At 38.0% G+C, this 144179-nt stretch overlaps 4 protein-coding genes across 4 annotated transcripts; 3 read left to right on the plus strand and 1 right to left on the minus strand.

The window, feature by feature from the left end:
* The first annotated feature begins 6638 nt into the window (after nucleotides 1-6638).
* LOC135468708 (acetyl-CoA acetyltransferase B, mitochondrial-like) lies at nucleotides 6639-16701 on the plus strand. Its single transcript, XM_064747107.1, has 13 exons — nucleotides 6639-6685; nucleotides 7813-7866; nucleotides 8145-8262; nucleotides 9233-9328; nucleotides 9585-9685; nucleotides 10141-10233; nucleotides 10933-10983; nucleotides 11258-11411; nucleotides 12104-12196; nucleotides 12693-12806; nucleotides 13113-13177; nucleotides 13906-14063; nucleotides 14690-16701. Exons 1-13 carry the CDS (start codon nucleotides 6644-6646, stop codon nucleotides 14808-14810), a joined length of 1260 nt encoding a protein of 419 aa, XP_064603177.1. The 5' UTR covers nucleotides 6639-6643; the 3' UTR covers nucleotides 14811-16701.
* Nucleotides 16702-21765: 5064 nt separating this feature from the next.
* Nucleotides 21766-65996, plus strand: LOC135482365 (uncharacterized). The gene is given in 14 exon segments (XM_064762316.1): nucleotides 21766-22257; nucleotides 51953-52095; nucleotides 55844-55876; nucleotides 55878-55925; nucleotides 55927-55944; nucleotides 56940-57041; nucleotides 57749-57847; nucleotides 58664-58762; nucleotides 59483-59581; nucleotides 60339-60437; nucleotides 60865-60939; nucleotides 62147-62311; nucleotides 62581-62739; nucleotides 63442-65996. Coding segments are annotated over 14 exon segments (3492 nt in total). The 5' UTR covers nucleotides 21766-22250; the 3' UTR covers nucleotides 65788-65996.
* Nucleotides 65997-72208: 6212 nt separating this feature from the next.
* Nucleotides 72209-84046, minus strand: LOC135471541 (polycomb protein EED-like). Its single transcript, XM_064750812.1, has 12 exons — nucleotides 83943-84046; nucleotides 82237-82377; nucleotides 81626-81718; nucleotides 80821-80886; nucleotides 80162-80287; nucleotides 79233-79314; nucleotides 78770-78861; nucleotides 78364-78497; nucleotides 77153-77258; nucleotides 76257-76409; nucleotides 74831-74904; nucleotides 72209-74324 (listed from the first exon to the last, which is right to left on the minus strand). The coding sequence occupies exons 1-12, from the start codon at nucleotides 84036-84038 to the stop codon at nucleotides 74198-74200; spliced, it is 1290 nt and encodes a 429-aa protein (XP_064606882.1). The 5' UTR covers nucleotides 84039-84046; the 3' UTR covers nucleotides 72209-74197.
* A 14469-nt stretch (nucleotides 84047-98515) lies between these two features.
* On the plus strand, nucleotides 98516-138429 carry LOC135476461 (potassium voltage-gated channel subfamily KQT member 1-like). The gene is made up of 14 exons (XM_064756494.1): nucleotides 98516-98660; nucleotides 123006-123096; nucleotides 123593-123719; nucleotides 126347-126425; nucleotides 126778-126874; nucleotides 129257-129397; nucleotides 130180-130290; nucleotides 130648-130743; nucleotides 131569-131848; nucleotides 133098-133215; nucleotides 133458-133533; nucleotides 135181-135275; nucleotides 135482-135578; nucleotides 136388-138429. The coding sequence occupies exons 1-14, from the start codon at nucleotides 98533-98535 to the stop codon at nucleotides 136499-136501; spliced, it is 1650 nt and encodes a 549-aa protein (XP_064612564.1). The 5' UTR covers nucleotides 98516-98532; the 3' UTR covers nucleotides 136502-138429.
* The last annotated feature ends 5750 nt before the right edge of the window (nucleotides 138430-144179 follow it).

The raw sequence follows: 144179 nt of genomic DNA on the forward strand, positions 1-144179 counted from the left end.
CAGTCGTTCCCGCCCCGAACCCAGTAACCCCGTCTACTGGGCAGGCGTGTCGGTGAGCCCGATCCCCAGAATGCTCAATTGAGCAAAGTGGGTGATGTCCGATTCTTAAGACTGAAATCTCCTTAAGTCCAGCTGATCCCAAACAATCCCATTACACCGCTACCATTTGTTTGTGCAATTGTGTCATTACACCATGCCCCTTGTAACTCTAACCCATGCCCATACTGCTTTCACTTTACACCACAACATGAGGTCTTCTGCGTTCAACAGCCCTTCAGTGATTTTGGATGGTCTAATTATAGCCAGTACGTGGGAAGGTCCTGCAGCAACCTGCGGATGGTCATGGGTTTCCACCGGGCTCTGCCCGGTTTTCTCTCACCATAATGCTGGCCACCGTCGTATAAGTGAAATATTCTTGAGTACGGCGTAAAACACCAATCAAATAAATAAATAAATACATTATGTGTGTTAAAAGCCATGTTAAAAGAAAAGAACATACGGGAAGATGTTATTACACTTGGAATGTGAACCTCTCTTGATTTGATTGTAGAGTGCATACACATTTAAAAATGGCTTTGAATGGTATGAGTGGCTCCAATAATAACCTTCATGTACATAAATAAACAATTCTATCTACTCTATCTACAAATCTATCTATAGATATGTGTAGATAGACACACACCCTACCTTCACCAACATTCACACACAAGCAATCGGTACCGACATTCACAAACAAGTATTGATCACAAACATTCACATACAGACATTCACAGCCAAGCATCCGGCACAGATGTTCACACAAAAGTAACTATAACAGACATTCACTCACAGGCAACCGACAAAGACTCTCGTACATAAACAACCGACAGACTCTCGCATACAAGCAAAGACAGCAAACATTTACGCATTAGCGATCGCAACAGGCATTCACACACAAGCAGTGACCGCAAACATTCACACAATAGCAGTTACCACATACATTCACACATTAGCAATCGCCACAGACATTCACACACAAACATTGCCCTCAAACATTCACACACAAGCAATGACAACAGACATTCACACGCAAGCAACCGACACAGACATTTACACAAGCAATAGACACAAATATTCACACACAAGCAATGGCCTCAGTCAGCCATGCTTGTAGAAATCGACACGGACATTCGCACAAGCAGTCATTTTAGACATTCAAGCAAGCAATCTCCAGACATTCACACACAAGCATTCGCCACAAACATTCACACAGCCAGTTATCAAAGACATTCATATGCAAGCAATCACGACCAATATTCACACGCAGGCAATCACCACAGATATTGGCACAAACAATCCCAACAATTGCAACAGACATTCAGATGCAAACAATCATCACAAATATTCACATAAGAAATCGCCTGAGACATTCACCCACGGCCTATGAAAACAAACATCCAGACAAGCAATCGCCACGCATCCACGATAGGTATTCACACAAGCATTCACCTCAAACATCCACATATAAGTAATTCGGCTATAAATATTCAAACACAAGCAAGCACCACATATATTCACACACAAGCAGTCCCCAGAGATACATTAGTCAAGGCAGTGGACAACAGTTTAGACACTGAAAGAAAAACCCAACAATCTCGTGTGTGGGCTGAAAGACATTGACAGTAGAAAACCAACGACGTCGTGTATTGGTAGAAAGACATCGAAAGAAGAAAACCAGCGATCGCGTGTATGGGTTGAAAGGCATTGAAAGAAGAGAAACACTGAGCTCGTGTGCGGTATTAAAAGACACTGACAGAAGAAAACCCAACGATTTGTACGGGTTGGAAGACACTGAAAGAGAAAACTGACGAACTCGCACATACGTTGGAAGACATTAAAAGAAGAAACTAACGACCTCTTGTATGGCTTACAAGACACTGAATAAAGGAAACCAGCGATGTTGTTATTGGTTGAAACACATTGAAGGAAGAAAACCAACGATATTGTGTACGGGTTAAAAGACATTGAAAGAAGAAAACCAACGATCTTGTGTATGGGTTGAAAGACACTGAAAGACGAAAACCAACGATCTTGTGTATTGATTGAAAGACATCGAAAGAAGAAAACCAACGATCTCGTGTATAGGTTGATACTGTTATATTCTAATACATTAGTCATGTTTTAATATAGAAATTTAAGGGCATTTCGCTGACACTTGTTCCGCCTAACAATCAGTTTCCTTACCGTATTTGGCTGCAAGCGCATACTTAGTGTCTACCGCATAAATGCATTACGTTTGAGTTGTAGGATAATAATTGTTCTAATTAAATGACGATAAATTCATTTTCTCACAAACCCGCTTTATGGAAGAGTTTGATTGAAGCTGCTGTCCTTGGTGACTTGCATTGTACTAATGATTGAATAACTGCGTGATTGATTTAACTTTCATGATGTCAAAATGACACCGTTCGTAGCAATGGCTTATCGGCTTGATACACACCCAATCGTAGGCTACCACATTTTCTAACAGCCAGCAACAGTGATGCGGATTGAAAAAAAACGTAATATCTATATCTGATGATTCACATTTATATCTGACCATATTCATGATTGAGTACGTTCTATAACTGAACAGTTTTTGTTTCGAGTTATTGCGAAATCTTTCTGGGAAAAGTGCCCCAAGAAAATGACATAAACCTCTACCGTTGTCTAACATGCAAATTATATTAAAGTAAAGTATACGCTTATGGGCTAAGTGGCCTTCTGCAGTTAAGTACATTCATTCATTCCTAAAATAAGTTGCAATACTTTAAGCGTGGAAGTATATCGATTCGTTTACAAATCGTCTATCATAATGGATGTTCCGAATCAATGGTCAGTCATAATGGCCGCGGATAATGAATCAATAATCACAAGACCAATTCCCAAAATAACGTTTAACACAAACTAAGAAAGTATACAAAGTGAAAAATTAGGAAGGATTCAAAAACATTCGGTTTTGAATCATACCGGAAAGACACGCGGAATGTTCTTGGCGTATATATGTGATTAGTATTAAAATCGTGCACCACATGTCAGTATCTAAGTTGTCGTTAATCAAAGTATGTGTCTCACTTGCGCTTTGATTACAGCTGTTCATATATCCAACCTGGGCACATTCTTCAACACGGTGTAGGCTTATATAAGCTGTGCTCAACATGGTGTATATGAAATCCAACATGATGGCAAATGTCATACATTGTGGCATTACATGTCCACCAGAATATAGGAAACATGCCATAATGATACACATGCAGTAAGTGTTTCTCTGGACATCATAGACAGCATAGAGCTATTAGGTGCCGATTTTAGTAAAAACCAGTACATATGTTTTGCACAGTCTATGTCAAGCGCGCGCGCTGAATAATAGGTTAGTCTATGAAGATAGTTTAAGACTTGGGTACCGGTACCGTTAAAATGGGACGATTCTTTCTTTTCTTGATCTGTGTCAAAGAAAAAAAAAGTCATTTTAGACTTGTCCGAATTTATGAATGTCGGGATATTTTAAGTGAAGATGCAAGCTTATATGGTAAATTGACTACCCAAATTTGCCGTACATGTAAGCAGGTCGAAAGTGGTCAGCCGTCCATGTCCAGATGGGAGAAACTAATTCTCTTCGTCCTGTAGTTTATGTGATTGACGGGCATTAGATCGAGGAGATGTCCCTTTGTCCAGTAATGGCCAACTTTCGGCCGTATTCTCCAGAAAGGCCAATATAGCTGCCAAAGCGATGCCCCCCTTTAGCCTGTCTCCGAAATGATTTACGATGGGACAGATTTCTGGTGCGGGCAATTCGACGGGGATCCCGGCCCTAAAGCAAAGCCATAAATCAACGGCTCAGCCATCTGTATGCATCTTCATGGCTTTCTTGCTGTCTTAAGCCGCTGGTGTTTTTGGTCTTTGTTTGAGCAAACCTGGATCTTCGTGGGTCGTCCACCAGGGGACGGACATATCCCTTTCTAGGGCCCACTGCCCCTAAGGGCCCATGCGCCGTTGGGGGAAGCGGGAATAAAAAGTCCTCCCTGAACAATCATGGTTTTCAATTCCAGCGATAATAAACGCCAAGTTAGCTCATATATACTTGATAACGGTGTTATCCGTAGTTCGTAAAAGCGTGTCAGGTAATAAAACTGAGTTGTAGCACAGATCCACTTATAGCTGTTTTATTGCCCCCTACTCATGTAACCTGCAGAAAAAGCTTTCGAAGATCCCTATAATTAGTACATTTGTGAAAACCGCTTTAAATTGACAGCGGATTGAATTGCAAGAGGTAAAAGTCTACGGATGAGCGAGACATTAAAGTTTATGTTATTTTGATGGGTTGTGGTAAGGACCCTTGTAGACAAACGGGCTGTGTGTAGAGCACTGTAATACAGATAATCGCCCCTGTATAAATCATCTCTCTAGACAAGCACTAAAGTAGACTTTCCGTACACCAGTTATACGTGTGTCATTACACATTTATTGCGTAGAAATACGGTTACTCCGTATACATCTATCCCGCACATAGATACAATTGTTCCGTAGATGATACATTTATTCCGTAGTAACTTAGTTATCCCGCACAAATACATACCGTACATGTCGGAAGCGTACCGTGTAAATAACTTTCAGGTACATCATCCTGACGCTGTTCGTAGAAAGCCGATCGTGGCGGCTTAGTGGAAAACAGAATCGACGCCGATTGGCTCTTGTCTTAGGGAGGCGAATAGTGGCAAAATGAAAGTATTAACGTGGTTTACAAGTTCAAATTCAGTTTGTGAACACACATGTATGACAAATGCAGAGCTAGACCTGTTACTCTTAAGTTTATTAAATGTGGAGTTAGACTTACATAGCAGAAAATGAGGTAATTTTAAATTGACCAAAATGAATACCAGTCTTCAATCTTAAAAGGCTTTCGAACAAATGCTACCCGAAATTAATATGACACACAAGAACAGAGAACACAGACAATTCTTTGCCGACACAAATTAAACATGAAATAACAGGGTTCGCGAATCCAGGAGGGGTAGAGGTGGTGTTGAATGTGGTGAGGTGGGTGTTCTCCCGTACTGCCTCTAATTTTTCCCCAGACATCACCCGTCTGACGTAGGCAGAAGCCTGGACAACAGCCTACTTTGATACATCATATTTATGAATCCCAGTATGAAAAAGATTCTGCTGCTTGTGAAGAAAACTTTTCGGAAACATTGCAATGAATTTTCAGTCAGCGTCTTGTCATTAATACCTAGCTCCAAAAGCCTTTGATATAAAATGTAATAATTTAGTTTTTACGGTTTTATATTTCACAGAACCTGTGGATTTTTAAAATATATATATGTAAGTGCGTGTGACCATCTCAGACCATCTCCAACTTCAGACCATCTGTAATCTTTCATTGTTTCATTTTTCTTCTTTTTTTTTTCAGTTTTCTTAAGATATTGTGTTTTAGTTTTACTATAACTAAAATACAGGGAAAAAAGACATGGATTTGGATAAAATCCTCGGGAGGCTTTGGAACAGGTTATCAATCGACGAGAAGTGAGTTTTTCTCAAACGAATACTAGTAATAACTGCTTACATTATCTCAGAGGTTTGATCCGATGCTGTTAGAACAGGGGAGGTAAGAAGGATCCAGGTACTTGACTACAGCTTACGTAACCTACACCCTACTCCAGACGATGAGGGAAAGGTTAACACTACATATTTAATCACCTGGATGAGGTCTACACAATATTCCGTGCTCCAAGAAATGTTAAATTTTCAATACAGTTAATATAAATTCTTTGCGATAAAAGTAAGATATCTAAGCCTGGTACCGCCACGTGTGATTATTCAGTAACCGAGAGCATTATACCATTTTGGTTCGCCTTGACTTCCCCGGCGTTTTGTTTTACTCATGTTAACTTTACGACAATCACTTTTATTCATTTATTTACTTACTTTTATGTGGCAAAATTCCACTTCAAGCGATAATTAAACTAGCAAAATATTCTGCCTTTTTCCAACTTGAATTATGATGTGTTCGCATGCAAAACTTTAGACATTTTGCTGTAGGAACGGATTTGATTTATTTATTTGATTGGTGTTTTAGGCCGTACTCAAGGATATTTCACTTATACGACGGCGGCCAGCATTATGGTGGGTGGATACCGGGCACAGCCCGGGGGAAACCCACGACCATCCGCAGGCTGCTGGTTGACCTTCCCACTTACTGCCGAAGAGGAAGCCAGCATGAGCTGGACTTGAACTCACAACGACCGCATTGGTGAGAGGCTACTGGGTCATTACGCTGCGCTAGCGCCCTAACCGACTGAGCCACGGAGCCCCCCTGTAGGAACGGAAGAGTACATACAAAATGTGTACATGTAGTTACTGGATATCAACTCTAGTGGTCCATCTTTTGTTGTTAAGTGATACAATGACAAAATCCAGCTTAGACGGAGACCTCGACATTTATTATTTTTATTTGATATTCTCTTTCATGTGCTAATATAGTAGCTGCACAGGTACTTTGAACTGAATCACAACATGATGTGCATGGGGCGGACGAGGGGGGAGAACTCTCGTTCACCGTAGCCTGTCGCCCTCCTGCCAGGAGTAGAAATTATTGCACATGTATACAGCTGAGCAGATCGCCAACATGTCTGCGTCATTTTCAGTCCGGCATAAACTTCTTCGGCAGGTGAATGCAGCTAATGTCATAACACCTGCATGAGTTCGAGAGTGGAGACACAAAGAAAATGTACCATTTACAGCCATTTTCATAATGAAAACATCTGTGGCTAGGAGAAAAATTACGTAGTTGTTGCCCAAATAATTGAGCTGTTGAACAACAACAACATCAGTCAACACCCTTGTGACTGTTTTTCAGTTAATTTTTTATTATTGATCCAGACTTAAATAGTAACAAAAATTTAAATGGCAGTTATCAAAACTGATTCCTAGCCTAACTGCTTCAGTCGGAACTGTATAGCTAATTTACTTGCTTAAATTATACAGTAATCCCTTTGACAGTGGCTATTCAATGTGACCTTTGTTGAACTTGTGAAAATGTTATTAGATAAAATTTGACCAGTGTTACTAAGAAGGTTAGCATTTCATTATAACTGTAGAGATTACATTATTATATTGTATTAGGAAATATCGCCAAGAAAAAGATCCATTGACAATTCTTCAAATCTTCATACTGGTGCTGCATGTTGCATGTCTCATCCTATACTATAATGTGTAAGAAATGGAACATTGAACCAAGACTGTGAGATGTTAATACCTTTCTTTCCTAGTCATACACTTTGGAACAAGTGCTCTAATATGATTCATTTAAACTTCACAATAGTTTTTGACTTATGCTTTTGTTCTTTATGTTATGAATTAGTGTTGATACAAATGTCTCTCGCTTGTTGATGACTAATTTGGTGGCCTAATGGTTAGAAAGTATGCCTCGAGGCCAGGAGACCTGGGATCAAACCTGGATCGAGTCATACCAAAAACCCTAAGCCTACATACATACATACATACTCATATAAGTATATACATACATACATACACTTGTTAAGAGGGCCTCTGTGGCTCAGTTGGTTAGCACGCTAGCGCAGAGTAATGACCCAGGAGCCTCTCACCAATGTGGTCGCTTTGAGTTCAAGTCCAGGTCATGCTGGCTTCCTCTCCAGCGGTACATAGGAAGGTCTGGCAGCAATCTGCAGATGGTCGTGGGATTCCCCGGGGCTCTGCCAATCACCAATCAAATAAATAAATAAACATACACTTGTTGATATTTGTATGTTCAGTTCTTATCTTCTCATTTCACAGGTATCGGTAGGGTTAACTGCTGCCAGATGTTTCACAAAGGTATCAGGATTAAATGTAAGTTACACAATTAATCCTCCTTTGGTTGCCATGGTGATATATATTACTTACCGAAATGATGCATGTTGCCAGAATGCTGTCTTTGCTATATTTATCAAAATCTTTAAAAAATCAGCCTTGATTAAAAAAAATAATCATTTAGTGACAGCCTTCATGAAATTAGAATGTATTACCTGAATATATTTTGAATATATATCATTCTTTTAGCTCTCATGTACAACACTGAGCATTACTGATACATATCATGTGGTTCATGCTGCTTTCTGTTCCACCAGGATGTTGTGATTGTGAGTGCGGTGAGGACCCCCATAGGGTCGTTCAGAAGTACCCTGAGTGCTGTCCCCGCTACACGCCTCGGGTCCATCGCCATACAAGAGGCTGTGAAGAATGCGAGTGAGTTGTGCAACTTCTGTTACAAAATGTTAAGCACATATTTTCAGAGGGTCTGGCGAATGAGGGCATAAGGTCACTGATTAAAATGAAAAATGATTACCTCCCTTGTCAGTGGGTGACATTACTCATGTTAATCTGAAAGTTGACCAACCTTTGTGTCTAATACTTGTGAGCACCCTTTGCCTAGAAGTTTCAGAGGTTTTGGATTGACCATGGACTAATTGGATAATAAGAAGAATCCCCTGATTAAGAATTACAAAAGTAGACTATCACCCAAATCTTAGTGGTTTGTTGGAAAAATTGTAAAAGTATTCCAGCTGTGTATTAGGTCAGTTTTTCAAAGGAGATTTTACTCCAGGTAAACACCTACCCTAATTTTTCAACCTTTTCAACCCCTACTGTGACCAATATTTTGAAAGGTTTTGAGACAGCTATGAGTTGTAGAGAAATACTGCACAGTTTTATGAAGCTTACATCTTTATTGAGACATACAAACCATTTTTGGTATCATTTTCATAATAATTGTGGGCATAAATTCCACCGGAAAAAGTGTGTTAGTGGTTGAAAAGGTTAAAAAGGTTGAAGATTTACTGTAAACAGAAGTTTTGGATGACAGATTCATCTTTTTTTGTTTTCGGGAGCGCTAGATCAAGGGTCAATCCAGGGTCGAGTCACACCTCAGACCTTAAAAGAGGAAATTGTAACTTCCTTGCTTGGCGTTCAGCGTGAAGGGGATAGTGCAACGACTGGTTGACCCATATCAGTATAATGGCTTGGGTGGGGCGGCTTACTTGCCTTCAGTAAGGCGCCTCAGTGAAGCATCACTGGATAAAAGAGCGGTGGAAATCCGTCCAACAACAAGGAGGCACATTACATGCACTCTAATGATTCCTTCGTCGTCGTATGACTGAAAAATATGACGTTAAACCCCAAGCACTCACTCACTCGTTCTTTTGTTGTTTTATTGTAGGTGTGGCACCTGATGCTGTCCAGGAGGTGTACATGGGTAATGTGGTACAAGCCTGTTTGGGGCAGGCTCCCGCTCGGCAAGCTGCACTCGGGGCAGGTTAGCAGGACTTCTTAGCTTTGATTAGTCATTCAAGATTTCCCTAACAAGGGGGTTGTGCTTGATTTCCTTTTTTACCTTAAGTTTCATATTTAAAAAATATGTGCTTACTCTTTCTTATATCAGATGTCTTGTATCAATATAGATAAAATTATAAAGAAATTCATGGATATTTTGAAATTTAGGCTGTAGTTCATACATTCTTGGTGATTTTCCTAATTTTCCGTGATGTTTGAGCTCTGTTGATGTGTTACAGGCCTGCCCATATCCACGCCATGTACCACTGTGAATAAAGTTTGTGCATCTGGCATGAAGTCCATCATGTTAGCAGCTCAGAGCCTCATGTGTGGTCATCAGGTGATGTAGCCCTCTGGAAGTTTGTGCACTGCATCCATGAGTTTTCTTTACAGTGAACATTTATACATGCACAATATGACTCTTTCAACATCAACAGCAAATAAAAACCACTTTTATTTTTTTTAAAGGTTATGTATTTGTCTAAGGTTGGCGATGTTCTCAAATCTTTCTTTCCATCAGGAAGTTTCTCAGGAGCCTCACAATATAAGTGGAATATTAGCAAAGAAATTTTCCTTGTCTTCGCTAAGTTTTTTCAGGCAAGGCTGCGAACATGTTTGACCCTCTTGTAATAGAAATACATGTGATGTTGAATACAAAGGCTAAACCAATTGCCAACAAATATATGTATATATATATATATATATATATATATATATATATATATAAAACTTAACAAACAAATAATAAAATAAACAGAATGATATACTTGTAGCTGATGTATTTGTCTGATTTAGGAGGTGATGGTGGCAGGTGGTATGGAGAGCATGTCTAATGCTCCGTATTACATGTCAAGAGGGGAGTCACCATACGGAGGTGTTCAGCTTATAGTGAGTTCATAGGTTAAATCCTCAATCGGTTACCCGGTACTTCTATTGATCGTCTGTTCTGTTTTTATTGGTCGTTGGGAAAGATTTTCTACCCTATGTAAAGTATCACATGTACATAAAATTGTAAACATGTTCATGTATTTTAATTTTAATAAATATGATTTATTTATTTATTTATTTGATTGGTGTTTTACGCCGTACTCAAGAATATTTCACTTAGATAACGGCAGCCAGCATTATGGTGGGAGGAAACCAAGCAGAGCCCGGAATAAACCCACGACCACCTGCAGGTTGCTGACAGACCTTGACACGTACAATAAATATGATGGTCATCAAGACGTTATTATGATAGTGTCATAACAACCATTGAAGTTATATTATCATGGGAATATGATGTGTATTGTTAATTGTTTAATATGAGAGAGTTTTGGCTTAATTGGTCAGTGTTGCTGTGATGGACAACAGGCAGCAATTTGTTCTGAGGTCATCTACCTGCTGAATGGGAAAAAGTCAAGTGAGCTCTTGTATAACGTGATGTGTGCAGTGGTTCAAGCCCAAATGTCTTTCGTTCATCTTTCTCGGTTTTTTTTTCTCGGTTTTTTTTGTTGTTTTTTTTTGTATTTAACGAACATAAAAGCTTTTAAAAAAGTCATAAGTCATAAGTCATAAAAATATTCTCACCTTGTTGTTTTTGGACAGGATTCTATTGTCCATGATGGGTTGACAGATGCATATGACAAAATTCATATGGTAAGTAATGATTAAAACATTTGATAACATGGGGCTTTAAAAAAACTTACTTTGAAGCCATTTTTACCACCTCCCCCCCCCCACAACCCCCAAAGTGTGAAAGTTGAAAAATTTGTTTGTGTGTTATTACACATTAAGAAATAAATCCAAAGTGTTTCATGTATCCTTTCAATGATATGCTGTAAAAAATTTGATTGACAGAATGGCTGAATTACAAAGCTGATAGTTGCAGCTAAAAAATTATGACAGTGGTGTGATATATTTTTCTTGTCAGGGCTCATGTGCAGAAATGACAGCCAAAAATTTGAAGATTAGCCGAGAGGAGCAGGACGAGTTTGCCATCAACAGTTATAAAAAAAGTCAAGCTGCAGCAGCCTCTGGAGCGTTCAGGAAGGAGATTGTGCCTGTGGAAATTCCCCAGCGAAAAGGTGAGTCCATATGAACACACGAGAGTTTGCCAAAATATATTTCTAATATATGTTTGCTAATATATTTCATAATCTCTTGTAATGTCATAGGAGTGTTAGTTATTCCCATTGTAGTTTATGAACACAATGATATCACGAATTATCTTCAGGTTTCTTGGATTTCATTTCTTGTTTGGCTTCTTGTCCCATGCTTTAGTGAGGGATATTAATTTTAGTCTGTTTTGATAGATCTGGCTGTCTTTCTGTCCCTCTTTCCATCTGTCCCTCAGTCCATCTGTCCCTCTGTCCATCCTTATGTCAGGCTTTGGTTTCCATGCAGTAGCTGTATCAAGCATTGTCTGATTTATGTCATATTTATTTTGTGTAAGCTCAGGTAACGTTTCGAAAACCATTTCCTCGATTCGTGTTATTCATTCATTTCTGTGCAGCGGCTCCTTCAAATATTGCTCAGTTTTGATCATGTTTGTATGCAGATTCATTTTGCGGTCAAACCCTAGGTTATGTTAAAAATATCAGCTTGATGCTTGCATAAGTTTTGCCTATTTAGCCTAGGATATAAATCTTCTAGATTGGTTTGTTTTGTCAGGTTCCTAGTCACTTTCCTCCAACCACTGACTGGAAACCCAGAGAAAAAGGTCCATTTCCTCCATTATTTACTGAGATTAATTTGATTATTAAACATTTTTTCTCAGGAGATCCAGTCATTGTCAGTGAAGATGAAGAGTACAAAAAAGCTAATTTTGACAAATTCAAAACTCTAAAAACAGTATTCCAGAAGGAGGGAGGTAGGTGATTGCTGATGTCCTCTACTCACACATGGTGTAGTCTTAGTGTTTCAGTATTCAGGGTAATGCAAACATACTGGTCCTCTGTTAAAAAGGACATGGACACATTGATGTACCCTCCAGACGAAAGAGAGTGAAAAAAAAATGCATCCATGTCCTTGTTCTGAATAATAAGGTCACTCCAGGCACTCTGGTTTCCTCCAGCAACTTGACTGCTGTCATATAAATTGAAAATTCTTGAGTGTATCATTCAATCAATCAGACATTCTGCATAATGATTTGGATTTCATTCTGTGTACTGTGTTTTATGCGTCACTTTGATATGTTTTCTAATGTAGTACTGTGTTTTAAACTACTTTTTGCTCTTTTTTGATAATCAGCTCTGTAATATAGTTGCTTAACGATGACTTGAGACACTCGTAACAGGTATGCAAGATGTTGCAGATAGTGCAAATTTGCACACATTAACTGATATTTAACTTACCTTCACCTCCAGGTACGGTGACAGCAGCCAACGCCAGCACCCTGAATGATGGAGCAGCCGCACTGGTATTGATGACTTCACAGGCTGCAGAGAAACTTGGGGCCAAACCTCTGGCCAGGATTCTGGGTAGATGCACACCTCTGCTCATTCCATGTGAACTCATAAACATAATGTCTCCATTTTATTGCAATGAATTTCATTCCTTGGCACTTGCCAGGAGTACGAGTAAACAGCACTACCATATTCATGAATATTCATATATAGTTCTCTGCAGTAACAAATTTGTGTTGTAAGAGTTATTTCCCTGTATTAACAGCCAGATAAGCTAGAAAATTACATCATAAAATTCACCTGTCCACTCTCCCATGCAATTTTGTTGTTGGGAATTCTTCTGCTGGGCATTTCAAAATTCATGTTTTCTTTGATTGACAGGTTTTGCTGATGCGGCTCTGAAACCGGTTGATTTCACGATAGCTCCAGCTGAAGCCATGCCAAAGGTCAGTGCTAAGCCGTTTCCTGCTTCATACAACCATGACACCTGTTCTTATCATGGCTGAAATGCTGCTGATGTCACTGTAAGAGAATGTAAGGCTATACCTTGATCTTGCAGTGGAAATCATAAAGACTCCCTTGTGGTTTAGAAAGAGACAATAGCACATTACTCTAATTGTTCAACCCTGTCACATGTTTGGAAGGTGTTTATTTAAGTATATTCTGAAGGCATCCTTTGGTGTGACTGATAAAATTATACTTTTTGTGAAGCCATGAAACTGGCCAATCCAACCAATGTAATTTTATCTCCAAAATTAAATTAAAAATGTGTATAAATTGCACTGAAAGTTGCTCTTTGATAAATGGTAAAACTTGATAAAAATAACATTCTACTAGCTTTTACTGAAAATTTGCTCAAAACATGTCTAAATGTGCACTGCATGCATTGAGGGAGTAGCCCACTTCTGAATTTAATACGATGCATCCAGTATGCAATCACAAAACAAGCCACTTAAACAAATGAACAGACTTAAGCAGGTATATTGAGCTTGTCCAAATCTGATGACATTAAAGGATCTAACACTGATTGCCTGTGGTAATTGCATACTTTGCATGCTTATACAAAGATGTATTTTCATTGGATGAATCTGTTGGCCATGGCTGTACAGGCTGTAGCACTTGTACAGTGAAGCAGTCACAAATGACCATGTTGTTGTTGTTCTATGGTGCCCAGGTGTTACAACAGACAGGAGTGAAGAAGGAGGACATTGCGATGTTTGAGATCAACGAAGCCTTCAGCGTTGTGGTACTGGCTAATATCAAACTGTTAGATCTGGACCCCAGCAAAGTTAACATCCACGGCGGGGCAGTCAGCATTGGACATCCTATTGGGTAATGTATTCATTTTATCAACACCTTATCGGAGGCGTCCCTGACTGAGGCAGCTGGCATGCCAGCACAGGGCAGTGACCCAGGAGCCTCTCTCCAGTGTGGTCACTGTTAGTCCAAGTCCAGCTCACGCTCTTCTCCAGCCGTACGTGGGAAGGTCTGGCAGCAACCTGCGAATGGTCGTGAGTTTCCCCCTGGTTCAGCCTGGTTTCCTCCCTCCATAATGCTGCCCACTGTCGTATAAGTGAAATATACTTGAGTACGGCGTAAAGCACCAATCAAATAAATAAATAAATCAATCAAAACCTTATCCCTGCTTACATTGTTCGTGACGCCTTGATAGTAATAATCAGGGATCAGTGGTGCTATTTCATGTAGCCTTACATGAAGCCTGTTGGAGACCTCTCAGGCAGCAGTGGATATTGGGAAGACATTTGAGAACATCTTGCTCATCAGAGTAGACAAATTTGCCATGTCAGTGCAAGTTTTTCAGCTATTTTATGAGATATTTTGGTCTGTATGGTTATTTCTACCACAAAACAAACAACTGAAATATCAGTTAGCATACAAACTTTGAATGATTTTCACTTGAAGTATGATAAATGAAAAGGTGTGATTTGTGTTTTCAGTATGTCTGGTGCCCGTATAACAGCCCACATGGTGCACACACTGAAGCCTGGTGAGAAGGGACTGGCAGGGATCTGTAACGGAGGGGGTGGGGCATCAGCGCTACTCCTGGAGAAACTGTAACCCTGTACCCCTTAAATTTCCAAGGCACAATAGGCTGGTGCCTATGCATACAGTAACATATCACTATGACATGTGCATTATCTGTGAAATACTAAACAGTATACTGTGATACCTGAGTGAGTCATTGATTGATTTATTGATGGATTGGGTATGGTTCACTTTGGTTGAATATAGAAAACTTATGTTTAGACTGAAGAGAACAGATTAAAATTCAGTTTTAACTTTTTTTAAATCTGGATTTTTATCAGTCTAGCCATAAGCATACTGACTTACTGTGAAATTATTTTAGCCCACAAGAAAGCCAGTAAACAACATGTCATTTGCAAAGCCAGAAACTCTATAATAATTTTGTAAAATTTGTTCCTATGCATACATATAGTTGTATGTAAGTCAAAGTCTGATCTCACTGTACACTGGGTTAATGAAAAAGTGTACCTAATGCACTGTTACATTATCATTAGTGAAGCCATCTTGCCTCAGGGTATATGTATGTTATTTGTGCCATTACCAACATGACACATCTGTTGGACGGTCCGCCAGCAACCTGCAGATGGTCGTGGGTTTCCTCTGTGCTCGGCCATATAGGTGAAATATTCTTGAGTACAGCATAAAACACCAATCAAGTAAATAGATCAAATCCTAGTCTAATTGTGTCACCAGTGAAAATTAAATGAGGTAGAGCCAGAGCAGTGACCTGTGGGTGGCCTAAAAGTGCCAATAATGTGACATAGTGCTATATTGAAGTTGAATGTGTGAAGTACATATGAGATCCATGATGTTTCAACTAATCCATTCTTTTATCTTGTTCTGTTGAGATCTGATAACTGTTTTTTGCACTGGACCATTTTAGAAGTAAATGTTGGTAGCTTGTTTGTTATGGATTTTTTTTTTTTTGACAATATTCTCTATCTTCAGGGAATTCCCTTATGTTGTTTTAGGGCTGTTCAGTTCTGCAGGAGAGGAATGCCTATACAGATATGCACAGATCTGTTATTGTTATCTTGGGGACATTTTGAATAAGTGTAGATGAAGGACAGATGTGTTGAATGAAGACAATTACACTTTTTGGCTGACCAAATTTGTTTTGTTTCATGATGTTGGTTTAAGTATATTCAAGTAAAGCATATATGAAGTAAAATAAACTTTTATAAATACAGTGCCCTTCCCAAATTATCCCTTAAAGTGAAAATCTCTGCGGCTCTGTTAAACTTTTTGTGGGGCAATGATTGGTAGAGAGATCTGGTGTGACCGTTTGTTCGTGGAAGGATCCTTGTCTTCCGCATTAAGTGACACATTGGATAGTTTGTCAGTAAGTTGCCAAAGGTGGGCAGTTTATTTCAAGTACCCCATCTTCCTCCACCATCTGACCTCCATTGCATAAGGTAAAAATTCTTAACTATGGTGTTAAACAACAATGATAATCATCAGTTTCTAGAGGAACAGGTTTTCTTATCCATGAATGGGGTGTTAAATTCATGTCAGGTTACACATTTCACACAAAAACTCACAAAAACACAGGGAATTGTGCACACAAAACTGTTATTATTTTGGTTTTCCATTACAACATATTTAATTTCCTTAGATATTTGTGCCATGATTGTTGTTATCACAGTGTTGGGGTTTGCTACAAAAACTGTAAACGTAGTACAGTAATGTGGATTTTCCAAACTTTATTCTGCATATAACATCATAATTTACTTCAATTTAGATATATTATTATAAGAATTGGGTTTGGTTTGTGTATGTGTTTCCAATGTTTGTAATGTATTTAATTGGAACTTCAGCATTTCTGTTTTATGTTCAGTGATGTGAAAGAAAATATTACTGATATGCTACATGAAACTGAGTGTATAGAGTTAGAACATGGCATGTGCGTGTGTGTGTGTGTGTGTGTGTGTGTGTGTGTGTGTTTGGGAAACAACCATTCACAACTGGAGAAATGAGCTGCATTCTGTAGTCATCAGATCAAAGGTTAATCCATAAATAATAATATCTGATTAAAAATAAACCTGCTGTATCATATTCCAAAAGGAAATGTTATGAACAAATAAATGCAGTAAAATCCTATATAATTTGTATTCCTGTGCTCTTAATTGTTATGTGGCCATATGGTTGGCTGAGTTGGAATTCAGTTGTGGTAGGAAGTTGGGACAGTGGTTTCCTCCTTTGTCTTCTTCCTTCTATACATCAGGTTTCCTCTATGGTTTTTCCTGTGTTCAGTTTCCCATGCAGGAAGAGGTTGGTTGTTTTGTCTGTCCTATCGTGTATGGTTTTATCTGTCCTAACTTGTGTGGTTGCCTCCACCATATCTGGTTTCCTCACCATGTCTGGTTTCCTCCGGATGTCTGATTACTTTCTTTGTCTTGACTTCCACCTCTTTCTGTAACTCCTTTGTGTATTTTTCTCCTCTCTGTGTTTTCCTCGCCCATTTGATTTCGTCCACCAGACAATCTCAAACCTGTATCCTATACATAAAATATTACTTAAATATTATTTTAAGTGCTACATGAACCACTATTCAAATAAATAAATACCCCTGTACTACAGTGCAATTTTTGATTAATCAGTTTAAAGCGATTGAATGTATCGTTTGATATAACCTGACAATTATATCATGGAACACTGTCTAGCGCTATGTCGTGTTCTTCATCATAGCCTATGTACGTGTACTTTTACAAAAATGAGGGTTTTATAAGGGAGTCTCGGTAGTTAATATTTTAGACAGATAATCCGGACAAATTGTAGTTGCTATTGTAGACGTGAAACTGACAAGTCGAAATGCACCTAACCATATTCACGTGATAGGATGTCCTGCAAAAAGTCTGCATGGTAGTGGTTTGGACGTTTATCATGACACGTGGTGAACAGCCTGTGTTCCTTATTCACCCACATGTATCTAATGATATCGCATCTTCGTTTAATCAAGCTAGCGATGTCCGACATCATCGTGATTACGAAGGCCTATAGCAGGTATCAACCTTGCTGACAGGAAGATGTTATATCGTGTTTTTCCAGAAATTTAAAGGCGAGCTGCAATATTCCCAACTTCTTGTTAAATGTAATATGTTATATACATAAATGATCAAAGGCCTCCGTTATACACATATTGTGGATTTCAAACACGTGATGACAGTGGAGTTACGTATATAAAGGACTGGCATGTCAAACATAAATTCATCGTAGACGTCAACTTCTCTTGATTCCCCAAAAGATCTGCAACGGATTTGCATGGAAAATTACATATAATTTGGAGATACAAAGAAAGACCTTTTCTAAAAAATAAATCACCTGCAAAATTAAATGAAGTATTAACTCTGAGGGAATAGTTCAAATGTAATCCTATATATTTACGAAAACAAAATCAAAAGAATTGTGACAATACATCTACGCTTTTGAGTGAGTGTGTGTGTGCTTGGGGTTTAACGTCGTACTGCTCGTACAATTTTTCCGTCATATGACGAAGAAGGAGTCCTTAGAGTGCATGTTATGTGGCTCCTTGTTGTATGACGGATTTCCACCGCTCTTTTATCTAGTGCTGCTTCACTAAGACGATTTACCGAAGGCAAGTAAGTCGCCCCGCCCGAGCCATTATACTGATACGGGTCAACCAATCGGTGCACTGTACCCTTAATGCTGAACGCTAAACGAGGAGTTACAACCTCCTCTTTAAGGTCTTATCTATTGGCCCTGGATCTACCGCCTCCAGCTCTACCAACTTCTACGATTTTGAATGGCACCAAGAGGGAATGCGTTTATTACACATATTGTACCTCGCAGGTACAATGGTGTAGGTTGTACATACTGTTACATCAACTATCGGAGGCAAATTTAACAATGTGGTGAAAAAAAAAAAAAAAAGATCGAACGATAACGTAAAGGTCATACATTGTCAAATGATCGAAATACAATGTGTGTAGGAAGTCCAACATTTGCACTTAAAGGGCTAACAAAGCGTAGATATCAAACAACAGTGTAATTAATACAATACCGTGTGAAAATGTTCAAAACAAAAAAAAAAACAAAAAAAAAAAAAAACGAAAAAGAGCAATATAAAAGCTATTGTAGATTGTAGTTAATTAAAATCAGCAAATAGAATAACACAAAAGATAACAAGCGAATGGAGCAGTTATACAGTCCGTGAAGACATTTCGCGCTCCATTAAGAGGCAGATATAAGTATAGTGACACTAAAACTGCATGGCATCATGCTAGACGTGACATTAATATCCTCAGGCTATCAATCCATTAATTGACTGGCTAAGTAACTGAACGTCCACAAAAAAGGTAACGTTTATAGGCCTACAGACTGCACAAAATGTTGACATACATGAACATATGCATCCGTCGTATAAGTGAAAAACTCTTGAGTACAACCTTAAACATCAATCAGTTGAAAATGATGTCTATCAGAGAACTGAGAAGCTTGTACCACCCATACTCACGCAGAAAAGTATACTGAATTTACTTATGACAAGGCATGTCATGAACTTTTCAGGATTTGAAGGGGAAAATGCGGTCCATATCAAACGAACGGCTAAAGATGCTATATTTGAAATTGTAAAACACATACACCCCTTTCGGGTTAAAAAGAACACTTCCAGCCCATGCAGTGTAAAGATATATTATGTAAAAGTTGGAAGACTTTAAATCAAACTCCCCGCAGAAAAGAAAAATTAACTCCGAATACGTGAAAACTGTAGAGGTTTTCTACCCAATATGTGCATGCTTTTGCGTATATACATACATACATACAGTTATATTGATAGCAATCTGCATGGAGTTACAACTCATATGATCGAACACATAAACTAATACCATAAATAAATTCAAAATTCCAAAATTCCGTGTTATTCTCTTTTTCAACGTATTTGTTTTTGGATAACATTGCTTTCCTTTGCTAGAAACGTGTTGAATGAAATAGGTTAAAGTTCATATTACAAATATATAGGTTTATACACGTCCGCCTCTCTTTGTTTGTGATTTGGGATTGGTTATAATTCGTATAAGTTTTAGCATTTTTGAAATCACCTCTGCAGATTTAAATACCATGCACCTATGCAGACTGTGAAATTAACGTCAGTGGGATTGGAAGGCTTCACGATAAAACATGTCAACAAGACATTCAAATACAAGGCCGGCGTTACGTAATTCAGACCAAACAGAGTAACCGGCCTTTATTCTTGAATAAATAGATTTCTTTCTGTATGGAGAATTTTACAAAGAGTGAACCTCTCCTTGACAAAAGCCGTATTTATAGAACTTATAGATGTACAGTTATTACAATATAAAGATCAAGTACCAACACTGTCCTTCTCCATTATAACCCACGTGTACGAGGTTACGGATCGTTGAACATAGCGTAGCACTTCCACATATGTGTATGTTCAACGTTGGGCTTTTTCGCTGGGTTTATATATACCAGCTGTATATTAATTCACGCATGCAAGCGGAGATCAGTGGCCAAAAATACTTCCATGTGTCATATGTACCCATGACCATTATATTCAATAAAATCAAAAATTATTCACATGCATATTTTGTTGAGATTTATACAGCCTTGTCCATGCATTTCGCATCCAGTGTCAATGAATATCATACCATATCGAAACCAGTTGTTCATTTTCTTAACTGTCTCCATATTTATCATCCACATAGTCAAAATATATATCACTATATACATTCAAACAAACTTTGCATTTATTGCCTGGAACACGAACTTTTAATTTATTTTCTTCATAGCATTGATAAGCTCCTTCTTAATCCCTCAAATTCTATACCCTTCTCTCGACATCATTAGAAAGTGAAATAAATAGACACATGAATTATTTTTACATGCACCGTAAATCTGAACGTGTTCGAGTGCTGGATCGAGTGTTCTAAAACCTTAAGTGATAAATTTAAATTAGATAGCGTACTATTGTGTACAGTAATCGTATTGTGGGAAAGACGATACACACTGTGTCGAGCTGTAAGCACGCTGATAACAGTATTGAGATGTACGCATGCCGAACGAGAAGTTACTTCCGATTGCTTATTGATGTTCATCTCTTGGATTATCCCCTACTTATGCGACACTTATGCATCTCCGGGAGAATACACCGGAAGGGGTAATAAAAGAATCTTCAATGGGCTTTTGTAAGCACTTCCTGTGCAACACGTGCACGTTACATGTAAATGTGCACGTTTACCTACACGTATACACGCCCAGGCAGCAGTGTGCGGGATTAACATTTTGTGGCTGCACACATGATCGATGGGAGTGGGTTGATGATTTCTCACCGAGACGGTAAACGATTGGCTAGAGGGGTGGCTGGTTGACTTATAGATATAGTGATTGACGGATTTGATTATAAACCTCATAAGCTTATGCTGGCCTATACTGTGATGAATTACTGTTGGGTATCACATGCATGTACTCTGAATGCACCCACGTGTACTTGGATTGTGAATTGATTGATTTTCCCCACACATAAGCTGATTGCCTGGTTGAACGGCTGGCTGACTGATCAAATGAATGATTGTTTCATTAGCGAATTGATTGATGATTTTGTACAGATTTTCACACAGTGTGAAAATGATGGAACAGTCGCGCGTGTCTGCGTCTCTTCTTTTATTTATTTATTTATTTTTTTTAATCGTGGATGCGAATAATATCCCGTCACAAACTATTAATTACTTAGATATGTTCACGTCTGATGGCAAAAAGTTAAAAGTGTCATTCATCACTGCTGACTGAGTGAATTACAGACATAATAACTGGTCCGTATAAAGTGTACAAATCACACGAACGTCTCTGGCTTTATAGTACGTGTGCTTTGCCAGCACATCGTCTTTTGATGTAATTTATAGTGAGGCCTTAGTTTTGAAGTTCTTTTGTTTGATGAAGAAAACTCTCGGCAAATGTTCGTACTAAGTCATAGCACATGGCTCCTGTAGTCGCTAAATTTGGACTCCCGGTCAAACTCTACACCTTTAGCTGTTGCTCTGAAACTGTTGAAGCAAAAGCAGGGACAGTGGCATTCGCTCTCACACACGACACTTGGAGCCGTGCCAATTGCCGAACTCTGGTACGTCACTCCAAAGCGTTGTGACACGCCAGTGCGTTCAGGTGTTGGCTTACCTGGCACAGGCAAGAAACTCACTGAGATTTTTACAGGACGCTTTTTACCTGGCGTTGAGAGAGCTCTGTTAAATCAACCAAGTTATATACGAACGACATCGCGGACGTTTACTGAACCCACAGAGTGATGTGTGTGGGTGAAGAGTGATACCAATTCTAACTGAGTGGAAATTTACAGTTGTGTGTGTTTCGTTTTGGCCCGCGGGGGACTGAGTACGGTGTGTGACGGATCGAGGGACCCCGGCCTGGGTCAGGCGGGCATGGACCGGAGGGAGTACGGGCACTAAAAACACCCGGCCTGCCACACGGCTTGCGTAGAACATGGCGCGTAAGTATCCAAACTAATTCGATTTCTTTCTCAGTGAACTTCACAGCGAAATCAAACTTGCTCATGGCAGACCACGTGTTTATATATGGGATGGTCAGTGGCAAAGAATAGGCGGGGGCTATGTCAGAGTGACATTTAGGTGGGAGTTCATTACCGAATATCTTGATTACCGTAGTTGGTGATATGTCACTCAAACAGCACTGCACAGCGTGATCATGTAGGCCAAACACACTGCGGACACTAACACCTGTTTTTTGACATGTATATATTCATAACATGTTAAGGTGTCATATATCCGATTAATGGACATCAGTAAGCTTTACTTGTATCCCGATACTATACTTGAGTTAGTTGACCTGTATAGAGAGTATAGGCCTATGGCCTTATTGCATTTGTTTATTTTCATTATTCATTATTTCTTTGATTTTTGGCTTTTACTTGTTGTTGCGCCTTTTTTTTTCATAACAAGCAAGTCAATTGTAAAAGTTGTGGGCTTGAGGTGTTGGGTAGCAATGTAAAGGATAGGTACACATAATTAAGGTGTATATATATACATAAATGCGTATGTGTTAATGTAGATGCATGCGGTATATGATGAGTGCTAATACTGTCAAGTTACTCAATTACTGTGGTATTAAGACATATGATTGTGTGCCCTGCCGGGGTCAGCACAAGGACGTGCAAACAGGTTTACATTGATGGGGTAATTATGTCACAATCAGCTTTGTCAAATTTTCTTTTTTTAAAACTTTTTAATTACACTGTATGAAGAAGTTCGGCAAATTCCTGGGCTAGGCCGCTAGATGTGGTCTTTAAAGGATGGGGATGTAGGCAAGAGAGAGTAATAAATAGTTTTGTAATCTTGTTATTGTGAGATGCTCATTAAAATGTGAATTCAAGTCCTTTTCGTGCTGGCTTCCCCTCCAGCCATATGTGGGAGGGTCTGCCTGCAACCTACGGATGGTCGCAGGTTTTCCCCAGGTTCTGTTCAGTTCCTCTAACCATAATCCTGGCCACCATTGTATAAGTGAAATATTTTTGAGTACGGCATAAAATGGCAATCAAATTAAAACCCATTAAAATGCGTGGTCAGTAAGCATTTAAATTGTTAAAAATCCAGTGTTCTGAAGTTTAGGTTGCAGCCATTACTTGTTGTTGATCCACTTCTCAGATGTATATTGAGAAAAACGGATTCTTAAATGAACTGACATGATATTTTATATTGATGAATATATAGTAGTGATTTGATAATACAAGTACATGTTTGTACTAATTGATTATGTTTTACCTATACCGATTAATTATTATAGTATCAGAACTTTTAACTGTACTGTCCTTATTTGTGATGATAGAGCTTGAAAACCACCAGTCTGTCTTTTGTTATATTTTAATGGACATTTGGAATATCAAACACATTTGACATTTAACTACGCAAACAGCACAACTTTCTTCCTGGAATAGAAAAGAGCCTGTGTAGATATCAACTGTGCATTTTTACATAGATGATATGCGTACCTGTATATTTATTTATTTATTTGATTGGTGTTTTACGCCATACTCAAGAATATTTCACTTATGTGACGGTGCCAGCATTATGATGGGAGGAAACAGGGCACAGTCCAGAAGAAACCCCTGACCATCAGCAGGTTGCTGACAGACCTTCTCATGTACGTCTGGAGAGGAAGCCAGCTGGTTTTGAACTCACAGCGGCTGCATTGGTGAGAGGCTTCTGGGTCATTATGCTGCGCTAGCGCACTAACAAACTGAGCCACGGAGGCCACCCTGTACGTTTATAGTTTCATTGCTAGTCACTTTGGCGTGTAATATTTTAATAATCACTGTTAAGTTGTAACTGATAGTAGTTCTTGTATCGTCACAGTATTTGTTAAGCTTGATGTCCTGGCATGGTAGATAATATGCTTCAGTGACATTATTGAGATTATGTGACTAGTGAGCTAATGGGCTACAAAACTCACGAATTATTAAGTTAAGATTCAGCCTAAGCCATGTCCACATCAGTAACAGTTAGAAAATGTTACAGGAGTTTTTCATAGCAGTTAACTGTTTTACGAAAGCACCCCTATACAAGTCCATGTCAACTAGAAAGCATGTATTAAGTATGATATGCACAAATGATTCTCCCCAGAACTGGTTTAGATCGTGGGTTTAATGCACTCTATGTGACACTTAATACCATAAAGCCTCCATGATTGGTGTGACAAAACAGTTTTCCTGACTTTTGTGACGCCTCCAACCACGAAAAGTCTGATGTCGAGAGTAAATGGACATGAATTTCCAGGGTGATAATTTTATTGGGTAGGATGACCTTAAAGCAGTCAGGCAGGGAGCACATGGTAGACCTGGCCTTTGTGATGTACACTGTACCCTTGATCCCACTCACCATTCATTTTGTACACACAAAAAGCTAGATATACTGGCATTTATTGTGATGCTTACTGCATAGAATATCTTTTTTACATAACAGCTCATAATAGTTTTGGAATATAGTGGACCTATGGTTGAGGCTTTTTGTTCTTATAGAGATGACTTTTCAAATACTTGTCACTCAGACTAGGGTGGCATTTAGGCTGCAAACTGATCAGACTGCATAATCTGATTAGGATGGGATTTAGATGTGTGGATAATCTGATCAGGAAATTATTCAGGATGTAAGTAAGATGAGTGAATAATCTGGACAGGATGTGAGTAAGATGAGTGGATAATCTGATCAGGATGTGAGTAAGATGAGTGGATAATCTGATCAGGATGTGAGTAAGGTGAGTGGATAATCTGATCAGGATGTGAGTAAGATGAGTGAATAATCTGATCAGGAAGTGAGTAAAATGAGTGGATAATCTGATCAGGAAGTGAGTAAGATGAGAGGATAATCTGATCAGGATGTGAGTAATATGAGAGGATAATCTGATCAGGAAGTGAGTAAAATGAGAGGATAATCTGATCAGGATGTGAGTAAAATGAGTGGATAATCTGATCAGGATGTGAGTAAGGTGAGTGGATAATCTGATCAGGATGTGAGTAAGGTGAGTGGATAAACTGATCTGGATGGAAGTAAGATGAGTGGATAATCTGATCAGGATGTGAGTAAGATGAGAGGATAATCTGATCAGGATGTGAATAAGATGAGTGGATAATCTTATCAGGATGAGAGTAAAATGAGAGGATAATCTGATCAGGATGTGAGTAAGGTGAGTGGATAAACTGATCTGGATGGAAGTAATATGAGTGGATAATCTGATCAGGATGTGAGTAATATGAGTGGATAATCTGATCAGGATGTGAGTAAGATGAGTGGATAATCTGATCAGGATGTGAGTAAGATGAGTGGATAATCTTATCAGGATGTGAGTAAGGTGAGTGGATAATCTTATCAGGATGAGAGTAAAATTAGTGGATAATCTGATAATGTTTCAGTTATGGGTTTAGCATTTTGAGTGTAGAACTTTCTTTGACAAACTGAATGGACTAACGCTGCCATCCAACCGGCTGAGGTTCATATCGGCAGCATGGGTAAATACTTCCTCTCCCAAACCAACCAGTGATGTAAGAGGAAATTACACACTGTGGCACAACCACTAATGACACGATTAAGATAACGCACAATGCTGGCAAATCATCGTGTTCATGCACATTATGTGGACTGAAGAATTATTCCTGCAATTTCTCTTTTTTTTTTTTGATAGAAGTTTAAACTATTTTAACTTGATGCTAAGCACTTCTAAGAAGGTGTGCTTGTTTATGTTCTTGTTTATGTTTATCCTGATGGATATTGTGATCTGATAACATTCAGCTTGCATCTTTCTTTGTGGTGAAATGGGTGGTGGTGGGGGTGGGGGGGGGCTGTGTGGCTTAGGAGAGGTGGGGGTAACAGGCCAGAGCCTCTCATCAGTATTGTCGCTGTGAGTTCAAGCCCAGTTCATACTGGCTTCCAGTCCGGCTGTAAATGGGAAGGTCTGCCAGCAACCTGTGGATGATCGTGAGTTTGCCCTGGGCTCTGCTCAGTCTCCTCCCACCAGATTGCTGGCCACCGTCATATATGGGAAATATTCTTGAGTATGGCGTAAACCAACAGTCAGATAAATAATATTGATTCTGGTGAAATGATCTGTTTTCCTCAACATATTCCGTCTTGAAACTATTAATTTCTTATTAATGAATAGTGTCTTTCCTAATGACTGCAAGCTCAGTGACATTGATACACCCAATTGTGTGATGTTGTGTCATGCATTGTCAGTCTTGACTAACATGGTGCGCTTAATTAATTGTTACCTGGTAACTTTTCTCGCATACTCGTGCTTATATTTTGCAGCTGTGTATTTGCAGGATATATTTCGGCAGTGACATGAGTAGTCAAAATTAACCACCTCACTGGGGGGATGCTGGAACAGCACAGATTCCCAAGAGGACTCTCACCAATGTGATGGTTGTGAGTTCAAGTCCAGCTCATTTGGGGTTCCTCTCCAGTCGTATGTTGGATGGTAGTGGGTTCCGCTACTCATCTTCCTCAATGTTTAAATTTGGTTCTTCAGTTAAATGAAGGAAATCATGATGAAACTGATGTACAATTTAAAAGATTGACAGGTTTTAATCCCAAACTCTGTATAACATAATTCTGCCCCCTGACTGTCAGATAGAATCAGTCGGATATTAATCAGTCTGACTCTGCCCAGCCATAATTTTATCAAAGTCTCCTTCTTTGAGACCTGGTCCAATATGGTTATGGGTGGTATTAATGCGAAAGGGGGATTGCTGGCAGTGTCTTTAGTGCTGGACTTATCATTTTCTTGTATATTGTTTGAAGGAGTCAGACCTAAGGCAGCAGTGTTTCAGTCATTGATCAGTGGACTTTCAAGTGGTTAATGTGTGTGGGGAAAACATTGATGGTTGACTTGAGTGTTGATACTATGTTGATAACATGTGGAATGACATGGAGATCTATACATGTATAATGAGTAATGTAAGTAAAGTATCAACATATCAACAGAGGCTAAGAAACAGTGTCATAATTCTCTAGACCAAACTAGTGTTAAAAAGAAGTTATTGAGTCTAGGTGAAAAAACAGTTTTCAAAGGAGTTGAAATTCTGTGGCATTTTCCCCAGACATTTGAAGTTCAGACATTTGTGGGTGCAGTCTGAACTTTAAGGATCTTGGGTAAAACTCTTTAACATTCCATGCAATTAAGTTGACGTATGCGGACATAAAATCTTAACATACACCGGTCTGCCAAAGGCAAAAATACCATGCAGGAAAAAGTAACTGTCCTTTCTTACCACCTGCGCACAGCGTGTGAAAACTCTTAATTACACCCAGCATAATTGCAACAAAGCCTAATTGTTATTAAGGAAAAAGTACTGAATAGCCTTTTGACAGAAATGAAAGATATTTTTTTTTCCATCATTATGTTTTGTCAAACTTATTCGTGTCCTATTTGATTGAATGGAGACTGGTTCTTCTGATTTTTATGGATGTGGTATGCAATGAAATGATGTGTTGGACTAATTTGGCCCATTGATTACATCTGCCATTTCCAGGCTGTGCTATTTGATTAGGTTATGAATTGACCATCATTAATTTGCCTGCATACTTGTTGTAAATAAGAGGGAAGCGCCTCGGGGCTGTGTTGTTCCGATGCTTGTCTTTTGGTTGTTAGGACATACATGGTGTGGGATCAATCCTTGCTGTGAACAAGGAAATGGTGTATTGCCTGGCGCTTACTCTTCATGGGGCCTTGCTGACAATAAGGAGTCATCATTAAAGACCATTTACCTTGCACCAACATTGGTGTGCATGTGTATATCTGTGTGTCACACTTTGTAAAGATCCGTTCATCAGTGACTTGCCCAACATTGGTGTGAATGTGTGTATTTGTGTGTCACACGTTGTAAAGATCCGTTCATCAGTGACTTGCCCAACATTGGTGTGCATGTGTATATCTGTGTGTCACACTTTGTAAGGATCCGTTCATCAGTGACTTGCCCAACATTGGTGTGAATGTGTGTATTTGTGTGTCACACGTTGTAAAGATCCGTTCATCAGTGACTTGACTAACATTGGTGTGCATGTGTATATCTGTGTGTCACACTTTGTAAAGATCCGTTCATCAATGACTTGCCCAACATTGGTGTGAATGTGTGTATTTGTGTGTCACACGTTGTAAAGATCCGTTCGTCAGTGACTTGCCTAACATTGGTGTGCATGTGTATATCTGTGTGTCACACCTTGTAAAGATCCGTTCATCAGTGACTTGCCCAACATTGGTGTGCATGTGTATATCTGTGTGTCACACTTTGTAAAGATCTGTTCATCAGTGACTTGCCCAACATTGGTGTGTATGTGTATATCTGTGTGTTACACTTTGTAAAGATCCATTCATCAGTGACTTGCCCAACATTGGTGTGCATGTGCATGTCTGTGTGTTACACTTTGTAAAGATCCATTCATCAGTGACTTGCCCAACATTGGTGTGCATGTGCATGTCTGTGTGTCACACTTTGTAAAGATCCATTCATCAGTGACTTGCCCAAGATTGGTGGTTTTCCCCAGGCACTTCATTTTCCTCCACCCACAAAATTGACTGCCACAGTGTCCGTGAATAATTGTTGAATATAGTGCTACGTAACAATGAAGTAAATAAAGTAAAAAAGTTTGTTTTCATTGTCAAAGCTGAGCTAGCTGTTGGGGATCTTTGAATTTATTATTGGCTATTCCAGTTTTTTCTTTGACTCATATACATATAAAAATTTAATAAACGAACCTGACCTGGATGATTTTGAGATCAAAAACTAAATACTTAACTCCAAAGAACTGGAAATACTGTATTTTTTTCTTTAAAATTAGCATGTAAAACTGTATTTTTAGAAGAAAAAAAGTGATATAATATGATACTTTTGGAGCTGAAATTTCCCATATTACAATAGGGTAATATACTACATTCCAAACAAACCTAAAGGCATCTTTCAAATGTGAGCAGAACTCTCAGCAACAACAGAACTTGGCAACAAAAGCACTCTTAGCAACAACAGAACTCAGCAAAAACAGAACTCTCAGCAACAGCAAAATGAGTAAATTATATTCAAAATAATAGGTCAAATGCTGTAATGGGTTGTACATGTATGTATTAAAAGACAGCCACAATATTTTCAGGCTACTTATATTAGTACATGTACACTGTGAATTTATTCTACACAGAGCTAGAGACATGATCATGCAGGTTGAATAGTATACTCTTATCCCATGTCCAGTGTAAAGTTGTCAACCGTGGGACATGCCGTCGCCTTAATTCTTACAGTTTTGTCTTGACAGATTGAATCAATCATGCTAGCCATAGTTATTGTTAAAAGCTCTCTGTATCCCCCCCCCCCCACACACACACACCTCCCCACCCCAGTATAGCAGTCACAACTAATGCCATGCATGCAGTACCAGAGCTAGATGAATTGTAAAGTGTTAAAAGCTTTATGCTCAAGTCCTTATTGTCCTAGGTGGCTTTATTGATTACAAACTGTACACTATAGCTCAATCTCCAGGCTGGCATAATTATAGGTGGAGGTGTAGTTGTGGGTCGGAACTCCTGATTTAGCTATGGATATGCTCTCCCGAATGAACACAGATCTAAGGATTATGTAAACAAACAAATATTGAACTGAAGGGCTCAGAATTCCTTAGCATGGCTCATAAGCATGGATAACTGCTCTGATAAAGCTTTTCCTTCAGCCTACTGTGTGCAGTGCACATAATGTCAGCATGAATGTATATTGTGTACATTATGTCTGTGGTTACTTGGAAGGCTTTACCTGTTACATGCCCAAGTTTATAAAAACTCCATTTTGTTTTGAGAGGTTTCATAATATGGCGCGTATGCCTGTTCCCAGAAACAAATGAATCATCGGGCCCATACTTATCAGATGTCCGAAGATTTGAGTCAAACATTTTAACACAGCTACAATTAAAATTTTTTCTCTAGAAAGTTTGAAAATTTGAAAACTGGTTATTTACTGCAGAACAATGTACCATCCACAGTTTGAGTTCTTTCCTGTCCTGAGTTTGGCTTTTTAAACACTGGAAAATAATTTATGACTTAAATCTTAAGTTGCTTAATAAAGACAACCCCAAGTGCATGATAGCTTGAACACCTGCTGGTGATCAATTCCTTTTTCACAAAATGCCAGGGTTATGAAATCATCAAGAATTGGAATCAAACCAACAAATCGGCTTATCAATAGTTTCCCTGCATTGAGTGTTTGTGTTAAATTTGATTGACAGTGTCAAACAAATATTTTTTTTTACATACACATGTGTCAGAAGGGCATTCAGTTTCGCTCCAGTTGGATGATGTGGGCTTAGAATTTCCATTTAAATGATTTGCTCATTATTTAATAATTAACCTCTTTCTCTGTGAAAAATTTTCATGTAGCTATTTATCGTATTGATTACAATAACTCATTCTTACATGTGGACATAAAAAAAAAATGAAGTATTCTGCAAAACAATGACATTAAACCCCAAATGTTCATTCATTCATTCAAAAAAAGCAACATGCTTACACATGGTGTATTGATTCTTTGTTTTTGGTGTATGTAGAAGGACATACACATCTTCGCGCTATAGTTGCAATAGTTTAGTACAGCTTATTGCAATTTTTTAACTTCATTTTAATGCACATATATAATTCCCATTACAAATAAATTCTGTTTGGAATCTTTTGTCTGATCTGATCTTAGATATATACAGTCCGCAAATCCAAATCTTGATCTGCAGACAATATCACTGGTACAACTATTGCTAAAGATGTGTTATATTTTCTCTGTTGATTTTGAAAATAGATATACTAACAAGTAAGTATTTTGCACTGTGAATTAATCTGTCTTGGCGTTCTGTTGAAGAATTGTTAAAGATTAGAAAGTTCTATATATGTATATGTAACATTGTAACGAACTTCATTCTGGGCTGTCTCATGTCATGGTTTTGCACAAAATTCTGCTTGTCAGTTTTTTTTTTAACTTATGTCATAAATCATGTCGCCTTGTGTGGTTTATAGCCAGATATCGTCATTGATGTAAAAAAAAAAAAAAAAATTGAAAAGAATTTACGTAGTTTCGAGAATGGCGTCGGGGATTGAATCCTGTTAGATAACCGGCAAGTTCTCTCATTTTCCTCTCAACTAGCGAGCCTGTATACCCCTGGCCTGTGCTATGCATATGAAATAATCTTGACTGCTGTGTTGAAAATGCCTGTCAAATAAACAAATAAATCACTTTTGCTAATCTTGTGTGCTGTGTTATATGTGTTCTCAGTACCCTGTTGGCCAAAGTTCAGTTTGTTTTCTCCGATCGTGTTGAGTTCCTAATCCTGGCTTACCTCAATCTTTTTAAGTTTTATTGCCACTTTGCCTGTTTCAAGATAAAATTTATCTCCAATTAATGAAAATACTTCAGAATTATTGTTGTGAAATCTTTTTAGTGGAGTTGGTGTCTTTGCCTGGATAAATACAAGCTTTGATATGATTCCTGTCGTTTTTGAGGCTATTACATCAGAGTTAAAGGTGTAGGACAGCAACCCAAAAGCTAGTATACACATGATGGGATTGGCTTCATTTGTGGTTTAATATATTAAAATATGTCTGAAATCTGTCTCTGAAAAAAGACTACTGATCATAAATGGTTCCATGCAAAGCTGGTACAGTGCACTGAATTCAGGAATGCATTATATGGAAGAAGCATTTTGGTGGCGGGTGGTGGCTCTTTTTTTTAGTTTAGGCTACATTGTCGTACACAGAGAGCATATATGTTAAACAGATCAAATTCCATGTGTCATACTATGAAACCAAGATATTGGTAAAAATGAGTAAAAAATAAATACAACGTGTGTGGTATATCCTGTAGTGTCTGAGGCTTTCCCATGAATTGAATGCTCTGTGTAACGTGCTTCCAACTGGATTGTGTAAACAACCTGCTTGCAGTGCTTGTATTTGCTAAGATGGGTCATCTGGCTGTATGTTAGCGGAGGTATAAGAGCCTTGATCACATCTTCCAGGGTACACTATAACTCTATATAAGCATACCTGGCTGCTTGAGGGGGAAAAATATGTCATAAAATCTGCTGTCGTTTAGAAGATGTAATCGGTACAAATCACAGTAGTTTATTTCTTTTAGCTCACTTTTTATATACCAGTATAATTTATGGGTTGTATTATGATACATGGGATTGTCTGTTTGTCTGTCCGTCTGATTAACCATAAGTAAACTTTCAAACATTACAACTATATCCACAGAATGGATTTTTTTTGCCCCTTATCACAACATCTCTAAAATTTACAGCAGCCTGCCCTTTGTTCTGAAGAAAGTCTTAATTTTGGGCTTGCGACAGGAACATCCTGTGAATTTCAATGCCTGTGGGTATATTGTGTCTTATTCACTCTACCAGGATGTACTCAGTGTTGCTTTTGTTCATGTTGTCTCAGAACATTTGTAACATTTACCTCCAGCCGCCAATTAGGAGAAACCACTGTGTTCGCCACTTAACATGACAAGTTACCAGTCCGAAGGAATGATTTAAATTGTTTCTATTGTTTAAAAGCAGGATTTATTGATGTAAAATGTTGAAGTAGAAAAATTTAGATAGTTGGCTTTTCATTGGGCCAAGTGGTTTGGATGATTCTAGTCCATACAATGTATTTGACAATCTAGTATGTTTGTCTGTCTAGAAAACCCTGTGTTAGGTTACTGAGGTTAATCAGAAGGACAGCCTTGAAAATAGGTAAAGGTTACACTGAACCGGAAACAAGAAAGATCTTGCTTTTTGTAACATTAAAGAATGTGTCATCTGATATTTGGTGCTATAGTTATGACTTACTGGATGTACTCCTCTATGCCAGCTGCAAGGCCTTGTTAGTGTGTAGTTTCATTTGCTTTGAATATTAAGGACCAAAGAATAAGGTCGATTATGAAGACCCTGTGGTAAGAAAGCTAAAAAAGATTTTTGTTATCAGCAATTAAACTGTACGCGTACGTCACACTATCTTTCCAAACAAGTGTGAGTAAATCAGAACTACAGCCAGTATGTGTAATTAACAAGTTTGTAAAATCTGTTTGTTTTTGTAAATGTGTATGTTTGTCAGTATGTATTTATAAATGTGTATGTTTGTCAGTGTGTGTTTATAAATGTGTATGTTTGTCAGTGTGTGTTTATAAATCTGTATGTTTGTAAATGGGTGTGTAAATGTGTGTGTGTTTGTACCATAAATAATGTAAGCATTGCTAACACTGAATTTGTTCAGGGAGTGAGCACATATGTATTATTTGGACAACATTATGTAGTTCAGGTTCATTTGGTATATACTATGATATATAATACACAGATGCAGTGTATGTTGTAGCAGCACTGGATGTAGGGTTTTTGTATAATACTAGAACACTGCTGCATGCATTAATTAATATGAACTGGTGCATCATAAAATCACATTCTCTCTACATTGTTCAATACATGCCTCTTGCATATTTATATGTAGCTTGTGAAAACCGATGTCTTTTTTTTAGCATATAGTACTGCCCATACAGGATATAATGTACTTGGCTTCCACTGTTATTTTTTGCATATATGATGTCGTATGTACAAAACTACGTGCAGATGTCTAGTGCACACGTACTTGTCTGCGTTAAGCAAAATATTGGAAACACTGTGTCTTTGGTAATATTGCATAGAGTGTGAAAACACAGAAGTTGAAATGAAGCGATATTTTTGTTACATGTGATCATGTGAAATGCATGAGAAGGTAGTTAATGTTTGGAACAGAAAACTCCAGCAATTCTGAGGGAATTGTCAGAGTGTAATTATGTAGACACTCTTCTATGACTTGCTGCATAGGTGATAATTGTGGTGAGTTTTTTTGATTAGTCTACACCATGCATGCTTAATTTCATACATTCTTTCTGCCACTTTTACAATTTGACGAGCTAATAAACTCATTTAGCGCTCATTTATACGTATATGTCATTCATAAGTGTGACTGTGTGCAAGGCTGAAAAAGTACCAATCATATATACCAGGGCCCTTAATGGTTTCGTGTGTCAGTATTTTCTAAATACACCATTCATCTTGGAACTAATGTGTATGCTGCTCAGAACTAATTGAGCTGGTGTGTGCCATAAAAAGTTGTGTTACTAATTGAGATAGGATAATGCATAAGGATTTTAAAAATGGTACATGCTGTTACCTTGCTTCCCACTGAGAAGTTAGAGCAAGGACTGGTTGGTCCGCTGTCAATATGTGACCGGGTGGAGTGTCATGTCTGGTGTCTTTGGCATGAAACTTCAGTGGTGGCAGCACATTGGTGGCATGGACTCGCCCTGCCAAAAAGAAGACACAGTATATGTAGTCACACAATGACTCCTCATTGCCATATTACTGAAAAATTGTGAAAGTAGACCAGATATCTCAGAGTAAACACCTTTGATCACTATTCTGCCCATACTTTTCCCAGATATAATACAGCTCTGCTAGTCTATATTTCAAAATATTTGTTGTAAAACTGTTTTCCTTCTATTATTATCAGGGCACTAATTAAGAAGTGTACATGTAGGGGTGATTATAGATTAAGTCACACGATGGCTTCTGGAAAACCACACAGTCGGTAGGCCTAATGCATGGAATGGGCTATGCTTTTTAGGACTTTTCATTACATAATCCCGGCAAGTGTTCTGCGGTCGACAAGATAGGCAAGCCGTCCAAATTTAATGCAATCTTGTGAATAGAACTAGTTAACATGATAGTTTTTTAAGTGCAGTTTACACATTTACATAGCACAAATATTTTTTTTTGTTTAGGGAACATTTCGTGTGAAAATAGTGAAAAGTTGTTGGGGTTCTATTTTAAGTACAGTGTGAACCCCAAGCATACATACATCCATATAATACATAAGAGTATTTCATTTATCACTGTGTTCATGTACTGATTGTACCGTGCACTTGTACACATTTAGAATTACGGATGTGCTGTTATCAGCTTAGTCATATCGTGTTAGTTTTAATTGTTAACACTTTTATTTAGAATGTAAACCTGTAGCACTCAGCTGTCACAGAACTGTAAAAGAAATATTGTGCAGTGTGTATAAATACAAATTCACTGCACCTTATAGAGATTAAAGAATCTTTATATACTTTAAATATTAATATTGTCAGTGTCAGTGTTCTTGACAGAGAGCATATTTACTCCTTTTCGGATTAGTCCAAAGTCAAATTTGAATTTTTTATTTAAAGACTTAACTTCAGAATCTGTTATACTACAGGCCTCTACATAAGCCTGACCATAGTTGTTCGAAAGTGGTAATACTGTTATTAAGCCATATTTTACATTTAAAATTTGAGTCAAACCCAGCAGACAACAGAGTTCAGCAAAGTACAAAATTGAAGACTTGTCTTAAAGTTAAATCTGGTAAATGGATCTAAAGTCAAACTAGAGAGAGAAGTTTAAAATGTCAGTTTTCATTGAACCATCAAAATCAGTGTTCCTAACCAAAATCCATGACTCACCTAGCTTCTGTCAAGGTAGGATAGTGGGACTGCTACTACGAAAGCTTGCAGTTTTATATTTGATTTAACTGCCTTTTTTTCCAAGCAATTATGAGTTAAAATTGGAAAGACTTTTTATGTTAAAGGCAGCACAAATATTGGTATATCAATATTTCAACTTCTGAGGCCACAAACTGCAGTTTGAGTTTTCTTTTTTGTTTTTGCATTTGATTATAGTCAAAAATTACTTTGTTGCATCTGCCCAAGATCAGGCATGCTCTTCTATGGTATGACATGTATACCGTTGAAGTCTGTAGTATGGGGTTATGGTGAGGAAAAGATTTTCATGGTTGTGTAGGTTTTGGCAATGGTTTAGAGCTTAATCTGGGTTACTATCTTGGTGTCAGATTTTAATACAAGTGAGCCATAAGAATTTGAAGACATTACCACACTCTGATAAATCAGACAGTAACTCTTGCATGTAGTCTGCTGTGCTACTACTGAAATTTCCAAATTACATGCTGCTGTTTTTTTTTATATGTTTAGGTAAATATTATATAAAAGTATCGGTACATATAAAATATATTAATATCCAAATTTGTATTAGCATTGTATGAGGGCAAAATTTGAACATTATTTCTCTATACATAGTAAGATAAGTGTTCTTTAATAAGGTGGACATTCTAATCTGGAGACAGATTTACCTTGATTTCAAACTACTTTTCATTATCTCCAGCAGTGAGTCCCATGTAATCAAGCTGACATATATTAGCTTAGCTTTTTGAGGAATGAAGGATTGATATCTGTACTAATGATTAAAGGACTTACTGTGATCCTGCTGGGAGCATCTGAGCCATAACCTTACCTTCGTTCAAGGAATTTCTAAATAAGAAAAATAGTAGGTATAACATAGAACATTGTGTCAAGTCAGCCGAGCGGAGATGAAACGTGTTTTGCGCATGACATGCAGGGCTTGACACGTAGTACGACAAAGCCTCTCGGCCAACCAGCCTATTAATGGCCAGTTATTCCCGCATGAAGGTGATTTATTAAATCTGTGAGAGACTGTATATCAGTCGTCGGTACATAAGATAGCGGCAGGTGAGGTACAGGTATATGTATATGGACAGCCATTAAGGGGAGTGTCATAGACAGGCTGATATCATGCAGGGTCGTGTTGAATCTGAACTACTTGACACCCCTTGATTTCAGTCCTAAACACTTACTCGAGGAACACGCTGCCATACTGAGTGAGGACTTAACATCCACTGCGTGATAAGCTGGTACCGAGTCCCTTCGTAACCAGGGTACTGGAGTGGGTTTGTGATTCTTGTGTGTTTGGGGTGCCCAGGTTGTGTTTTAGCCAGATGGTCTTGAATGAAAGTGATTTATTATAAAGATTAATTGGCTGGAAAAGTTGTTTCATATTTTCACATGTTGCGATGAACTCCTGGCTGGATTGTACATGCTGTTGCAGTGGTTTGGAGTAACTCGTGGGTTATACTGACAGACTGTTAGGAAGGATGTGATCTGTGTGGATAAGTATACGAGTGAATTCTGAAGTCCGATTTTCGAAATAAGTGGTGATTTTTGCAAATCGAAGCTAGCAGTCAGATTTTGTGTGATTGAACAATGATTGGCACACCAACTTATGATGTTCATCAGGACTTTGTTGCTGTTTAGAAGCCATTTTGGATTGGCTAAAGTTTGGAACAATGCATCAGTTTTTATTTTCTTGAGCCCTGAATCATCATCTTTTCAGAATTGGAATTTGCACAAGTAACTAAGGATTTCAGGGCTATGATATTTGAAATGTTTCCTGCCTGGTGCAAGAGCAAGATCAGATTTCATGCAATGACAGAAATAGATTAAAACTGAAACATTTTAAATTAAAAATTCATTCGAATTTTGTCGCCAGTTTGGATGATTTTGCGACTAGTTGAAAAATGGTGATACTGAGCAAACTTAAGTTTTGAACATTTTATGCACAAAGCAATTGGTGAAACGTTGTCAGATAAAATTGCCAAGTCATGATGGCTGTATGTAGGGTACTGGATGGTATTAAAGCTGTACCAAGTACATGTATGCTGCAGGTGTAGTGGGCGTCCAGAAGAAAATGTAGGTACCAGCCAACTTAATCTGAGGCTTAGCATGAACACAGTGAAGTAAGGCTGCTAAGAAGCACAGCTTGGAGAAACGCCATTGGATTAGGCATGGGTTTGTGTTTTAAATCAGCCCTGAAGACAAACCTTTGTTGGGGAGGACGGACAGCTAATTACATTTTCCCACCTTGTCAGTCTGACATTTTGTCTGGCAGTCCGAGAATTTCACTTGTAAATTCAGCCATCTCAAAAGTTCAGCCGTTCCGGTCACCTCACTAAAGTTCAGTGGTGCTGTCTGGATCAGGCCGAATCTCAAACCTCAGCTACCTTTACAAAGCAGGCCACCTAGATAACTCTACGACCCCAGTATTTCAGCCACTTCCTATAACACCTTCCCACTATTTTACATCATTATCACCTTTGTTATCCAAAGCCTTAGCAAACTGGTCACAGTCCCGGAGATTCAAGAACGAAAAACTTAGACAAGTCACGTGGTCTGGAAATAAATTCAGTCTGTCTTTTCAGATGCATCTGTTGCTGCTGTAGTGCATAACTTAGCCATTGTATCAATCTGGTATTACTTCATTTAAATGCTGTAAATACAAGATGCAATTCTTTGCAGGAAGTGCATTTTAGAAGTGGCTTGTTACTTAACAGACAGCCTTATTTTTTGGGACACAGTTTTAATTGGATTATTGAGACATTGTTCTGCTTGCTGGCATATTTACTGCTTTGGCTACAAATACAGAGCTGCTTATTATATGGAAAGCAAGTATGTCTAGAACTGTCTAAAATGCTGGATTGTCATTTGTGACAAGTGATATCCATTGTTCAGGATGTACCTGTCCAATGTAAACTCCATCAATAACGGTGATAAACACTTCAGAGTGGCTTCTACTGTGTCACGAACATACTCAGGATCAACCAGTAGATTTACAGCTGAGCCCTTAGGATCTACTTCTATTAATGACTCTACGACAGGATCCGGAAGCATTCAGGGCATGAGATCAGGATCTGGAAGTCTTGTGCGCAGCACTACTTTTAGCATGGGAAGTACTTGTATTATGGGCACTAACCCAAACTCAGGAAGTGTTATAGGCTCTACTTCAGGATCAGAAAATGTGAATTTAGCTACTTCAGGATCTGGGAGTGTTGTGCATAGCACTACTTCTACCTTGAGAAGTACTTGTACTAATGGCACTAACCCAGGCTCAGGGAGAGTTAATGGCACTACATCAGAATCAGGGAGTGCCATCACTTCTCACTCAGGACCACACGCTCTTAACAATTCCACAAATGGTTGGGCCACTCTTCCTGGCAAAACTGGCAAAACTTTATATGGTCATATATACAGTGGACCAAAGCTAGCATCAAGCTCATTCACTGAGTCAAGTTTGGGATCCAGTACTTATACTGGGTCTCATGTAGGATCCTCTGGCAATAATGGATCAGTTTCTACCTTTGGATCTATGAGATCCAGTTCAGCCGTTGGGAGCTCATACACAGGATATCATATAGGATCCTCAGGCAATAACAGATCATTTTCTACTTTTGGATCACTAGGATCCAGCTCTGCAATTGGTAGCTCAAAAACAGGCTCCAGCACTTTGATTGGCTCTGCTTCAGCTACCTCCAGGTCTGGCACTCTCAAAGAGAGTTTACGAGAGAGGCAAATGAGCACTGTACTGCAGGAATCAAGTAGTGCTTTTTCTGAGGATTCTGGTTCTTTTACCATGGATGACACCAGTGTGAACACAGGTAAACTTAGAGAACCTTATATTAGACTTTGTCACAAATGTCATCGGGGACATGGCGGATAGCCAAAGGTAATATCCAAAAATAAATATGTGCTAAAATATGAACAGGTGCAGGTAATAAAATGTGGTCAATTCCTTTCTGTTAATTATTGACTTGAATTAATGGGAAAATATGTAGTGTGGTCAGGTAATTTTGGTTGTTTTGTGTGGTATGTAGTGTGGTCAGGTAATTTCTGTTGTTTTGTGGGATATGTAGTGTTGTTAGGTAGTTTCTGTTGTTTTGTGGGATATGTAGTGTGATCAGGTAATTTCTGTTGTTTGTGGGGTATGTAGTGTGGTCTGGTAATTTCTGTTGTTTTGTGGGATATGTAGTGTTGTGAGGTAATTTCTGTTGTTTTGTGGGATATGTAGTGTTGTTAGGTAATTTCTGTTGTTTTGTGGGATATGTGGTGTGATCAGGTAATTTTGGTTGTTTGTGGGGTATGTAGTGTGGTCTGGTAATTTCTGTTGTTTTGTGGGATATTTAGTGTTGTTAGGTAATTTCTGTTGTCTTGTGGGATATGTGGTGTGATCAGGTAATTTTGGTTGTTTGTGGGGTATGTAGTGTGGTCTGGTAATTTCTGTTGTTTTGTGGGATATGTAGTGGTGTTAGGTAATTTCTGTTGTTTTGTGGGATATGTGGTGTGATCAGGTAATTTTGGTTGTTTGTGGGATATGTAGTGTGGTCTGGTAATTTCTGTTGTTTTTTGGGATATTTAGTGGTGTTAGGTAATTTCTGTTGTTTTGTGGGATATGTAGTGTGGTCTGGTAAATTCTGTTGTTTTGTGGGGTATGTAGTGTGGTCTGGTAATTTCTGTTGTTTTGTGGGGTATGTTGTGTGGTCGGGTAATTTTTGTTGTTTTGTGGGATATGTAGTGTGGTCTGGTAAATTCTGTTGTTTTGTGGGGTATGTAGTGTGGTCGAGTAATTTCTGTTGTTTTGTGGGATATGTAGTGTGGTCGGGTAATTTCTGTTGTTTTGTGGGATATGCAGTGTTGTTAGGTAATTTCTGTTGTTTTGTGGGGTATGTAATGTGGTCGGATAATTTCTGTTGTTTTGTGGGATATGTAGTGATGTTAGGTAATTTCTGTTGTTTTGTGGGGTATGTAGTGTGGTCTGGTAATTTCTGTTGTTTTGTGGGATATTTAGTGTTGTTAGGTAATTTCTGTTGTTTTGTGGTATATGTAGTGTGGTCTGGTAATTTCTGTTGTTTTTGGGGTATGTAGTGTGGTCGGATAATTTCTGTTCTTTGCAGGGTATGTAGTGTGGTCTGGTAATTTCTGTTGTTTTGTGGGATATGTAGTGTGGTCTGGTAATTTCTGTTGTTTTGTGGGGTATGTTGTGTGGTCGGGTAATTTCTGTTGTCTTGTGGGATATGTGGTGTGATCAGGTAATTTTGGTTGTTTGTGGGGTATGTAGTGTGGTCTGGTAATTTCTGTTGTTTTGTGGGATATGTAGTGGTGTTAGGTAATTTCTGTTGTTTTGTGGGATATGTGGTGTGATCAGGTAATTTTGGTTGTTTGTGGGATATGTAGTGTGGTCTGGTAATTTCTGTTGTTTTTTGGGATATTTAGTGGTGTTAGGTAATTTCTGTTGTTTTGTGGGATATGTAGTGTGGTCTGGTAAATTCTGTTGTTTTGTGGGGTATGTAGTGTGGTCTGGTAATTTCTGTTGTTTTGTGGGGTATGTTGTGTGGTCGGGTAATTTTTGTTGTTTTGTGGGATATGTAGTGTGGTCTGGTAAATTCTGTTGTTTTGTGGGGTATGTAGTGCGGTCGAGTAATTTCTGTTGTTTTGTGGGATATGTAGTGTGGTCGGGTAATTTCTGTTGTTTTGTGGGATATGCAGTGTTGTTAGGTAATTTCTGTTGTTTTGTGGGGTATGTAATGTGGTCGGATAATTTCTGTTGTTTTGTGGGATATGTAGTGATGTTAGGTAATTTCTGTTGTTTTGTGGGGTATGTAGTGTGGTCTGGTAATTTCTGTTGTTTTGTGGGATATTTAGTGTTGTTAGGTAATTTCTGTTGTTTTGTGGTATATGTAGTGTGGTCTGGTAATTTCTGTTGTTTTTGGGGTATGTAGTGTGGTCGGATAATTTCTGTTCTTTGCAGGGTATGTAGTGTGGTCTGGTAATTTCTGTTGTTTTGTGGGATATGTAGTGTGGTCTGGTAATTTCTGTTGTTTTGTGGGGTATGTTGTGTGGTCGGGTAATTTTTGTTGTTTTGTGGGGTATGTTGTGGGGTCAGGTATATGATGATGGGCAGAAATTACCTAAGTAATAAGGTGACTTTAACAGTTTTTTTTTATAGTAATTATATGAGACCACAGTCCTGTATTAGCTGTGAAGTGGTTTGTATGTAGTCTGGCTAACATACATATGTCTGTACATATATATATACATATGTATGTAGCTATAGCATATCATAGCAGAATATGTTGTGGTGCCTATTACCTACAGACACACTGGATAATAGGTTTAAAATTGATTACAGATGTAATTACACCAGACAACAATTAATCAAATGCTATTCAGTTTCCCATACAGCCCGAGATTGCCAGTGTTCACCTCCCATGGCCCCTGAATGCCCCAGGCTGCTGCTCCCACCCAGTTGTTCTGTGTGTTTGTATATCAAGCTATCACTAGACTGGTCTTAGGAGCATCTTGTTTAAAACCCGAGACAAACTGATAGCACTTAAAGAATGTGACTTCAGGCTGGGTGGGATGAGAGGGAGGATGCAGATGTATTGCTTCATGAATGTTAGGTTATGTGACAGATAGTCTATGACATTTGTGTTGGGTAGGGCCAGTGGTAGGACCAGTTCTGTTGGGTAGGACCAGTTCTGTTGTGTAGGACCATTTCTGTTGGGTATAAGGCCATTTCTCTTAGGTAGGGCCATTGGTAGGGCCATTTTTGTTGGGTTGGTTTGGGTTACATGAAACGAACATTGTTAAGAATAGCCTCCAGGAATAGCTTTCTCCCGGTACAGATAGTCTATTAATCAAATGTGATACCCTGTCAAGCAGCCTGATGACTCAAAAGGTTAAGGTGTTTGGCTGCTCTGCATACCTTATAGGCCAACCATGCTTGGATCTGTCATAAATTAATTGTGCTAATAAAAAAAAAAAACCAACGCACCTGGAGGTGTTATTTTAGTGTACCTTTATAACTTCAAAGCGATGCTTACATTCATGTGCTCATGTAAATGCTTGAAAACAACTGTGTGTAGTTCCCAGTTCTAGCTGCTATTCTTTTAGATTAATTGAATATTAGGGGTAATGTGGGGTGGTCAACAACAAATTGTTAAATAGCCTGTCCATATAATTGTACTCACCTAGTGTATCTAAAAAACGATGGTTTATGTACATGGACATAAAAAATTTGTGAAATGACCTTATATAAAACATAGTGAATTTGTCAGCTAACCTGTATATCCTTTTTTACAGACCACAAAATGAGTGCATTTCCCTAGTTATTTGGTTCTATTATTATAATTAATATTAATGTATTATTACATCGTTGCATTTGTAATTGCTACTTCTCACTATGTGTACATTTCAATGTTTGTGTAGTTGTATGTATTATCCTCAAACTTTGATGAGTTCATTTTTGTGACTTTTGGATGCAATCAGTTAAACATGGGTTGCTCAGGATGTCCAAACTGAAGTGTTTGTTTCATAATTACCTTGTAATGCTCGCTGTAAAGTATGCTATATGTAAGTTTATTACTGAGGTGCTCAGCAGATGTGTGCGTCATAGTTTTCTTTGACATTTGTATTACCATTTGTATCACACGACCACTTTTATACTGATTAGTGCATGCTTAGATGAATTGCTTCATTCTGAGATGACTAACAAAAAAATAGTCGGGAGTTCAAAGCCAGATTCTGCTGGCTATACAGACATCTGTGGTACAGTCACTGTGTGTGTGTGTGTGTGTGTGCATTTATAAGGTCATCAGATAATCGTCCAACAAACATATCAGCATTTCCTTTGCAATTTTTGCTCGTCTTCTTTGACATGCCCATATCTTGTTGTTGATCCTAGAACTGAATGCATGCATGCGTGAATGATTATTTGCCCTGTGTAGAAATTAATTGTGATTGCAGTGTGGGTCATGTTTCCATGGGGGTGGTCCCCCTGACAGACGGGTCAGGTACAGTATGTCACTCTGCCACTGGCTCCTGGAGCAGGTAGTGCTTGTTTTATGTATACTCTCCCTATATTGTGTTGATCTAAGTGAATGTCTAGTCTTAACACTGAAAGCAAACTGTGAAATGAAGTGTACACATTTTTATCAAACCCCAAATTGTTAGGTGCCCGTTAATTTGTTTGGTATGGTTTCTTGGATTTTCATATGCATGTAAACAGGACAGTTCTGTGGTTATTTGTTGGTGATTTGGCTCCACATAGTAATGCAATTTTCCGCATTGGGCATGCACTGTTAGCACACCATAAATTCTTTTGAAATTCCAAATTTTGAGCCTTTTTTTTTACGATTCACTTAACACTGTCCTGCCAATGTCTTCCTCTCTCGGCCTTTAGACTTTATCTGTCTTTGTGTCCCCACTACGAACACCACATGCTTTCCATGAGCTGGGGTAGAGACAGTTTGTTTCTCCCACTGTCCCTATTTGCCAGTGTTTACCTGGTCGCCAGCCTGCCCTCTCAGTAATGAGTGTGTAGGGGCTTCACACCTGTTGACAGCAAACACTTTACCCCTGCAGTATGGCTAACATTGTTAAGAAACAGCTCACCTACTGTTACAGGTTATTGTTACAGGCAGCTTGGCTGTCTCTGGTATGTAGGCCCTGGTGCCTTATAACCCATAGTCCTTTGTGATTACCTGACTTTTTTCTTCTCATAGGAAATTGAAGTCTTTAAGTTCTTTTAACTTTGTACCTCAGCATGTATTGCAAATGTTTGTCCAATTTAAAAGAATTCCATATCTTAAACTTGTTGTATCTATTACATGTATAATGTTAAGAAGCTAAGAGTCTCTTTTTTCTCACCTGAGTCAACCAAATACTTCACTCTGTTTGTCAGAGCACTTCTTGAAATAAGAGAAATACACAACTGTATTCTAAAGCCTCTGAAAACATTGAACAAATTTAATTAACAGTCTTTCACAGAAAGGCATGGAAATCATGAAGTTTCATTGTTTGGGAAAACTTTCCAGAGCTCTGTACACTAACCAGGGCATGGTGTCCGTGTTAATTTGAAGTGATGCCACTTTCTATGAAAACTTTACTTTTAGACTTTTATGAAAGCAGCCCCGAGGTCTGTATCAAGTTTAACATGTGTGACTCGATCCCAAACTGAGGGCCTGTACGAATCTCTGCCCCCGTGTTAGCTGCCTTAGAATGTCCCCCTGCTGGGCTAATTACATGTCCTCCATACCTGTCTGCATGGCCTATTTTCACCCAGCGTCATTATTCCTGTTACAGCTTTTATTACCTCCCGACCTGGGGGTGTTGTTGCTGAACTGGTTAGCTTCTACAAATTAATGTTTTATGATTTTGGTGAAAAAAATCTTCGTGTTTTATGGTTATGTTGATTTCTTTTTTGACACCTCTTACTTTTGCTTCGCACTTGTTCTATTAATTGTGAAATGAATCCTAAAATACTGGTCCATTTGCATTCCACATTTTAAGACAGCCATTAAAACCACCATACCGAATTTTTCAAACCTTTTCAGATGTTTGTAAGGTGTTTATTCAAGCATATTTTGAGGGCATTATCCTGTGTATACTAATAAAATTATACTCTTTGGTCAACCAAAACTTTTGTCTCTAAAATTAAATGAAAAGGTACTCAAAGTGCACGGAAAGTTGCTCTTTCATATGCGAAAAGGTTGAGGTGGCCAGACTATAGAATAAGCACATATAGGCGTATGAGTTTGTCGGTTACAGATGCTATGTGCATACATGTCTTCAGTTCATTGTAAATAATCTGATACACTGCAAAAACCAACTTTTTTTTTTATAACAAACAAAACATTTCAGTTACAATTTTAGGCTCAGTAAAGATTGGTTAGTGAAGCAAGATTTATTTATACTATTTATAAACTGAGACAGATAGAAAACAGGATGCATATTTTCACCCATTGTTGTTTCATATTAGAATAATAATTGCTGTTGACAAATCCTCTCTATAATAATAAAATATACGGTTTTGACAGATTAAATCATTGTGCCCTAATTACAGGCAACAATTAACTACATACGGTATATGGTTTGTTTCAATGACAGCTCCAAACAGTAAATAATTTTATAGCAATACAACTACATTCTCACTAGAGCTGTTTTACTCACTGCTGAACAATGACAAGAGATACACTACAGATGCATATAACTTCTGTTTCAACAGTTGTCAAAACAATTGTCTTTAACTGCATTTTTTAAATCCCTGATGTATTCATATCTGACAGTTATTATTATTTGATCATTCTATGCATTATACTTTGCAACTTTTCTGTTTGCTGTAATGAGTGATGTACTCTGCAAAAAATGGCTCAGAGTTTGAAATCATACATGAAAGTGTTTTATGACCAGAAAGATGTTTTTGAAATATAAATTCTTCCTTTGTTTTTTTTCTTTTTGTGATCAAAAGAGCTAGACTGGTGATAATAGTTACATGTAACAAATGCTAACCTTACCTTTTTTGGTACTTCAAGCTCTTTTGTTTTTGTTCATTTCTCGTCAGAGCTAATCATTTACCACCTGTCTTTTCTTAAACACAGCTGTTAATGAACCATTTTCAGACTGAATATTCTGTTGTTGTAAGTTGATAAACGGTACAGCTGACAGAATTTCAGGCTATACCATGCATCACACACATTAATGAATTAAGTTTGTTGCTGCGCTGAAGAAAGGCCACAAAGATCATAATACATTTTTCCAGGTGTAAGTCCTATATTGTTACGTATGTGTGAAGATGAATCAGGGTATAGTGATTGTACAACATAAAATGAATTTTTTATGAGTGAGTGAGTGAGTGCTTGGGGTTTAACGTCGTACTCAACAATTTTTCAGTCATATGACAACGAAGGAATCCTTAGGGTGCATGTAGGTGTAATGTGCCTCCTTTATGCAGGATGGATTTCCACCGCTCTTTTACTTCACTGAGACGACTTACCGAAGGCAAGTAAGCCGCCCCGCCCGAGCCATTATACTGATACAGGTCAACCAGTTGTTGCACTATCCTCTTCATGTTGAACGCCAAGCGAGGAAGTTACAACTTCCTCTTTTAAAGTCTTAGGTGTGACTCGATCAAGAATTGATCCTGGATGTACCGGTCCCGAAGCGGACGCTCTACCAACTGTGCTATCCGGGCCGGTAATTTTTTATGAAGCTTGCATCTTAACTCACACATACAAATCATTTTAGTGCCATTTGCATACTAATTGCAGGCTTAAATTCCACTGAAAAAAGTGCTTTAGAGGTTGAAGAGGTTGAAGATTTACAGTACTCCAAATTTTAAAGGTGTCATCCTCAACTTACCTCTTCTGCTCTTGTGTTATAGGTTGAACGTTTGAAGAAATAATCTTGATGTGCTTTTCATGACAAAATAGTTTTTTTGCGTGGGACCAGTAAAAACACTGGCACAAGAGAAATTTTCCGCTTGAATGTGTCTTGCCCTACCATTGCACCAACTGGAAGGTCTGGCAGCAACCTGCGAATGGTCATGGGTTTCTCCCAGGCTCTGTTCAATTTCCTCCCACCTTAATTTTGGTTTTCATTGTATAAGTGAAATTTTTAAGTACGGCATAAAACCAGTCCAAATCAAAGAAATAGATAGTATCATGTGCACTACCTGTAAGGTGAAAATGACATGGATGGTTAAATTCCAGTTTCTGTCGCATTTGTTGACTTTCTAGTTTGTTAAATGGCAAGACTGGACATCTGGTTAAAATAATGAGTTTCTGCTTCTTAAGCTAGTACCTTTTCAGTGGTTCAGAATATTTGGTTTCAATGTCAGAAAATGATACAGAAGTACACCTATTGCCTGACGTGAGGTAAAATGGAGTGGTTAAAATTGGCCAGTTAAGTGAGTATTTGTGCTTAACAAAGCACATTTGAAATGCATGTGCTTCACCCAACTTACACCCAATCTGAGGTATCATAACTCATTGCACATGACAAGTTGTCGGAAGTTTACATCGACCATGCCACTTTTGTTTTTGCTCCTTTGTAGACATCCTCTTAATCACTGGAGTGTCGATAACCTCGGGCCAGCAGATTGAGAAAGATTTATGCAAATAAAGTGGTGTTCTCTTGGTGCTTTGGCCTGAGGATCTCCTAGATTTCTCTTGTGAGGATAAGGGCTGTTCAAGCTGTATTTACACTTGTTTGTACTGACTGACCTGTGATCTACATGCAAGAAATCTGTCTGGCTGTGTGATTTGTGTGCTGATGTTTTTATGCTTACAAGTACATGTACTGTAAAAGATCTGAAATTTCACCCATAACCTAAAGCTCATTTTACCTCTTTTTAAGAGATGTTTTAATCTGGGAAGGGTATTTTGATGTTTGTTGGAAGGTAGGATGATATATCTTGTTGGGAAAATGTCAATTTCAGCACCAGAAGTAATTTTTTAAGACATTTATTTCCCATTAAAATGGACTTTTTTAAGTGAAATGTTGGGTCATTTGCTGTGTGTCTATGTGTATGCTGTATAAGGCTCATTCTTTTTTTTACTTCACACTTTTTTACTACTGTCAGCCCAAATCAAAAGACACTCTTGTCATCAGATACCTGTTCAGGTTGTGGTTTCCTTTGAAGGCCCTGTCTGGTGTTCAAATTGATCGTACTGCAGAGTCATGCTAGAGTGTAGAGCAGTATAAATAGTCACATGACATTTCCTCCCCGCTAGTTAATCGACCATTCAGGCGAAGTGACAAAACTTTTAAAAACAGGAACTCTAGCACTCTCTGATTCTTGTTTCGGACTGACCTAGATGCAAACACCAATCCCTATAGTTGACTATTACGGGGTCAGATACCCTCCAGTATTACAGCTCGCTGGAAGTTTTCTGCTAGACACACACAAAAGATTGATGTCCTTTATTCTGTACCCCAGTCACCTGTGGCAAAGTGAGTTTTAGGCTTTACAAAAATGCTGGTCCTCTTCGATTGAACCCATCTCATTTTCCAAGCCCTGGCTTTAAAAGGGATTTTGCTCAAAAGGTAAATAACGATGGGGTCATCTTAGAAAAACAGTTTCCTTGGGCTGTGACTTTCTGCTTGCTGGGAAGAATTTTCGGGTGGCCGAGCTGATAGTCGATTAGTTTTATCATAAAGAAAGTGAAGTTTGTCTTAGCATTTCTTTTATGTGAAGAATTTAAGAATTGCCAAGTGAAAAGGTTTTGTTTTCAGCGAAGTTTAAAGTCGGAGGTGGACTACATCCAAAAATCTTGTTTTTGTGCCCGCGTTGTGTCTTGGCAGCTGAGTCTAGGAATGATGTTGACAAAACCCCACGTTTCATCGCCTTTGTTTGTTTAGAGTGGCCCCAGGCAGGAAGGTTGTGGGAGCAGATAGCCTGTATAACCAACCATTGTGTTAATCCCTTGCCTCACCCCCACCACTTTACCTGTAACATGTAACAGTGGCAGATTTTCAGGCCCCCGGCCGCAGCTGTAACGTGTAATGGGAAGATTTACAGGCCACCTCAACTGTAACATGTAACAGGGGCAGATTTACAGACCACTACAACTGTAACATCTACCCGGGGCAGATTTACAGGCCGCTACAACTGTAACATGTAACAGAGGCCAATTTACAGACCACTACAACTGTAACATGTAACAGGGACAGAAGTACAGGCCACATACCTCAACTCTACATGTAACTGTGGCAGATATTTAGGTGATCTCAGGCCACTTCAACTGTAGCATGTAACAGAGGCAGATTTACAGGTCACTTCAACTGTAACATGTAACAGGGGCAGAGTTACAAGCCATCGCAGCTGTAACGTGTAACAGGGGCCAATTTACAGACCACTACAACTGTAACATGTAACAGGGACAGAAGTACAGGCCACATACCTCAACTCTACATGTAACTGTGGCAGATATTTAGGTGATCTCAGGCCACTTCAACTGTAGCATGTAACAGAGGCAGATTTACAGGTCACTTCAACTGTAACATGTAATGGGCAGAGTTACAAGCCATCGCAGCTGTAACGTGTAACAGGGGCCAATTTACAGACCACTACAACTGTAACATGTAACAGGGACAGAAGTACAGGCCACATACCTCAACTCTACATGTAACTGTGGCAGATATTTAGGTGATCTCAGGCCACTTCAACTGTAGCATGTAACAGAGGCAGATTTACAGGTCACTTCAACTGTAACATGTAACAGAGGCAGATTTACAGGTCACTTCAACTGTAACATGTAACAGAGGCAGATTTACAGGTCACTTCAACTGTAACATGTAACGGGCAGAGTTACAAGCCATCGCAGCTGTAATGTGTAACAGGGACAGATTTACAGGCCACCTCAACTGTAACATGTAACATGGGCATACTGACTGGGCACGTCAACTGTAACATGTAACAGAGGCAGACTTACAAATCACTTCAAGGGGAACAGTGACATATTTTAGGCCTCCTCAGATGTAACTTGTAACACTGGCAGATTTACAGGCCACCTTAACTGCATTGTGTAACAGTGGCAGATTTACTGGCCACCTCAACTGTAAAAGGGCCAGATTTACAAGCCATCTCAACTGTAACTTGTAACAGGGCCAGATTTACATGTCACCTCAACTCTAACATGTAATAGGGACAGATTTACAAGCCATCACAGCTGTAACATGTAACAGGGACAGAAGTACAGGCCACGTACCTCAACTCTAACGAGTAACAGTAGCAGATATTTAGGTGATCTCAGGCCACTTCAACTGTAGCATGTAACAAGGGCAGACTTACTGGTCCCCTCAACTGTAACATGTAACAGAGGCAGACTAACAGGCCACCTCAAAGGGAACAGTGACATATTTTAGGCCTCCTCAGATATAACAGGTAACAGAGGCAGATTTACAGGCCACCTCAACTGTAACATTTAACAGGGACAGAATTCTACACCACCGCAGTTGTAACAAGGGCAAATTTATTGTCCACCTGTGTAATAGATGTAACTGAAGAATAGATGAATAAAAAGTATGAAAAGCATAATAAGAATAGAATCACTCCTAAATCTTGTTAAATTAGATGGATCACTGATCTTTATTTTTGAGAAATTTCATGCTTAAATTTACAGCATTTGGCATGCACAGTTATTTTCACTTCTGTGTCCATGCATTTTGCCCACCACACTTCATTTGACATTTCTGTCTTTGATTCATTGTTTATAAATCTAAACGGCTTATGGTTCTCTCTTTGAAGAAGAAATTTTTTTTTTGTGCACAGTTGGGTACTCCATACTTGTTAATTATATTATCTGTGTTCGTTATGATTGACATTTAAGCCATATTATGTCGGAGCAAGGCGTAATATCCTCATCTTTATTGCCAGCTAAGATGATGAACTCATGACATAATAATCATGATGTGATAGACCTGTATATTTTTGGATTATTACTGTATCAGTGTCCATTTATTCAAAGCCCTTTGTAATATAGTCTATAACCAATATCTTATTTATGTTGGCAGACAAGATAATCCGTACCTGAGTTAATTACTGTCTTGTGCATGTATGTAATGGTGATATTTGATGCTGAGTCCCAGCCTCCTTCTTCTGCTATCCAAGGTTAATTAACTTGCCAATCCCTGGATACAATAAGCTTACATCAGATTTCACACGATCAGCACGTAACCGGGTAACACACCTGAGTTACCCGAATCGTAGAGTGGGCTCACTTCATGCGAATCAAAGATGCCACATGGTATTGCACAACTTTTCAAGTTTTTGGGGAATGTATTTCTTAGATTTTAATTATGATGGTAGCGCTGTCAGGTAGGTTTGTAGTGTGTAATATATCCAGCAGTGAATTAGGATTGATGAGTATACGGTACATGCAGGTTTTTCTTGTCTGTATCTACAATATATAAATGAAGAATATCAGGTTGGAGGTTGTAAATTTTTCTTGATGTATATGCAGGTATAGTCTGAAAGTAGAATGATATTCTGCTGGAAGTTAAGGGAAAAGTGTTTGAAAATATAACTAAATTACTAGAATGGACCATTAATTGTAAATCTGTGGATAATCTTATAGATTTTAGATATATTCAATCAATCAGTATATAAATCAATAAATGATTGTGTTTTCAGATCAGCCTGGAGGTGGAGGAGCTGGCAGTCCCTATGTGGGTTCCCTGTCCATGGCTGACAAACTGCGGGTGGCGGCCAGTAAGGGGCAGGAGGACAAAGTGCAGGAGCTAATCAAGGCAGGGGCGAACTTTGAGCCAGATAGGGTAAGTCTGAAAATTATAAGTACTAAACATAAAGGCATTAGCGGGGGCTTCCGTGGTTCAGTTGGTTAGCGCGCTAGCACAGCGTAATGACCCAGGAGTCTCACACAAATGCAGTCATTGGGAGCTCAAGTCCAACTCATACTGGCTTCCTCTCAGGCTGTACGTGTGAAGGTCTGTCAGCAACCTGCGGATGATCGTGGGTTTCCCCCGGGCTCTGCCCGGTTTCCCCCCCACCATAATGTTGACCGCCGTTATAAGTGAAATATTCTGGAGTACAGTGTAAAACACCAATCAAATAAATAAATAAATAAAGGCAGTATCTACCTTTGAGTCTGATGGGAAAGTGTGAACATAGTACTGAAGATAAAGACAGGTGATAAATTTGAGTCCAATAGGGTAACTTTGAATATTGTCCTGAAAATAAAGACAGGTGATAACTTTGAGCCCAGTAGAGTGAGTGTGAACATAGTACTGACAATAAAGGCATGGGGTAACCTTGAGCCAGATAGAGTATGTCTGAAAAGAAAGTAATGAAATTTAAGGCAGTAGCTACGTTTGAGTCCCAATAGGGTAAGTATGAACATAGTACTGGAAAAAACAACAGGTGATAACTTTGAGCCCGATAAGGTAAGTTGGAAAATAGGACTGACGATCAAAAGACAAGGGATATCTTTAAGCCCAAAATGTCGAAAGGATATGTCTGAATATAGGACTGACAATTAAAGACAAGCAATAACTTTGACGAAGTCTAAATATAGCATTGATGATTAAAGACTGGCCAACTTGAGCCTAATAGGGTGAATCTGAACATAGTACTAAAAATAAAGGCAAGGGATAACTTTGAACCTCAGAGGGTAAGTTTGAAAGCTTAGATTAAATTTGATTATATTGTATTTTTCTTTGACACAGATGACAGAAGAGGTTTGTATTGTAAATTACAGATGTTCCCACTTATTAATATGTTGACTGATTGGCGTTACCAGTATATTCTCTCACACTGAGTTTGAGTACACATAATTTATTACTTTCAATTTTTGTAGTGTTGTTTGTGTATTAAACTAAATGCTTTCATGCTCTGGCATATTTTTTACACTGTTGCCTTTTGTACATTTTTTCAGATCTCTTTTTGATGCTTTTGTTTTATCTTATTCCCTTATAAAGTAAACTCTAAGGCTGAAAAATCGTACCTATGGAAATATCTTTTTCTTTCATGTGTTTATGAGGATAATTTATCAACAGCCTCTCCCACAGTCTGCAGACAACACAATTTACTTAGCTATCTGATCATGGCATTATCTATGAAATATTATCTTTTACCATTATATCAGTCTGAATATTTCTAAGCCGGTGTCTCTGTCATGGCAACTTAATTGTTATCAATACGCCAGATATAATCTGGATTGAGCTAGTAGCTGTGGATTCTAATGGTATTAATATGTGCAAATATTGCCACTCTCATACATAAGGCATGAAATAAAGTACTGTTTGTTTTGGTGTAACACTACCTGCTCAATAAAAAAAAACACCCTATCCCAGAGTTTTGTTTTCAACTACAATTAACATTTTAATTGATTTTTTTTTTTTTTCATTTAAAACTTGTTGCCGGTGAGAGATTATTTAACAAATGTGAAATGAAATGAAATCATCAATTTAACAACTAAATCAGGCCTTGAAAGGGAGATTTTTCAGTACATAATCTCAAGGATAACTTTCACATGTTGTTAATCTTGTTACCATTTAACCACTTTTAATCCCGGACTAAAGCACATGTGTATGAAGAGTTGTGACTGAGCATACATCAGCCCCTGAATCATCATCTATTTGTATACATGTGAGAGCATGTGTGTACTAAAAAGTTATTGACATCAGGCTTAGTGTGTAAAATTGTATGATTTCTTACATGATGATTATTATAGCATGATGTTGTGAGAACTGAATTGCTCTTTAGTGACATGCAGTTGATTGAGAAGAGCACAATAACTTTCTGATAAATGATGCACAATGACTTTCTGATAAACAAGCACAATGACTTTCTGATACACGAACACAATGACTTTCTGATAAACGAACACAATGACTTTCTGATAAACAAGCACAATGACTTTCTGATAAACAAACACAATGACTTTCTGATACACGAACACAATGACTTTCTGATAAACAAACACAATGACTTTCTGATAAACAAACACAATGACTTTCTGATAAACGAGCAGTTGATTCCATTAATAGGATTTGCATAGGAATCCAGTCCCCTATGATTCTTGCGTATATGTCGATAAGTGAGTCCCCATTAAGGCAATTCTTGTGTATATGTCGTTAAAATGAGTCCCCATTAAGGCAATTCTTGTGTATATGTCGATAAGTGAGTCCCCATTAAGGTGATTCTTGTGTATTATGTCATTAAACGAGTCCCCTTTAAGGTGATTCTTGTGTATATGTCCTAAACGAGTCCCCATTAAGGTGATTCTTGTGTATATGTCGATAAGTGAGTCCCCATTAAGGTGATTCTTGTGTATATGTCGATAAGTGAGTCCCCATTAAGGTGATTCTTGTGTATATGTCGATAAGTGAGTCTCCATTAAGGTGATTCTTGTGTATATGTCGTTATAACGAGTCCCCATTAAGGTGATTCTTGTGTGTATGTCGATAAGTGAGTCCCCATTAAGGTGATTCTTGCATGTATGTTGATAAGTGAGGTCCCCATTAAGGTGATTCTTGTGTTAATGTTGATAAGTGAGTCCCCATTAAGGTGATTCTTGCATGTATGTTGATAAGTGAGTCCCCATTAAGGTGATTCTTGCGTGTATGTTGATAAGTGAGTCCCCATTAAGGTGATTCTTGCATGTATGTTGATGATCCCCATTAAGGTGATTCTTGCGTGTATGTTGATAAGTGAGTCCCCCATTAGGTGATTCTTGCGTGTATGTTGATAAGTGAGTCCCCATTAAGGTGATTCTTGCGTGTATGTTGATAAGTGAGTCCCATTAAGGTGATTCTTGCGTGTATGTTGATAAGTGAGTCCCCATTAAGGTGATTCTTGCGTGTATGTTGATAAGTGAGTCCCCATTAAGGTGATTCTTGCATGTATGTTGATAAGTGAGTCCCCATTAAGGTGATTCTTGCGTGTATGTTGATAAGTGAGTCCCCATTAAGGTGATTCTTGCGTGTATGTTGATAAATGATTCCCCATTAAGGTGATTCTTGCGTATATGCCGATAAATGAGTCCCCATTAGGTGCTTCTTGTGTTAATGTTGATAAATGATTGGAGACCATGAAGAAAGTATTATCAGGCCTGTCATTTTTTTTTGTCGCATTCAGCATTCTTTGAGGGAACATTCTTTGAGGGAATGGAGCATGTTTTATGTCTTGTCATCGCTTAAGTGAGTTAGTGACGTAGCATATAAGTGAACAGGATGACAAACCTAGCCAAAAATATTGTTGAATGTGTTGGGAAACCAGGAGCTATTGACATGAAAATATGAATCTGAGGCTCAAATTTATCACCTGTTAATTGAGCCACAGCTTCAAGTCAGAAAGTTTGCCGAATCATACCTGACCAACTATGTAGTTCAATCATCTACCCTCCATACACAAGCTGACGCCATCATTTGAGTGAAAAAAATTTTGAGTATACTTTGGGAAATAGCAGTCTAGTAAAAAGAAATCGTGTATCAAAAGCTTAATATGAAGATAAAATAACTGCATAATGGTATAAACTGATTGATGTAAGTGTTTGTGTTCCAGGAGGGAAGAACGGCGCTGCACTATGCTGCTCTCAAATGGCCTGTCTGAGATCTGTAGGATCCTTGTCAACCACGGCTCTGATTGTTGACTCGCAAGACTCTGTAAGTTTTGCCCTCTCCCATGTAACCACATTTTGGTATTTGCATGCTCTTGCAGTATAATTCTACCTGTCACATGGGGATTTGGACTAACTTGATATCATTATCTGTGTATGCAGATATTAATTGAGCTTGTCATACCTAAAATCTTATGAGGTGGTTAAAGTCAAAATAAAAGGTGACATATGTACACCCATGCCAAATTGAATCTGGTCAGACAGTGCTAGAGGACATAAACATTGAGTTGAACCCAGACATCAGTAATTACAAGTTGACTTATATACTGCTATGCCTTCCTGTATATACAAGGCTTGTTTAATCTATCCATGATTTATCTGTGAGAAAATGTATGCTTTTATACATGTGATCATTTTTACTAAGCCATATTTAAAGTGTAGCCTGAAAAACAGTTGCCTAGAGTTCATTAAGAGAAGCCACCAAATTGATGTTACTTTCTTGTAAGAAAAACTATTGCTGTGAACTGAAAAGGATAAAAATTTAAATAATTTTACCCATCCATCAGGACCTAATGAAATAAATAAACAAACCGTCCCATAAAGCATGAAGGCATATATATATATATATATATATATATATATATATATATATATTGTATACATTTGTATATATGCATTCTTAATGTAAGTGAATTAATTTAAATTGAAAAGTTTGGTGATCAAGAGTGAGACACTTTCAGGTTGTATGCCTGATGCGTATTGTGACTTAATTATTATTGTCATGCACGCTCTGTTAAATATCCGGTGATCCTGTCTAAGAAACGTTGTAAAATTCATTTTTTTGTCTTATAACGGGGTTAAAGTCTTCTTGTAACGGGGTTTTCTCTCTCATCCATAAGAAAAGTTTCTAAAATTGGCACCTGTTTTCAAAGTTTCATGATAATTAAGGGACTCTGGCTTGTTGCATGTCCTTTGTGTATAACTGCATGAATCTGTGTGGGTGCATGACTGTAGCTGTGGTTTATTCTGTTGGGTATATAGTGGGGTTACACTGCGCTGCTGAGGGCTGTCACCCAGGGGCACCTGGCTGTCGCAGATATTCTCATCAGGGAGGGAGCAAACCTCGACAGACCAGAGGACATGGTATGACAGGAGTTTTTAAAGTGATCATAGCATAATTGTACCTCAGGTAGAAAATTGTATTGTTGCAGTCAACTGTTTATGCCCAAATCAGATAATGCCTAAGAACTTAAATAATTTAGCAATCTTGGTATGAGTACTTCTCTAGCTTGAAGAGTACTATGACTGTGTGGTGCGTCACATCTGGTGTCTTTAGCATAGCAGTGAGACGGCACCATAAATATGTGTATGTTTGCATTCAGAGTACAGCCATTTCCTGAGGAGACACTATTGTGGTAACAAAGAAGTGATGTTGAAAGCAACAAACAAACTTAATTGCCAGCAACACCATCTTCAAACCCCTTTGTCCCTCCTTATGATAAAGGTGCTTTAGTGAAGCCCTGATTGGTCATTATTAATTTGTTATAGCAAAATATATACAGAATTTGTGTGCATGTTTGGGTACTGTTGTTGTTTTCAAACGTGTTTTGTTTTGCAGTGGTGATAACATAGACTGTCCTTAATTTTGTTGCATGTTATGTGTGTTATGTATGCACATTCTCTCTACATGTATGCATGCATGTATGTATGTTTCTAAATGAAATGCTATTAAAATCTTTTATCATAATAAAGCTCCTGAGATATACTGTCAGGACTAAAATACAATTACTCAGTATGCGTTAGGTTTTTTTAACGTGCTGGTACACCTGACTTCCTTCTTACCTTCTCAGCATGGGAATGCTCCAATCCATGAAGCCGCCTGGAATGGATTCAGTAAAACGGTGGAATTGTTAGTGAAGAACAACTGTAATGTGTTTGCCATAAACAAGGTATGAAATGTATAATATATGCAGCTTATAAATCACTAATAATTTTCAGGCAAATTTTCACCAACTAATTGTCATGCCAAAGGCACAAACTATACATGTATAGGGACAGGAGGATAGCGATAGCTGGTAAGAAAAAATCATATATGAAATTGTGTAATTTACTGTAAGTCGCATGTAAATTTCACTTGATATTTCACCTGAAACTGAGTACCTTAAAGTGATGTGTTGGTAAAAAATTCCATGAAATTATAGGTGACTAAAATACTGTATTTGCTGTGGTATATATGTGTATTTATGTATGTATATGTATGTTTACAACTGTATAAATTCCATTGCTAATGAGGTGGTGATTACTGTATTAATTATTAGACAGGGATTTAATTTGTCAGTTTATAGTTTAATTAGATGTTAGGGCCAGGTGATTCAACATCATGGATGGCCAGTATTAAATACAGTATGTCAGAATTATTATGAATATTCAAAGCTGTAGATTACCGAGGAGCCGATGGGTTTGCTTGTTAGCCAGTGACTCAGGAGACTTGAGTCCCTCTCATGCTGACTTCCACTCCTGTTGTACTTTGGTATGTCTTGCAGCAACCTGCTGAAGGTCAAAGGTAAACCCTGGGATCTGCTTGGTTTCCTCCCACCATAATGCTTGCTACCGTCATATAAGTGAAATGTTTTTGAGAAATAGTAATAAAGAAATATAATGTAGATTACCAGGTGAGTGTTTTGATGGGTGTTTGTGTCAGAAATTCTGTATTTTCTTTACTATACTTTTTCCAAGCCTTATTGACTGTGTGTATTTTTTTTCAGGCTGGTTTTTCAGCCCTTCATCTGGCAGCTCAGAATGGTCATAACCAAACAGCTAGAGTGCTGCTTTATGCAGGAATCAGTCCCGACATGAAAAACACAGTGAGTTCTGTAATTCTTCAGTGTTTTACGTACTGTTTATTCAAGTAAATTCTGAGAGCATTTAATTCTGTGTAGACTGATAAAGTTGTACTTTTTGTGAAGTCCTGAAACTGGCCAAACCAATCAAGCAAAAAGACAAATGAATTAGAGTATCTATCTCCAACTCTGTATACAAAGACATGTACAGTTCTCATGCCCACTTGCAAATACAGTGGGTATGTCTTGATTTGCCACTTTCCATGCATGGCATTGGCCTGGATTTGTTTTTTTTTATCTTCTGAGCAAAATATCTTTCAATTAATCATGTCAAAGTACTGTTCCATTTGGGAATATACTTTTTCCTATCACTGTTGTTGAAGTCCCAATTTTATGAAAAAGTTTTAGCTACAGATAAAAACTTAGTATCATCTACATGTACGTATCTTTAAATGAGTACATCAGGACTAAGTAGCCTGTACAGTGAAAAAGTCTTGACCTATCCTTATATGTCTCCATTCCTAAAAACAGGAGGTAAATACAAAAGTTAACTTTTTTAAAATTAAAATAGATTTGTCCCATTTTTTGTGCCTGGACTCTTCATGTATACCAGATAACGATAACTAAATATTGTCCTTGTTGATGTTATTTTAGCCTTCAAACTTGTCAGAGTTAAAATCACTTCCACAGTTTCTGTCTTGGTTTGGTTTCCTGCTCATGTCTTTATGTTGCTGTTGTTGTCAGTATGGTGATACAGCACTGCACACAGCTGCCCGGTACGGCCATGCTGGGGTCACAAGGATCATTATATCAGCTCATTGTAAACTCAACGAACACAACAAGGTCAGTATATAACTATACATTTATCAGTCAAAATAAAGTCACATAAATAGTATTTATGGGTGGGACATGAGGGTTGCTGTTAATAAACAACTGGTGTCACATAGTCCTCTGCCACAGGTTATTAAAGAAATTAATTGGTGATGTAATGAAGGTAAATTGTTTAATTATCCACTCATAAACTTGAGTACTGTCATACAAAGTGCAGAATTTTTTGAGCAATGTGTTAAATGCTGATTAAATAAATAATGAAAAAAATAATTGTATAATGAAGTAAAATGAAAGGAGTGTGGAGTGTTGAGTTTCTTTCTCTTTGTGTCAGAAATCTGGCAAGGGCCCTAAGTGTAATTTGGCACTATTAGATAATCTCTTATCATGTCCCCTCACCTTGCCTGTTTGTCTGTAGGCGCGATTTTGTCCTTGCATCTCTTCCCAAACTACTAGGGCGAATTCGATGAAACTTACCATACATCTTGTCTATCCTCTGAACTTGTCCATGCTTAAGTTTAATGGCAATTGGGTAATTATGTTCATAATTTCAACCATTTTTGACTTTGTGTCATTTCCTTTAAGGTTTCCTTATATTTCTTTTATTTTTGGAAATGTAAGGATGGTATTTTGAATATTTGGGTCCTAATTTTTTCTGATTTCGTCTAGGTTTGTCTGGTTTCCACTTTGTTTAGTGTTTTTGATCTTTGTTTTGTAAGTATTTATGTTTGTACATCTGATTTAAACTGTACATGTATATATTTGATCATAGAATGGCGACACTGCATTGCACATCACAGCTGCACTGAAACGCAGGAAAATATGCAAACTGCTGCTGGAGGCAGGTGTAGATACATCAGTAAGAAACAAGGTAATGAGAAATTTGGGCCAAAGGCAAAAGAATATGGAAAGTTGAGTTCAGGTTGGAGTCTTAAATGTGAATTATTGAATCAAAGAAAAGTACAGGTCCAAAAGTACACTACTGGAATTATTAAAATTGCTATACTGCATTTGGTTCTCTGAAGTTTCAAATAAAGGAATGGATAGCCAAAAGATTTAAATGAGAATGATCGTTTCATTACGTATAATCAACATTTATCATTAGGAATATTAAGGAGCATTTGTTTTTCCTCCATGAGCAACTCTGTCTGGTATGAGCTCATATATTAAAGAAAGGATAAATTGTAAAGCTTTAAAACTTTCAAGAAAATCTGTCAAAATGAACATGATCTTTGAACTTCTCTTGAAACTCTAACGGGAGTGTTAATTTTTACGTCTTTGTTTTCTTGTTGTTACAGCAAAATGAAACAGCTGTTGATGTGGCGAAGAGAAAAGATCACCCAGAGATTGTTGTCATGGTGACATCTCAGCAGGTCAGACAGCCTTTGGTGTTAACCTCATACTGCACAGAGAAATATGACAGTGTAGTCTAAACACAGTACCATGTTGACAACTTTCAGTTGACATGGTCTTTGTGTTGACCATTTTGAATTGACATGGTCATTGTTTTGACAGATTTAAATTGACATGGTCATTGTGTTGACAGCTTTAAATTGACATAGTCATTGTATTGACAGCTTTGAATTGACGAGATCATTGTGTTGACAGCTTTGAATTGACATGAACATTGTGTTGACAGTTTTGAATAGACAGGGACATTGTTTTGAAAGTTTTGAATTGACATGAACATTGTGTTGACAGTTTTGAATAGACAGGGACATTGTTTTGAAAGTTTTGAATTGACATTGTCATTGTGTTGACGCATTTGAATTGACGTGGACATTGTTTTGACAATTTTGAATAAACATGGTTGTCATTTCACTATGCTATCTCCAATGATTATCTTAATCCAATGTGCTTAATAATGCAGAGCATGCACAGGTCTCAAAGCAATATCATTATGGCATAATCAGAATTGTTGGATCTGGAACATTTTCTGAGCTCAAGAAATCTTGTCAACCGTTTTACTAATCTGATAAACCAGCATGTTTTAAAAGAACCCAAACAAAGAGCATGACAATGTTGTAACCCTTTACAAAGGGACATCAGTTTGATGTTATGTGATGGGAGGGAAGCACATATTGTTGGAGGTGGAATGTTGGCCTATGCATGACCCCTGCTGTTCAGGGGGAGACAAATAAAGCTGTTAAGAATTTAACAAGAAGGTTTAACAGTATCAAAAATTTGCCTTGGTATTTGTATAGTAATTTCTCCAGGAATACCATCCAAAAATTACACTCCTGAATATAGTGTAAGTCTTCAACAGTTTCGCCTGTTTTCAAGGACTGTTTATTCAAACAATGTAGGTTAGTCTCCGAAATCAAATTAGGTATGCATAAATTGCTCTGAAAGCTGCTCTTTCACACTCCAGAAGGCTGAAGAGTTATGATAAGTTATCCAAAATGTGATGCCTTCCATTCTTTCAAATTAGATCACAAAGAAAACAGTGGATAGTGGTCACATCTTGATTGGATAATAATATTTAAAAGATATTAATATCTCCAAGTAACTAACATATAGATATTTAATTCAAGTTATTCCTTTTCCCACTTGAGTTTAATCATCTTACTCTGTTTTCAGGCACGAACAAGGCATCACCATCATACAACAAAGCTAAAACCTGATTGGATGTTGGAAGGCCCGGAGGTGTTCCCTGACTCTGAACATCCAATCAAAGAAGTTCCCAAACAGGAACAGCCAAAAAAAGAGAAAAGATCTTTCTTTTTCAGAAAAAAGAAATCCAAGGTACATGTGTGTTTGTATTAAAGAGCAAAGTTGCATTTAATGCTTTGTCATGTTTTTGTTTTGGTAATTACCATAATATGAAAATTTTCTTTCAGCATTAATGAAAGTGCTAATGGAATGAAACTTTAGGGAATAGATTGTGCTACCTACACAACTTCACAAAATATCTTTTGAACGAAGTTTTGAAACTTACAAGCTTAATGGATACATACACTCATGTACCTGTAGTTCTGTTTGTTTATATTATGACCTAACACTCTATGTTACAGGAGAAAGACAAGCCTGCTCCTCCGCCCACAAAGCCCACCCTTATGACAAAACTAGGGTTTGGCTACCCACCCCGCCAGTCAGTGCAGGGGCTCTTCAGTCAGTATGTCAACAAACCAGGCTATCAGTATTACAGTGACCTGGCCGGCAATATCAAACAGGTAAGCTTCCCCTACTTCCATGGTGGGAGCAGGTTAGTGTGGTCAAGGGGTTAGAGGCATTTGCCTTTTAATGGATAAAAAACACAAGATGTGGGTTCAATCCCAGTCGTGGACAGGAATTTGTAGATTTTCAGGCTGAAAGTCTCTCACTGATTGCGAGACCTCAGCAAAAATAAGAGAGACCATTTGTGCAGGCTAAGACTTGTCATCCACCAACATGGTGTGCATGTTTGTTCATCACAGACTGGAAAGTTGGTCAGTAACTTGCCAAAGGTGGGTGGTTTACCCCATGCACTCCTTCATTCATAAAACTAACCAACATTGTATAAGTAAAAAAAAAATCTTGATATGGCATGAAACATTAGTCAAATAAATACTCCAAATAGTTAAGAGTATGAATATGTAGAAAACATAACAAGAGGGAACAGCGTATAGTCAATTTAACTTTTAAACCATTTTCATCTAATTATTCATTACAAAAACAGCAGTTATGGATTGATACATGTATGTTTGTCTTGTTCCTTTTTTTTAAACTTGCATCCCTAAGGAGGCTGTTCTACTTGTCCCTGTATGATCATGCAGTGATAGATTCTGACAACATTTTGATTCACCATAGTCCAGTAATGATAATGACATAATCAGGAATGTGACACAAATCAGCAATTAGGCAGTTATAAATATCTTGTTTTGCTCTATTTTCAGGGCCCTGTAGGATATGCCCCTTCCTGTCAGTGTGGCCCTGCATTGAAGAAGCTTGAACACAAGATGGAGTCCGACAGAGACAATCTGTACGAACACATTGATGCCTCACATCAGGTTCTCAAGGATAGGATAGATTTGTTGGACAAAAGGACGACGCAGCAAGTGTACGCAATAGACAAGCTGACCAAAGAGAGGCTGGAAGCAGAGGAGACACACTGCCGTGAGAGAATCAGTCAGCAGATAGAACAGGAGAGAGTGGGGAACACAACCCGGCTGAACTCCCACGGAGAGACGATTAAAGCTGACCTCCGCGATTGGGTGGAAACGCGTTTGCACGATCTGGGCAAGGAGCACATCAACCAGCCACAGGATGATTCAGGCTTGTATTATCGAGACATTTTTACTGGAGCCACCCAACAGGGCGGAGGACGGCTGTTTAGGACTCGTTCTGACGAGACGCTGTCTCAATCAGATTACAGCATGAAAAACAAAAAGCGTAATTTTTACGAATCGCGACAAGCCGCCATGCAGTCAATACGAGCATGGCAAGTGCCAAACTACAGAAAAGACACTAGTCGTTCCCGTGATTTGTACCGCCCACAGAGTTCCCGCAATGTTCAAGGGGCAGGTGGAGGCGAGGATAGAGAGCGCTCTAAGAGTTCGCACCATCTACCTCCCAGTCATATGGTGCCCAAACCAACTGACAATAGGAAACAGTTCCAAAGTGCTCATGATGTAGGTAGGAACAGTAGACCTGTGCTACATGTGATTCAGGCTGACATTCACCAGCCACAGGAACAGACAGAGTACAGCGGTGGTCACAGGTACGAAAGCGGGCCCACGGGATACTATCCATACAAAACTCCTGCCATTCGCCAGCCGATTCAGCAGGGTCCCGAGCCTGGTAGGTTCCAGCCTAGCAGGCCACAGACACAGACATATCACAATGAAGGGGCTATCCCTAAACAGAATGGACAGCATCAGGCTTCATTGTCACCAGAAAGGCCGTCAGTGTTTTCTCGTCTTGAGCCCAGTCCTGTAGCTTACTGCCCACAGAGACGGACCGAAGGCAGAAGCCCTTCTGTAAGCAGGGCCCCGCAGTCCCCCACTTTTACCTACAAAGACAGTAATATCCCTACACACAGCGAGCAGCAGGCAAATTTAGTGCAAAGGGGCCCCACAGGGGAGCGAGGGCAAGCTAGCCGAACTGCCTCTGTGCCGGGCCCCTCAAAGCCCCCTAGTCTTTCCATCCATGATAACTACAGCCGATTGCATGTAAATGAGGGGAATTATTCCTCAGGGGCTCCGTGGACTCGTGGGGTGGGTGGGGAACATTTGCCTTCAAGGGGTGGGGCAATGGACAATTTGGGTAGAATCTCAGACTCTAATCCTACTGGGAGAGGAAGACCCCCGGCGAGATATGACGGGTATTCTCAGAGGGCCCAGGGGGAGAGCGGTATTGGGGGCAGGTATGAGGCTGCACCACCTAGTGTGTCACACACATCTTTGGTGGGGAGGTACAGCAACCCGGCTGGGGAGAGTCGCTATGACAACAGCCGTGTGTGGGCATATCCTCAGGGCAGTGAGATCAAGATTGTCAGTGAGCGTCATCCCACCGGCAACATCCCGCAGTACAAGCATGCACCTCCATACAACAGCACCCGAACGCTCCACGAGCAGTCTACCAGTCCCCAGAAAACACCTCAAAGTGCTCATTCCTTCAGTATTATGGCAGCTCTGTGCAAATCAGAACCCTTCCTCTCTAAAGTTCATCAGAACTCACAGGCCAGTTTTGGCCAGTGTGAACCAGTGAACATGTCCTCCGGGGCCCCTGACTCTCAGTGCAGAGCCTCACCACAGGACCCAGCTGCTCTCACCATCAGCGGTAAGGACGATTCAGGGAGTAACCGTAGCAACCCGGATTCTGGCTACAGCAGCAGGATTTACGGTAACCGGCTGAATTTCTCTGGTTTCCAAGGTTCCAGTCCCCGCACCCCCACCTCGCCACTCGACCCTTCCCACTTCAGCGCTGGCACCCCATCCTCCTCGTTCAGCACGGATCAGAATCTCTCCACGCCCGCGTCCACAGGGAGCCAGCGTAATTCTCCCAGCACCCACACCTCGACTTCCCCGGACTATGAACAGCAGCAGGTACATCGTCACATCGCTTCACACATTCACAACTGGTATGAGAGGCGACTTAAGGGCAGCACGGGAGGGGATGGACCCCGGGGTGACCAGCCCATACCACCACCAAAATATGTCAACAACAATAACCAGTCTCTTGATCTGAACACTTCATCTGCTAATGACCCTTACTCCAACATGCAAGGCAGCGATGTTTGATATGATAGGACGTGATGTTTGATGATACGCAGTTATGTTTGATATGATAGGATGTGATGTTTGGTATGATGGGCAGTGATGTTTGATGTGATGGGCAGTGATGTTTCATCCTATAAGCATTGGTGTTTGATCAGCTAGGCAGTGATGTTTGATATGATAGGCAGTGATGTTTGATATCACAAGATAGGATTTGATATATGATAGGACAAGATGGTTGATCTGATAGGCAATTATGGCTGATCTTATATGTTTCACACTGAACTTGCGCATTGCATTGCTTGAAGAAAGGCTGCATCAAGTATATTTTGAAGTTGGTCATTAGTAATGCAACTGGTGCAATGTATTACTAGCACGTCAGATGTGACCTTGGAGTTCTTACTTTGCCATTTCTCGAATCTGTTGTGCTGCTGCCATACAAATATATATATATATATAGATATATATATATATATATAATTCTGTGGGATACAGTTATCATTTAATCATCCATTGGGTATAACCAAGAGGCTTGAATACAAGCACCATGTTTAATGATTGGCCTCCAAAAAGAATTTACTCTTTTAACTGTCTGTTTATAAAAGTAGATTTAGCTGTTAGGCACAGAATGGTGCAAAACCATACATCATTGTTTGTGATAGAGCAGTCATTACTAGGCATCTTTTAAAAGGTTGTCACATCTATCTACCGTGTTGACTTTATTGCCATATGAAGTGTGTCTTAGCTGTCACTTTGATATGCTGATTGTTCTCCAAGCAATTAGCCTCCCAAACCGGAGGAGATGAGCTACCTGTACACATTCCAAATTTACTTTAGCAATGTTTAATGTATGCATGTATTGATATCCTTATCTTGGATGTATGACATTGTACTGGTGTGTGAGATTTGCTGTCAAAAGTGTGAATTTTTTTGTTTTAAAGACAAGGTTATCTTAAAAATATGAAAAACAGTTAAAATAAGTTCAATTAAGTGACCATATATTTTGGACTATAAATTTTAGACCATATTTTCCAAGGACTACACCTTTTTAGACCCATTTCAGTTGAACTACTTGTTTTTTTGGTGGCTTTGTGAAAAGCAGGAAACATTTCTAAAATTTAATAAATTGCATTGTAATATTTTTAATAGGTCATTGCATGCATCAAACTTTCATCTTTCATACCTGGATCATTCAGTGATTCATCTGCCTAGCATCAATCATTGACAAGAATGTACCATTCAGTGATTCATCTGCCCGGCATCAATCATTGACAAGAATGGACCATTCAGTGATTCATCTGCCCGGCATCAATCATTGACAAGAATGTACCATTCAGTGATTCATCTGCCCGGCATCAATCATTGACAAGAATGTACCATTCAGTGATTCATCTGCCCGGCATCAATCATTGACAAGAATGTACCATTCAGTGATTCATCTGCCCGGCATCAATCATTGACAAGAATGGACCATTCAGTGATTCATCTGCCCAGCATCAATCATTGACAAGAATGGACCATTCAGTGATTCATCTGCCCAGCATCAATCATTGACAAGAATGTACCATTCAGTGATTCATCTGCCCGGCATCAATCATTGACAAGAATGTACCATTCAGTGATTCATCTGCCCGGCATCAATCATTGACAAGAATGTACCATTCAGTGATTCATCTGCCCGGCATCAATCACTGACAAGAATGTACCATTCAGTGATTCATCTGCCCGGCATCAATCATTGACAAGAATGTACCGTTCAGTGATTCATCTGCCCGGCATCAGTCATTGACAAGAATGGACCGTTCAGTGATTCATCTGCCTAGCATCAATCACTGACAAGAATGTACCATTCAGTGATTCATCTGCCCGGCATCAATCATTGACAAGAATGTACCATTCAGTGATTCATCTGCCTAGCATCAATCACTGACAAGAATGGACCATTCAGTGATTCATCTGCCCGGCATCAATCATTGACAAGAATGTACCATTCAGTGATTCATCTGCCCAGCATCAATCATTAACCAGAATGGACAGTTCAGTGATTCATCTGCCTAGCATCCATTATTGACTTGAAGCATTTTTACGTATTTAATTTTATGGCCAAAATTCAAACCTTCACAAAAAGCATTTATCAGTCAGTCATCAGAGGCATTGTTAGTCATGAGACCAAATCAGTCATCAATCCTTCACCCAAGCAGTCATCAGTCTTCTACCAAAAGTGATCATCAGATGGTAATAAATATCAAAAGTTTTTATCTGCGGTTTCCTTGAGCAGCTGCCTGTCATGATGGGTTACATTTGATTCAGCATTAATATTTTCTCAGGATCAGTCATACCAGCACAATTACTGTACAGACTTGATCTTTCAACACCATACTGGTGATGTACTAAAAGAGGATGTGAATTGTGTAATGATATCTAGCCTGGATGGCCACATTGGCCAAAATGTTCTTGCACCAGTGCTGTTGTAAATCTTCATATGAAATACAGCCTACACCTGTTACACATGTAACCTGCTATATCATGAATATTCATGGAATGTAATTATTATTCACTGAATAGTCATGAATAGTTTGCATTGGCTACATATGTACTCGTGTTTCCATGTACATGTAACCTGTCACATCATGAACATTCATGGATGTAATTATTATTCATTGAATAGTCATGAATAGTTTGCATTGGCTACATATGTACTCATGTTTCCATTTACATGTAACCTGTCACATCATGAACATTCATGGGATGTAATTGTTATTCATTGAATAGTCATGAATAGTTTGCATTGGCTACATATGTACTTGTGTTTCCATGTACATGTAACCTGTCATATCATGAACATTCATGGGATGTAATTATTATTCATTGAATAGTCATGAATAGTTTGCATTGGCTACATATGTACTCGTGTTTCCATGTACATGTAACCTGTCACATCATGAACATTCATGGGATGTAATTGTTATTCATTGAATAGTCATGAATAGTTTGCATTGGCTACATATGTACTTGTGTTTCCATGTACATGTAACCTGTCACATCATGAACATTCATGGGATGTAATTATTATTCATTGAATAGTCATGAATAGTTTGCATTGGCTACATATATACTCGTGTTTCCATTTACATGTAACCTGTCACATCATGAACATTCATGGGATGTAATTATTATTCATTGAATAGTCATGAATAGTTTGCATTGGCTACATATGTACTTGTGTTTCCATGTACATGTAACCTGTCACATCATGAACATTCATGGATGTAATTATTATTCATTGAATAGTCATGAATAGTTTGCATTGGCTACATATATACTCGCGTTTCCATGTACATGTAACCTGTCACATCATGAACATTCATGGGATGTAATTATTATTCATTGAATAGTCATGAATAGTTTGCATTGGCTACATATGTACTTGTGTTTCCATGTACATGTAACCTGTCACATCATGAACATTCATGGATGTAATTATTATTCATTGAATAGTCATGAATAGTTTGCATTGGCTACATATATACTCGCGTTTCCATGTACATGTAACCTGTCACATCATGAACATTCATGGATGTAATTATTATTCATTGAATAGTCATGAATAGTTTGCATTGGCTACATATGTACTCGCGTTTCCATGTACATGTAACCTGTCATATGAACATTCATGGAGTGTAATTGTTATTACAGCAGACATGATTTTTTTCCGCTTTTTAGCGGAATTCCGCTTTTTCTATGTTCAGTTTCGATTAATTTACCTGTTTTCCGCAGATTTTTCTAGCTTGATGGGCTATGATAGTAAATTTCAGCTATTTTCTTGGTTCACCACAATCATGTCTGTTACAGTGAAGAGAGTCAGGAATAGTTTGCCATGGTGACTCACATTCCCATCTCCTCAAGCTAGTTGTTCAACAGTGTATTGAATATATAAATCATTATTAAAAAACATCTCATCATTTACACAATTCAAGCTTTCAGCCCTGACTAAAGCTAGTACCAGGCTTAAATCGGAATACATTTTTGAACAGCTTAACACGGAGGAGACCTTCATTCTATAGTAATGAGCTAACTTCTAGCACTTTTGCACAACACTTTGTCTTTTGGTGCCAAAATATGAAGAAGTCATGAACAAGTTTTCTTGTAAATGCAAGTTGTGCAGTTTAAGCATTTTGGAAGGCAGATCCTTTATTGCTGGTGTAAATTTCGTAATTACCAAATATATAAAATATATTTGTGTGTATGTTTTCTCAGAAATGCAATGCCCTGGGTAAGTTGCAAAAATTGCAGTTTTATGATGGGTGTTAAGACACTTCAGTGTACAAACTGTTCAGTGTGTCATATTTTGAGATCTGTTCAACATGTATAGTTTTCTTAAATTAAACTACGATTATGTATATAGTCTAAATGTGTATATATAATATAAAAATATTTTATATACATATATTATTGTAAAGATAAGTCCCAAGGACTCAAATAAAAGAAGTTATAGTATTTTACATCTTAAAATATTCTTCTGCCAAACTGTTGGAATCTTATTAAAGATTTGTAACCACAGTTATGCTAATTTGTCTTGTTGCTTCTTTATTAGTGGTTAGTCGGGTGAATTGATTTCGAACATTGATTGATTGATCAGCATTTCCATCTGAGAGGATCTCTGTGGCCCAGTGGTTATCATGCTAGTGCAGCCCAATGACCCAGTAGTCTCTCACCAAATCAGTTGCTGTGAGTTCAAGGCCAGCCCATGCTGGCTTCCTCTGAGGTCGTACTTGGGAAGGCCAGTCAGCAAAGCTAAGGATGGTTGTGGGTCTCTGCCGGACTCTGCCTGGTGTCCTTATAATACTGGCTACCATAGTATAGGTGAAATATTCTTGAGTATGGCGTAAAATAGCAATCAAATAATAAATAAATCTGACCTCAGAATGGTTGATTGATAAGTATTTCTCACTGGATTGATTCAGAATGGTTGATTGATCTGTATTTCTCACGGGATTGATTCAGAATGGTTGACTGATCAGTACGTCTCACTGGATTGATTCAGAATGGGTGATTGATCTGTATTTCTCACGGGATTGGTTCAGAATGGGTGATTCATCAGAACGTCTCACTGGATTGATTCAGAATGGTTGATTGATCTGTATTTCTTATGGGATTGATTCAAAATGGTTGATCGATCTGTATTTCTCACGGGATTGATTCAGAATGGTTGACTGATCAGTACGTCTCACTGGATTGATTCAGAATGGTTGATTGATCTGTATTTCTCACGGGATTGATTCAGAATGGTTGACTGATCAGTACGTCTCACTGGATTGATTCAGAATGGTTGATTGATCTGTATTTCTCACGGGATTGATTCAAAATGGTTGACTGATCAGTACGTCTCACTGGATTGATTCAGAATGGGTGATTGATCTGTATTTCTCACGGGATTGATTCAAAATGGGTCACTCAGCAGTAGTTCCTTCACGATTGATCAGTGTTTTTCCTACATGTACGTTGGTTGAGAATGCTTGATTGATAAGCATTTCCTTTTGAACTGACACTGAATGATTGGCTCCTTGACATTATGTTATGCAGCCTTAGTATAACAATGTTTCCACAAGAGCCATTGAACACTTCCGGAAGTCTAGGAAACCCTCCTTTTGCCACTAGAAATGGTTTCATTGAATCCTAAACAGTGTGAAACGGGTCAGAAAGAGAGTTAGGGATCTGCCATGCATCCATGATATTACACTAAGATATCTTCATCTCACAACAACTTTTGTTTACTGGAAAATGTTGGTTAAATATTTATTAAATATTAAGTAAATTTAAACATTTAATACTTTAATTGGCCCACCTTGATGCAAAGAGTGGGTGAGTGAGTGCTTGGGGTTTAACGTTGTACTTAACAATTTTTCAGTCATATGATGATGAAGGAGTCCTTAGAGTGCATGTAATAATGTACCTCATTGTTGCAGGACGGATTTCCACCGCTCTTTTATCTAGTGCTGCTTCACTAAGACGACTTACAGAAGGCAAGTAAGCCGCCCCACCCGCGCCATTATGCTGATACGGGTTAACCAGTCATGGCACTATCCCCTTCATGCTGAACGCCAAGCAAGGAAGTTACAACTTCCTCTTTTAAAGTCTTAGGGATTGACCCTGGATCTACCAGTCCGCAATTGGAGGCTCCACCAACTGTGCTATCAGGGCCGGTCTTGATGCAAAGATATCAAATAAGGTGTGCCTAATAGACATCTCTTGGAATACTTTGTAACATGTTGGGTTTAGAAATATGCATGGATTTTTCTTGCAGAGCAGCAAAATTATCAAAAGTTTCTATGATTGGAGGCATGTAAAGGCAAAATTCATTTCACATCATTATGACCAGCAGAGGGCAAAAAAAAAAAAAAATATTTGTGAAGGTAAAAAAAATCTTTTTATTCAAATATCTGGAGACTTACAAATAGTTTTTAGAATCCATATCAGTTTACAGTTTAAATAGAAACCATAGTGTGTCTGTTTATCACTGGGTAGTGGGAGACACAAGAAACCAAAATGAGCCAAACCATTTGGCATGTGATAGTTATATTCCCTTCTTTATATGAAAGGGTTATGGGATTTTGGTACATGTAGTTATATACCCACTGTAAAGAAAGCTAAAAACTCTCAACACTTCAGCCAGCAGTGAGCCGCTAGCTTGCTAGTGTTTTGCATGTGGAATGATCAATCATTGAAGGCTGAAACAGTGTTCCAAATGCTTTGTTCCAATATCCATGGAACAGAGCAATATCCATGGAACAGAGCAATATCCATGGAACAGAGCAATATAACCAAAAAGATTAATAAGAACCATCACAATACTGAGGACATTAAAATGCTAGATGCTTGCTAGAACCTTGCTTACAGTGAGCTTGTGGCATGTCACACAGAACAAGTAACTTGATTTTAACAGTATTTGTCAGATAATAGAAAATCAAGGGCAGGTTTTGTGCATGGCGTTAGTCAGGCTCCATGCAAAATCTTCAACTGGGGAAAACGTCATTTGTTAAGGACTTCCATGAAACAACATTGTAGACAAAAGAAACTAAGAAAATTGGTTCAACCACGCCGGCATCTTGTTGTTTTCTCTGAGAAAACAAAACAAAATGGGAGACATAAGAAATAAGCAAGATAGGTAAAGGGTACAGGCATCCCACTGAATTAATCAGAGAACACTTAAGCATCATTTTCAAAGTCATCCATTCTCAACTTCAATTACCTTCATGCAGTTCTGAGTGAACATTCACTTGGGACAGTAAAATACTCATTTCCACCTCCTGAGATTCACTTTTGCGATCATGAAACATATGTGGCCAAACACAAACATAGCAGTTCTAATTTCCCAGTGTACAGGAATGCAGTTTCATGCTTTAGCCCATGTAACTGGCAGTGTCAATTCAAGTTTAGCACAATGTAATAGAAAATACTGTACATGATCTACAATTTTCTCCATCATTAAGTTACCCATTTTGCCTGACTCTGAGTTCTATAGATCTTAGGAAGGCATTTTCAGGTGTGGTTTGAGGAAGGTAGGATGATATCCTACTAGACAAATTTAAATTTCAGCACCAAAGGTAATCTTTCATGACCTTTGTCTTTCCTTTCGTTACCTTTATCTTTCCTCTAAAGATGCACTTTTGGAAGAATTTTTAAGGCAAATACAGACTATCTGAAAGCCATGGAACAGTAAAGCTTTTCAAATCTGTCTCTAACTGAACACAGCATTCCATGTTTTTTTTTTTATGAATACTCAAGTATGTCATAGTTTTCCCATGGAATACTTGAAAGATTTACTTCCCTTGTTACAGCAGATGGTTTGGAGAACCCCATTTACACAAAGTCATGACAGAAAAAAAAATATAGAATCTGATATTGTTTTCACATGAACACAAAACTTCAGCTCAATTTGTAAGGTACTTAAACATTTACCTTATCATGGATTCTAATACAAAGAGACGTGAAGGTTAAGCTATTTGTAATTCATAGTAATTAACACAAATGCTGACCATCACGGATGGAATATATCCCTTGAGTTATTGTGCTTTATATATATATGCAAAATCTGAGCTCAATACATGCAGTACTTTCTGAGATACCAACCTTACCCTTAATTTCAATACCCAGAGCACAGAGCATCAACACTGAAACATTCCCTTGTGTTCCTGCTCATCACCAATGTGCAAAATCTGAGTTCAACACATACAGTACTTTCTGAGATACGATCTAACGTTTACTTCAACACTGCCTCATTAAATGTTCTTGGGTGCCTTCACTCAGAGCATGACACAAGCTACCAATACAGGTGAGCTAACGTACAAAAGTTTTTTATGAGTTTAGCAGCATCCTCTGGTTGCCATAAATAGATGATGTGACTCTATACATAATGAACTAAACAAGCTGGCTATCATTTAACACGGTCCCATCTCCATATAGACCCGTCATCACACACACACAGGAGGAGCTTTCCGTCTCGAGAGAAAGACGTCTGCCGGACAGCTGAGGCACATTTCTGATGATGTAACACTGTACACCTGGAGAAACGGAAAACAGACACCTGATCAAAAATCAAAAGGTGGCAGGTGGCAAACACATACCCTTCAAAAATGGGGCAAGGGGCAAAGGTAAACTCAACTAACAAGGGGCAGGGTTTCCACTGACCATCTAAACAAAGTGCTCGGGAAGACAATGGGCTGCTTGCATTTTTTAGGTGCAGGGTACCCTGCAATTGCCTTGCAGGGCCAAAATTTTTTTTTAGGCACCGTTTCATTTGGCTAATTTGGGATAAAATATTTCAGGTATTAAGAAACCATAGCTTAATGCCTAGTATAACAAATTATAGAGTCAATAATACTCATAATATTTGTACATTCAGTTTAGATAAATGTGAGGAATTTTTAAAGCATTTAATTTCAATTTGGTGTGCACAATTCCTGGTTTTTCTCCCACCATAATGCTGGCCCCTGTGGTATAAGTCTAATATTTTTGAGTACGGGGTAAAAGTCCAATCGAATCAATATATAGATAAATAAATACTCACGTGTATTGGGTAGGGTCATCATCATCAATGTCCCAAACATACACTCGGCCCACCTGGTTCCCAAGTGCCATCACCTGTTCAGAATTTAATTTAATTCTTTATTTGTTTACTGAGGATATCCCACAACCCATGGGTCACTAGGGGGTCTCCTCAAACTTATATACATCATACATTTATATAATCAAAACTTGATAGTGAAGAATAAAATATTTACAATATTTACAATACACATAGGCATCCAATACTGCACACACTCATATACTTCATTAAGTACCGATTATATAACAGATTTAGGAATGGGTTTCAGTCTTAGCACTTTGTATCTTAAAAGGAGCTTGTTTGAACTACTTGGTGAGTACGATGGATAAATCTTCGAGTATCTTGAATGAATTTGTGCACAGAACAGAATATGGTTTTATTGTCTTCAAGAGATAGGTCATTTGATCCAAAAAGTAAAATATTTGAGATATGTTTTGAGCAATGCGGAAGGAAAATAGATAAGTGAGCATTTGGAGAAATCGTTTTAGTAAACCTGTCGAACATGTGCTTCCTTTGAGCGGCATATGCGGGACATTCAATAAGAAAATGATGAGAATTTTCACATTTGTAATTACATTTATGACAAGACTGGTCATCTGAAAGGCCATTGGTAAATAAGTCTGCGTGAATTTATATCATGTGTTATAATAAACAGCCTTATTTTATAGAAGAAAAAAAAAATTTGACAATTCCTTTTTCACAGCGACAACTAATGCTGTATTTTCATTTTTAAAGCTTATGTTTGAGCATGTTATTTAGTTTTAACTATGAACATTCCAGCTGATCATAGAAGTTAATTCTGTCAGATAAAATTTTCTTTTCGTTACTGGACATCACAATACAACACCTTCAATCAATATCGTCTTTTATCAAGGCATGAGGTTTAGTGGGTGGCTGCAGGACAACAGTGCACCATAGCTTTTTTCCCCATATGTAAACTGGTTTAGTTAGCATTAACTGATGCAGGACCAAGAATATGAAACTTGATTTCTTGTGTAATGAAAACAGGGGTCCATCACCACTTTGCCTTTTTCATGCCACTTACTGTCTGCCAGTAATCCAGCAAGAGTCTCAAACAGCTTATAATCAAATCTGTGTAATATGGTGATTTCATGAACACCACATACCTTCTGTCAGCAGTCCAGTGAGAACCTCATGTACCTTGTAATCAAATCTGTGTAATATTGTAACTTCATGAACACCACATACCTTCTGTCAGCAGTCCAGTGAGAACCTCATGTACCTTGTAATCAAATCTGTGTTATATGGTGACTTCATGAACAACACTTACCTTCTGTCAGCAGTCCAGTGAGAACCTCATAAAATAAATGTCACACTCCCTGTAGTCAAATCTGTGTAATATGGTGACTTCATGAACACCACTTACCTTCTGCCAATAGTCAAGTGAGAACCTCATGTACCAGATGTCACACTCCTTGTAGTCAAATCTGTGTAATATGGTGACTTCGTTGTCTGAGATCTTCACATCCTGCTGGTTGAGACGGCCTGGCTTCCAGCAAACTATACAGTTCTCACATGACTACAACATACAGTGACGACAGCATACGATTTTATGTGATTTCTAGAAGAATGCGCTGGAGGTGAAAACAACGGCCAATAATTTTCTTTTTTTATATAAATCTGTACTTATTTGGCTAGAATTTCATTAGCACCAATGGAAATTCCAGACCTTGGTATGCAGAAGACTAGGAGTGTGATTTGCATACATAAGTCCATACTTCCTAGGCTCAGTGAGTTATCCTCACACCTACAGTTCGTTTTAGGAGTAAGAAGGCATGGGAATGCAATATTTCTCCTCAAATTCAAAGGCAGGAACTTTCAGGAAAGCCAACCCAGTTTTCTTACTTATTTGAGTCATTAAGCTTTCTATATAGTTCTTAACAATACTGGTGTATCATTTATACCCTGGTATTCTGTTAACAGAACAGCCTAGTGCATCACAGCCATCCAACAAACCCAGCTGCTTATTTATTAATCCATTTGGTGACGCCAGTGTGAAGAAGGCTTTTGAGCAATTGTTACATCATAAACTGATTGTAGTGCAACATCTACAATATGTTACAATATACCAGTTTCTATAGTAACGTCGTACTATCTTATTAATATAATGGGAGAGAAATGTTTGATGTCAATAAAATGCTACCAGACTTTTGCGGGTCCACATTCTTGAGCTGACACACTTAAAGATTTTAAAAGTGGCAGAGTCTAGATCTCTCAGTACTGTAAGCTTGAGTTATACTGACCATGCTGTCAGAACATTACCTTTGAGAGCAGGAAGTTACCAAGCCAGCGGACACAGTCTACATAATTCCTATGAATATCCCTTGTGGAAAAATCAGGGTAATGCTGCTCCAGGGTGGGGTAAGCTCTGGAAAGGTAACATGGCACACAAGCAGTGTTATGGATCGAGGACACAGAGGCTGACATAAATTTATGTACATGCATGTTTTGGAGTCAAACAATGAAAGACACATAAGATCAGCAAGTATATCTCATCATACTTCACTTCATTAGGCCACACCAATTAAAATTTTGGTTTTATTGACAGAATTAATCTTTTTTCAATATGGAAGGAGGGGATAAAAATAAAAATAAAACAGAAAAGTTATATCCTTTGTGGGAAATGTGGACTGTCCTAGCAAAAATTGTTCCTGTTGAAGACAAATTTATATGACTGAAAAGCCTTGAAAGAAAAAGGAAAATCAAATAAAACAATTAAGATTAGACTAAGTAAAAAGGTGAATTTTCTTCCAGGTTTGCATTCTGTAGTCTTGGGTTGGCAATAAAACACAAAATAAAAGAAAGAACAAGGTTTCAACTCTTATACTGGAGATTTCTTCCCTCATGAAAATGTCTCAGTATGGGGATGAAAGCTAGAAGACATAAATTTATTTGATATGACAAAGATATCTAGAATGTTTCTGCTATGTTTAGGAAGAATCTTGGTGTATATCTGTAATGGTGGAAGGATTTACCCTGTGGCTCACATTAAGGTTTGAACACGAATTTCCACATCTGAGGCCAGTTGTTCAAAATTGTCTGAATACTTAATACCAGATTTACCTCAAAGCTGAATATTCAATTTTGTATTTAGTTCAAAAACATCTGCTTAACATTACAATAATTATGAACAAAATCTGTTGTTTTTATACTTACAGTTTGAACAACTGCATTGGCTGCAGAATTTGGCTAAAATCTTAGATATAAAATATGACTTAATACCAATAATATCCCCCGGGCTCTGCCCTGTTTCCTTCCGCCATAATGCTGGCTGTCATCTTACATGAAATATTCTTGAGTAAGGCATAAAACAACAATGAAGTAAATAAATAAATAGTATTAACTCATACATTTTCAAGCAACTGGGTCCTGATATCCAACACTCTACTAAATGAGCTAAAGGGATATTACCTCTATTGCTAGTACAAGTACTGGAAACCTGCTCCTGTTACACATTAACTGTCCTGGCCTACCTGGTGCTGTTGGAGACCTTGTACACATAGGACATCTCCATGGCTTTAATCACCTCTGGCTTGTTGCACTTCCACAGTTTGAGGGAGTGATCCATCCCACATGATACAATACGTGTTCCTTCTATGTTGAAGTCCTGTTCAATTAACAACAGGTGCCAAGAAAAAGGCTAACAAGAGACTGGTATTTCTATGATTTATTTGAAGTATGTTTTGAACGAAAGAAATCTACTTGATCGTGGGGGATGCTAATAATAAATATTTGCCTCATATACACATATACTCTACAGTCATGTACCTGTAATTTTCATTTGTCTCACTCTGGATTTATTCTAGGCTCAAGAAAAATTCTTTTCTTTTTCTTTTTTCTTGACCCAACTAGGCTCCAGAGAAAGGTATGAGTACTTACTGCACTAAGGACTTCATCTCTATGACCCTCCACACCTCCAAAAATAGCCACGCACACCGATGTTTTCAAGTTCCACATTCTTAGAGTATGGTCTACAAGATAAAAAAAAAAAAGGGGTGATAACTCTTTAGATCAATGGCGCAACCTGGTCATACAAATTATCTCCCTTGGACAAATCTTGAGCATGACGCAAAATAAGTTGAATAAGTTTTAGCGTTGTATGGCAAGACCAATATCTAGTGTACATGTACGCTTTTAGAATCCTTCTTCAATTACTTCTATGAAGATAACAACTGCAGCATGCAATCTGTAAAGGCTTATAGTTATATATCAATACCATTGTTTTTAAAGCATATCAATCCACTCCTTGAAGATAAAATCTTTTTGCCATGCTACACGTACGAAAAACAATACCAAAGTAAACAAACAATGAAACAAGCAAGCAACAAATACATATGGATACCTTTACTGACTGACAACACCATATTTGGATCTCGTGGGTGGATCTTCAGTTCATTGACGGCATTACCATGTCCAACGAAATGCTGCAATGGAACAAACTTAATTAAATTTCACAACGGTACTTGTTTTGACATCACTTTGGGCATTCAGGAAAACAAATTGAGCATTAGGAGAAGAAACCATAAAAATGACAAAATCAGGTGAAAGAGCGTCAAAACTCATTTACAAATATGATCTTTAATATTATTTGAATTTTTTTTTTTTTCAAGTGAAAATGGTATTTGAAAATATTTTTGTATGGTGGGTATTTGGGATCAACTTTTGGTGTTTACCGTTGTTGCATAATAATGCTCTAAATAAGAATGTCATGCTTGTCTAATAAATTTATTTGAATGTAAATTTGTTTTTTATATCGAAACATATGCATTTAACCTAAATTATGATAATATTTATGAACAGATTAAAAATATAAATATGATCCAAATTGAGGTTAATACATTTGTTAGCTGAAAAGAACAAATCCCAGTGCAAAACTATTTATTAAACCTGTGTTAAATCCTCATTTATGGCTTAATTAAACAAAGACTATCAATACGAAAAGGTGGTCCCAAATACCCACCATACAAAAATTATTTTCAAGTGAAAAATCAAAAAAATATTGAAGACCAAACTTTTCGCACTCTTTCATCTGAACTTTATGGTCATTTTTATGTTTTCTCCACTTTTAAGGCATAAATTTTTCCCACCACTATCAAATCAGATGTCAGGGCCTGACAATATCTTAAGCCAACACTCTCTGCAATTTTGTTTGTTTGTATCAAGCGCTTCAAATGTCACGTTACGTTAATTTGTATAAACACATTTAGAAACAAGGATTTAGAATTTTGATTTCCAAAATTTAAATGTACTTGACAATGTTTTCAGTCTTACCATACAGCAGTGCATAGTGACAGGGTTAACCACTCTGATGATGCCCCGGGCCCCCGCTGCCAGAAGCACAGGCATCCCTGTCACCACATCATATGTCCACGCACACGTGTAGAAACTCTCATCTGTCTACAGCTAAGTTAAGGTTGGTTTGGTATCTGCAAATGATGCTCCCCTACATCTCTTTAATGTTAAATGCTGTACCTATAGATGTTTCACTCATATGGTGATGGTCAGAAAATTTCCGGGTGTCTGAAAAAACTTTGATGTGAAAATTTTCTTAATAAAGAATTCTGAAATTCAGATCCACGAGCTGCGGAAACCGGAATGCCTGAAACAAAAAAAACGCAATTTGTCTCATGTCTTACAAATCTCCAGACCTGAAAACACAGCTGAAACAGTGAGTACTGTATTTGAAAATGCAGCCTCATCGATCAAGGGCTTGATAGTCAGATCATGCTAGCAATTTCAATGATCACAGCCAGTGTCTCTACAAAGCACTGTTATGTTTTGTAATCCATTCCTACCCTACTTCGTATCCCATAATGCACAATTATGGGATATGACAGTGTCATCGTTATGTAATCTGTCTAATCATAACACTTCGACAGATAAGTTGTTGCTGTTGGTGCAGATGCAGTACTGAGACAAAAAAAGGATACAGAAGGGTCTACATAAGCCTGTAGTAACTTTATCCTACCATTCTCCAAACATCTGTACACTGTGACCTGAAAATATATAAAAAAAAGGACTCAAGTGAGAGGCAAATTTATCACCAAAAAGCCTGTAATATAATGTACTGTAACAAAATGAAGAAGTTACAGAGTCAAAGGCCTAACTCTTATTCACTATGATTGAAAAAGTAACTGCTGCAATGATGTTGACCAAACATGTCACTGTGTTAAAGAACAAAATAGGACAATCTTTTATCAAGTATAAAATAACAGATTCATGTTCAGCCTGGTACAGTAGAACACAAGCTGCTCTGGTAGAAAATTTAACTATCCATCGTTTTATGTGTGTTTTACACTGTTTATATAATTCAGAACAGTTCACATTTTACCTATGATGACAGTCAGGTTATATATGGAGGAGACCAGTCTTAACCTGAAGGCAAACACCAACTTTAAAGCCTTGCAGTTATCTGCCCTGTTCGGGCTGTCAGTACAGTGGGTGGTTTTGATTGTCATCAAGGAATTTCGGGCATATGCAGCCGAGGAAATAACTGATCGTCGCTGTGCTTCCACTAAATCAACAGACGCAATGATAAGGAACACAAGTTTCTGCAAGCAGGCTGCAGTGATTAACTTGAACAAAACTGGGTAACACACCCGCTCCATATTGATATGTGGTAAACAGAACATGCTCCCCTACTTAATCTAATGCAGATTATTGGTATTAGGAATATGGTACATTAGTTGCTTTATTGCTTATTAGTGGTAAAACAATTCCGGGTTCCCTACTTACTCTATTGCTGCCCACAGTGGCAAACAAAACAGGATCTCCTGGTCTCTGATTCTGGTTAATCTGAATACCAAATATCGGTTGCTGGTGGTCTTCCTGAAATGAATGACAGCACAAAAAGGGAGATAAATCATTGTAGCCTTCCAGGAGCCCCATACATATCAAGACATTGAAAGTAATGAAAATTGCAATGTTTCTTCTCAATTAATAAGTAATAATAAATAATCAAGAAAATTTTTTGACAGGTAACTCTGAGAAGTTTTTTGGAACAAAAGAAAGAATTGTACACCATACTTGAGTATTCAAAGAAGCTTTACTGGAGATTTTTGATAAAAAATTGCTAAATATCAGTTTTATAGTGCTAAACTGATTCTAAAGACTGAAAAAGTTAAAATGAGACTTGCTAAAAATTTTATGAACTTAACAGTGATTCTGAACATTAAGACTTGAATAAACAAAGCTGACATTTTTTGGAAGTTAATTTATAGGGCTATTTTGATGTAACAGCCAAACTTTGATTGGATTTGTGCTGATCAATTTTTTACCAAAAATCACCAGTATAGCCTCTTCAATAAAAAACACTACTGAACACTTCTTAGGAGTCTGAGACGAACCTTCAGGTTATTTGTGCATTTGAACTGCAGTTTACTCTTTTTGTTCTTGTTTCTGCCTCGGCCATATCGCCTGGGTTGGGTGGGTGTGTCACTACGGGATCCATCGTCTAGTGTGGTACTGGCAGTGCTGGATATGTCATCCTGTTACAAATTATATAAACACCGTGCATTCTGACGTACAAGAAACTATGAACAACAAACAAGTTCAGACTGCCAGGATAAACAGAGTATTGCATCAAACACACTCTTGTGCTCAGCAGGGGATAAACAATGGTTTATTGTTAGACAGAAAAAAGGGGAAAAAAATATGTGAATAAACAAGTTACCGAGATGAAGCATGTGTTTTGATAGGGAACAGCAGAATAAATCCTGCCAACACACTCATTTGAAGAGATACACCAGTGTCAAGATAACTGTGTCTAAAAAGAAAGATGAACTGAACTGGACAAATAGCTGCGAGGAGATTGCAAAATATCTGAATACTACCAGCCATCGGCCTAAAGGTATGGATTCTGTCTAGGTAGGTTGTTTTTTCAACAGCTGTTAACGTTATGCATAGCATATGTTGTATATGTTAGTACTATTTAGCCTCAGGTGGCTACTTCAACTTCTCTCTTTATACTGGGGACCAGCCCGGATAGCACAGTTGTAGAACGTCCGCTTCGGGATCGGTAGATCCAGGATCAATCCTTGATCGAGTCACACCTAAGACTTTAAAAGAGGAAGTTGTAATTTCCTTGCTTGGCGTTCAGCATGAAGGGGATAGTGCAACGACTGGTTGACCCGTATCAGTATAATGGCTCGGGCGGGGCGGCTTACTTGCCTTCGGTAAGTCGTCTCAGTGAAGCAGCACTAAATAAAAGAGCGGTGGAAATCCGTCCTGCAACAAGGAGGCACATTACACGTACATGCACCCTAATGATTCCTTCGTCGTCATATGACTGAAAAATTGTTGAGTACGACGTTAAACCCCAAGCACTCACTCACTCTTTATACTGGGCTGGCGGAGTATCAAAGCCACAGGGGGAACTAATGGCAAACCATACACCGATTCACGCCATGTCCGATAAGTCATTTCTAAACAATGGCTGCAGTCCAAAAGTGGTGTCATCTTTGGTTCTTGGCTCTCAGCTCGCCTGCACACACAACATTCCAGGCATATTCCATTCGGTAATAGCACACCAGCCTGTTATTGTGACTGTGAGGTGAATTTGGGTCTTGTGTGTCCTTACCAAGTGGAATATACATGAGATGTTGACATGAGATGTTGCATGTGCGGGTGAGCGGACAGGTAAGAGCCAAAGTTAACACCAGATCTGGACTGCAGCCACTGTTCTCAAAGGACTTATCGGACATGGCGTGAATCTATGTATGGTTTACGACTTGTTCCCCCTGTGGCTTCGATACTCCGCCAGCTCAGTATAAAGAAAGGAGTTGAAGTAGCCAACTGAGGCTAAATAATACTAAGATTCTCCAACACATTCACTCATCACAAATTTTCCTGAGCAACAATGTCCTAGATGACACTGTGCTCTGAACCAGTGACGAGTACATGGTTGAAAAGTTGATCTTTTCGTAAAACATGCCTTGTTCAGTTGCTTTGTCAACAACGACACAAAGGCTGATTTCTGAAGTTTGTTACGTTAAACATCTAAAAATTCACAGACGCCCGATAGAGCTTTTTGTAAAGTCATATTCTAACTTACAACATCTTCACCAGAGCCTTCTGATCGGGTAATATCGAAGTTACTAACACATGCCCGATGTTTCTTGGAAGGCGGGCTTTCCTCGTTGTCCGACATTTTGAGCGTGCTAGTCACGTGTCGATCATGTGATCTAAAAGAAAGTTGGCTCTCGCTTTTTCGGATACGAAATCGATAGAGCCGAACATAGCCGAACAATATTCCGATTCTTTCAACAAGATGGCTGCTTCCTTCTGTCGCAGGTTGCGGATGACATAGGTATGTTTGTTGTTGAAATTCACATAGTTACCACAGAATATGCCCGGTTTTACGAATGTTGAATGCATTTTGGTAGATTCCAAATTACCATGATGGATCATTGTTGGTTGTGAAATAGTACATTGCGTGCCGCCTGCCTGGACATCGGTGCAGTGATTTCTATGTACAGAAGTTCATATACAGTGATAGTGACAGGTGATCGTGTGGTTCACACTCTTGGCATTTGAATTGGTATAAAAAAGAAAATGAAATGAAGCAACTTTGGCATGGAGACATGTAAGTGTCAAGAAAAAGAATAACGATTAATGTTCATGTATGCATGCACATACAAAAAAAAATATATATATATATACATGTATATATATATATATATATATATATATATATATATATATTGCATAGCCACCTAGCTCTCTAAACCCACCCACTTCCAGTCTGCCGCCCCTCAGTCTCTTCAATATTAAGATGACGCAAGAAATTCCAACTGGAAACACAGGCAGGCAATTTTTCCCTATCGTTAATTAGTTCCCTAATTAAGTGAGTGAGTGCTTGGGGTTTAACGTTGTACTTAACAATTTTTCAGTCATATGACGACGAAGGAATCTTTAGAGTGCATGTAATGTGCCTCGTTGTTTCCTCTGCTCTTTTATCTAGTCTACTTCACTGAGACGAGTTACCGGCAAGTAAGCTGCCCAGCCTGAACCATTATACTGATAAGGGTCAACCAGTTGTTGACCACTATCCCCTTCATGCTGAACGCCAAGCGAGGAAGTTACAACTTCCTCTTTTAAGGTCTTAGGTGTGACCCGGCCCAGGATTGACCTTGGATCTACCGCCTCCCTAAGCGGATGCTCTACCAACTGTGCTATTAGGGTCGTTCAGGTTCCCTAATTAAGGGGAATTAAACTGTTTTTTGTTTTCTAAATTGGTGTTTGTTTAAATTGCTTTTGACTGTATCTTTGTTATTAAAGTTTATTTAATATATATTTAGTTTAATATTACATGTCATTCCACAAGTTATCAGTTTTATCCCATATTAAGGGACAAAGTAGTGCCCAAATTGAAAAGCCGTATTTGAACCTGTGTCTGTAAATCTAGTCCCCCCCCCCTCAAACTACCTCCAACCCCAACTAGGGTATTCCATTCAAACATACATTAGTTAATTTCTCTTGGCATTATGTGTACATCTAAACTGGAAGGCTATTGTTTTTCCTGACCCTTAAACCTAACCTTTTCTGTTTTGAAAATGAATAATGCTCCAAGGTAAAAAATGAAATGTCTTTGTAAAGGCTCTATTTATATGTACCTAAATTCCTTAACCTTTAAACATATAAAATAGCAACTTTCGGTGCAGTTTGTAATTTGATTTTGGAGACAGAACTGCATCGGTCGGATTGGTTAGTTTCAGGGCTTTGCAGAAAGTATAATTTTAACAGTGTACAAAGAATAATGCCTTCAGAAAATTATTGAATAATGACTTTGCAAACATGTGAAAAGGTTGAAGAATTACAGTGTATATATATATACATACATATATATATATGTATGAACACCAAAACCAGCCTAAACTTACAATCATGTACGGTGCACAGCCAAGGGATGTGAGGTCTTTCAACCATTTTACATGTGTGTAGATTCTTTAGGAATTTACAGACTCAGGAAAGTTGATTTTAGACATAAATAAATCTACATGAAATAATTTGTCCCTCCTCTGAAGTTCAGATGATGCGCTGATATGTTTGGTTCTGGCACATATTTTAGGTTTGACCACATGGATGGATGTGTGCATGTAGTTGCCTTGATGACCACCTGTTTCAAATTTTCAGCACGATTTGGAGATATCTTCACATACTGTATATCTTCAACCTTTTCAACCACTAAAGCACTTTTTTCATTGGAATTTATGAACACATTTTATTATGACAATCAGAATGACAATAAAAATGATTTATTCATGTCACTAGAGATGCAAGCTTCATAAAACAGTGCAAATTATTTCTCTACACTCCATAGCTCTCTGATTGTTTTAAAATATTGTTTACAGAGGTGGTTGAAAAGGTTGGAGAATTAGGGAATGCTATCTGTATAACTATGCAAATGTACATATATACAAATTGTTGACTTTCACTGAAAAACTAGAAAAATAAAATGGGACTCTTTTGTTCTGAAAGTCTTTTTTTTTTTTACCATTTTGCACATGCTGCTGAGAAAAACTGTTTAAAACTCAGGGTAATATTATTGCACAATAGTACCCATTGTACTATATATGTAAGCCCTTCTTCAGGACACCCTGTTGTGATATAGATTAGAAAACCACATCGAACATCCTGTTGTACTGAAAAGCTCTTTAGAGGAAATAAAAGCTCTTTTGAATACAGGCCTTGTGCTGGAAAGTTATAGCAAAGATTGGTTTTGGACACCATGGTGATGTAAATGTTTGACCTCACATCATGTTATGAGCCAGACACATAAAATGCACATGCAGTACATAGCAAGTTACCTTTTTACTATGTGCAGTGGGGGTCTCCATGGCCGAGGTGATTAGCAGGCCAACATGGCACAATGACCCAGGAGCTTCCCACCAATGTAACTGTGAGTTCAAGTCCAGCTCATGCTGACTTCCTCTCCAGCCATAAGTGGGAAGGACTACCAGCAACCCGCGGATGTTCGTCGGTTTTAGAGCCCAGATTCCTCCCACTATAATGCTGGCGTCCGTCGTATAAGTGAAATATTCCTGAGTACTGCATAAAACGCCAATCAAAATAAATAAATACTATGTAGTGTGCAGATTTGGGTGTACATTGTGTCCACAAAGTATTCAGGTACATGTAAGTGTGCATTCAGACTGTACAATTTGTGATATGGACTCCTTGAAGTCAGATCAAAAATGGCATCATTTGAAAGCTGCATGAAAAGTAGTTTTATCCTATTTTCTTTTGATTAGTCAAATTCAAGGAGTTAAAAGGACAGATCTGACTTGGAACACTGCTATAGCATAACATACGTGTATACAGAATGGTGTGGTGATCACTCCCTGCACTTGATATGTGCTGTAAGTACATGTATCTCTAGCTTCTGACTCTGTGCCTGAGCCAACGGTCTCATCATAGTCTGTAAGTCTCCTCTGAAATCCGACATGTGGTTCTGCTAGATATCTGCCCTCAGGCTAGAAAGCCAATTTTTTCATACATCGCTGTACGTCACTGGAATTCACAGAAAGTTAATGACTCTAGTTTCAGGATTAAAAAAAATTTGTTTGTTCACAAACGATAAGTACCCAGCATCATTGATGATACATGTATTTATAACTTCCATGATTCTGGAATCATTGAGAACAACAACAAACCTACGTTAATATTTGACAGAAATCCTAAAAATGTTCTGAAGTTTAAACACAGTTGGAATTAGTGTAAGATTTAGAATATCATAGAAAATGGATCTTGTTGCACTTCATTTTTATTTGATTGAACATGCAGAACACAAACTGCATTCATTAGTGTTCTCACTGACACAAGACACCAAACAAGACACCAGACACGAGAGTTGAAGAATTGGCTTGATGCAGATCCTTGCCTGAGTGTCTTAATATACTGATATTACTTTATGAACTGAGTAGTACTGTAGGTACGTTATATGAAGTAGTGTCATTGAAACAGTTTAATTTCTGCAAAAAGAAGTCATATGGTTATGAGTTTTTAGGAAGAATATATTTTTGTAATGTGTCCTGAAAATTATTAAAGTGCATGTATTTTTAGTGGACTTTATCTGGATACAGGTACCGGCTTTTAAAATACCCTAAATCACCTTAAATTTTGTCCATGACTAAGTTGCCTATTTTCCTGATTCTGAAAGCTCTGTTGAGTTTAGAAAGGTTATTTTGAGGTTTGCATGGGACATAGGATGATATATGCTACTGGAAAGCTGTACATTTCAGGATGACAAACGATATTTTGTGACATTTATTTGCCTGTAAAAAAGCACTTTTGTGGAGGACATTTTAGGTCATTTAGGGTATTGTAAATGATGGTGTATGACTTTTGACTGATTTGTAGCGGCGATACATCAAAAGTGCTTCTAGTTGATGGTACGGCTGTTTGGCATGAAGTGGAAGATGTAGAATATTAGTTTAGTATAGAACTGAATGAAAAATCTATAATGCTACATCTATGTATACAGACTCAGTATACACACTCGTGTGTAAATGTAAAGATATGTTTTCCAGGCAAAAGTGCACATACATAAATAAAGGGAAATGACCTTTATCATCAGACACTGCGTCGGATACAGGAGACAGAGTATATATTTTCATACAGAGTATTTTGTCTGATGCGGGATAAATGTATATATGCACAGCATTATGTGCACAAAGAAAACATGTATTATTACAGTGACCAGCATTGTAGGTGCATGGATATCATTTCCTGAATGGTACATGTTGGCATAGTTACTAGTAATTTCTGTAACGTGCACTGGTTGAAGAGGCTCCCCCTTGTGGTGTACTGGTTCACAATGTTGTATGTACATGTAGATGGCCCCTGTTGTCTCCTTGTATACAGTAAATTTATTTATTTATTTGATTGGTGTTTTGCGCCGTACTCAAAAATATATCACTTATGCGACGGCGGCCAGCATCAAGGTGGGAGGAAACTGGGCAGACCCTGGGGAAAACCCACAACCATCCGCATGTTGCTGGCAGACCTTCCTACGTAGGGCCAGATGTTTACAGTCAAGCTCAGCACCATGGAAGACTTCTGTGTGGATGTGAAGATTTACGACCTCATAATTCTGACAGATAATTTAATAATTTGGTCAACAGGTGGAAGTGTGCAGACTTCTTTGGGTTTTATAGGAGAGTCTTTTTTTTTCTGGTTAATGATTACCTTTGACTGGTTACTATGGAGATTACCTAAGCTTTGGGGAAATGACATGAATAAATTATGTGAGCTAAATGATTTAGCAATTGGCTTTGAATTTTCTATTAGATTTGATGACTTAGAGGAAAGTCAAATCCTGTTCTTTAAAAATTTCATGCAGTAGATGCCATAGATTGTGCTATGATGAATAGATCAGATGTTCATACAATTTGTACAAGTGACATAATTAAATGATGTGCTCGTGAATGGATGTATTGTAAAATAGATAGAAAAAAATTCAGTGGCTATAAGGTATATGTTTTGTGAAAGTATTTTTTTCTTTTTGCAGATAGAATATGTCTGCATGTATACATATATGCATTTTGATGACACATATGTTAACTTACATGCCCAACAGTCAATGATTCACACTCATTCTTCCTCTGCAACCAATAATTTGAAACTCGCTGAGAAAAGTATGAGGTGTACAGAATTAATTTGAGCAGTTTGAGGAAGCTTGCATCTTTAGTGATACGTATGAATCGTGTTAGTGTCATTTTCAGAATAATGGTAAACATAAATTCCACTGATTAAAATTGCTTTAGAGGCAGAAGATTTACAGTAATGAATGATTTTGTCTCGACACCTCTGACAGTATTGCAGCCCGGTGTTTGTAAAAACGTGTCAACTTAAGCTTAGAAGCAGGTGTATGTACATACATGTATATAGCATATCACTTCTTTCAGTGGGCATTTGTAAGTCAAGTTGGATAACATAATGAATTATGGATGTAATAATACCTAAATATATGGATATACTTGGTATGTTATGTAGCATTTCAGAGCTGAACATCAGATAAATGTAGTGTGTAGAAAGATTACCATCTTTCAAGTTTATATGGAATTGCCAAAGCACTCTGACTTTAATGATCCACTATAACAAAATCTGTTGAAAGAAAAGACAGCAATAAAAACAATTAAACCTTAGTTGTTTCAGAAAATGGGTTGGAACAGAAAGTGATGTAAATGGCCATAGCTATTTTATTTCCACCAGCTTGTTGACTCTTATAAATCAACTTTCAATCTGGAATTCTTATGAGGCCATGTCACATCACTTGTACCCAACACTCGTATCGCTGAAAGGCAAAACAGGGGTCTAGTGAATTCAGCAGACACAGCAGCATTCATAAAAATATCAAGCAAGCATTTTGAACTTTACGTGGGATACTGTATCGATGCATACATATTGTACATTTGGTCTAGTGTTTTTTTTTGTGTTTTTTTTTTGTTCAAGAGTCTTTAGATTCACATGATACAGGATTAGATGTGTATCGTGATTACCCAAACTACAAAACATTCCTAATCACCTGATAATGGCATCATGTACAAAAGACTGAATCTGCTCTGCCACAGAATACTTGGTCCATTAAGGGAGTGTACAAAGCACATGTACATTTATATGTATCTCTCCAAGTCTTTGTCCCAAACAGGCTGTTGCAGAATACAAATGTGCTTTCAAGATTGAAACACAAATTTAGGTGCAGCATTTTTTATTTCAGGAAAATACACATTGCATGAACCTACAGTAATCTGGGGATTATCTTTTTCCTTTCTCTGTCTTTCTCTTCATCGTCGTCATATGACTGAAAAATTGTTGAGTACGATGTTAAACCCCAAGCACTCACTCACTCACTCTTTCTCTTCATGAATGTCAATAAAGCTTTCAATATAGTTCACTATATATGATTCACTGATTTCAGCCGGTGTAGGCTTTGTACAAGTAGTAATTCAGATTTCCATAAGTGTGCATGTGAGCACGTGGACCGAGATACTGTACTTTGGGTTATATAACTGGAGATAAGGCACATGTACATGTAATAGCTTACATTTAAAGGCAAGATTAACTCAGAACCAAGATTCTCAACATCCTGACTGTCTTGAGTCAGTGCTATGTACAAGTATATCACAAATATCAGTATGATAGAATAAAAAATATTAAATAATATTAAAATAAATTTAAATAAATCTGAAAATTTTAGTCATAATAGCACTACATGTAGGCTTCACAGATTTTTTTAATATAGTCTACATGTGCACACCTACATGTATATGTAAATTAAGTAATATATTCTGGCCTGAGTGTGGGTGGGGGTGGGGGGCTCCGTGGCTCAGTTGGTTAGCACGCTAGCGCAGCGTAATGGTTCAGGAGTCTCTCACCAATACAGTCGCTGTGAGTTCAAGTCCAACTCATGCAGGCTTCCTGTCTGGCCATACGTGGGAAGGTCTTGCAGCAACCTGCGGATGGTCGTGGGTTTCTTGAGGGCTGTGCCCGGTTTTCTCTCACCATAATTGCTGGCCACCTTCGCACAAGTGAAATATTCTTGAGTACGAACACCAATCAAATAAATAAATGAATAAATCTGGCCTTAGGGAAACTCTTATTCAAAAAGACACTAGCTTCTATAACTTTACCTCTGTCTTGTTTCTTCAAGACCATGACCTAAATTTTCTCCCACAAAACTGCGTTTTTGAAGGCAAATCAGTGTCACAAAATAATATGTTCGGTGCTGAAAACTGCAATATTCCAGTAGAATAATATATGTTCCCAGCAAACCTCAAAACACCTTTACAAAATCAATAAAACTCTCAGAATCAGGAAAAATGGGCAAGTTAGTAATGGACGAAATTGATGGTTATTTTGGGTAGGTCTCCTCCCAACAGTTATCAATAAGGTTGTAAAATTTATGATGCTGCCTCACTGAAGCATCATCCTGATTAATAACACTGAACTTAAGCTCTCATGTTATGACAGTACATATTCATATATGTACATCGCACTGCATCAGGTAACAACCACATGCCTATCCCTATACTGTATTTAAATCCCTTATCCCAAGTTAAATAAGCGACTTGTACAAGACACTGCATTGGCTATCAGATACATGCATATTCCTGTAATGTATTTAAATCCCTTATTAAATAAGCCACTTGTACATGACACTGCTTGGCTGTCAAACACATACATATCCCTGTAGTGTATTTAAATCCCTCATCTCAAGTTAAATAAGCCACTTGTGCATGATACTGCATTGGCTATCAAACACATACATATCCCTGTAATGTATTTAAATCCCTTATTAAATAAGCCACTTGTTCATGACACTGCTTGGCTATCAAACACATACATATCCCTGTAATGTATTTAAATCCCTTATTAAATAAGCCACTTGTTCATGACACTGCTTGGCTATCAAACACATACATATCCCTGTAATGTATTTAAATCCCTTATTAAATAAGCCACTTGTTCATGACACTGCTTGGCTATCAAACACATACATATCCCTGTAATGTATTTAAATCCCTTATTAAATAAGCCACTTGTACATGACACTGCTTGGCTGTCAAACACATACATATGCCTGTAATGTATTTAAATCCCTCATCTCAAGTTAAATAAGCCACTTGTGCATGATACTGCATTGGCTATCAAACACATACATATCCCTGTAATGTATTTAAATCCCTTATTAAATAAGCCACTTGTACATGACACTGCTTGGCTATCAAACACATACATATCCCTGTAATGTATTTAAATCCCTTATTAAATAAGCCACTTGTACATGACACTGCTTGGCTATCAAACACATACATATCCCTGTAATGTATTTAAATCCCTTATTAAATAAGCCACTTGTACATGACACTGCTTGGCTGTCAGACACATACATATCCTTGTAATGTATTTAAATCCCTCATCCCAAGTTTAATAAGCCACTTGTACATGATACTGTGTAGGCTATCAAACACATACATATGTCTAATATGTATTTAATTTCCTGATCCCAAGTTAACTAAACCACTTGTACATGACACTGCTTGGCTATCAAACACATACATATCCTTGTAGTGTGTTTAAATCTCTCATCCCAAGGTAAATTAAGCCACGTGATCTTGCATATACATGTACAGTGCATTCTGAGTGATCTATCTGCTGCTCTTATTATGGGCACACATGGGAAAATCAGATTCCATTATTGACATCAAGAATTTTAATACTCCTGATTATAATTAGTACATGTACATGACTCCCTGTCTCTACAATGTTGTTTGCTGTACCCGAAAAAAAAGAGAGAATAGGAAGGATGAAATGTGAAATTTGTGAGACATTTATGTTTAAACATGTGCCTAGGCCTAAATGCACAACCTTGATTCTAATCTAAGCAGACTCGCACATTGGTGTTGGTTTAAGTCGGGCATTGGGGTATTGGGGATCGGAGAATTGGGGGTGGGGGTTGAAGCTGATGCATTAAGGGAGCTCCGACCAAGATTCCACCTGTCCCGGTTCGGATAACAAGTAGTTTGGCCAGAGCGGGGATGATAACCCACATCATTGATTTTTGTGGTGGCACTGGTGCTGGGGCCCGTATTAAACATTGATGAAACATGTCCACTGCTGATGAAATATAACTCTGCCCTGTTTAAACTTGTATGACGGGCAAAGATGGAATAGGTGAAATTTGGACTTTGTTGATGTTGCTTCTGTGGAGCTTTGTTCACTTGGCCGGACTCGCTCTATGACCTTACTTATTACTGTGTGCCATTAGATCAGAACCAAAGACCATTCTATTGGGCAAATATAGTCCATAGATCAGTCTATGTTTACATTATTTGTGGCAAGATACTATAGCCTCCTGAGAGACTGGCAGTCTCCAGATGTTTGCCAGAATGAAATCTTTCCACTTGGGCCGTTAAGCCATGGTTATCCTGTACATCTAACTCAATTTCATCACTTAGAACTTAAATTCTATACTTGTTTACAGTCACAAGTCATTAATAAGACACATTGTATCTGGGCACTCATGTCAGTTGAACATTTTCTAAAGGACTTAAAGATTTGTTGCATTTTGCATAATGTGGGTTTTTATACACCAAAAAGTACTAAAATATTACTTTTGATGTTGCATATCCTTGTAAGTTAGATTTTTTTTTTTTGTAGTAAGATAGCTCCCAACCTTTCAAGCAAACCACAAACCCCTTTTCCAAGATCAATTGAACTTTCAGAATTGGGAAAAAGTAAGTGCGGATGAAATAAAATTTAAATGAAATTATCTTGTTGCAGTGTGATTTATGTAAAACATCATTCACATGTAAGGAAAATAATGATGAACAAATTTGAACATTTTATAGCAGTAATGCAGAAAATTTAATAAATACCGGTACATGTAATGTGAAATTAGAGTCAATAATTTAGCAATTTTGAGGTGATTTGCTAAAAGGTGTGGTCAAAATTGGACTTAGCTGTTCAGACTTTTCCTGTCCAATGTTAATGTTTGATTGCTGCATAAAATAATAATAATTAATATTTAAATAATATAATTTGATAATAATCCACTTTTGGCCTGAGATACATGTACTGACTTTTTTGTGGGTAACACAGTTGCCAGTGTTTCATGTTCCAGAACAAAATATTAAAGCATGTAAATTGCAAACAAATTACATCAGTATGTATATTACCTATATCAGTGAAAGATGAATTTATTTGTGCCTAACATTACAATAAGTTATCCAGTAAGTGCTGGTTGGTTCTTACCAATGAAATCCTGTGGTTGCAATGAGTTCAAGTCCGTCTCATGCTGGTTTCCCTTTTGATTGAATGTGTGAAGGTCTGCGAGCAACCTATGGATGGTCATGGTTTAAATTCCCACACGCTCAGCCAAGTTTCTTGAGTACAGCACAAAACACCAGTTGATCAAATGAGTAAATGAATACTAATTGGATCCTCGGGTACTGTAGTTCTTCAGCCTTTGGCATGTTTGGAAAGTGATTATTCATGCTTATTTCGATGGCATTATCCTGTGTTGACTGATAAAATGATACTTTTTGTGAAGCCCTGAAACTGACCAATCCAATCAGTGTAGTTTTTTTCTCTGAAAGTAACAAAGTAAACAAAGTAAACATGTGCATAATTTGCACTGAAAGCTGTTCTTTCATATTCGAAAAGGTGGAGGAATTGAGGAAGTCCTATTTTGAGATCCAGCTATTCAGTCATGACTAACAGACTAAAATTTTCCCATGTGAAACTCTAGTCAAATATACATATGTACCATTCGGCCACAGAAGCGATCCACTGACATGTACTTTTCCCATGTGAAACTCCAGTCAAATATACATATCCACCATATGTACCATTTATTCTGGGAGAAATATTTGACTGAAGTTTCACATGGGAAAAGTACATGTCAGTGGATCGCTTCTGTGGCTGAATGGTTAGAGCATCCATCTTGAGTCGAGAGACCTGGGATCAAACCCAGGTCAGGTCACACCAAAGACTTTATAAATGGTACTTGCTCCTGCCTTGCTTGGCATTCAGCACTGAGAGGTTAGAGCATGGAAACAAGACTGGTTGGCTCTGTGTCATTATCTCTGTCATTGTTTGCAGCTGAGTGGCCTGTGACCAGTGGGGATTCCACTTAAGCCCCCAGTGGTTTGGCACCAGCTCTTGTGCAAGTGGAAATTTTTTTAGAATTTTATTACTACCATTCAAATTATTGAATAAGTGCAGGAAGTATATTGTCTACAGTGTGTGTAATATACATGTACATGTGATTGTTTGTTCAATTCATTTGAAATACCAGAACAAAATTTGTTTCTTCAGTTTTGTTACACTACAGAATAAGCTTGAATAAAAACATCTTGCAAAAATGCACAAACGTTGAAGAATTACAATAAATGTACCATTAGAGAGATTGAGGCATTCGTTACATTTCTGTCCAACAATCTAACCTTTCAGCGTTGACAAGTAGCTCTATAGGTTGACATATAATTTGCAGGCTGATTATTAATATAAGAATAATTTAAAAAAGTAACTATACCTGTAGGTCCCCTAGTGTAATATTCAACCTTTTTATATTTAAAAGCATATATGTAGATGTATGTTTGGAACTAAAGAAGCACATTTTGGCCGTAGCTTTACCACTTTTGCATAACTAAATACATGTATTCATATTATTTTTTGATTGTTGTTTATGCCATAATCAAGAACTTTTCACTTTTGTGGTTGCACTTATTTGTATTGGTGGAGGAGTGCACAAGGTAAACCACTGACCTTGGGCAAGTCAGTGATAAACTTTCCCACTGAGGCACACAGCACACCGTACCTGTGGAAAACTAAAGTTAAACTGTGCTAATGACATCCGAAGTGTTGTCTGCTACTTATTGTCACCAATAAAGGCCTCTTGATGAGTGAGAGCAGTTTTACCATTTTATGGTAAACCTTCTATTTAATATGGCTTAAGGGACAAGGTCATGAAAGTTTGTGTTTTTGTGGAAAATGATCCTTCATTATCTGTGGAAAAAGCCCTGCTCTTTAGCTAGAAATATCAGAATATTGACCACACAGTGTCAGCTGTGTACTGACTCTTGTGGTTATTACCCTACAGCTAGACTGCTGAGTATGAAGTGAGCTGGCAGCTGATCTCGCATAACCGACTTAAGTTTCACATATTTTTTATTAGTACATGTAGGCTGATGTATTGAAATAGAGCAGTGGTCATAAAAATGTGATCACGAAATATGAACCAATAAGATGATCCAACAGGTATTAAATGTTACTCATGATATCCACTATTATATTACGGCCTTTATAACAAACTAATTTATTAACTAATTAATTGATGTGTCACTATGTAAACATTATTGAGTATACAGTTTGGTAAACAGTAAGCTCGCCTCAGATCCCCCTCGAGCATGTTCCTATGCACATATGCTCTACATTTATGGCTCCTTAATTGAAATACAGTTGTTTTGGGAATAGATCAGCCTTAGAAGAGTGTGTGTTGGTATGGTAACGACATGTAGAACCAGTGGAGGGTGACTGGTGGCCCAAAGTGGTCGTACTCTACTTTAGGGCCTCCTGATGACCCTAATGACTACCTGTCTGTCCCATTGTTTGAGGAGACTCTAAGATAAATGTACACGGGTGCAGAGCCTAGACTAGCCTATAAATGTTTAACACAAGCCCTATCCTGTTTGATCAATAACAGCCAGAGTGACAGACACACCTCGTGACACTCCACACCTTGCCTAATACCGCTCCACTTGTTTTTGTTTCAGGGGTAACAGTTGGCTACTGTGGACTAATGAAGAGTGCCTCAGCCAGTAGGACTTGGTACTTCCCACTGCAAACCCCAGTTCTGCCTGCACTTGCCGCCAAGCCACTGACCAACTGACCATTCAGCCCAGGGACAGATTCTAACTGGCATGTCCCCCAGGTTCAAGAATGAGCAATTCATCTGAGTGGTCCCTGGTGAGTCAAGCCTTATCTGCCCTTCAGGGAAGCTGACATCAGTTTATGGCAAGCTGAGGTGTTAAGGGGACCCCCACCGCCAGATAGAAGATGGTATTTTTATGTGGGAACACTGTTGTTACTGATCAGTCAGCCCAACTCTGTGGTAAACTCAAGGCCTGCCAGAGCAGTGGTTAACACAGTGCTCACATTGCCTTACCCGGCTGATTAACTCCAGCGAGGAAGAGTCAGCCAGTCGACAGTAAGCAAACATAGTATCACCTGCCAGTAATTTCACATAACCAGCCTGCAGCTGCTAATTTGACACATTTTAGTAATTTTTTTCTTTTTTTTTTTTACATGGAGAAATCTATTGAGGAATAAACGCGGTTGACTGCTTAGTTGGCTATTGATTGAATTGATTGCTATTTAGACAACAGTGGAGAAATCGAGAGAGCAAGTTGGATTCCCATTTCTTGGGAAAGTGAAAAGTCAGCTGCTTTGCCTATGACCTTTCGGTTCAGTCTACCTCATGTGCTAACTCAAGGCTTGAGGCTTGGCCACTCAGCTGGGCTGAGGCCAATATGGTCACTTGGAGAGCACAAGTAGAAAGCGACAAACTATAATTGATCACAGCTTCAGCGTGTAGTGCTCTTTTATTCTCTGATCAGAATTCTTTTTTACTGTGCAAATTGGACTGGTAAGGATGCTGAAGCTATTATGATAATTCATTCATTGTGTCCGTGGCATTCTCCAGGGAGCAGTTGGTTATTGAGCGTCAGGTCGGGCCAAGGAATTACCTGGTGTGATAATAGTATTGTACAGTTGGATGTAATCTGCCGGCGGCAATGGTCTGATAGTGCCGTGCTTTGAGTTGCTGTGTCAGTGCTGTGATACTCACAATGGACACATACACGACAATTGTGACGAATAGTCGCGCTGGAAGTGCCTGGTACGATGGCAAGAAGCCTGTTGGCGGAGGTGTAGAGATGACGGAGCTTTTGGGGGGTGGGGCAGGAGGTGAGCGCCCTGGGGATGGGACCATGTGTGTGGATGGAATGGGAGGCTGCCCCACCACACCCAACACCCTGGAGTATAACTCAGCTCTAGACACTTTTGACGGTGAGGAATGTTCGGCCGTGTCTGAAGAAAACACAGAGTTTCGGGATATGCCGAATAGGTCCGCGTTAAAAATGGAAAGTTTGTACGAAGACCGTTATTCCACAAAGAAACCGCATACGAAGGCCACAATACAGGGACGAATCTATAACTTTTTGGAGCGACCCACTGGCTGGAAGTGTTTCATCTACCACTTTACTGTGTGAGTATTCATTATGATTTCATACCCATTTTCATTCTGTTTCAGTGACATACATGTATGTATGAACAGACAGCATCACAAGTTCTTACTTGAAAGTTTTGTTACGTACATGACATAAAATGCATTGTGGCACAGGTGGTATCAGAGACCTCCTACCCACCCACACACACCCAGCACACAAAACTTTACTGGAATGAAGTTTTATAACTACATTGTATTTACACAAGAAGCCACTTTGTTTGATACTGCAGTCTCTGTTGCATTTATGATGCTCTCTCAAGAGTCTGAATGGCATCATACACGTACACATCACCTGTGGAAGTTAGGGTGTTAGTTATCAACTCATTGATAATTGCTTCAAAATGCATTAATATGTGTCATGTACACATGTAATGATTGATTTTTAGCCATATGTTGGCTTTACAGGTGTACAGGTAGATGTACATGTATGTGCATGTAGATTTGTGAATATTTCAGGGTAATGATGTCATGTCTGTGTGACTCTGCTGATGGAATTCCCAGTTCATATATTTTGTAATTAATAGCAGATCTCTGTTTATGCCCGAGCGAGAGTTACATGCATCTGTGAACATCAGTGATAGCTTGTAGTCTGATTATTAGGTGACACTGATAACATTGATTTTGCCTATTTATTTATACACATGTATACATATCTATTTTTTTTTTTTACCTGTGCGGCATGATGATTAATAACAGTTAGATACATACACTAAGCTGCATCGGTCCGAGGAAATGATACGTGAATCTTTGATGGGTGAAGTAGTAGATAGATTGGGAGTATAAACTCATTCACAGAAGGGGGCCTCCATGGCTCAGTTGGTTAGCGAGCTAGTGCAGTATAATGACCCAGAAGCCTCTCACCCATGCGGCCGCTGTGAGTTTAAGTCCAGCTCATGCAGGTTTCCTTTCCGGCCATACGTGGGAAGGTCTGGCAGCAACCTGCAGATGGTTGTGGGTTTTCCTGGGCTCTGCTCAGTTTCCTCCCACCATAATGTTGGCCGCTGTTGTATAAGTGAAATATTCTTGAATACAACTTAAAACACCAATCAAATAAATAAATAAATCATTCAGACAAGACCAGGGGTTAGGACTTAGAGATCACCTACATGTATGTTCAGATAGTACATGTAATTACATGCACCTTGACAATAGCTATGTACATGTATGTATAATATAAGCGACATTCGCATTTCAGGAGGCACACTACTACACTTGCCACAAAAGAGCAACCATGGTCAAGTTAGCACCCAGTCTTAGACAGTGGCCTTTGAATTTTTCACCAATATGGTGCGAATATTTGTACATCTGGCATGCGAAAGTTTGTCAGTAACTTGCCCAATGATGGTGGAGTACCTAAGCACTCCAGTTTCCTCCACCCATAAAAGTGAATGTCACATAAGTGAAAAAATTGTTGAATATCACATTAAACAATAATTGATATAAATGGATCAGTTTAATGATGTTCTGTTTGTTCTGTTAAAACATTATTGTATCAAGCACCAAGATTTGACAGACCCACGTGAAATTTTAACAATGAAAAAGGTGACCTAAAACTCATTATTAGAGATTTGAAAGAAATTAACATAAAGAGAGAGAGAAAAAAGGAGAATTATGTCCAAATACCTACATGTACACATATAAATACTGTAGAGTAAGACCCTGTTATGGGGGGGATATTCAGGATATGGCCAGCCGACATATGCTATGCCATGTCATGTGACAAGATTTTTAAAAGAAGGTGCTAAGTTCAGAGTAAATATCTCCATTGCACTTGCGCATGTTGTTATGTTACCAACACATGGATGTCTGTGTGAACATGTGTCTGTAAATCTGACCAATTAAATAAACTGAAAGAGTGTTTAACCCAGAACAAACTAAGTCAATATGCTTAAGAAAAAAACTGGGAAATTTTGAAATGCATTGAAGCAGTGAATAGTTATTATCCCAGGACTTATTTAATGTTGTCATTGTAATTGAACCAACCTGATTGTCCAATTGTACAGTAAACACAAAACATGCAAGGAGGGGAATACTGTAAATTTAACAGATTTGATGTATGTTAATTACTAATGAGGAAATTAATTAAAAATTATACAGGCATTTTATTTCAATTTCAATATAAAATGTGGCTCCACACAAACACCGCATTTTAGCAACAAACAACCAGCCAGGGTATTTATATAAATTATTTATACCTTGTTTATGCAATTTATGAGAGCAGTTAATGAAGTGTGTGATCTACTATAGATATAGGGTTTCCCTAGTCCTGTATATGTAGCAGTTTTGTAAGGCCACGATGAGTTCATTTTTTACTTCCTGTCTTTTGTCCTCTTATATGTAGGTTCACATGGGCATTGTTCTATCCCATAGTTTTATCAGCCAAATAATCTGCAAACATACATGTATGTGCATTTAACCAGAAACTCCATGAACTGGGCAAAGAGGAATAGCTGTAACTTATATACATGTATTTTTGTGTAATTATTCTGTATTAAGCAGGATTACATTTTGTTTTTATTCACTATTGGCTGTGAATAATTATGTGTACATGTACGTGTAATGTGTGCATGTATATGTGTATTATATGAACTACGCATTAGTCAAGTACATGGACAGATGTGTGTATGAAGAATCAGGAGTGTCCCCATCTACATACCTATATGTACATGTGCAGGTGCCATTTCTCTGCCAGCACTCAGAACCTCAAATCTGATTACATGTAGGTGTTAAAAAGGCCCCTGTGGTTGACGGAGACGCAGATAAGGCCCGTTAAGGCGTCTGAAGTAAGATGGAGACGGGCGACTGCTGCTGCCAGCTGCACACTCCTGTTTCTCCCTGTAATTAAGTCACGGGGATTAAGCATGGTGTAGATTGAGCCAGGGTAAGATGTGCACCCTGTACCAGGCTATTTAATGCTGATTGAATCATTCACCGATACAGTTTAACCCACTTTACTTGCAGTTCCACTGATTAAGGCTGAATCACGTTATAGGCTCACTCGGAAAATTGGTTCAGTTATGGCCCTTTTAACTGGGCGCCAGAATGTAAATTATGAATGCATCCCCAAGTTCTTCTTGCACTTTGAGCTTGGTTTGTGTCCTCAGTTACATGTACATGTAGCCACTCGTGGGGTAAACTAAAAGGACTTTTAAAAGTATTCAGTCTACTAGTATATATGTACATGTAGTACAGTTACAATACGTGTTCTCCTCAGTACATTTTCATACACAGGTATGACTACATGCTGGACGACACAGTTTTCAATCATTTGGAAAACAGTTTGCTTCATAGTTTAACCTGCACCCATTAGTTTGAAATTTTCACATATTGAGACATAATTTTCCATTTATTTGTACGTGCTCAAGTACATGTACACTTAATACACGTAGGCTTACATTTACATGTAAGACATATAAAGTCTGCTACATGAATATACATAATACATACTGTATACATTTACCGTTACAGTAAATACCCTAATTCCACAACCTTTTCGCATATGAAAGAGCAACTTTCAGTGCAATTTATGCACATTTTTAATTTGATTTAGGAGACAAAACTACTTGGTCAGTTTCAGTTTGTCAAAACTTTTAATTTTTATTTGGAGAATTTGGAGACAAGTGGCAAGAACATTTGTATCGTTCACCCTTTGCCTTAATTGTTTAATAAGACAATGGCGTTAAATTATCATGGTATGCTGACTTCCACACAAGAACAGCTGTACTGCACATGTACCAATGTACACATCTATATACAGGTGTGTCCAGCATAGTATTAGTGATTTGTTGACATTCCTGATGGAGAGAATTGTGTAACATGAGTACATTACATTGGCCAGTGTTAGCCTAGTTATGTATATGTTGACAGGTATGCTTGAGAAATTCCCTTTGATGTTGTCATGTATATATAGTTAATTTTTTGGGTAACAGCTTACAAATTCACTACTGGTTCACTAATCAGGTTACATTTTCATGGTGCACATGTAGTTCAGTTTTTTTCTGTCAGAAAAATGTGTGCCGTCTATTTCAGCATTTCAGCACACATTAGATGTGTGTAATATTTAAACATATGCATGTATACCATCTGATGTACATACAACTCAAGGTATGTCATATGTACATATGTAATATTGGATTAGTTTTTCTTTCACTCACAAACATATATTTCTAAAATGTGTGTCATGGTGCAATCTTCATCTGCGGGGAAAGTGAAGGCTAATATCCACTTACATGTACCAGTTTTTTGTATACCTGTAGTATACATAACAGAGCTGTGCCCTGTACATATGAAAACCATCTGAAATTTGTTTTTGACAAGCAGTGACTTTAGGGCTGGCAAATTCTGAAGTTAGAGGCACGGCTGATTTTTTTAATATATGTATGCTTGGGGTTTTGAGTCATACCTAACAATCCATGCTGCCAAAGCGCTGTCATCGCCACTGAATTTTCTTGCCAAAGACACCATACATGTCACCCCACCCAGTCACAATTACTGACACCAGGCCAACCAGTCCTGTTTCCTTGCTCTTGCCTCCCATTGCCGAGGGAGGCAGCAACAAGAACCATTTTTAATGTTTTTAGTATGACCCGACATGGGTTTGATCCCAGGTCTCTTGACTTCATGGCATACGCTATAAACATTAGGCCAATGGGTTTAGTACTTTGTTTGACAAAATGCCAAAGAAGAAGTTGTTGAGAGACCAGGTAGTGATTGATTTTGTCATTGTGTACATGTTCTTGTAATAGATATGGACGCTCAATGCGTGTTCACAATGTATCAGATACATAAGGGTTCATGGGTATGGGCGTTGAACACAGGTTTTACCAGAATAAAATAGTGACGTCAGTGCATGGATGCTTTGGGGACTTTCATTACATTGTATAAGCTTTTTGTCCTGCTTGATTTGATTATATCAACCAATGTAGGCCTATACATATGCATTTGGCCATCCCTAAATATTTATTATAGTATTTATAATAAATGACAGTACTTTATGACCGTGTATATATGTACCTGTATCTGTCAGCTCTACTATACTGTGGCTCTTGCCAACAGCAGCATGGATTCTTCGATTTTCAAACCTTTCGATGGGATAGAAACAAATTCACTGTGTCAAATATTATAAAAAGTTGTAAGGGTTGTTTACATTATTTATTGATATTTTATTGTGAGTGGACATTGATTAATTCAGACCCTCCGTGTCACTGTTTACACAGTTGCGGATGAGCATAACCAGACAAAATTGGTTCTGCCATGCATGCAGGTATATATAGGCAAATCCTATCACTTCAGCTCTGCAACATTGAATAATGGGTGGTATGGTACTCATAACTATTAAAACTCATGTGATAAAGGTCTTGTCATGGTGGGGCCCATAAAGAGATTGTTTGACAGTGTTGCTGTCTGGTGGATGGTTTTGACTTGCTGGTACTTGGTTTGACTTGCTGGTACATGGTTTTGACATGCTGGTACACGAAGATCTTGTGATGATGTTAGGAGACAATGTAGGTGTTGTGAGAATTAAAGACGTCTTGTAAAGAGGTTGTGAGATAGCTAGCATGGTGTTTGAAGAATCAAGGTTTAGTGGCAGATATTATTATATTATGAAGTCTCATTGTGTTTAAGGCTTTAGGTTTTGCAGAAGAAGTTATAAAGAAGTTTTTGAAAAAGTGTGGGTGTTTGGAGAATTAAGGTTTGCTGGTAGATATTGTTTAGATGATTTGAGACAGTCGGGCTCATTTGGAGAATTATGATTTGCCGGTAGATATTGTGTTGGTGATTTAAGACAGTGTGGGTGTTTGGAGAATTATGGATTGCTGGTAGATATTGTGTAGGTGATTTGAGACAGTCTGGCTCATTTGGAGAATTATGGTTTGCTGGTAGATATTGTGTAGGTGATTTGAGACAGTCTGGCTTATTTGGAGAATTATGGTTTGCTGGTAGATATATCGGTAGGTGATTTGAGACAGTCTGGCTCATTTGGAGAATTATGGATTGCTGGTAGATACTGTGTACATGTTTTGAGACAGTCTGGCTCATTTGGAGAATTATGATTTGCTGGTAGATATTGTGTAGATGTTTTGAGACAGTCTTGCTCATTTGGAGAATTATGGTTTGCTGGTAGATGTATCGGTAGGTGATTTGAGACAGTCTGGCTCATTTGGAGAATTATGATTTGCTGGTAGATATTGTGTAGGTGTGGTGAGACAGTCTGGCTCATTTGGAGAATTATGGATTGCTGGTAGATATTGTGTAGATGTTTTGAGACAGCCTTGCTCATTTGGAGAATTATGGTTTGCTGGTAGATATTGTGTAGGTGTGGTGAGACAGTCCAGCTCATTTGGAGAATTATGGATTGCTGGTAGATATTTTGTAGATGTTTTGAGACAGTCTGGCTCATTTGGAGAATTATGGATTGCTGGTAGATATTGTGTAGATGTTTTGAGACAGTCTGGCTCATTTGGAGAATTATGGTTTGCTGGTAGATATTGTGTAGGTGTGGTGAGACAGTCTGGCTTATTTGGAGAATTATGGTTTGCTGGTAGATATATCGGTAGGTGATTTGAGACAGTCCAGCTCATTCGGAGAATTATGGATTGCTGGTAGATATTGTGTAGGTGTGGTGAGACAGTCCAGCTCATTTGGAGAATTATGATTTGCTGGTAGATATTTTGTAGATGTTTTGAGACAGTCTGGCTCATTTGGAGAATTATGGATTGCTGGTAGATATTGTGTAGATGTTTTGAGACAGTCCAGCTCATTTGGAGAATTATGGATTGCTGGTAGATATTTTGTAGATGTTTTGAGACAGTCTGGCTCATTTGGAGAATTATGGATTGCTGGTAGATATTGTGTAGATGTTTTGAGACAGTCTGGCTCATTTGGAGAATTATGGTTTGCTGGTAGATATTGTGTAGGTGTGGTGAGACAGTCTGGCTCATTTGGAAAATTATGGATTGCTGGTAGATATTTTGTAGATGTTTTGAGACAGTCTGGCTCATTTGGAGAATTATGGTTTGCTGGCAGATATTGTGTAGGTGTGGTGAGACAGTCCAGCTCATTTGGAGAATTATGGTTTACTGGCAGATATTGTGTAGGTGTGGTGAGACAGTCTGGCTCATTTGGAAAATTATGGTTTGCTGGTAAATTTTGTGAAGAGGATGTGAGTCTGGTTGTCTTAATTGTGTGCCTTCTTTGAACTCTTTTGTTCTATTCGTAGTGTGTTTTAAGTCATCAGTATACATGTAGTCCTTTTACTAGGTAGGATCTAGAATTACTGCTGAATTTATTCATGTAGACATGATAGGGCACATATGTACATGTACATATACTTGCTGTAGGTGTTGGTGGCATTCAAAGCTTAACGATGTATAGTCTGAGTGTGTATTGCCTTCACACTATGTAAACCTACATGAACATCTGTGTGCATGTACACCTTTATATAGCTGCAGCCAATGTGCATAACTGATGCTTGTAAATTCCCAATTAGCCTGGTTATCTCTGGCTTCAGAAACTGTAGCTGTCGGAAACAATTTTCCTGAGCAGTGTCATGTTCATCTGACCTAAGCACCTGTCCAGTTTGTCCAGTCAGATGGAGTTTCTCCTGAACTTACCATATGTTTGTTCAGTTTGTCCAGCAGGATGAGCTTTCTTTGTACTGGGCAGCTCTTTGTGATAGAAAGATCACTAGACTTTGTAGTTCCATCTCCACATGTATACGCTGTACACTGTAGCTTGGGGAGCAGATTGATCCTATGCATGTACATGCCTTAAAGACTGAAATTATAAGGATCTTTCGTCCAGCTCATGCTGGCTTCCTCTCCGGCCGTAAGTGGGAAGGTCTCCCAGCAAGTTGAGGATGGTCATGGGTTTCCCCCGGTTTTCTCCCACCATGGTGCTGGCTTCTGTCGTATAAGTGAAATATTCTTGAGTACAGCGTAAAACACCAATCAAATTATAAATAAATAACAAGAATCTTTGATAAAGAGTCAGAACTGAAAAAATGATATTTGATTTCTGTTGATTTTAAATGGTGCATGGAATTCGGAAAATTGGAAGCACACACACCTGATAGCTCCTCAGCGTCCAAAAAAAAAGTATACACATACATATACATACCACTTGTTTATGTTGTAGAATGGAACCATTGTTATCCCCCAAAATTTATGAATTTTTCAACCATTTCAATTTGTTATCAGTTTGTTAGAATTTTATGCAGCTTCATGATTTTGGAGAAGACTCTGTATTTACATGCACTGTGACTGGATGGCCATTATTCTACAAGACATACTTGTATATATCAATTCTTGTACAAAGACTTTGTTGCTGATGCCCTGTAGCTAACACTTATTAACAGTATTATGCAGTCTTAGAAATCTGTATGATGACTAAAGACCATATTCAAGATCAAGTGATGTTAAAAGTGTATCAAAGCGCTTTTCATCACCACTATTCTAGACTCATCTCCGTTTCATTTACAACATGCAGCATCACAATTTCAGTGTAAATATTGGAAGGGAGATCAGTGAAAGGTAAAGGCTCAGAGATTCATGTATATGCATTAATTGTGCCGGAAGTGTGGAAATATAGAAGGATTTTAAAGCAGATGGGCGTACATGTATAAAGAGTCGGCTACTTTATGTTCACAATACATTTATACTTATTGTTCATGTAATATACATGTATATTGAGCTTTAAACACCATCGTCTTAATTTGCATTTAATTAAGACTGAGCATTAAATATTAATTAAAAGTTCTTTGGAATATGTGAAAGTAATGCTCTGCAAATTCTAGACATGGTGACCTCAAAAAGTGAACAGGAATATTTATTTCATGTAATGAATGAAATCATCGGTTTTGATTGTCGTATTGAGGGTGGGAGGGACCAGTTGTAGAACCTCAATTGTGATGTACAAAAAAAAGACTCAAACCATCAAACTACTCAACATTTTTAGCTTGCTTGTAACGTTAAACGAAATAACTTAGGGGTGGTATCTTAAAAAGTACTGCTAAATAACAGTATTTAGCTCAGGGTTTGTACACGTAGAGCACATTAGCACGGGAAGGATGTTTCATCGTTGATTGGATATGTGCATATTATGTATCATAAATTACTGAATTCCTGGTTTAATGTATTGCGTATAAGAATCAATGTTAAACAAAGTGTTAGGGGTGGTTTCTCAAAAAGTGCAGCATGTATTGAGCTCAGGATTTGCACACATGTAGAGTAGAATATCACGAAAGGGATACTCCATTGTTGATTTGGTTTGCACATATTAAGTATCATGATTTACCCGAATTCTTGACTTAGTGTATTATGTATTAGAATCACTGTTAAACAAAATGTTTGGGTTGGTATCTTAAAAAGTATTGTATGAAATACCAAATTCACAATTGCAGTTCTTTATTCATTGAACTTTTTGAATGAAGTTTATCATTCATGTGTCTCATACATGTGAGCTCTTCTAAGTTGTTTTTATAGCAGATTATCTAAAATTAATCAGGATATCCCTTACTTATGAGTTACCTCATGAGACTTAATCCTAAGTAGGAATCCTCCATGTGACCCTGTCTGCCATCATGAATAGTTAATCCCCGCTAATTAGTTTCTATGAATAAGCTCATCCAAATCTGTCGGGTTGTTGTTGCACTAGATGGTTCTGTTTTCCTTCATAGTCAGCCAGACCTTGCACATAAATCATGCACATGATGTGTACAAAATGATTGTCATCATTTGCATGTCATTTTGCAGTAAACTCGGTAGTGTCTTGTTGAGAAAAGAGTCCCCTTCAAAACAAAGCCTATTTATACCAATTTTTTATACCCTTGTTTGACTCCCCAAGGTTTAGACTGAAATAAGAAAGCAGTAAGATTTCCAACAACTCTTTTGGGGCCATTTTTTGTTTGAGCAGGGTGTCCAGATTTCTTTTTCTCCTGTCTCCAAATAACATTAGATTTTTATTTCACCCATCCACTTAGATACGTACATGTAGCTTGGTAGCTCTCTACGGTCATTATGTCTTGTAAGCACCATGAATGCAAGAATGTGTCTACATTTACAAGTATGTTTTGTGGTTTGGGAATCCTGTTATAATGTACCCCAGAGCACTTGGGGTTTTGTTGACAGCATCTTTGTGCACTGCTGTATTTGTCTTAAAAATTCACCCTAAAAAATTGTATTTTTGGAGGCAAATGAAGGTTATGAAATATTACTTTGTCCTGAAACTTTTTTTTCCTATAGGATATCATCCCGCCTTCCAAACAAACTTCAAGCCACGTTTCTATTAAGGATGACTAGAATCGGGTAGAATGAGTGACAAATCCATAGATGAAATTTTATGTCAAATACAATATTTTGCCCTAAAATTTTCATCAAAATACAGTGTAGTCTTGGTATAAGAGCGTCAATATAGCGTGCAGTGGGATGTAATGTCCCCCAAAAATCTGTGGTGTAGTTTCACACAAGAACAGTTTAAACTGCAAAAGAAGAAATTGAAGATGGTGTACTGTTAAAAAGATAAAATAAAGTTGAAGCATCAGGCAGCTACATGTACATGTATTCGAAACTAGGAGATAGTGCCTCATTTTCTCCGCTTAATTTGCAAGGAGGTATGTTTGCAGTGCTTCTAAGAAAACCCGATAGCTATTGATTAGGCTAGTTGACCTTTCTGTACTCGGACACATCAATCCTGGATGGAACTGTGAGGAAAACAATGCAACTGTAGTATCGCACAGTCGGAGGATATTCCTTGCAGAGAGGTATTCAGCTGTTCGTTTGTGAACACTTGTCATTTCATTAGTGGTTGGTTTCCAGCTGGCACCTCCTCAAGTCTGCTGGACTTTAGGTGGGATTTTGATCTCAGAACTTCATTTCATTAATTTGTCCTCGCAGAGTGTGCTGTAAGCTGTTGCAGCTTGTAGTTGGGGACCAGGTGAACATAGTAAACTGTACGTGTTAAGGTACTTGTACAAGTTCAGGTGCTTGCCTTATCATTGCTAGACTATCCAAAACATGAATTCAATCCCATTCGCAAGCAGGGATTACATTTATTCGATTCACCTGCTTACATTGTTTTTTGGGATTTTAACGTGTCCTCGATGTTGGATACAAACCTGCTTGGCCTTGACAATCACTGCCACATGTTGTAATTAACCTCTCTCCTGTGGGTCTCCATCAGGAGATTTGTCCTGTACATGTTCTTTGCCATATGCAAGGGTTTCCCCCAGAATCTGGCAGGTTTCCTTCACCTCATCTGTACATGTACATTTATACGGTGCAGGAGTTCCCTCCAAGATTTCCTCTATATGATCACCTGCAAGGTGCAAATGTTTCATCCACTCAAAACTTGATCACTTTCATGTACGTGTACATGTGTCTTGCAAGGTGCTGTGGTTTCCTCCAAGGTGTGCAAGATTTCCTCCATGTGATCACCTACAAGATACACTGATTTCCTCCAGGATCCTCCAGGTTTTCATGCAGTCAAAACTTGGTCACTTTCATGTACATATATTTAGAATGTACTAGAACACTTATCAGATCACTAACTGTATACACCAAATTCCAAGGCCCTGAATTATTCGACTAATTGTCCTTCTGCTGGCAGTGACTGTCTGCCTCTCAGTCTGGCTGTGGACATTATCTGTGGCAGAATGTTGACAGTGTGAACCCACGACCCTATCAGTTAGTTGTCAGCATAGGAATTCATTATGACCATACCATAGCCAAACCACATCTAACCATTTTTAACCTGAACACATAACAGAGTTTCCGCTTGATTAGATCAGTACACATATTACACATTTGTTTGTTGATATTGTCAGTGCCAGGCTGAAGTTATTTTGTGGCTGTGAATGCCACAGGCAATCAGTTGGAAGATATCTGCTTTTTACGGATATTTTTGATGCAAAAACAAGAATGATTCAGGATATTTTTTTCAAGACATTGCATGGTGTATTTATTTGCTGAGTTTATTAAAATTAATAAAAAATCATTGTTACATTTTTCTGTACAGTTTGAAGCACTCAGGAAATTTCATGTGCTTTGATTGCAATAATAATTATTGTGTATGGCATTCAAAAGCAGTACGTTACCATTCAGAATCGGAAATAAAGCTCCTAAAATTTATGAAGCAGTTCGATCTATAACTTTTTAGCACTAAAAATAGTACGAGTCTGATATTGAAGGGCAATAATTTGAGTTATTCTTGGCATACCTGTATATACAGAGAAAATTAGATTGGATTAGCGAATATGGATTTTTTGCCAAAAATCTATAATATAGGCTCTTTAATGAAAATTAGCATACCTGTATACTTTGCTATTTGTAAAAAAAGAGGATTTTCATACTTTCATGGCCAGTAATAATACCAAAATCTGTGTCTGAAATAATATTAAAGCCTATATACGAGAGAAGAGTATGTGCGTATAAACACCCATGTTTCAGTTCAGTTGATTCAGTCTTATTTTTGACCAGTCACGATGCCTCAGTAGTCAATCATCTCATTCTGTACGTCAGCTCGAGTTGGCTCCAGTGCTTCAAGTATTTGAGCCCAACCCATATGATATGCATGGCGAATCAGAGAGCACAGGTTCATCGATGATAATCTACTGACACAGCAATTGTTCCCACAATTTTCTGAGGCACAGAACTTGACCGCACATAGCTTGCTAATGATATTTGTTTCTTTGTCAATGTAAGCAACGTTCTAATTTTCTGGACGCATATTTTCAATTCAGGCATAGTTGTAACAGTTGTTATCTTTTCCTGTAGGCATGCCACTACATCATTACATTAGGCCTGTAATCTTGCTATTAAAGGGGTGTGGTAAGCAAAGTGATTACCGGGCCTAACATATCACAAAAACCAATCCCGACTGACATAGGAAGGCTTGAGTAAACCAACTTAGGACACTGTGATAGTTTCCTTTGAGGGTATTCCCCTTAAGACAATGCTCTTGTGTTTGCCGTATGTCCAGTCGATGAGGCAGATGTTATTCCAGTGATTTCCCATGATGCATAGTGAATCTGTCCTTTGGGATGGTATGGGAATCCATTAAACACAACTTGATCAGGGAAACAATTTCTATTAATCTCAAACTAGTGGATGTTTGGACACGCTATTGATTTTTGCTATCGCCACGTTCTGTAGTGCTAAAAATCCTGACCATCAGGAGGGGCCAGATAACACATAGATAGATGGTGTGTGGGGATAGGCACGGCCTCTGGGTCCTTGTTGCACTTGTAAATTGGGTTATAATTGCAGTCACACATGCTGATGTTGGCAGCAGGAGGATTGTGGTGGTACACATAGCTACATGTACATTGTACTATACCAGTAGCTGCTTTTCTTCCATTAGACACATGTACTACAACCTTTTTGTTCTCTGTCACACTGAAAAAACATATTGGCTTTGTCGTTTAATTTTGAATCAGTTGATCTTACCTAAAAGATTGGTTTTTGTACACAGAACAAAGTTGTAAAAGACACTGCCCTGTCACTAGCTTTTTTTGGAAAGTGAGGGGTACTGAATATAGGCCCCATACTGCAATATAGCTTTTATGTGAATGCAGCAAAGTTCCATAATTGTTCCTTCCAGGTGATATTCAGGTCAAGTTTACCCAAGAAGGTATCTAGTTAGTATTTAGGCTTTCACAGCATGTATGTAGTTCGACATTACATGTAGATCCAGCTAGAATTCAGGCAATATTTGGTCATATTATTACAACATGGTTCTAGAATGGATCCAGTCATGTTCTAGCAGTGTTAGGGCATATATGATTTCAAAAAAGGCTGTATTAGTTATTTCATTGGGGTTTTTCACTTATACAGCAGCAGCCAACATTATGGTGAGATGAAACGCGACACAGCAGAGGGGAATCCCATGACTGTTCACTGTTTTAAGCGTCCCACATATGACAGAATGCTCACTATGTAATACTGCTTAGTTACTACATGTGACTGATACATGTATATACACCTATATACACCTACATACACATGTACTTCAGAGTCATCACAGTTGCTATAGAGGACCAGTTATTCACATATGTGAATAATGGCACCCTTAATTGTTTACATTTGGATACAGCTACTTCCTATGCCATCTTGAGGTTGATACACTGTATTATTGTAGCATAAACACACCCTGTACATGTAGTTTCAGAATGACTCCTGTTACATGCACATTGCAGCCAAAGTACCTGACCAAATGTAGGGCGAATTAAACTAAATGGTAAGTGGAAGTTGGTAGATAAGAGTGCGTTTTATGCCTGATGTACACATTCTTTGGAGGGGCCTCCGTGGTTCAGTTGGTTAGCGCACTAGCGCAGCGTAATGACCCAGGAGTCTCTCACCAATGCAGTCGCTGTGAGTTCAAGTCCAGCTCATGCTGGCTTTCTCTCCGGCCGTATGTGGGAAGGTCTGTCAGCTACCTGCGGATGGTCGTGGGTTTCCCCCGGGTTCTGCCCGGTTTCCACCCACCATAATGCTGGCCGCCGTCGTATAAGTGAAATATTCTTGAGTATGGCGTAAAACACCAATCAAAAAAAAAAAAAAAAAACATTCTTTGATTGAGAGATCAGGTACATGTATATGAGGTGTACCCCTGTCATTCCAGCATATTCTGAAGACATCTTTCTGTTTAGACTGATAATATTATATCACACTTTTTGTAAAGTCCAGAAATTGAACAATGTAGTCTTTGTCTACAAAATCGAATTGAAAATGTGCATAAAGTGCATTGGAAATTGCTCTTTCATATGCGAAACGGTTGAGGAGATATAATCTAGACAGACATGTTTTACTTTACAGGTGTACATGCAATACGACGACTTCCCACAACTTGCATACATTTTTTGTTGTATACGAGTTGTGATTGGGAGTTTGACTGCACAGGTAATGAGAATATTGACGATTTACATTTGAATAGAGCTCACTATTTCTTTGTGCAGAATTGAGTGTCTGCTGTAAGAGACCTGTGTCCTTGTGTTACACACAATCAGGTTTGAGCAGAAGGACTTTCTCCAAAAGCATATGGACACCAGAAGAGTGTCGGGCAGATTTGCTATTTTTGTCACCATTAAGGTCTGATTATTGTTGATGTGGTCCCAAAGTGGTGATCGATACACTGCTGTGTAGTAAATTAGACAAACCCATTTTAACGCTAAAAAGAACATGGCTCTGAAAATTACATCAATACAGATGTGCAAGTTGCTGTGTGGTGGCAGTTGCCCACAATTAAAATCATTTTTCTTTTTTTTGGGCTTGAAAAAAAAAATTTGAATGAAAAATTTCATACTGAAATCTAGTTCCTGCTGTTAATTAAACTGCCGTCACAAGCTGAAAAAGGAATAAGAACTTGCACATCGACTAGAAACTTTTAGTGCCCACTATATGACATGTTCAATTAGTACCTAGTCATAGGTTAAAGCTATGGCAGTTTGAACCGACTGTATGAAACCACTGAATTTTACTACATGTCAAATACATTTACGTGTACCTTTAGATGACTTTTTTTATTCAAATCCAAACATTGTAATGCGTTTAGGCTTAATTGGGTTGACATGATTCTGTAATCATAAGGAATGAACTACATGTTCTTGGGGGAAAAAATGAACATAAATGTAGAGAATAAGTGAATTGTACTTTTGAGAAAGTTCTTTATCCTAAAGCACATACATGTATGATTGGACATTAATTACATTGCCTTGATCGATTAGGTGGACTTGCCAAATTTTACTAGCCAACACTAGTACATGTCAGTGTCATGTCATAAATTGTTAAAGTACATCTATTGGAGGAGCGTGTTTATGAACACGCAAATAGCTGAAGTATCTCGTACAGTTGACTTGCCATTCTTGGCTTACAGGCAGTTTATGAAGTGGAATTCAGCTAAATATGTGTACATGATCTTAGATAAGCCTGTTAGATAATTGTATGTAACATCCTAACAAGGTCATTCATCATGTGAGATACCCATGTAGTTGATTGAGTACCCCAAGGGCTGTTAGCCCAGGATTCCCATATCCCCCTCCTCCTCATGTAACATGGTTAATATTACATGGGTACATGGATACAAGGCTGGCAGGTACTGAATGGCATGTACATGTATGTACAGTTGTCGTTAAAACTATCTATTGATACATGAGGTGTATCACCATGTTTACCCAATGACTGAGTGCAGAAAGTTTTTTGCTGACATCCATGTAAGAAACAGCGTGTTATCAATACAGGAACATGAGACAGAATGGTTAGTTTCATGTACGAGCTAAAAAAAAACAATTCTTATTGCCATAATATCATTTTGACTAATACAATTTAGGGATGTGAAGTAAAATATGCTAGGCTTTAAACTTGTGTCTTGAAACCTATTGGTTTGGGGGAAGGCGCAAGTTTTTTTATCTGTCTCTTTGTGCCATGACTGGTTGGTGTGTCCTGTTAATACAGTGAGGCAGCATCAGAGACATGGATGTTAACACTATGAAACAGTCCTGCTGTTCATGTACACCATTGTTGGGAATGGAAAACTTGAGACATGTATGCACCGCGCAGAGCAAATAAACAATGAATATTCTTCTGTTTTGTAAGGAATGATATGTACGGCAGCACTTTGTGTGATACACTTGAATATCTTTAGGTGTAAAAACTCCACAGGATGAATTTATTATGATATTTTTATGCCTGAATGTGTTCAGTATTGTATACATGTACTTCCTGAACTTAATTGCCTGTAAACTTGTTCATACCTTTTTCTTACATGTACTCCTCTGGTTTTCCATTTAGGTGGTTGTTATGTTAACCCTTGTAAAGCCTGGTGGTAATAAGACAGATTGAATGTGTGGAAGGAGCTTTAAATAACCCAGGCATGTTTACTTGTGTCTTCCGCAAAGTTGCCGGGTGGTCAGCCTGTGGATGGGACTGATGCCGAGTACTGGTAACCAGCTGGTAATGTGGCATGGCCTCCATTTATCATCTTCCTCTCCTATATCAGGCTAGGTTTTTTTTTTTTTTTTTGTGGCTTGCCTCACGCTCCAACACAGATCATTGTGATAGATGAGCAGTTAGACATCTGGCCAATTTTTCTTACCTGACAATAGCCCAGGCATTTGTGAATAGGTTAAGCCAGTTGTAGAAAGTTTTGCTGTAAATCTAACTGCAGGTAATTGAGAATGGACATATGGAAGAGCCTGTGTTTTACAGCTGCTGTCGGTTGTAATTTAATAAATAAAAGATATAATTCATTGGGATGAGTCTGGCATTTGGATATAATTGAGGCGCTAACAGAAGGCTTTATGTGTCACGTGCTTTAGGGGAAGATATACAACATTACCTTAATTCCTATAAAAAGGACTTCTAGGTTGTTCTTGATCCTAATTTTCTGTTACTCACCTTTTGTGTAAAGCTGTATATATATTTATATATGTAGAAATAGAACTGCCATGTGCATGTACTATTAATTACATGTAATTATATCTTCAAAAGAGATGTGAAATTGTGATTAGATTTAGAACAGTCCAAACTACAAATGTTAATTTAATTTAGTTCCTAAATCTGTGGTCATAGTGTCAGATTATCCCAAAAAATAAATAGTGCCCAAATGAACTAGTACATGTAGATGTATACTCAACCAGAAGTACAACTGTATGAATAGAATTTATGAACAACGTATCCAAAGTGATGATACATGTGGGATTAAGATCATTTTGTCCATTTAATGGTTTTCATTACTCTTTGATGCACAAAAAAGTTAGTCATTTGTTCAAATATCAATGCCAGGATTCCTAGAAGTCCAAATTTATAATTTGGGTTTTACTATGAAGTTTATGTATATTTTAAACGCCGACTATAACCTGGTGTTAAGTTTAACTCCACTTAAGTGACCGGTAATTTTGTGAAGATGAAAATGTGTATCATATATGAGAGAGAGAATTTTGAGTTTTTGTTTGAGATGAGTTTTATTTCATTTGAGGCTTATGCCGTATCATGATTTTATTGTTGCTACACACATACACTTTAACAAGTATATTATCCTGATCAGAGATATAAATTGTATAATTAAACCATGTATAAACCATGGTGATGCGTGTTCAGTTGTTGGTTGTCATATTATGGGAAAGAAAGGAACTGACAGATGTTATATCAAAAGTAAACATGTGCAAAATACTGTAAATGCCTTTTTATTTGGGTGGTACGAACATTCCTGGATTTTGAGAGAAACATGTTTCTGCAAAAATAAGTGCCATCAGATATAAAACCCATATGAGTAACTTATTAATGTAGAATGCCTAACAGTTATAAATTAGTTAACAAGCACTACAGTTCTAATACTTTTTCAAACACGTTAATTAGAAATACCTAATTAGAATGTATTCCAGCTTTCACAAATCCAGCTTAACTGATCATCATCTCACTTTCTTTTAAGAAGGCTTAGCTCATTCTAAATATCGTCACAATGCAACGTTGTTGTTATTGTTGATTTCTTGCCGTGGTTAGAGACATACAAATCCATAATTTTTACTGGGCGTGTGTTGATGATATGATGAGAGAGGCTGTTTTTTTATCGACTGTACTTGCCTTCCAGTCAGATCACCTTTCCGATGCCCCAGATACATTGCTTGGGGGTTTCCGCGCTTCAAACTTAATTTTCAGAATGATGATTTCTGAGAAATTTACTCAAATCTGTCATAGTTTACTCAAAGTTTCACTCACACTGCTTATCTATGAGAATTAGACTGGGATTTATTTGTATCACATTTCATCCTTCATCGTCTCCCGCAGTGAGTGACACCAATATTTGCTAACCCAGCAGGTAAGGGCTTTGTCTTATAAAGATTAACAGCCTTCAAAAGATTAAAAGCTTAGGAGGATTAACTTCCTTTGTCTGATTAAGTTACTGTATTGTATAGAATTTTTGTCACATCTTACAGGTACAAACAAGTTTAAATGATAACATTGTTACTTGAATGCTTAAGCTGTTTAATTACTTGATATTGCTTGGCTATGTTGAATGTAAGCACCTTAGGAAGCATCATCTCAGATCACTGATTAGCTTTGACCTACATTACATAGCCTGTAAAACACTTATACTTCAGGAAGAGGGGAGCCAAGATCATGTTGTGTTGCGTGAAGTTTAAGGGTGAAACATCAGCCTTGACCTTGTATAGGAACTTCCCTGTATGGATGTGAAAAATGCATATGTCCTTTCAAGTGCCTCAGCTGAGGTTTTCACATTGCAGCAAAGTATCAGTAAAAGGATACATTTTCTTTCCATTAAGTTTCCTTTCTGTGGCGTTGGTGGCTGTCTCTGACAGCTCAGGAAATCATGTAACAATTACTTGATCCCTGGCACTCTCTTGATATTTTGCCTAATATGCAATGTCCCAAAAAGTACATTTCTGGGTCTGAAGTGGGGGCCTTAAGCTGGGAAGAACATGGTGTTTAATGCCAACTTTAAACTTGGGGAGTTTTGAATGATGTAGGTTTGAAGCAAAAATCTTCCGTTTTGAGCTTGTTACCAAAAGATTTAAGATCTACATGAATCTGATTCAGTTTGTGACAATGATTAATTGGCCCACAGACATATACAGCCGTCCATCACTAAACTAAATTAAATCACAAATAGTAAATTCATGGAGTAGATTCAGTAATCGATTTTAACAGCTGTCTGCTCCCTATATAGAACTGATACATATACATATGCCAGCTTTTTATTGTTATAAACAGTGCTTTGTACTCTGCCCTGTAGTTTTTTGATACAAAAAATCTGTAAATCTTAAATACGACAATATCACCACGCACATTCTTAGCAGACAAGGCTATGTGCTTCTACTAGGTTAGGCAGGTCAAGATGTACATTTAATGAGGCAGCCAGCTTGACTTGATTCTGCCGGACTGACCATCAAGTTGCTGCAGAAAGATGACTAAGTGATTAGCATTAGGTGTTGAAAGGATGTTTGTTCTCAAATGAAGACAGTGACAGACTTGTGTGATGGCAGCGTGTGTTTGGACACTGTAGATGGGGGACCAACGTTGTTTACAGCTTGACCATTTCAGCTTGTCATGGATGCAGCCATTGACAATCAAAGTCAATCACTCAACGCTACGCATACATTTTCGAATGCAATTCAGTTTTATCAAAAAATTTGAGTTTTCGTACCAGAAAAACACAGAATTGATTTTTTTTTTTTACTACAACATTCAGTTTTTAACAAAATTTTACCACTGAATACTGGGGTCTAAAATTAAATTGTATGAATCCCTTCAGTGAGATGTGCTAGCTTATTGCAAATCAAAGGTTGTTATGTGGTCCAATTCTAGACCATGATGACAAAAGAAAAAAAAATTGTCGTGCATTGCCAAAGTGGATGACTTTATTACATACAGGTAATATGTGGATAAATTATTGGAAAATTCCCTCTTTTGTTGATGAAAAAAAAATCGTGGAATTTTATAAGTCAATAATGCCAGAGTAGAAGTGACACTTTTATGATATGGACAAAGAGGGTGTAAAGACTCATACACATTATAAAGCATTTATACAAGCTGAAAGTTCTCCATGACAGAGTGTCTGTTTGCAGTGGGGTAGTGTTTCATTCTGATATTAAGGGTTATGTCTCAATCAAGCCAAGTTACTATACTTCATATTGGTATACAAATTCACCCTATTCATTCAAAGTCATGTATCAGAAGCATTAGATTGTTATTTGCCCAGCTGCTCAGCTTAGCTTGTCTCTTCCCTGATCACATTATCCACTTACAAATGTCACCTGTATGGACAGGCCATCTCCAGGTAACAATATAAGGGTTTCAATTCAATGACCACAACTTGGTTGGCATGGCACACTTTTCAAGCACTTGCTGGGACTTACCAGTCTTAACCCTGATATTTCCTGAAAGAGCGAGTCAAGCATGTAACAGTCGATACTGTGGCCGAGGACACAGGGTCGGCCATATCGCCGTATTTACCATGCGCTGTTCTCTTGTATTGACATTTTTCTTGACTCAATCGCAGACTGTGGGGACTGTCCGGATTGATTGCTGTGTCGCTTTAAGTGGCTAAAAATTATTTGAGTTATAAGCATGCCTTGCAGATTGATTACAGTGACAGGCAATTAGCCAGAGAAAAGAAAAAAAAAAAAAAAACTTGTAGGATTCGTAGTTACTTTGTTGCCCCAGAATCTGTACAGTGGCATACATGCATGTACAGATTGCTGGCATGATCTGAGCACATACACGTAGTGTACAGGAAAAGGTACATGTACTGCTTTTAGATATGCTCAAGGTGTTAAAAATGTATTCATGTGCGGGTATCCAAATGAAACACTGTATGTTGTATATACTGTATTTGACCTAAAGGAATGTATGTACAAATGCAGAAACCTTTGAAGACCTTAAAATGGCTCATTTCAGAAATTTATCAAACCTCTTATGTCACTCTGTAAGGTGGATGAATCCATCAGAATCAAGCAAAATGTGAAACTTGATAAATGATAAACTTTAGCTGAAATACAGCATGCTCTGTGCTTACAGGTACATACAAGTAAGCAGGTCTTTGATTATAGGAGATTGCAAGAGACCTGTATGGGTTATCGGCATTGATATAGTTGCACGTACATTTGTGTACATGCTTAAAAGAAAAGAACACATTTGTACAATCTATACCTTAAATGAAAGAGCTACACTTAAAGTTTAATAAAATATCTAAATTTTTTGTCAGCAGGGCTTGTTATTTGAGTATTTAATAGTTAAATATCAAAGACTCAGAAGTCTCCTTCACGCCGCCATTTGAACAGATTACATACGTCATCGTGCTTAGCTTTGCCCAGTAGTTCTTCAGGACATGGCATTCCAGACACAGTTTGGTGGACAACAGCCAAACCCTCTAGTAAGTCCCAAACTCTTTGTTATCACGATATACATAGGTATTTAGCTGAGACTGGAAGAGCATGTTAATCATATGGTAAAGTAATACCATAAGCACCTTGACGTCACTATGAATATTCAAGAGGAGGAAAGGAGGCGGTTGATTGGACAATCCTAGAATTTGGTGGCGCTATCAATGTGCCTCGAATCTGCCAATTTTGTAGAAAACACTGATGTTTAAAACCATTTTTCTCTCTTACAAGAACTTTAAAAAAGCTAAAAAAAAAAGAATTCCACACAGTTTGTATAGCTCTTTCATTTAAGGCATAGTTTGTATAAATGTGTTCTTTTCTTTTAAGCATGCTTGTAAAAAATGCAACCATATATTGAAAAAATAATCTTGTGTGCTATCATAAAATAATTATGTCTTAATTGTCAGATGTTAGAGCCAATAATGACTTGTTTCACTGATCGCACAGTGAATACCATGTAGAGATAGCATGCTTTACCATTGTTCATCACTTTTATTGTTGGACAATGCTAAAAATATCTAAATGCTAATGTTGTCACTTGACAGGTATCTAGCTGTGCTAAGTGATTTTATGTACTTCTGTAATGCCCAGAGCAAAATTTGTGGCTCAGTTCCATGGAAACAGATGTAATACACAGTAAAACTGCTTTGTCAGTGCTTAATATCTGTAATCCATTATTTGTGTGAAGAACAAAAGCATCATATTGTATATTTCGTGATCTACTGGAATACATGTACAACATTTTGCCATTGGTGATCAGAAGATAAAAAACGTCTTAATTTGGCAATAAGCCAGAACAGAACCTGTGAATTTGTGGTTTTGCATGTAAAGCGTTAACTCAACAATGACAGTCATTAACAAATTCAAATAGGCGTACATGTAAACTTCCAGGGATTGATTTTACATAAAAACTTAATATGTGAAATTCATTTCAAATATCCCCGGTTTTGTTACACCATAATGCTGACTGCCGTTGTTTAAGTGAAATATTCTTGATTTCTTGATATTAGTAAAATAACAATCAAATAAATAAGTGAATGAATAAGTTTGTCCAAATATTAATATCAGTTAGGTTTTAACAGACTTCAACCCACAGAGTGTAGTCAGATTGGTACATGCTAGTTAAAAGAACGTTATTACCAAACACATTTGCGGCCACTGTTCTGAGTCATGCTGGTGTTGGTATGATGCCCATAACTGGCCACCAGAACAAGTCCAGTCGGAGGAGTTACATACAGCTAGAGGCTGTCTCAAGAACAACACTATTCTTTAAGCATTATTGTACGCTCAACCGCTGTTTCCTCCCAGCCGTTGGATGCCTCTGTGACTTGTGTCAACACCCCTGGCTCTATAGCTACTATCACCCAGACACAGAGTGTGACCTGAGTCAAAGAAGTTGTACGCCTGGGTCTGCCAAAATCACCATCACGTAGTTGTCAAATTCGCAGCAACGCTACCATCTCAGGAAGCACCTTCCATTTAAGCTTCAGCTGACTGTGCAAGTTGCTCCACAAAATAAAAGGTTCACTTCTGACATTTTTTTTATTAGTTTGACTTAAAACCATCATTCCTCTATTGTCGTAAAACTGTTATGTTTAAATTTAGAGCTTGAGCTCACATGGAGAGGTGCTGGTGGGAAATGTGCATTTATTGGTCAATAAGTGTCACATGCCTCACTCTGATTGGGTGATTTATTTCCCAGCCATTCCATTGGCATGGACTTGGCACAACAACCTAGACCGTTACATATTAACAATAATTAGAGAGCGGTTGTTTTCGGTGTCATTTTCTCCCCTAATGACTCCATTATTTCATAATGGTATGTTGGAATAGAGACAAAATGTAGTTTGCCATGCTCAATCACCAAGATAAGATGGGAGTTGTCCACTGTTGGCCCCTTGTTCTCAACAGTGGAAAACTCCCATCTGCTGTGAATTATCTTGGTGATTTGAGCATGGCAAACTACATTGTATTTCTTAATTAGACAATGACCTGGATGATGTTTTGCACCACATGTCAGTTGCAGGTTTGGTAATGTCACAAACGGTTTTCACTGCATGACGTCACTAGTCAAAAATAGGTAAACCGCTGGGAATTCAGTAGGCTTTAATTAGGTTTAATGGAGGAGGTACTTGTATAATTGCCAGTTACATGAACGTGAAGTTAAGTGGTTTGCTTACTCCAGGTTCTCACCTGTAAACCTGACTGCCAATCATATAAGAATGTACAAAATAAAATATTATAAAATAATATATTATAATATTATTAATAATATTATAATAAAATTCTTTTGCATGGTGTTAAATACTAATAAAGTGCAAAAATAAATGATCAAAACTGCTGTATTCTATGGCATTAATTCAAATGGCACATACATGTACGTGTATTATGAATATATGAGTTAATACTAAGTGTGTCTGTTTTCTTTGCAGGTTCATGATGGTGCTGATTTGCCTTATATTTAGTGTACTTTCTACAATAGAGCAGTATACAGATTTTGCAAATGAAACTCTATTTTGGATGGTAAGTGTGTCTTTCATTATTGTTTGTCTAAGAGACCGAAAAGTCTTACCTAGTAATTAATAAAGACTACATATATATACAGATAGTTACTTTGTGGTGATGGGATCTCTGCATGTCTCAAATTATGAACTGGACCATGAATTAAAACCATGTTTGCATAAAATTAACAAGAGGGAGGGGTGGGAGGAAAGCGAAGTTTTCTTTTGTAGTTCAATATTGGTCAAATGTCAAATTGCTGTTTTTGATGGAATGAATATGGGAATCAAATAAAGGATATAACTGTAATGCAAATTGTCTTGTAAAACAATAAGTATCAATTTACCTGATTCTGTACTTTTTGTTTTCCATGATGTACTATTTGGAGGTACTTTTAACAGACTTGTTATGCAGTGTTCCTTTAGTTTAAGAGACAGGTGGCCAATCAAGTCATCACCAGAATATTTGCCATGTTTATTTTTTACCAAATTAATTTTTCATACTGTTCTGTTGTTTTCAGGAGATTGTGCTGGTTGTGTTTTTTGGCCTTGAGTATTTGATTCGTCTGTGGTCGGCAGGCTGTAGAAGTAAATACATGGGTCTACATGGCCGCATTAAGTTCGCCAGGAAACCTATATCTATCATAGGTAAGGCAGTAAGATTAGTACTTTACCTGTGCCAGTAGGGTTTAGTCTGGCAACTGGACCTCTGAGTTGAGGTGTCCTAGGCAGAAAACGTATTTCAGGTACTGGTCACAGGCGTAGTGGTTTTATCCACGTTTCAATATTTTGTGTCCCGGTATGAGTGGTTTGGACGTCTCTACGGAATGTGTGATTTCCAGTTTCCTCTGACTTTCTGTATATTTTCCCTCAGCTCTGAACCTAATTGTTAAAGCTGAATTCCTGGTTGTTCAGATGCACAATTATTAGAAATATAAAGTATGCATGTCAGGTTTGAATAGATAAATAGGGAGCAGTACATCCCTCAGTGAGTAAGGTGTGTGATTAATCCTAACCACAAGGTACATGAGTTGAGAGTTCAATCCTGACATTGAACATTCCTCATTCAGTAAGGGGTGTGACTAACCCTAACCACAAGGTACATGAGGTGCGAGTTCAACCCTGACATTGAACATTCCTCATTGAGTAAGATGTGTGACTAACCCTAACCACAAGGTACATGAGGTGAAAGTTCAACCCTGACATTGAACATTCCTCATTGACTAAGATGTGTGACAAACCCTAGCCACAAGGTACATCAGGTGGGAGTAAGATGTGTGACAAACCCTAACCACAAAGTACATGAGGTGCGAGTTCAACCCTGACATTGAACATTCCTCATTGAGTAAGATGTGTGACTAACCCTAACCACAAGGTACATGAGGTGCGAGTTCAACCCTGACATTGAACATTCCTCATTGACTAAGATGTGTGACAAACCCTAGCCACAAGGTACATCAGGTGGGAGTTCAACCCTGACATTGAACATCCCTCATTGAGTAAGATGTGTGACTAACCCTAACCACAAGGTACATGAGGTGCGAGTTCAACCTTGACATTGAACATTCCTCATTGAGTAAGATGTGTGACAAACCCTAGCCACAAGGTACATCAGGTGGGAGTTCAACCCTGACATTGAACATCCCTCATTGAGTAAGGTGTGTGACTAACCCTAACCACAAGGTACATGAGGTGGGAGTTCAACCCTGACATTGAACATTCCTCGTTGAGTAAGGTGTGTGACTAATCCTAACCACAAGATACATGAGGTGCGTGTTCAACCCTGACATTGAACATTCCTTGTTGAGTAAGGTGTGTGACAAACCCTAACCACAAGGTACATGAGGTGGGAGTTCAACCCTGACATTGAACATTCCTCATTGAGTAAGTTGTGTGACTAATCCTAACCACAAGGTACATGAGGTGAGAGTTCAACCCTGACATTGAACATTCCTCATTGAGTAAGATGTATGACAAACCCTAACCACAAGGTACATGAGGTGAGAGTTCAACCCTGACATTGAACATCCCTCATTGAGTAAGGTGTGTGACAAACCCTAACCACAAGGTACATGAGGTGAGAGTTCAATCCTGACATTGAACATTCCTCATTGAGTAAGGTGTGTGACAAACCCTAACCACAAGGTGCAGGGTACATGAGGTGAGAGTTCAATCCTGACATCGAACATTCCTCGTTGAGTAAGGTGTGTGACAAACCCTAACCACAAGGTGCATGAGGTGCGAGTTCAACCCTTGAACATTCCTCATTGAGTAAGGTGTGTGACTAATCCTAACCACAAGATACATGAGATGCACATTCAACCCGGACATTGAACATTCCTCATTGAGCAAGGTATGTGACAACCCTAACCACAAGGTACATGAGATGCACATTCAACCCGGACATTGAACATTCCTCATTGAGTAAGGTGTGTGACTAATCCTAACCACAAGATACATGAGATGCACATTCAACCCGGACATTGAACATTCCTCATTGAGTAAGGTGTGTGACTAATCCTAACCACAAGATACATGAGATGCACATTCAACCCGGACATTGAACATTCCTCATTGAGCAAGGTATGTGACAAACCCTAACCACAAGGTACATGAGATGCACGTTCAACCCTGACATTGAACATTCCTTATTGAGTAAGATGTGTGACTAAACCTAACCACAAGGTACATTAGGTGAGAGTTCAATCCTGACATTGAACATTCCTCATTGAGGATTTTTCCCTATCTCTGAAACTGACTACCATATTATAAGTGAAACATTCTGGAGTATGGTTTACTTCTTCAGTCCAATAAAATAGATTTTATGAGACATTTATTTCATCTATTAGGGCTTTTACCTTGTACCAATGGATGGTCCAAGCACATACTTTATTTCTGTTGTCAATTTGTACACCTTGTATACTGCTGCTTTGCCTAATGGGGGATTAATTAATTTATCCTATAGTTGGATGTGTGTGTAAGACTTTGTTTCTGTGTCACAAAACAACGTTTCATTTATTTATTTGCTTGAGGGGTGTTAAAAAGCTTTAAGTACCATCCAGTTGACAGGGCCATGAATTATGGACAAGATGCACCCTATAAATCTACTATCTGTACATTGCTAATGGGGATCATTGAACGAGGGACAAGCCCTAGTATCATGCAGTTTTATTATTGGCTGTTGAAAACCATGGCAGATAGCCATTTTTTAAGTCGTGCCTAAATTGTGTTTTATCTTTGTGTTTTTTTGTTTTTTTTTTTTGTGTTTGTTTCAGATTTATTGGTAGTGGTAGCTTCCATAGTGGTGTTGTCAGTTGGCTCTAATGGCCAAGTCTTTGCTACCTCAGCAATAAGGTAATACTTGAATGGTCTTCGTAGCATTTCTCACCAATAAAAATTGACTTTATTTTAAAGTGAAACTTCTGCATCCTTTTGTTAACTTCACTGAAAGTTTGTAGTATTGGTGTCTGTGGTGTTCTTTTTGTGAAAAACTTTGGAAATACTTCAGTCTTGAAGGAAGAGCAGGTCATTTTAGGTCAGAATTCATCATCGGACAAAAGTATGTGTAGAGGCATTGTGTACTGTAATTAAAAAAAATAAAATAAAGAAAATATCACAGGCAATTTTTCCACCTGGAATAAAATTAGGTCTGGTGTATGTAATTTTCTTGCCAGTCTTGACCTGTCCATGTGTGTGCTTGTTTCAGAGGCGTGAGATTTTTACAGATTCTTCGTATGCTACATGTTGATCGTCAGGGTGGCACCTGGAGGCTACTGGGCTCTGTTGTGTATATTCACAGACAGGTGGGTGACATAGTCTTGAAACTAGCAGATGTAGTTCAAGATGGTGATGTGGGGAGTTAAGGATCTTCTGCCTTCTGATAAGGGGGGTAAATCTGTATCTCGGAAAACAGAACCCTGACATGTTTTCATTAAATGAATGTAAGGTCGAGGCTGGTTGGCTGATGGTTGAGATAGGATTTCCTGGGTTAAAGCCTTAGTCTTTTCGACTCTTGAATAAATGTACAGTACAGTACAGGCTGTATAATTCAGCTTAGCCTAGGCATAACTTTGAGTTGTCTGTCTCTCACATCTGCCTGTTAGCAATGATTCTGTATGCTCTAAAGGGGGTTCTACGGTTTGAAGATACACTTTTACTTCCTGTTTGTAACACGGAAAGACAACATTTGAGATTTCAAATTGTATCTTGTTTTTAGTCCAAATAGAAAGTGAGAAATATTTTACTGGATCAATTGAATTTTTGTTGGGTTTTTAATTTATATACAGCACTTAATTTTCAGTGTTGAATATCATATTACATTACTAAAACAGACCAATAAATAAGCTGCCAATGAGTATCCAGGTAGGCATTAATATCCACAGAAGGTTTGTAGTTAACTGAATGGTCCTTGAAAGTACTGGAAGACATTATATTAGATCCTTAAAAGTACTGGAAGACAAATATCTTGTGACCTTAAGGGATATTCCTTATAGCTGCTAATAGTTTGTGTGTGTTTTAGCACATGTGTAACTGAGATTGCCTTTGGTAATTAGAAGGTGTTTAGCATGGCCATGATAAGTAGCAGGACTAACAGTGTCCCATCAGGTCAACTAGGACATAGTATGGAGCATTACATTTATACCTCAGTGTGGAAGCAGCTTTGGCCATGCCTATAAAATTCTGTGTTGGGTTAATAACCTGATCCATTCAGAAGAAAAAAATGGTGTAGGTCAGTATGAAGTTCTTTTTTCTTATTTGGGCATTGGCAACAATAGACATTTTAAAGACATTACCATAGAGAAAAAAAAAGAGGGAACAAAATTATCATCTAAATATGTGTGAAAACTGTATGAGCAGGGCCGTTTTTTTGAGAATAGGTGAGGTTATGGCAGACAAACATGTTTTTACTGATAGCCTTATAGGAGGACTGCCAGAACTGGTCAGTGAAGGGCTGCATTATTCACTGTGTCAGACTGATTCCCTTGGACAGGTCCGGGTGTAAGTCCTGGTCATAGACCAGCAGGGGTCTCACACCAGCACACTGGGTTCACACCTCACAAATTAAATTTACATGAGTTCAGCCGAATGAGATAGAGATGAATAACTTAGGTCCTTCCATGCCATCGTATAGTTAGCTTTGTTTTCTTTTTCCACAGTGGTGCAGACATACTCCTTTCTGCAGTAATTTCTATCTTATTTTAGAATTAACCATTTACACCTGTATAATGTAACCTTTAATATTGTGATAATCATTATGGTACACTAATAACCACATATTTTTGTAAGTTTACCAATTCGCCTAGGACTTGAATATATTGAACTATGAATGAAGGAATTTCTCTAATACTGTAAGTCTTCAACCTTTTAGACGTCTGAAGCACATTTTTCGGTGGAATTCATTGCATACAGTGGAGGTAAAAAAAAATGAGGACAAAAATGATATATGCGCCTGCTAAAACTGCAAATTATTTCTGTACACACCATGGTTCTCGCAGTATGTTTCAAAATATTGATCAGAGTGGCGGTTGAAACCTGTTGAAGAATTAGGGTAGGTCTGTCTGTTTTTTTCCACAAACATTCAGCTGAACGACTTTGCACTTGCCAGGAGTATTGCTGAGGACATAGGGAATTTGCAGTGTTAAATATTTTAAAAAATTGCATCTAAACTTTACACCTGCACCAGCTGATGACATTAACAATTTTAAATGTGTCATTTTGCTTTTTGGTTCCTTTCGTGTTTGGAACTCCATGCATAATTTTTTTGTTCATGTACAATCAGTGAAACTGAACTATTTGCCCAGTTTTAATGGAAAACACAGATTTAACTCTGCTTAAATGAAAACTAGTAGTGGATGTACATGGAACATTTCTTAATGAAGTGTGGTTCAGTTCTCAAAACACTTCAGATACCAGCCATCCCAATATTTGTTGACATGCCATTTATTATTCTAAATTTGCAATGCCCATTTCTTCCTTTATTTTCCCCTCTCACCAACTTTTCTGCCAGACTGACCAGTCTCTTTTAACTGATGTAGGTCTACATGTACAGGTATTTCCTGGTAAACCACTCATAATCAATGGATTTTCAGACCCTGAGTACACAACTCTTAAGTACATGTATTACTCCAGCGTAGATCATTGAATAAACATGCTGTTTATTTTTTATTTTTATTTTCCCACTTCAGGAACTTATAACGACATTGTATATAGGATTTCTGGGCCTTATATTTTCTTCCTACTTTGTGTACTTGGCTGAGAAGGACGCCACAGATAGCAATGGTGACACAGACTTTACCAGCTATGCAGATGCCCTATGGTGGGGAGTGGTAGGTACTGAACCTTCTCCACTCTATGGAGCTGTTTAATAGATATCTGTGGCTAGCACATCTGTATTTAACCCTTAATGAGATGAGAAAATACATGTTCAATATGATATGTTTTCGTATTATAGGGCTCATGTTGGCTGAATATACATTTCCTGATGAACTGGCCTCTGTTCTTTTATTCGTGAGCCAATTTATATTGCAAAGAATAAAAAAAGCCACTTCACACTGTATTAAAGATCACATACCCTTGAGGTGGTTCTTTTTGACCCAAACGGTCCATGACCTAGTGGTTAATATACAAGTGCAGCACAATGACCCGGGATCTTCTTACCAATATGATTGCTGTGAGTTCAGTTTCATCTCATGCTGGCTTCCTCTACAGTCATACATGGGAAAGTTTGCCATCAACCTCAACTCTGATGGTCTGGGCTCCCTTGGGCTCTGAATGCCCAGCTTCCTCCCATCATGATGTTGGTCACCATTGCATATATGAGATAGGGAGGTCAGGTACTCTGTAACGTGTAGGAATTTTGGTTTCTCTGGGTTCTCTGCCTTGTTACCTCCACTCATAAACCATGGCCCAGTTGCACGAAGCTGTCTTAACATTACAAGCTTGTAACTAACAAATTATATACATAGGTCAGTGTGGTTCATTGTTGAGATGCACAAGTCTGTTAAAGCTGTATAAACACAAATAAAAAACATTCCTGATGAAGATGAAGAAACCAATATACCAGGTAACTTACCAGATCTTGTTTGAAGTGTTCTCTGCTCTGTTGTAGATAACGGTCACCACTATTGGCTATGGGGACACAGTGCCAAAGACCTGGATGGGCAGAATAGTCGCCTCCTGTTTCTCTGTGTTTGCTATTTCCTTCTTCGCTCTGCCAGCTGTAAGTATTTCCATTGTCCTACATACATCAGACTTACAGAATCGTGTCATGATTAACCTCACGATCCTGGCGTTAAGACTGTCATTTTTTTTAACTGAGATCTTTCCTTTATGTAAGACAGAAATTAAGTTTGGGATTATATGCCAGAAGCTCAAGGACTGCATATAATGTTACATGCATTTTTGTTATATCAAAGATATAAAGAGCTATCAGGCGATAACCAGCCTCTAATCCTCGTGGCTTCCATTTTGTGTACCATTGTTAGTGTTACAGCCTGTTGTTTTGAACATGCTAGTACTAACCTAGCTTTAAAATAGATACATGTAAAATATATTTGGTTGTTGTATTGCTTTACAGGGAATCCTGGGGTCTGGTTTTGCCTTAAAAGTTCAACAAAAACAAAGACAGAAGCATTTTAATCGTCAAATTCCCACAGCAGCTTGTCTCATTCAGGTATGTATAGGTTTTGTTCTTTGAAGTCAGTCAAACTTTAATAATCCTACAATTTGTTTTAATGATTAATAAATCTGTTTCATGTCTGTGGAAAAAGGGCAAGTACATGTAACTGATGTTAAAGGCAAAGACCACACTAGCATGAAGTACACGTGAGATGAAAGACCACTAATTACTTTGATATATTTTTTGAGAATAGTTTCCAACCCAGTAAAATGCAATTAAAACTTTGGATTCACAAGTGAACCTTGCAACAAACATTTTCAAGCCTAAAATATTGCTGTGACAAAGTACAAAACTCAAAATGTTCAAAAAGTCAAAGCAAATTTGAAGTGTCTGAAATTTTTTTTTCAGCAAACCACTGAAAAGTAGATTTTACGAGCTCTCTTTATGAAGTGAACTTTTTACGGATAAAAGAAGTCTTCAATTTTTTAGTTAATGCATCAGATTTAAGCATGCTTGCTCTTGACACATGATATGAATAAATGATTATGGCTTAGCACAAAATTTGCAATATTTCAGCAATACAGGCATGAGTACATGATTAATGAGGGTTTAACATTGTGCTCAAGAATTTTCACTTTATATGTGGTTAGTTTCATGTGGGGGTGGGGGTGGGGGGGAACTGAAGCGCCCTGAGTTAACCAGTGACCTTCACCAAATATCGAATAAACGTATTGACTCAAAGCTGCTGCTGCCAAAACAGGTAGATATGAACATGTGATTTCATTGGTCATCATAAATGTAGCTGCCAAAATTGGAATTTAAAAAGTTACTTAATGTAAAGTTAAAGTTTGAAAAGCAGTCATTTTGTGTGTTATCCAGTGCTTATGGAGGTGCCATGCCGCGGAAGCAAAAACGCACTCGACGGCGACCTGGCGTATTCACATTCAGGACAAGCGTCACCACCACCATCACCATCACCACCGTGATCAGCACTTCATCAGACCACCGCACTTCACCTCCAACACCTCGACGCTCAGCAAGATGGCACGCAAAACCTCCCTCCTCAAGAAGAGGAAGAGTACTCGCACCTCCAATAGCTTATCTCCCCTGGAGCGCAAGGAGAGCTTGGGCTCCATATCCTGTAACTATGACGATCAGGGTAAACGCCAAGCTTATGTGGATTTTTCGATGCAATTTTGGACAGATCTGTTCATTGCTTGGTTGTATAAGGGACAAATATTTCATATTGGATCTTTTAAAATGGATCATAAACTTAAAAGGCAAAGATGACATGAAGTACATGTCAGATGAAAGACCATTAAATATTGTCCAGGAAAATAGTTTGAAGATAGTTTTTCGACCCAGTAAAATGCATTTAGAACTGTCTACTGTGGTCTTTTCTGACTATATTGGGACCAATGATTTCACTTCAGCTTTTTGCCACTTGACACACATAGTTTGCTGTATTTCATCATTCAGAATTCATCTTAATTTAGAGCCATTAATGCATTGAACAAATGGATCTTAAAACAAGCCAAGTAAAGTATTTGAAGCCAAAAAGAATATTTCTGTGACATCATTGATACCCATTGGGTCCCAACAGATCACCATAGTGTTTTAAATGCATTTTAGTCGGTTAGAAAAATTTTTAAAAAAAAAGTCTATTTTCATGGACAGTGTTTAATGGTCTTTCTGCGCGAATGACTGTTGCAAATTTGCACTTGTTGCTGTAAAAATAAAAAAGAAAAGGCTGTATATATTTCAGCCATATTTTGATTTCTGACGGAAAAGCCTTCAGTGGCAGCAAATATTATGGATGAAAATGTATCTCTCATCAGGTTTTATCTAAATCTAGGATAAGGTGTCCTTTGTGTTTGTGTATTTTTTGGTTTGTTAACTTTCTGACTTCTAACTTACATGTTTCCTCTGCAGTGTATGACAGCAGTAACCAAATTCACCTGTGAAATTGAATTATTCCACTTTACCACAAGGTCTATTGGCTATGTGTCATGATGTACTAGATTTAATGCTGATTTGACAAATTACATCATCAGTTTTTTTTTTTTTCATTATAAGGTGGCACCAATTTTATTTTGTTTTGTATGGGTCGACACTAAACATTCAAAAATCAAATAGAAATAAATTGAGAGTCCACCTTTTTATTTTGTTTGATCTTAATGTCTTGTGATTTTCAAGTTTTTCAAGGTTTTTTGATCACATACATGTAAATACTTCTTTAAGACGATCAGTTCCTCTTTTAATGAGGTGATTTTTCAGTTTTATTTTTATACCCTCCCCCCCCCCCAACATTTAGAAAAGCTTCAAAAACAAATATTTTAATCAGTTTGGCCTACTTATCATTTCACCTTTCATTAGCTTGTATTAGTAAAGTGTGTGTGTGTTTTCAGTTTCCCCAACGAAAAGCCGGGCAGAGTCAGTGGGGAAGCTGAGTATCACAGGAGATATGCTGGATACATACACAGAAGATCAGGATATTGAGCTGGACTTTATATCTAAACCAGAGCAGTAAGTCTTGTTTCAAGATGACACTACATTGCATGATTTCGCAAGTTTATATATTTTTCTACAGAATATTGAAGTGCTTTTCCACTAGAAAGTTAATGAGAGACAGCTGTATCATCATAATGCATATAATCCTTTTTGAATACCTGTGAGATGAAGTAGTGGCATAGATAAATTTGGCGCAAACAACGAAGATAAAGTTGTCCTGTATGTATCTCATCATTCAGACTTTCCTTCTCTTTCAGGTTAACAGAGGCTCACAAGACAATAATCAGGGTTATCAGGAAGATCAAATTTTTTGTAGCGAGACGAAAGTTTCAAGTAAGTTATGCATTAATTCACTTTAATGAATATACATTTCATTTACTTGGTACTTCACAAACTTTGATTTTATGATGACGGTCAGGGATGATCACAGTGATTGGTAGAAAAGTCGGGAATTCAGTGCATGTTGAAAGCTGAGTAATTCAGTAGATGTAGAAAAGTGAAGAGGTTCAATGAGTATTAGGAAAACGGAGAAGATTCAGTGGGTGTAAAAGACTGCTGATTCAGTGTGGGTGAAAAAACTGAGAAGATTCATTAGATGTAGAAAACTGAGGAGATTCAGTGTGGGTGAAAGACTGTTGATTCAGTGTGGGTGAAAAAACTGAGAAGATTCATTAGATGTAGAAAACTGAGGAGATTCAGTGGGTGTAAAAGACTGCTGATTCAGTGTGGGTGAAAAAACTGAGAAGATTCATTAGATGTAGACAACTGAGGAGATTCAATGTGGGTGAAAAAAATGAGAAGATTCATTAGATGTAGATAACTGAGAAGATTCAGTGAGTGTAAAGAAACCCAAGATTCTTTGAGTGGAGAAAATTTAGGAGGTTCAGTGTGCATAAGCAAAGCCAAGATTCAGTGGGTGTAGAAAACTGGAAGTTCAGTGGGTGTAAAGAAAACTGAGGAGATTCAGTGGGCGTAGAAAACTGAGGAGATTTAGTGGGTGTGGAAAACTGAGGAGATTCAGTGGGTGTAGAAAACTGAGGAGATTTAGTGGGTGTAAAGAAAACTGAGGAGATTGAGTGAGTGTGGAAAACTGAGGATATTCAGTGGGTGTGGAAAACTGAAGAGATTTAGTGGGTGTAAAGAAATCTGAGGAGATTTAGTGGGTGTGGAAAACTGAGGAGATTTAGTGGGTGTGGAAAACTGAGGAGATTTAGTGGGTGTAAAGAAAACTGAGGAGATTGAGTGAGTGTGGAAAACTGAGGATATTCAGTGGGTGTGGAAAACTGAAGAGATTTAGTGGGTGTAAAGAAATCTGAGGAGATTTAGTGGGTGTGGAAAACTGAGGAGATTTAGTGGGTGTGGAAAACTGAGGAGATTTAGTGGGTGTAAAGAAAACTGAGGAGTTTGAGTGGGTGTGGAAAACTGAGGATATTCAGTGGGTGTGGAAAACTGAAGAGATTTAGTGGGTGTAAAGAAATCTGAGGAGATTTAGTGGGTGTGGAAAACTGAGGAGATTTAGTGGGTGTGGAAAACTGAGGAGATTTAGTTGGTGTAAAGAAAACCGAGGCGGTTCAGTGGGTGTGGAAAACTGAGGAGATTTAGTGGATGTGGAAAACTGAGGAGATTTAGTGGATGTGGAAAACTGAGGAGATTTAGTGGGTGTAAAGAAAACTGAGGCGGTTCAGTGGGTGCAGAAAACAGGAAATTCACTAGTTTACCATGTAACTGACAAATCAGCCTGTGCTCAGATATGTCTAACCTGGGTGGCTGTCTTTGTGTGAGTGATATATGGCCGAGTGCTGAAGGTATGATGTAAAACAACAACAACATGGGGAATAACTGGAGGGAGATACACTCTGTGATACCAGGCAAATAGTTCATCTATGAATGTTGGCCTGAAATTTCAAAGATAGTACATGCACCTTTAGACTAAAGAAAGGTAGAATTTGTTGTGATAATGTTGTACTGTTGATGTTGCAGCAAGCCCGTAAGCCCTATGATGTGCGAGATGTTATAGAGCAGTATTCTCAAGGTCACCTGAATATGATGGTGCGAATCAAAGAACTCCAAAGAAGGCAAGGACAGAAAACATTATCAGTCAATGACAAAAAATAAAACCTTAGTAAACAATCAAATGGTTTAATACTTTTGGATACACTTCTTAGGCAAAAAGTAACAGACTGGATAAAAGGCAAACCTTAGCAGCAAGCTTTATATGAAAAAGAATAATAAAAGTATATGTTGGAAGGGTTTAATGCTTGTTGGCATTGTCACTTTTTAGGCTGGACCAAACCATTGGGAAGCCAGTGTACTATGGGAATAACAGAGACAAGGAAAAGGTGACACTGAGCACACGAGTAGCTCGCATGGAGGGACAGGTATAGAACTAATAGAATATTCTTAATTATTGACCTATATGTAATTTTGATGAAATTTTTATGATATATTTCGTCCGAAATTTGGGGTAGTGTTTTATCTTGTTTGCAATAATAAGCAAAATGCTGGCCTGATTCCTTATCAGTTTTCAGTTTCTTTACATTTGAATGATATGAAGAAACTATGTCTTACATCTGGCTTGTAGTTCTCTTCTGCTTTCCGGGGGCCTCATGGGCTCAGTTGGTTAGCACACTAGAGCAGCGTAATGACCCAGGAGCCTCTCACCAATGTAGTCGCTGTGAGTTCAAGTCCAACTCATGCTGGCTTCCTCTCTGGCCGTAAGTGGGAAGGTCTGTCAGCAACTTGCGGATGGTCGTGGGTTTCCTCCGGGCTCCGCCCAGTTTCCTGCCACTATATTGCTGGCAGCCGTCTTATAAGTGAAATAATGTTGAGTACGGCGTAAAACACCAATCTAATAAATAAGTAAATAAATCATCTGCTATTCATTAAATTAGTGTGGGTCTAAAAGTATTATACTTGTAGATAGGTTTAGTTTGTAGTGGAGCAGTGTTCAGCAACAAGAATCAACAGTTACAGGGTGTGTCTTGTTCTTAAACATCATTTTATTTTGTGCAGCTGTCAGTTGTCTTTTAAGAATTATCTGCTGGCTTTTTGACAAGTATTGTGTAACTGGCAGTAGCTTTAGTAAAGATGTTGCCTTTAAACAGTGGTATCTTTAGCAATTATATATGTAGATTTAAGAGCACATTTCTGCTCCAAGATATCTACATATACAATATTTTATATGCAGATCAATAAACTGGACAGGAAGCTTGACCAATGCCTGGTGCTGCTGACCGTCCTGGTCAAGTCTACAGAGAGCAAACACAAGGACGATGAGGACAAGGAAGACTCAACAACCTAGCATAGGGGGGACAACTCTGATCAGGTTTCACACACAGATATCCTCAACAAGGCAGCATGAAACTGGTAGGGTTGTTGGTGTAGCAGGAGTTATGTCCCTCTGGGTGAGATCAGTATTAGCCTGACTGGACCCAAGGGACAGACCCCACCCATCCTGATCTTGTCGCTGACTGGACCCAAGGGACAAGCCCCACCCAGCCTGATCTTGTCGCCTAGGCACCCACCCTTATACTGTTCTGTACAGACAGCTACAGAAGTCACCTGTCAGCTGTATCGACAAAGGGCATACAGGGCGGAATTGATATTCCCAGTGTCTTGAGAAGCTATATGGATGTGTGACTTAAAGCATTGACATTCACATATATTTGGTGTCCAACTACTGTAAATAGAATAGGAATGACAGTTTGTCCTATATGTTGGCAGAGAGAAGCTGTAATTTAAGCCTCTCAACACAAGCCGCTGGCACTGCACCATATGCCAGTTAATTTTATATGTTACTAAGATGAACATGATTGTAATATATTAATATCAATGCACTGGTTTTACTGAAATCATATAATATATGTTTACACGTCATGTGATACAAACACAGAACGCCAATTCAGAGTTTAATATTATTATTATTATTACTGAACAAAGCACTTGTAATTCATGTTCACCATTTTACTTACAATAAAAAAAATATCTGGATCACTTTATTACAATGCATCATGTACGAGAATCGTGTGGTCGGTCATATTGCATATTTTTCTTATTTCAAGTTTTTTTTCGAAACTTGACCATATATCAGTCAGTATGAAGCAACTATATTTGATGATATGTAGAAATCATAGATGTATTGCTATTATAGGACAGTTTTATTTATGTCTTTTATGTTCTTGTAGTTAATATGGATATGTATGCATGAAATTTTTTTTTCATTCACCTTTTTGATAAGCGACTAATTTAATATTTGATATATTTGTGTATAATATATGGTGTGGAAGGTATGTAATATATGATGTGTGATTTGTTGAGTCCTTGATGGGATTTTTGTTAATACATTGACGCAGATGAGGGGTTATAATTATTTATTACACAGTTTTTATCTTACCTACCAGTATTTTATGGTTATCTTTTGTTAACTCCACATGGCATTTATGCACTCAACTTATTTTTCATGCATGAACTTTGTTTTCTCCTCTACCATGACTACAAATTAAATGTACACAACTCCAATATCCGCTCAAAGGTCTTATCTAAGGTAGTTTAATAGTTTCATTTAGTTTTACTGAAATAACTTTACATTAAATGTGACACAGACCACATTATATTAATTAAATGTGAGTTAAATGTGTTAAAAAAAAGAAACCTTTTGTAAACTCTGAAATTGAATTGTAATATATCAAAATAATATTAGTTCCCATGTAATGGTGCTTCTAAATTCCACTTAATTCTGTATTAGTTTAGAAGCAAACTATTCCATGTGAATAAACATTTATTATTAATTTTTACATCTAAGATTCTAAATTTTAAAGTAACATACACATTCATTCAGGGCTTGGCATGGTTTGGATATAAACCAAGGGAGATAATCAACACACAGAAGACAATTTCCCAACACCGAGATTCCTCAAAATACACATAACTTGGATGCACACAGTGTCTGTACAAGATTGCTCTCCTTGAGAATCTTATTATTATTTTATTACTATATTTATGAGTTTTCATTGTCATAGTATTGTTTATTTACATCAGTTGATTTACTTGGGCTTGCCTTTTATTACAAATCACAGTATACGATATACAGTATATGCTTTTGTCTCGCATATGTTATACTTAGCAGATAGGGTACATTTGTATCCAGAAAATGCAATTTCAGGTAATCAGATAAAGAATCTCTCACAAAGTTTCCCATATTTGTGCTTCTGTTAGCTTTGCTACCTGTTCATGGGCTAACACCTCCCCCTCCCCCCCCCCCCCCCCCCACACACACAGAGTTAATCTATATGAATTAAATTAACTTCTTGGCAGTGCTTTTTTGCATTGTGACATTTCCTATTAAGAAATAACAATTTGAAGAGTTCATCAAAAGAACAGTTTGGTTTTGATCTGTCTTTATCCTACTAGGAAATAGTTAAGATTTTTCCATGAAAATGTGAGGTTTTTTTTTCATTTTTTTGTTTTCAGTGGTTGTTATGGATAGGCATTGCTGACAGCAACTATTGCTCACAGAAAGCTAAGACTGGAGGTTGTTTACACAAAGTGACAGTAGGCTATGTTCATTGTAACTAGCACAGTGACACATGTTAAATACATACATTTCTATCAACTTAGACACTTTGGTGCAGGTCTTGCATATTTGTGACTATCCCAAACTATTATTTCAGAAAAAACTAAATTAGCCCAGTTTATTGTCACCTATTTAGCATTGCAATGCTTTTTCATTGTCATCTGTGCAGTCTGTAGAAGACCAACTGTTAAGGTATTCAGCTTTTTAAAATCAGTTATAAACTTGGCAAAATTTACTGATATTTTCCCTTTTAGTTCTAACATTTCTGGAAGGATTGTGTCATATTTTTATGGATGTATTTCATGACAGTCAGTTTTTACGCAAAGAATTTTTTAAAAAATAACAATTTTTGGTGCACATTCAGCATTTAACGAGCTGGCTACTTTTCGTCATGGTGCATTCACTATTGCCTTGCGTACCACTGTATTTTACATGTGGAGACCGTAGCATAGAAAACTTCTTTCTGTCAAGCTTTCATGAATGTGCTTTCTCTCTATGTAGGGAATAGTCTATATCAGAACTCTTGGAAGTGTGCAGCTGTCATTTGCTTCAGTGATAGCCTTTCTGACTGATAGAAACAATGTGATATGAGTTTGGTCCAGTTAGAATGCAGAATAGATTTTTTATTTTGATGGAAGGGTAGGGAAGAAAAACAGTTCTTCAGTGTGGGAATTCAGTTCACTGATAATTTGAAATGATACACTTCAACTTGAGGATGGTCGTGGGTTTCCCCTGGGCTATGCCCAGTTTCCTCTCACCATAATGCTGGCCGCCATTGTATAAATAAATGATACTCTTTAAATTGGTTTAAACAATACTGATTTTCCATAAGTGGTTTGATGAACAGACGCAATACACCTCTCCACTTGGAATTGTGTAGTGAGGCCCAGTAAGAGATTTAGGTGCTGCATCACAGTTCCTAATACTGTGTGCTTGAGATATAGTGATAAGCAACATGTGCTCACTTCTGCTTGACTGTGTAGCTGCCTATTTCAGGCAAGCTGTGTAGCAAAGATTATCTAGCATCACCTGTGCTGGTACAGAAGTTACTTGTAGCTTTATAGAATGAATCTGGTAAACCTTGTAGCTGAAACAAATGACAGCTGCACACTTCTGGTAAGCCTTGTAGACAGTAATTGAAAAGATATGTTCAGCCCTGTTTAGCTGAAATATGACAGCTGCACACTTCTGTTTGTCAGCCATGTGCTTGGGTCAAGCTAAAGCTGAAAGCTATCGAAATATGACATCAGCACACTTTATGATACAAGCATTATGTGATATCTAGAATCCTGTCTTCATGAACAGGTTTAAACAAAAGAGATATGATAGAGACGTGTGTACATGTATGAAAGGGAGCGGAATATTGTGTTAAATGAAAGATAAGAATAGCAGCCCTATGTTGTAAACCTTTCCATACTTTGAACTGAAACTTTCCAAGCACTTTAATGAAATTATGATTGACATGAGAACAGCACATTTCTAGGATGCCCAACTTGCTAAGCAGATGTGTAAAATATAAATGTGTGTGTACACAGTTTCTCAGAATATAGTGCAGTAAGAAAACATGCTAAAATGGGAAGAGAATCGTGTAGTGTCTTGTATTACCAATATCCTGTCTCTTATATGTTGACTATTGAAGTTGTTTTTTGTATAGTTTATATTTGTTGATGTGCATGTAATTTTGCCGAGTTACTTTAGTTTCTTTCCTCAAACACATTCTCTGGGTAGTACTGGTGTATGTGTGTTATGTGTGTTTTATAAGCAAGTCTTGAAAGATTTTATACAGATCTATTGAATAAATGAATGAATGAATGAGCGATTACAATACACCACATCATAGACCTTTTGAAAAGTGCTGGTATTGTGTTGAATGCTGTTAGATGTATGTAAGACTTCTTCATGACACAATGACAAGTTGAGGGAGAGCAAAAAATAACAAGTTCCAAAACAAATTACACAGAACCTGTCATCTGCTTCACACCTACAGTAATATTAGAACATCCAACTGTTTTGGGAGGAACGTCATTTTGATTGCGCTTTCCAAATATTGGATTGATTATCCTCATTTATTTGTAAAACAAGTATGGAAATTTGATTTAGTTAGGCCCTACAGACTTGATTTTTGATCAGTATTAGTTTTGTTGACCTTGTGTATCACTGTATAGGCCTCACTAGAAGCATATAATATAGCATATTTAGAACATATCAGTCAATGCAGATGTCTCTCTGCTTGTAAGAATGAACTGCATGTGTGTGTTTTTAGAGCATGTCTTGTGTCATTCATACATGAAAACACGAGGACGAGTCTGCAGTCTTTATGAATTTGGGATACGTATTGATATATTGGGACATTTGTGAAACTATATTTGTGGGGCCTTTACACAGCATTTGCCTCAAAGCATAGCACAGAGTATGTGTTGTCAACTGCATTGTGAAACTCTTTGTTAAGCAACAGTGTGTGTGTTACTGTTATAAACTAACGGGTGTAACACACAAAACACAGTGACACCCTGCAATTTTCTGAAATTCACCCACACATTATATTCACAAGATTTGTCACCTGAGAATTGTTCCACCACACTTCACATCACGGTGTGTCACCTATCAGGACATGTTTAGGTCTGGTTGCCCTCTGCATTTAACAGTGGACAAAAAAGTCAGCTGAGCTGAAGACCATATTAATGAACTCAGTGCATGCAATGTATATTTTAAGACTGTGGGAACTAGGGCAGGTGTATATGCTTCAGTGTACGTGACAGAGGCGGTGTACCAAGTCCCAACGATAACACAAACCACACACCACTCACCTTAACAGCAAGGCACTCAGAGCATGCATCCACCAAGGCAGTACAAGCAGAGGGTTGTCTCCCCTGGAATTTTGCGGGCGGGGGGGGGGGGGGGGGTTCTTACCTCAAAGCTTGTAAGTTTCCACTACATTTTCCTGGAAAGATATTGTGGTGTGGGTAATGAATTTTGAGATCCGTTAAATACACACATAGGTCATAAAAACCTCCACTTTTTCTCACATTCCAGTTCCATTTTTTGTACGTAAATGTCATCACAGGCCAAATGTTTTGTCTACAAGCAAAGTGCCAGTTTCTGTTTTATATGAATTAACATATGTCTACCAGCATCACCGATAATGTTGTACAGTAAAAAAAAAAAAATTAAAAAGAAAATGAAAGTAGAAGGAAAAGAAAGAAAGTAAAAGGACTAACAGACCTGCCAAGTTGTGCGGTAAACCTTTATGGTTTAGTTTTTACGTTTGTCCAAACAGTCTTCATAAATTACCGGTATGTGATGTATATCATCCACCTTTATACTTAGCAGTGTTGGAAACCTTTTTCCTGTTTAAAGATAATGCATCATTAGGGACATCTTTGCCTGTCAAGATTTGGAATGTTACGGTACGGGTTGGCAGTTGCGGTTTTGTAATTGTCATTTTTACCCCATGTAGCAATTAAAGATCTTTAAGATGAAGCCAGATCTTTTGTTGTTGTTGTTGTTGTTGTTGTTATCCTCTTTAAGCCACCCTGCACCAGTTGTGCACAGTTACAATGTAATATATCTTGGATTTATGCACTCCAGGAAAAAGTTTTTCTAGTTGTAACAAAAATTTCAAGAGAATAAACTTTACATCATATTTTTACTCACCATACCAGTGTTACTGTGTTTTTGTTTTGCACGAGGGCCTGTTGAAAACATCTTGTGTTCCACCTTTAGGTCAGACGTGGAACAAGGGTTCGTCAGTAACACATCAAAGATCGGTTTACCCCAGATTTCCTCCATCCATTAATCCTTCATACAAGTGAATAAATCTTGATGACGTTGAACACTTATCAATCATTAAGACAGGCAATTTTATAGCATATGGATAGATTATAGGTCTATGGTCATATCATGGTCAGATGAACCACGGCAAGCGTGTGGAGTGAATCGGACTGGGCCGCAGTTCCTTCTGTAACAATATCCTGCGTTGAAAATGATTGTTATGGTAAAGATGAAGACGTATATTCAGGATCACTTACTTATGTGTCATATCTGAGATCAGATTCTCTTACCGATTTGTCACCTTTGAGGTCAGAATCTCTTACCGATTTGCGACTTTTGAGGTCAGAATCTATTACCGATTTGTCATCTGAGGTCAGAATTTATTACCGATTTGCCACCTTTGAGGTCAGAATCTCATTCCAGTTTGCCACCTTTGAGGTTAGAATCCCTTGGCGATTGGCCACCTTTGAGTTTAGAATCTCTTAGCGATTGGCCACCTTTGAGGTTAGAATCTCTTAGCGATTGGCCACCTTTGATGTTAGAATCTCTTAGCGATTGGCCACCTTTGAGGTCAGAATCTCTTACCCATTTGTCATCTTTGAGGTCAGATTCTCTTACCGATTTGCAATCTTTGAGCTCAGAACCTAATACCGATTTGTCATCCTTGAGACCAGGATCTCTTATCGATTTGCCATCTTTGGGATCAGAATCGCTTATCCATATGTCACCTTTGAGATCAAAACCCCTTACCGGTTTGCCATCTTTGAGGTCAAAACCCCTTACCGATTTGCCATCTTTGAGATCAGAATCATTTACCGATTTGCCATCTTTGAGGTCAGAATTTAATACTGCCTAATTTGCCATCTTTGAGGTCAGATTCTCGTACCGATTTGCCATCTATGAGATCAAAACCCTTACCGATTTGCCATCTTTGAGGTCAAAACCCTTACCGATTTGCCATCTTTGAGGTCAAAACCCTTACCGATTTGCCATCTTTGAGATCAGAATCATTTACCTATTTGTCATCTTTGAGGTCAGAATTTAATACTGCCTAATTTGCCGTCTTTGAGGTCAAATTTTTTTTCTGATTGGCCATCTTTGTAAATATATCTTTAATGCAATAGCTATTATTTACATCAATATTACGGAATATATTGCTGATTCGTCTCCTTTGAAGACAATCTTCCAGATATTTGTCTTTTTTGCACGAAGTCAAATTGTATCAATTGTCTCATTTGATCCGGTCTGCCCGTCTGTATATAGAAGTGGAACTATATCTGTGCGGAGCGAACATTAAACATTAAATAAACATTAAACATTAAGTGAACATTAAACATTAAGTGAACATTAAACACATACAGAGCTTTGAATGTGCCACTTTGGCTCATATTTGCAAGCATTACATAATGCATGTCCATATACAGTGACAAATACGGGAATTTGTAACGAGCAACATTATATTGTAGTTGTGCATTGGCCATGTCCACTTTCATTTGGGGGCCTTGTAGGCCCTCATATTGTAAAACAAATTTTACAAATAGGCACATTAGTCATCTGTCGAAGGAACCCCGACATCACTGTCCATTAAGCAAAATGCTTTAGTATTATTAATTGCATTCATATATAACCTCTGACA

The sequence above is a fragment of the Liolophura sinensis genome, chromosome 1, assembly GCF_032854445.1.
Source record: "Liolophura sinensis isolate JHLJ2023 chromosome 1, CUHK_Ljap_v2, whole genome shotgun sequence".
Classification (NCBI taxonomy): Eukaryota; Metazoa; Mollusca; class Polyplacophora; order Chitonida; family Chitonidae; genus Liolophura; species Liolophura sinensis.

Coding starts and splice junctions, on each gene's coding strand:
- LOC135468708 (XM_064747107.1), top strand. CDS start 6,644: ATGTCTGCGTCATTTTCAGTCCGGCATAAACTTCTTCGGCAG. Junction 11,412..12,103: donor GGAAATTCCCCAGCGAAAAG/GTGAGTCCATAT, acceptor ATTTTTTCTCAG/GAGATCCAGTCATTGTCAGT. Junction 12,807..13,112: donor ACCTCTGGCCAGGATTCTGG/GTAGATGCACAC, acceptor TTTGATTGACAG/GTTTTGCTGATGCGGCTCTG.
- LOC135471541 (XM_064750812.1), bottom strand. CDS start 84,038: ATGTCGGACAACGAGGAAAGCCCGCCTTCCAAGAAACATCGGGCATGT. Junction 78,498..78,769: donor GAGATGAAGTCCTTAGTGCA/GTAAGTACTCAT, acceptor TTAATTGAACAG/GACTTCAACATAGAAGGAAC. Junction 77,259..78,363: donor AAGGTCTCCAACAGCACCAG/GTAGGCCAGGAC, acceptor TTACCTTTCCAG/AGCTTACCCCACCCTGGAGC.
- LOC135476461 (XM_064756494.1), top strand. CDS start 98,533: ATGGAAAGTTTGTACGAAGACCGTTATTCCACAAAGAAACCGCATACG. Junction 131,849..133,097: donor CTGTAACTATGACGATCAGG/GTAAACGCCAAG, acceptor GTGTGTTTTCAG/TTTCCCCAACGAAAAGCCGG. Junction 133,534..135,180: donor TAGCGAGACGAAAGTTTCAA/GTAAGTTATGCA, acceptor TTGATGTTGCAG/CAAGCCCGTAAGCCCTATGA.